The sequence below is a fragment of the Aedes aegypti genome, chromosome 1 (genome assembly GCF_002204515.2).
Source record: "Aedes aegypti strain LVP_AGWG chromosome 1, AaegL5.0 Primary Assembly, whole genome shotgun sequence".
NCBI classification, from domain to species: Eukaryota; Metazoa; Arthropoda; class Insecta; order Diptera; family Culicidae; genus Aedes; species Aedes aegypti.
This window is the reverse complement of record NC_035107.1, coordinates 302871865-303016043: the sequence shown is the minus strand read 5'-3', so window position 1 is coordinate 303016043 and position 144179 is coordinate 302871865. Positions and strand designations below refer to the sequence as shown.

Below are 144179 nucleotides of genomic sequence, written 5' to 3'. Positions count from 1 at the left end.
CCCGATGGTCTCCTCTCATCAACAGACTGACTTATCGAGTGCCGAGGTTAGTCCGACAATTCCGGTGGGAGCTTGGCTTCCGGTTCATCAGCGTTCCGTCGTCCCGACGTCAAGCGCTGCTCTCTGCGTCTCGTTTCGCTGCTCTTCTCGCCAGTTGCGCTGTAAGCCAGACATTATTTGCACCACCATGTTGGTCATCGTTTTCCAAAGATCGGGACCACACCTTCTACGCTGAAGTACTCACCAAAAGCAGTGTACATCGTGTTTCGTTCTATGTTGAACCTCGGGCAGTCGAAGACAACATGTTCTGGCGTTTCTTCAATCTCCATACACTCAGGAGAGAATGGGGAAGACGCATGGCCGAATCGATGCAGATACTGCTTGAAGCAGCCGTGACCTGACAAGAACTGTTTCAGGTGGAAGTTCACTTCTCCGTGCTCCCTGTTCACCCAGGCCGATAGATTCGGGATGAGCCTGTGGGTCCACCTGCCTTTCTCGGAGGCATCCCATTCTTGCTGCCACTTAGCCAGCGAACGAATTCTTGCCAACTTCCTCGCCTGCCTAGTTTCTCTTCGCTGATGGCAGTCAATGTCTTCGGACAGGATGATGCAGATTGGGATCATCCCAGCGATTACGCTTGCCGCCTCCGACGATATAGTCCTGTACGCGCTCACCACTCGCATGGTGATGAGTCGGAACGTGCTGTTTAACTTATCCCGATTCCGCTTGGTCTGTAGCGCCGAGCACCAGGCTGGCGCCCCGTATCTTAGTAGCGATGTTGATACGACAGCCAGAAGACGCCTCTTACTGCTTCTAGGACCACCTATGTTGGGCATAAGTCTTGTGAGCGCATTGTTCGCTTTCGCCGCCTTCTCGCATGCATCGACGTGACTGTTGAAGTTCAGCCGATCGTCTAGCATTACGCCCAGGTGTTTCAACTTTCGCTGTGATGCTATGGCATGCCCCCCAACAGTGATCTCACCGTGCATGACTGCTTTGCAGTTGCTAACTAGTAGCACCTCCGTTTTCTGGTGGGCTATCTTCCGGATTGGGGGGTTGTGTGCCAAGTATGCAAATGCCCCGGGCTCCTGATCAGAGGGCCCCCCCGATTAGAGGAAGCCCCTCGAGGGAACACAAATAAGAACAAAAAACATTTGGAAACACTTTTCATTATTTTCTATTTAGTTGTATAATATTTACGTTAAAGTCAATATCTGAATCTCACAGTATGGATTGATCAATCTTTATTCTTCAATATATAACAAAAAATCATGGATGTTGATCCAAAATCTTCAAACATCTTCTCAAGTTAGTTTAAAAAAAAATGAATTTTAAATGCGCCCAAGCTTTTGTAGGGTTTTAACCCGTATAGGCCTGAGTGAAAGCAAAAATACTAAAACCCTCACCGCTCAGTGAATACTTAACGGATTTCAATTATTTTTCGTCAGTGTACTGGCCGACATATCAAGTTGTCTTTATTTATTTGCATTGGCAATCATTTTAATCTGCATAAATTATTAAGATCTGATATTCAACATTATAAATGAAGAGGTAAGCACCGTTTAGAATGTACTGGATGTGGCCATTTGGGCTTAATGCCCTAAAGAACCGGCTATAGATTTGTTGGATACTAAACTGTTTCAATTCTCTAACAGTAGAGATCAAACATAAGAATTTACTAAAATACGTTCCAATGGGCTCGACGCATATATGTTTAGATACAAATTGGCCACTTTGTCGTAAATTTGAGGCATCCTGGGGACACAAAATGATTATTGCACGGGTCAAACGAATGTAGGACACAAGGTTATCCAACTCAATCGTGTCTCACAAGGTTTACGCTGATGCATTTTTCTTAAAATTCCTTGATATAGTGGCCACATTATAGCCGATTCTGTAAATTATCTGCAACTTGGAATTTGACTATTGTGAAGCTCAGAATCGTTGTTGGCAAGCGGGAGCACCACGAAGAACCTTACATTCCATTCTGACATTACTATAGGAGTGAGGCGTCGAAGTTGTGCCATGCCTACTAGATCGTTTGATGTCCGATCCGATGTTACATTCTCGGAGTTCTTTCAACAGGCTTTTGATTGTCAACCATCATAACAGGGTTGGAAGACAAGATCTATGATAATGTTCATTCAGTACCACACACCTATCTCCAGGGACACAGAAATACAGCGTTCTTTTCAGCCGACTTGACACAGTAACCGACCTGAATAACTCTGGACACATGAACATTCCCGAAATCCTTTGGCTACTTACTTACTTGATACTTGATGGGCTACAATTCGATGAATCTACGCCGAATGGATGAGTCTTCTCCACTGGGCTCGGTCCTGGGCCAATCGCTTCCAGTCGCCCTGAACGTTAAGTGCCCTTAAGTCCTCCTCAACCGCAAAAAGCCATCGTGTACGCGGCCTGCCACGAAGTCGAGGGCCTCGTCCGGGTTCTCTGTTGAATATTATCTTTGCTTGTCGTTCTTCCGGCATACGGGCAACGTGACCAGCCCAACGCAGCCTGCCGTGTTTTATGCGCTTGACAATATCCACCTCTTTATACACTTGATACAACTCGTGATTCATGCGACGCCGCCAGATGCCGTTTTCTAGTTTACCGCCGAGTATTGTTCGCAGCACTTTACGTTCAAACACCCCGAAAGCTCTCCGGTCGACTTCCTTCAATGTCCATGATTCATGGCCATATAGGACAACCGGAAGGATCAGTGTCTTGTATAACGCGAGTTTTGTTTTCGTTTGCAGGCTACGAGACTTCAGCTGGTTACGGAGCCCGTAGAAAGCCCGACTCGCAGCTGCAATACGTCTTTTCACCTCGCGGGTAACATCATTATCGCATGTCATTAGTGTTCCAAGATACACAAATTCTTCCACCACTTCAAACTTTTCACCACCTAGCACCATTTCGTTACCACTAACACGTCCGGACCCACGTTGACCACCAGCTATCATGTACTTCGTTTTTGTGGTGTTGATCGTGAGCCCAATCCTCGCTGTCTCCCTCTTGAAAGGCACGAACGCCTCTTCCACTGCCCGACGGTCAATCCCGATGATTTCGATATCGTCCGCAAAGCCAAGGAGCATATGAGAACGTGTGATAATGGTACCGCTTCTCTGCACACCGGCTCTCCTGATAGCACTTTCGAGCGCTATGTTAAACAGCAAGTTAGAAAGAGCGTCACCCTGTTTCAGTCCATCTAAGGTTACGAACGATGACGAAATTTCGTCCACCACCCGCACACTTGATTTCGATCCATCAAGCGTTGCACGAATCAGTCTAATCAGCTTCGCCGGAAAGCCATGTTCGGACATAATTTGCCACAACTCGTTTCTCTTCACAAACAGATGATGAGTCTGCAAGTTGTACTCCCGGAATTTATCTAGGATTTGACGCAGGGTAAACATTTGATCCGTCGTTGATCGGCCCTCTGAAAACCAGCTTGGTATTCGCCGACAAAGTACTCCTCATACGGTCTCAATCTGTTGAACAGAATTCCAGACATGATTTTGTACGCCAAATTAAGGATTGTTATCCCTCGGTAATTGGCGCACTCCAGTCGATGCCCTTTCTTGTACAAAGGGGAAATGAGACCTTCCAACCAACTAGTAGGCATTTGTTCATTCTCCCATATCCTCAAAATGATACGGTGAAGGAGTTCGTGCAGCTGCTCACTTCCGTGTTTGAGAAGTTCGGCCAGGAGCTCGTCCTTCCCAGCAGCCTTGTTGTTCTTCAGCCCATTGATAGCTTTTTTTTACCTCATCTAGCGTTGGAGGCTCCACAGCCTGTCCATCGTCATTGATTTGAATTCTGCTACCAGATCCACTTCCATTATGGCGGCCACCATTGTTTTATCCGTCCGAAAGTTTCCTTCACGGTCGTTGCACATGGCGGGAGACGGCGCTGTTTTTCTCCGCACTCCATTTACGGACTCGTAGAACCGTCGCATGTTGTTCTGTTCCATAGCTTCTTGCGCCTGAGCAATTACTGCCTCTTCATGCTCCTTTTTCTTCCTGCGATGGATCCGTTTTTCGGCTGCCCTTGCTTCCTTGTACCGCTCTCTGCTCTGACGGGTACCAGACACCAGCATCCGGCTTCTAGCCAAGTTCTTCTCGTTCGTCATTCTCTGGCACTCCTCGTCGAACCAACCGTTCTTTGGTCTCCGTTGAGCAGTACCTACCACTTCTCGCGCTACTGTGCTCACCGCTCCGTGGACTGACTCCCACGGATCGCTGAGGTTGACGCTTTCGTCGATTTCGCTAATCCGCTCGTCGAGCTTTTGATGATAGTCCGCTGTTTAAGTTACTTATCACTTTTAGGTCACTTATCACTTTTAGGTCACTTATCACTGGTACGCCGCGATCACTGTTACGCCGCGGTACAACGTGGTTTTGCGAACCTCGCTGTTCTTAATTGAATCGCGACGAACTTGACTTAACTTGCTAAACGATAGCCATCCTGACGTCTGTCAGTTGGGTCGCTCAAGGGTTCTTCAATTAGTGGTCGATGGCCAAATTTGGACACGTCCAATTGGGTCGAGCTAATGTATCAGAATCGTTACGTTTATTGCAGTTCAAAGGTTTTTATACATTTTCAAGGTCTGGAACAGTTTGCTAAAGTGTGTATGATAGAAAGAGTAATTTGTTGCATAGGTGAGACAACTGGATTGACAATGTGACCAAAAAGTTCATCTTTGCATGCTAAGCAATATCGGTTATTTGTCGCGATCACTTTGGCTTGGCTTGTTATTTGACTCCTCCGAGTTGCCCGCAACCAGCTCCGGACCTCACCGAGGGAGGTAAGGTGAGCCGATAGAACGATGCACCTCGGTGGTTAATGACTTCCATATGTGCCGTTTGTGATTGCATAATTGCCTGGTCATTGCTTTGGTGCTAGGATGGTTGGTGTGTGTTATTTTACAACATGGGTTTTATTTTGGGTTATGGATCCAACTGGTATGCTACACCATCCCCCTTTACGAGAATAATGTAATGTAATGAAATTATTCTAAAAGATTCGAAAAATTTGAATGTGTATCTCCAGTTATCTCTTACATAGTTGTTTGATAGAGTTATCGTTTTTTTTTTTTGTCCTTAGTTCATAAAATATAAATTAACCTAGATGTAGCTAACCGAATTTTGCACTCCTCAGCATATAGCTGGGAACTTTCACCTACCTCATCTTTTACTTATTTTTTGAGTTTATTATTTTTTTGAGAGGTTAGGCTCGGTGGTACTCTAGTTCAAGTTATTCTTAGAGTTATGCTTTAATTATTCTGTTTTTGTGTACTGTTACAATTTTACCTGAAAGTATATGCTCTATTTCACAATTTGGCTCATCTATTTTTGTAATTTTGTATGGTCCAAGATAAAATGAATCCAATTTTCTTCTGTTTTCGTTTTTCAAATAAATTTTGTCGTTAATGTTAACAGAAATAGGATTGATATTGTTATCGAATTGTTCCTTTCTTCGGTTTTTTTGTTCTAATAAAATTTGTTTTGCTATCTCATGAGATTTCTTTAATTTAAATTTTAATTCACTTTTGTATGAGTCGTAATTGTATATAGGTTCATTATTGTTTTGAATAGTATCATGAGGGAGAGTTGCTTTTTTTCCAAAAACTAATTCGAATGGGGTAAAGTTATGGTCTGTATGAGGAGTTGTATTGTACGAAAATTCGTAAAATTTTGTCCATTCATCCCAATCGGATTGGTGCTCATTGGTGAATGATCGCAAATACTCATTTAGGCATCTGTGATTCCTCTCCAATGAACCGATTGATTGAGGATGATATGGCGTTGAAAAGGTTTGTTTAATTTGAAGTAATTTGCTAATTTGGTTCAGGACTTCATTATTATATTCAGTACCTTGATCGGAACGCATTTCGAGAAAATTACCGTAAGTTAGAATAAAATTTTCAACCAAAGCTTTAGCTATGGTATTAGCCTCTTTGTTTTGTATCGGAATAACAACAATGTATTTAGTCAAATCGCACTGGATAGTTACACAGTAGCGATTGTTTTTTATGGTTAACGGTAGTGGTCCTACCGTATCTATGGAAATAATTTCGAAAGCTTTTGAAGGGGTTGTTGTAATTCTCATTGGTTCTTTAGTATGTTTGATAATCTTATTTCTTCTGCACAATTCGCAGGCCTTAACGAAATGGGCAATAGAATTTTTCATATCTCTCCACTTATATTTCTCGCGAAGTCTGAGATACAAGCGATGTTGACCAACATGACCTCCGAGTGGTGTGTTGTGGTGGTTATTTAATATAGTTAAAATATCATCTTTACTATTGACAAAGAGAGGCTCTTTATAAATTATAATTTGTAATTGTTTTAGAGTTTTATGCGCTATTATCTTAAATAAGTTCATTGGTACCAATGTGAAATTATAATCGTCTGCAGACATTGCTAATTTTTGTATTTTAAATCCTTTGGCAATTTTTTCAATTTCTGAAAGAGCATGCTCTAATGCGTGACTTCCATTTCGAACATCTTGATGCACTTGTGCAAAAAGTGTTTTATTATCTTTTTTCCATATCATAAATTTCATTGTGTTGTTCTCTACGGCTGTCGACAGTTTCATCATTTTTCTCGTTTCCGTAGGACGTTCGGTTTCATAAACTGAGAGGTGATCAATCTCTTTTATTTCTTCTTGGATTTTATCTTGTATTTTCTTTAATTGCGCCTTTTTCCGGGTCATTGACCTAGTATTTACTAATAATATATTTGATTGTCTTAATTCTTCAGACGTAGTAACTATTCGCGAAAGCGCATCAGCTGCTACGTTTTCCTTACCCTTTATATATACAACATCGAAGTCAAATTCTTCTAATTCGATTCGGATTCTGGTTAACTTTGATGTAGGATTTTTCATCCCAAAAAGATACACTAGTGGTCTATGATCGGTTCTTACAGTGAATCGTTTGCCATACAGGTACGGTTTAAAGTAATTTATCGCCCAGTGTATAGCTAACAATTCTTTGAGTATAGTCGGTTTATTTTTCTCTGCCGGAATAAAGGTTTTGCTTGCAAAATCTCCTGTTTCTGTGGTTTGTGACAAGACGGCTCCACATCCAATATCAGATGCGTCTGTCGTTAATGTAAATGATTTTGAAAAATCTGGATATTGTAGAATCCTAGGAGACATCAAATTATGTCGTAAGAGGTTGAATGCATGTTGGCATTCCGATGTCCAAATAAATTTAGTATTCTTTTTAAGAAGTTTATTCAAAGGATTGGCGATTTGTGAAAAATTTTCGACAAATTTGCGATAGTAATTGCAGAAAGCAACGAACCTTCGCACATCGTCGACATTTTTAGGAACAGGATAATTCTTGATTGTTGCATACTTTGCTTCGTCAGGTAATATTCCTTTATCCGTTAACTTATGGCCCAAATATGTGACCTCCGTTCTAAAAAATTTGCATTTTGAAATGTTCAATTTTAATTCGTATTTTCTTAATCTTTCGAAAACAGTTCTTAAATTTTGCAAATGATGTTTTAAAGAACATCCAATAACCACAATATCGTCAATATAGACAAATGCACGTTCTGGGGTTAATCCAGCCATAGCGATGGTCATCATTCGCTGAAAACTATTCGGACTAATGTTCAATCCGAATGGTAGTCGTTTAAATTGGTAATGACCAGAATTTGTTGAGAATGCTGTGAACTTTTTTGAGTTTTCTTCTAAGGGGATTTGATGGAAACCTGACATCAAATCCAGTGTACTAAAATATTTCGCTCTACCAAGTTGATCCAAAATGCTATCAATTCTTGGCAAGGGGAATTTATCTGGTAATATTCTTTTGTTTAGCTGACGAAAGTCTATTACCAAACGCCATTTTTTGTTGTTATCTTCTGATTTCTTTGGGACTAGTAGTATTGGTGAATTATAAGATGAAACTGAAGGCTCTATAATGTCTTCTTGTAGCATCTTTTGCACTTGGTTTTCAATTTCTTCTCCTTGCGAATAAATTGTTTTGTAGTTGGGAATGTACACAGGAACATTATTGTTTAAGTTAATGTTCTGTGTGTAAAAATTGTTAAATGTCAACTTCTCATCAGGTAAACAAAAAATGTCTTCATAGTCAGTAACTAGTTTTTCGAAATCATTTTTCGCATAAGTGGGAATTTGTTGTATATTGACTCCTTTCAAAATCTTTGCACGTCGCTCCGAGTTAGATTTGCTAGAATTTTGAGTTTTGCAGATATGAAAGTTTCTGAGCGGTTCCATTTTTGGTCTGAAATTAGCATAAGCGATATAAACTTCGTCATTTGTTGTATTTATAAATTTGAATATGGGCTCTTTGGCCGATATTATTGTGTTACCACAAAAAATTCCAGGTTCAACTTCTTGTGAATAGACCACCATATCTTCTTGTAACTCTAATCCTGGTATGTATCGAGTGACTTCATGGCGGGGAGGTAGAAAAAGTTTTCTCTGAAAATTGTCTTCAATTGGGATTGAAATTTCTTGCTGCTTTACTTTAAACGACAACAACCAAGGCTCATAATCTATTTTACATTGGTTCACACTTAAAAAGTCTCTTCCAATAATGCCATCGGTTGGTATTGGAAAATCGTTTTCCACTATTTGAAATTTTTGGTTCACCGATGTGCCATCTACTATTATATTAGCATAAGTGCTACCAAGTGACGAAATACCATTATGTCCGATTCCAGAAATAAAGCATTTCTCGTCGGGATAATATATTTGTGTAGGTTTTACTATGTTTGCTTTTATGATAGATATATCAGCACCAGTGTCCACTAAGAAAGTACAACGGGTATCAGACAAATCTAGTGTCAGGTTTACATAGTTGGAAACTGATGCATTTATCGTGCATGCTGTCCAAACTGTGCGCCTAAAAAATTTGGATTTGGCATTATTTGTTGGGAGCCTGTAAAGTTCTGGCTATTCACCATCGGAATTTGTTGATTTTGCTGATGTTGTTGCATTGGTAGTGTTAGAGCCTGCTGTTGGCTATGTTGATTTGTCGCTTGCAATCCAGGTTGCATGAAATAAATAGTTGGTCGTCCTCTTTGACTGTAATGTCCTCTTGGATTTCCATGTCCTCGTGTATTCCATTCACTTCTCTGGTTTTGAAAACGAGGTTGGTTATTATGGTAGAAGGATTGATTGGAATTTTGCCAATTTCGTCCCAACCTGTTATGAGGGTTGCGATTCCCTCGTTGGTAATTAAAACTACTACTTCGTCCACGGCCTCTATTATATTGATTCCTGTTGGCCATGAAAACCTGAGCTTGCATGGCATTTGCGTTTTTATGTTTATCTTCTTGAGCTTTTTGTACCGCGTCATTCTCTTGTAGTTTTTGGATAGCATCGTTCAGCCTGGTAAATGTTCCAGCGCGCAGTATTGTTTTAGTTTCTGAATTTTTCGTCCCAGCAATTAATGCGTCGACCCCGCACTTGGTGGCCATTTGTAACGCTACATCACCTGGTATTCTGTTTCGTATGTAGATGGACTTCAGCTCTTGTGTGAGCTTTTCCACTTCAGTACAGAAATCTTCTGTGGAAGACGTTTGTTTTGTATTTTTAAGTTTCGCTAAAACATTCTCAGCGGTGGTTTTTGATGAGCAATTTGTCTTCAATGCATCAATTAACTGATCAAGATTTGCGTTTTCAGGTATTGATTGTCTAGCGGTTTCTGTAAGTCGCGTTTTGATAAATCTAAGAGTGGTGGCTTTTGCTGCGTCTTTGGCAGCCTGTGAAGCAGCCGCGTTTTCGTTATTAACTATATCGACGAATAGTTCAACGGAATCTAGAAATGCGTCAAGATTCTTCGGGTTACCGTCATACATATTGATTAGTGTGGCACCAGTTTTAATGTTTACTTTTGCCATTTTTGATTTTATCTTGTTTAACAATTTATTAATAAAGAGAATTGCGTATGATAATGTGAACAGGCTTATTTTATGAATTGCAGCCCTTTCAAGTTTAGATAATATTAATATGTGTACGTTGCTATAAACTTGTCTAATAGCATTTGTTAAAAAAAAAACAATTCTGATTCTTTGATCTCGGTTTCAATTATAGCTAATGCGTCCGTAACTTTACCATAAGTTAATTTTGCGTTAATTAATTTTTGCTCTAAAGTAATTTTTCGGTATTTTCTGTTCGGAGCTTTGTTAAGATTTCTCAGGATATTATTCAAATGATTGATACCTTCATTGATGATTATTCTATTTTCGTGTGTTTTCATATCAAATAAATTAGAATCAAAATATAATATAAAAATGTATTGAAAAAAAAATAAATTCCGTATGGAACGAACTCACTTCAATGCCGTTTACGTCACCGTATTGCGTTCCTCGCCATCTGTATATTTTCCTTCCAGTCTCGCAGTTCCTCGCACAGCCAGTTGTACATGTATTTTAGCAGCAACACCATTAACATCGCACAAAACAGCAGCAAGGATGGACCGTTGATTCTCATGTTGATTTCACTGTCACTGCGTCGCACTTGAAATGTCATTGCTCTTACTTGATTGCTGTTACGGAGGCAAGCGAAACTGCTCGCTTTATAGCTTCCTGGGTTCGCAGTCGTTCGAGCTTGATGATGATATGATAAATAACGTATAGAAACACAAGCACTAAAACTGCAGTTCCAATATACACCAGTTTCGTCGTTGCGTCAGCTGATCTTTCTAAGTGAGCTGTTTGTTGTACGTTAGTATTCACAATTTTGATAATTTCTTCCGGCACCCTTGGTGGGGCTAGTGTTGTGACTTCATTACCCATTTTAATTTTCTAGAACACTTTTAAAACACAAATCCAATTATTTGTCCACCAATTCTACACTGAATTGCATCATGATGAGTTTTTACTCCCATTCGCGTGAACACAATTAAACTACCGCCTATTGTTGGCAAAAATAATGTTGCCCACTGCAGAAGTTCGTTTCGTCGTGCATTAATTGTTCTTGATAACACAAACCATTTTGTACTTGACTTTATATTAATGGTTGCTTCATTTGTTCCATAGTCCAACACTTTAATATATAGCTCTTCTTCTAATTGTTCAAGGAGTTGTTTTACATTCTTGTTTACTTTTATTCTCATATTTTGTTGATCATTTTCTTCACCAAATTTTCTTAGAATAGATTTCAGTTCACTTAATGTTGACATGATTTTTGTTTGTAGTCTTCTCATTTACTTTTTTTGATAATATTTAACTTCATCACCAAAATATACATCTCCACTTTTTGTAATTTGTAATTTCGGGTAATTTCTTCGCCAATAGTTCACCAGCCAGTTGTAGCATCCGTTATTTTCACATTGCCCAATTCTGTGTTTTTCTGCACTTTCTACGCATTTTTTATAATCTTGGCGCGCTTGCGCATCAATTTCACTCCAAAACTGTTTGCTTTCTTCTGAGTTCATCTTTATTTTCGCCTTTTCACATTTTCAACCTTGAATACTTTTTACAGGTTCACTAGTCCGGTCGCCATTTAAGTTACTTATCACTTTTAGGTCACTTATCACTTTTAGGTCACTTATCACTGGTACGCCGCGATCACTGTTACGCCGCGGTACAACGTGGTTTTGCGAACCTCGCTGTTCTTAATTGAATCGCGACGAACTTGACTTAACTTGCTAAACGATAGCCATCCTGACGTCTGTCAGTTGGGTCGCTCAAGGGTTCTTCAATTAGTGGTCGATGGCCAAATTTGGACACGTCCAATTGGGTCGAGCTAATGTATCAGAATCGTTACGTTTATTGCAGTTCAAAGGTTTTTATACATTTTCAAGGTCTGGAACAGTTTGCTAAAGTGTGTATGATAGAAAGAGTAATTTGTTGCATAGGTGAGACAACTGGATTGACAATGTGACCAAAAAGTTCATCTTTGCATGCTAAGCAATATCGGTTATTTGTCGCGATCACTTTGGCTTGGCTTGTTATTTGACTCCTCCGAGTTGCCCGCAACCAGCTCCGGACCTCACCGAGGGAGGTAAGGTGAGCCGATAGAACGATGCACCTCGGTGGTTAATGACTTCCATATGTGCCGTTTGTGATTGCATAATTGCCTGGTCATTGCTTTGGTGCTAGGATGGTTGGTGTGTGTTATTTTACAACATGGGTTTTATTTTGGGTTATGGATCCAACTGGTATGCTACAGCTGCAACACCAGCTGCTGACAGGCGTTGGATATTAAAACGCAACGATTGTCGATTTCTAGAACTCGAAACGGTTGATAATCGCGCTCGAATTTTGCTTACAACGAAATAGTGGTCTGAGTCGATATTAGGACCCCTGAAAGTTCTAACATCGATGACATCGGAAAAATGTCGGCCGTCTACCAGAACATGGTCGATTTGGTTGCAAAGTTCGCCATTAGGGTGTTGCCAGGTGTGCTTGCGGATATCCTTGCGTGCAAAGTAAGTGCTACTGATGGCCATCCCCCTGGTGGCAGCAAAGTTCACTAAACGTAGGCCGTTGTCGTTGGTAACAGAGTGAAGGCTCTCTTTACCAATGATAGGACGGAAGAAGTCCTCTTTTCCGACCTGCGCATTAGCGTCGCCGATGACAATTTTCACGTCGTGTTTTGGGCATTCTCCATAGGTCTTGTCGAGACATTCGTAAAACGCGTCCTTCACGTCATCGGGTTTGTCGTTAGTCGGTGCATTGTTGAAGAACTTGCCCCGAATCCTCAATACGCAGATCCGCTCGTTGATCGGCTTCCACCTTATAACGCGCTTCATCTGCTTCCCGATCACTATGAAACCGACTCCGTGTTCAGCTTTATCGCCACCGCTGTGGTAGATGTTGTATTTGAAAGCGGTGTTAGCGATGGGGTCTACCGCTCTGAATTCACATTCTCCAGATCTTAGCCAACGCACTTCATGAATTGCAGCCACGCACACGCCAACTTTTCGCAATTCACGAGCCAAAAGGCTCACTCGTCCAGGTTCATTTAAGGTCCTGACGTTCCAGGGCCCGAGTTTCCAATCATAGTCCTTATTTCGTTGCCAGGTCGGTTGCCGAAAATAACGTTCGTTTCTTCTTCTCTCTCCATTTTTCGTGGTGGATAATGAATTTGGCTACTTTTAGAAACTAGATATATGTATACTGACAAAAAATAATTTTAATCCGTTAAACACTCCTATAGACCTATACAGTACTGCTCAATGCAAAGGGTTCTTGGTTTCCTATCAGAACTCCAAATATTAATAATGGCACCAGAAGCTTGTAAAGTATGGGAAGTTCTTTTATGACATATAGTCAGTATTTGTATGTACCCAGACAACCAGAAGTCGCATGAAAGTTCACGTAATAACTCGTTTATTCACAAAAATTACATCAAACCCGCAAAACACGGTGGATAAAATCATCAGATTGATGAGTTTCCTCGCATAAAACGTTTTTTTATTTTGAGTTCATTTGTACATTTTGTTTCGTCCCGTACACTCGTACAAAGTAAGTCGAATCAATCCGTAGCAACTGTCAAATCATCATTTGTTATCATATGTCAAGGCTCAAGAATCCATCATTCTATCATCCATCAATAGTTGATAGAGTTTTCTTTAAATTCAGTAAAGGCTTATAGTAAACTTTGAATGTAATCCATTGAATATAAAAAATTCAAAAAAATGCAGCCCAGAGAAATCCTGGAAATCTGTACTTAATGGACGCAATTGATTATAAATTAAAAAACGATCCAGTAAAAGTATTGATAACTAGAAAGAAGAGACAAATTTGATCAATTGGATTTAAAAAAATATGATGCTAATAATGCCGATCATTGAAATAATCAAGTTCAAAAGGATTCGTAACAGATAATCGGTTCGTTTAGTATCTTGAAACGTTTGATGTTGCGATAATCATGAATGCCAGAATATTTCTTGGATATGGGGTGTCACTTTTTGGAAGAAGCACTCAGAGAAATGTAGCCCTCTGTCTGAGGCAAAATTGTCGAATTCTTGATACAATTTTAAATTTCAATGAAAATAGTATCATTCCATGTACAACTCAAGAAAATGTGTTTGTCGTTATATCAATTAGTGTTTTTGTTTTTTTTTGGCTTAACTGAGGACAATTAGAAGAGTGAAAAGATGCAATTTTCTTTATGAGGGAGTTGCAAGCTTTGGGTTTGAAGGTTTTCAGTATTTTTGCGGTTTTGAAGGTTTTCAGTATTTTTTTCATTTTATACTAATTATATAGAACCCTAAAAAACAAGCCTATCTTCTACGTATTATTATTCTTTGCCCATTGCACGGAAAATCACCTGAAATCAGTATTATGCTTCTCGAGAGTTTTTAGCATTTCGATCACTTTCTGTTTACTTTTTGTGTTGCGCGCCAGGGTCTGGTACTAGTTGGGCACTTTGCGAATCTTTTCTGAAAACCGCAGACCCTCGAAAAAGTTGCGCGCCGATCGATCATGCGCCGAGTTGTGATCAATCTAAACCATTTAAAACGCTTACAACTTGAAAACAAGATGGTACGAACATTTTTGTTCCATGTTTTTTAACGATTAAACAATTATGCTCGTTGTCCAGTTTAGGACTGAAGCCCTAAAAGTGATTCACTTCCTCCGCAAGATATTTTGACATTTCTTTATTTACTTTTTGGCTGGCGCACCACTCGGCGCATAGGCCACCGGCGCGCAAATTGTTGGACAGTCTGCGGATTAAAGTAAAGATTCGCAATATTCCCATACGAACAGCGAACACGTTGGTTCAGGCGGTTTCGTAGTCTCCTTGTACCGTTTTGATTCATATTACGGACAGCTTCAAATTCCGGACACTCTAGTTTGTATGGGAAACATTTCACACGAAATGTTTCAACTTTTGTCGTTCAAAAGTTCTCAATTTCGAGGCTCGTTTTAGTAATTTTTTTCCATAAATATCTTTGAAAATTTATAATGCCCAACTACTTTAGATGTCAATTTAGTGGTTTGATGATTTCAATTGATGATTTGATTGTTCCATGAATGATTATCATTAGCTGTCCGGAATTCGAATCAAAGTGTCCGAAATATGAGGCAAAAGTAAGGAAGCGTCCGGAATAAGAATCATGTAAAGGCCACACAATTTGATTTATTAAAAAATATTCAAGTTGCGGAAGCGTATTCTCTACCCACCATTCAAAAGTTAAGGGCTCTCGACGCTCGATAACGCTAAGGAATCATACAGAATGATTTATTTTGTATGCTCTATGCTGGGTTATACTTCACTGAGGCCTTAAGTGTCCGTAATATGAATCAAAACGGTACTCTGTTTTCGTGTGCAAACCGAAACGCTTGAAACTGAACCTAAACCCTTACGTGTAAGGTTCGAAAACCTTTATAAAGCTTTTTACGCTAGACATGCCATAACTTTTGAATCACCCCTATTTGACGGTTCTTAAATACACTATAATTTTTTATAGTTGGATCGTAGCAATCTTTGTGTTGAAGTATTTTTTTCATGTTGACGAACAACAAATATATTCGTGTTTCCAGGATACCAAATCCCAAAAAAGTTTCATATTTTAAATCCTTGTTATATTTTGTTGTTTTCTCTAATGCCAGTTTTATTTATTTTAGGAGGATGAAACTGTTGCAAAATTCATAAACTGATAATGAATTTTAAAATACAAAATCACGTCTGAATCTAAATGTATGCCAGTGATTCCGATTAATCTACCAGAACAAACTGATTTGATGTTGATCGATTTGTCATTGATTGTCACGATTTCATTCAATATCATGGGGGATAGGTAGATGAGAGTAAATGACAAGTCCTACGTTATTCGCAGCTGCGTAAGGTACTGGTTGCTCTACCATTACCAATAGAGCAAAAATGTTATATGGGTTTCTGTTGATCAAGCAAGTTTGTGGGATAGAAATAACCTGTTAGAATCAGGGAGAGCTTTCTGGGCGAGCTGGCGAACCTAGCAGAAGCGTGCGGAGGTTTATGCTCTGGGTTAAGTCATTTGACAAAGGAGACTAAGGTTCTAACTTGGGACATGAGGACGTACACTGTGGCTTTCCGTAGACCTTAGAAATTAGTAATTTATTCATTTATTTATTGATGCATGGGAGAATTGTCTTCCTTTACTAAGAAAGATTATTAGTGAAAGCAGCTAGCTTTTCAAAGCTCTTAGTTTGTTGCGGTATCAAGCAAATATTTGTATTTATCCTAATGTATTATTTCGATACCCGATGATTGAAAATAAAGGGAAATCCTGCGGTATACAAATCGACTACCAGCTTGAAACGTATTGTTTCTATATGGAAGTGTGCAATTTTCACTCCTGTAAATTGTCCAGAATCCTAATATGATCAGCCTTTTAATAACATCGATTATCGCAAACGAATGGCCGACGAACAGTGATAGGTAGGATAATTTCAGTATTTTGACGTAATGTGACAATGTTGATGTAACTTTGCGTGTTCAAATCAATCCCGTCATCCAAATGATCTGAAATTCTCTCACACCAGAAGAATTGTTGTGACTCCTAATAATTGATTGCCTAAAATTGTACAAAATAAATAAAAATTATAAGACAATGGTTAAAAATATAAAATTCAATACGAAGATGTTGTAGATGCACACATCATCAAGAGAAAATTATTGACAGTTCGATCAACAATATGAAATCATTGCCTACTAAGACCTCGCTATAAAATCTATAGGCAAGAAATGTCAAAATTAAATCACCCCTTGTTGATTTATAGCCAGCGTAAAAAGCTGGATACCGCGATTGCAACCACGGTTCAAATTTTAGTGCAAATCTTCGGTTGCATCCGAGGTTCAGAACGATGACACAAACGGACAGACAGAAAATTGTTGATATTCACGGTTATCAATTTCTACTTATCGTGTCTTGTTGTTTGATATAGTAAAATCCTAGGTTTTTTCTTAAAGTTACCGCTAAATGTAATTTAAAGTATTGATCTTAGTTGATCTGCTTAAATAAAACATTTATTCAAGCCTCAAGGGTCTTGCGATTTGAACCAAGAAGTTCCAGAAGATCGTAGAAATTTATCCGCGTGGATTTCAACCGTTCTCTGCCTGCCTGCCTTGTGCCATTATTTGAACACAAGTTTGAACCAAAGTTTGAACCGAAGTACACATGTACCGGCTTCAGTTTGATATTGTGCATTCAGATTAACTTTAGACCGAAGTTCATAAGAGAAATGAAATATCACCGAAAGTTCGCCGAAGTTCAGTGTCGGCATTCTACCGAAGTGCTACGCCGACAAAGGCAATCCTTATGCGTCGGCGAATCACCAAATTAGAATGCCGACGCCAAACTTCGCCGAAGTTTTGACTGCCGAACTTCTAATTGTCACTCGAATTGTCAATACACTGGTACAGAGACGAAGCGCGTTTGCGATTCAACACAAGATGCAAGGTTCAAACCGACGTTGTACATCGGTTCGGTTCATGGGAAGACTGCCTGAAATGACTATTGGAAACCTTGAAAAAGTCGAATTTTTCAATGTTTATAGAAAATAATCGAACAAAATATACCCCTTTGAATTGGGGCCCCTCATATCTCTGGACCGAATACCTCATTCGAAACTCAAATTCAATACGTTTGTTTGTGTAATCCCAAAGTGTGCTTAATTTTTTATTAAGGGGCCCCCTTTAAAAGAGCTGACCCTGGCCCCACGAAGCCCAAATCTGGCATTGGTTGTACTCTGGGAGGGAGGCACCGATACTACACACGAAATATAGAACAACGTTTGTTTGAACTGCAAGATAACTCCAGCTTGCCAACAACAATCAAGGCAGGCTTGGAGAAAACCGCTAGTTTTCTTTTGTTGTGTTCCTTCGATCTTTCCTGACAAACATGGAAAAAGGGCCACAGTTTTCTATGCATTAAATATTAATTTTCATTGGAAAAAGTAAAACGATGCGTTTTTCAATGCTTCATATTCAATCAGTTGAAAGATGCTCACGTGACATTACTTGCATTATGTGCATGAATTGATTTTCATTCAATTTATGTCACTTTTGATGAAATCCAATTAGTCCAATGTTTGAGATCTGGGCTCACAGTGACAGTTCGTGACAGCGGAATCCCGGCTCACTATGACGTACAGAAATTTTGTATTGGTTTCTCCCTCCCAGGTTTTACCAACTTGATGTTTGAACATTCCAAGGCAAATTATTAAAAATCTTCAGTTGATGTTGAAGATATTTATTTTTTTATCATTTGTATGTTTTCGAAGATGCAAAGACATTTTTATTAGGATTTAGTACAAGAAATCGGTCCAATATCATTCTTCATCATAAAATAGACGAAATTGAATTTACATCAAGTTTGAGCAAATGTTGTCGACAAAAAGATAAAGGCTATATACTGAACAGTAAGGAAAATTCGAGACTCCTGAGCAAGAATTTTATGTCTAAGAAAGATTATGATAAATATTAAACAGGTCACAGGCAGATTAATTTGCTTATGCAATTCTTCCATAAATGTCATTGAAAACTTCGGCAGGATTCTTACAATATGTTGGTAAAAATTGCCACAGAATCCGTAGTAAAAATTTCACGAAATTCTAGCAATAATTGAATCCAGGCATTATATTGGGGAAGTTTCTCAGTCAATATTTGAGGATTTCATTACAGATTACCACAGATTTGTCTGGTAGGGACAGTTTTCACATAACCCTAAGCAGGATTCACGTCAAATCTGAGATTTAATTAAAACGATTAATGCTTGGCCGAGTTCAGACAAAATTCTATGAAAAATTCTCACAGAATTCTGAGATTGATTTGAAAAAAAAAAACCATACTCATAAAAGTTCAGGGCAAAATTTAGAAAAGTATCCTGGTCCAGATTCTGACAAAATCCTGAGCACAATTCTAACAGAAGACTATCAGAGAATCTGTTCTTAATCTTTCCAAAGAAATTGACTTGCTTTTGATTTTAGCAAATTACTAGGAAAATCGACCCGTCACACAATTCTGTATGTGAAATTTGACCCGCGATTCAAAAAGATTGGGTAGGCCTGCACTTTAGACGTCTTGCGTTTGCCAATTCAATCCAAGCAGTTCACTTGTCCAATGGGTCACTGCACAAAAATCTTCCTCTCTCTTCCACTCTTACATAAAATTTGTAAACAACAAGGCCAGTAAACGTCAAAATCCCGAACAAAATCTAAACAGTGCAGTGCCCTATTAGGCATTTCACGGCGAAATGCTCTCTCTTTCGCTCTTTAACAAAATTTGAAAACAACGGTCAACTTTGACAGGTATACTCCACTGCACTGTGACGTCACGCATCAATTTTGACAGGTACTGGTCCTATTGTTTACAGTTTGGACTTAGTACTTTTTTCGAATCATTCTTAATTTCGTGAAAGTTTGCTGCGAGGAGAGGTCAAATCCACTGCAGATACCCACGGATCGTATTATTCTATCTTCCTACCGTGGAAAATCGTCACCATCAGCATGCTGGTGTTAGAAATGCGAAGATGAAAAAATGATGGAAAAAACGACTAAGTCCGAAACGTAAACAACAGGACCAGTAGCTGTCAAATAAGTGAGGTTAGGCTCGTCATATGCAGCGCTCTATTGGCACCGTTGTTTTCAGATTTCCCGAAGGAAGAGAGGAGAGCGATTTTCTGATGACGTCACCGTGCAATGGCTTTAGAACTACACTGAGGCAAAAAAAACTTAATAATTTCTTAAGGAATAATTATGATTTGGCGCCACAACGATTATTGTTGAAATTTGTAAGTTTTACTTATGATTTTGGTGAAGAATTTCAGTAATGAATTTCATAAGTCAATTAATGAAATTCGGTAATAAACGCAATGGTATTGACTCAAATCGTATTATCAATCGATAACATTGTTCGCCTTTCATTTCAGGCGTGCACAAAAATTGACATGTTTTGATAACATGTGATCTGTTTTCGATTAACTTGTAGCCAACATCGAAAGCGGAGTAGTTCTTCTAGCGATTGCTATGATAAATATTTCAAGTAATTGTTGTTAAAGAATTCAAAGCTCTCACTTATGAAACTTATGATCCCATTTTCGAAATGTTTAAGCGCCCAACTAACAATTTTAGCGCTATAAGCCAAGATTATCTGCTTTGTGCTGTATAACTGTTGATCTGAAGCAGCGAACGCAGCAAAAATGAAAGTTGTCAAAAATAGAACGATTTGCGTTAATACAGCTGTAATGCAAACGTTTTGCAGCTACAAATCTTAGCTGAATAAATTTCGCCAGTTATCGCTTTTGCTGCTTTCACTAAGCTGTAACTCAACACCGTAAAAGATAGCAACCTAATGATGTGAAATAAAACTCGCCATCATCAATCCGGCTGCTTCTATACAATGTGATTTGTTATGTTGCTCAATATATATTAAAGAAGCGCTTTGTCGTTAGTTATACAGCGAGCATACAGCAGTATGCTGTAAAACAACAACTTGTGGCGCATCTACTCAGCTTGTTGGATGTAAACATTGCGTTTGACGTTTCGCACCCTTTTACAGCCTGATGAAGTGGTGTTAGCGTGGCTATGGCATCTTTTACGATCATTATAAAATATTGTGGGAACCGTTTTCGATGTAGAACAAAACGGTGTTTTTTCTTTGCCTTTTGATATAGACTGTGGTGGCAACAAGGACAGCGTCGAGACTTGTGGATGCAGAGATCGTGAGTTCGATTCCAAGCGGTGGAAGGTAACGTTGGGAAGATTAAATTCAGATACTTATGATATGAATTCCAGAAGCTGAGAAACAGCTTGAAAATAATATTTAATCGATAATACAGCGAAGCTGTATAATAATTATTCAACAGTTGCGAAATGGTTGAGAAAGCGCCTTTCGAAGATGTTACACAGCTACTTGTCGTATAACTGTCGAGATAGAGCAATGATCGGTATGAACAAGAGCTGCCAACACAGCTTAAAAGTAGCTGAGTAGATTCGCCAGATTTGTTGGTAAATGGATCGCATAGAAGCTTTCGTTTGTATGTACAGCGCCTTTACTCAGCTTAAAGCCGTATAAAGAGGGCCAAGAGAATGTTTACATTTGCACTAAATGTTAGTTGGGCGTGCAATGAAACCATAATTTGGCTGGTTCATAAGTCTTGATTTATGGAAAACCTAAGTATTTTTGCCTCAGTGTAATACTACCTTATCCCGTTATGGGGCTCTGCACAAAAATCATTCTCTCTCTTTCACCAATGGAGATAGAAAACTATAGAGGACGAATGTCGCTGCTGTTCCCTTTGTTCTTGCTCAGAAACATGTCGGGTACATAAGTGTCAAATTGCATACTTTTTCGCGTTGACATTTATAGCCCCGCCTATCTCCGCCAGCAAAAGATGTTCCTGCAGCGACGCCAGCGACATTCTTCCTCTATAGTTTATTACCTCTATTCTTTCACCCCTTCACAAAATTTGTAAACAGCAAGGCCAGTAAACGTCAAAATCCCATGCAAAACCAAAACAGTGCAGAGCCCCCATGGTGTGCGTCATGGTGCGAAACAACCATCGCCTACTAATCCGTTGTTGAATGCAATCAAAAATGACAACTAAAGCCGCCCATAAATTCCACCCCCACATCGACTCGGCTCGGCTAAAGTCCGACTCAAAAGTATCGCGGGATTAAGACCGATATGCGGTTGGTCCGGTCGATTGACGTTTGCCGATTGGGTTGCATTGTTTTTAATCCGATTGTGTGCATTTCGCTTACGGTCGGTCGGGTCGTTGGAACTGCATCGAGTGACGAACAAAGGATGGAAGCCGTATACCGAAACGGCGGATTTGCAACGCGCGAAAATCTTTGTCAGTAAGTGGATTTTCCGGGGGGCCGTTATGTCAACTGACGTGTGGTGGCCGGGATTGAGGATTTGCGTGCGAAAATTGGCAAAGGGCGATGCGTCGGAAATTTTCAGATATATTCACTAAATTAGATTTTCCAGTAGAAAACATGTCAAGGTGAGGCAAACTGATCGAAAATTGAATTTCCGCCTATTAGGAGGGAGTGAAATTTCATCAGTCACATGTCTGAGCATTCAATCTAGAGTGTAATAGTAGAAGGCCATGGTTTGTGCTTCCAATGAGGGGAGGAGAAATTGATCCTTTAAAATGGGAACACTGATCGGATTATCCGGGCCGATTCTCAATCTTCATCTTTTACCGACGCATCCTAGATGGCGGTGACATCGGATGGGGAATTTTCCGATTGCGCCGTCGGAAAGATGAAAGCGAACGAAATTTTTCCACAAAAGGATGAGAATCGGAAAGATTTATCCTCCCTCGCCACTCACATCGCATCATTGAATGAGACTGACGCATGTGATGAAAGGTGCACACTGAGGTGGCCCATTTTTATATGGGAAAATTCAACTTGAAAACATATTAAGTTGTTCATTTAAACCCCCAAAATCTACTGTGAAATTCATCGACTACAGCGCCATCCATGGCTGAAAATGTTATTCCATGTATCATTATGGGCCACCCTAATCTACACGGCATTCGCCTCCGAGTTGATGTGTTGAAATGAAATTATCAACGACGGCGTCGAAGCTATACAGTAAGCTTCTTTGGACTTCAATGAACCGGATAAATTTAATCCACTCGTTCCATTAGATCATTTCCCGTTCCCTTTACAATATTATGAGTGGAAAACCATCAGAACCCGATAGAAGACATCCACCGGATTCACTTCCAATGAAATTATCAACTGTCATAAATGGCAGTGCTTAATTGCCATAAATTTCACACATTTTGTTTCAATTTCATCACCCGTCGCAAGTTGATTGAAAAATGTAATATCAATTAACGTCCGCATTGTTTTTCGTCGTCATCATCATCAGCGTCACGACCCGTGTCCAAATTAGCCTACTCTCAGGCGTTCGGGCCGCGTTGCCGTTGGCGACGTCCAGATGCCGCACATTTTGCGGAATGCTCTTCTCGTAGAAGGCTAGAGGATGATGGAGAGCGACATACAGTTTTGCTCACTAATTACCCACCTTTGGAAGTTCCTGCTGGTGTTCAGTCCGGGAGTCAGGATGTTAGCCAGAGGAGGCTAGAAGTTGGGCACCAACAATGCGTGAATCGTAAATTAAATTGCGACGGTAATAGCTTCATGGCTGACTTGATTTGCGAGTGAACCGGTGGTGATGATGATGTTGATGAAGTGAATGAAGTAGGCGTTGAGTATGTGTGTCTCGTTTGTTAAAGGGGTGACCACGTGTAGAAATTTTGCAACCCTCGTTCCGATGTGTGTGAACGGGGAAAAGGGTTTTAATGAAGCAACAGTTTACTGTGGTGGACGACATAGGAGAATTTCTTTTGAAGATGATCCCTTCGGGTGTTGCGGGTGAATGAGTATTAGGAAATGTGAGGACAAAGTCAGATAGATGAAAATATGTTTGAGAAAATAGCAACACTTGAATGCGTCGTATTTAACTGTCTGGAGCTTTATTGTAGTGTTCCCATTTTCTAACAATTCTCCTATGAGAAATTTTAAGCAATCCTAGACTGTAAAAGTGAATTCCATGGGAGATTTCAGTTAATTATTTCAAATGATATTGATTCATTTTCTTTTCTGCAGACTTTTTCAAGAATAACTTCAGGGATTACTGCAAAAAATATCCAAAATTTCTTACATTCAACCAGAATCTTCTCTATACGTACCTAAGATAATGATTTCTCAAACATTTTTTTGGTTTGATTTTCTACAAAAATGTCCGCATATAGATATTTTTCCAAGGTACTCTTCATGTAGTTCTTTAGCAATTCAACCTACATTACAAAGATGGGTAATTCTTTAGGGATTCAACAATTTAGCTGGAACTTCCAGTAAGTAAACCTTTCAGAGTGATTCCAATAATCACCTGAAAGATCCTTTATCATAATGTTCACAAAATGTTCACAGTACGTCCTTAAAGGATTTCTTTCTGAAATTCTTTTATGGTAGATCTTTGAAGGCAAACGGAAGATCTTAACAGGAATATTGGCAGAGATTCGTAGTAGAATTTGTAAGGGTTAATGCACAAATTATGTTACATTTCAATGGGCGTCGGGTATAGTGTGACAAGTCTTAACAATTTTCTGGAGCTTTTCATACAAAAAGTGTGACAAATGGAGAGGGAGGGAATCGAAAAAGTCCCATTTTAGCGTGACATAATGTACATACCATCCCCTAAGTTACTTTAAGAAACGTTATCCTGATGACACTCCAGTGTTGATGATGCTGAGTTTAGTATTGCAAATTTATTTTCTATCTAGTTTCAAGAAGATATCAAAAGTAATGATGTCTAGACTGTAATACGAGTCAAATAGCTAAGTTTCATGCTTGGATCATCGGAATATTATGAAGCAGAAATAACTTGCTCTGGAAACATCACCCCCGATGATTACAATCTAAAACCATCACTCGATAATAACGCATACTAGATCGATACCTCCTCACTCACATAACATTCTGATATAAATATTGATGTCGAAAAGTAATTGATCTCTTGCTAAGTAGACAGCGTACATCAACGCTTTTTCATCTATGTAGTGTACGATACTACCTTAAGAACCATATTCTAATGTTCCATATAAACTATCGGAATGATGTTAGAGGATAATAAGTATTAAGAATTACAATTTTATATAAAACTATATCTCTTCTCATTTTATCGTTCCAGAGAGTGAGTAGTGGCGCTTAAGCCTTGGCTATAATAAAAGCCAGAACACTAGGAGGAAATTCCGATGTTCCAACCCCTGGGCCATTGGACAACTTTGGAGTGAAAACAACTATTCTAAGCAATACCACTCCCAACGGTCATGACCCTATGATATCTATTAGGGAAGCCTTCCTTAGAAGATTGAGAAAGCAAAAACATGAAAGCTATGAGTATGCAACCTACGAATCTGAAATCTTTATAGAAGCTCCTTGTGGGTAGTTGGGAGACTACATGGAGGTCTTTCTAGAGGATTCCTGTAGGAATTTTTGGAAGAACCCAAGTAAGATGTTCTAAAGTATCTCTGATGCTTTTCCTGAAAGAAATGGCGGAAGAAGTTCTTCCATTACCCCTGGGGGAAATTCCTGGAGGAATTCTTGCAAACATCAGTTTTGGATATCTCGAAAATATCTCGGGGCCTTCCTTAGCCGAGCGGTTAGAGTCCGCGGCTACAAAGCAAAGCCATGCTGAAGGTGTCTGGGTTCGATTCCCGGTCGGTCCAAGATCTTTTCGTAATGGAAATTTCCTTGACTTCCCTGGGCATAGAGTATCATAGCACCTGCCACACGAGATACGAATGCGAGAACGGCAATTTGGCAAAGAAAGCTCACAGTTAATAACTGTGGAAGTGCTAAAAAAAACACTAAGCTGAGAAGCAGGCACTGTCCCTGTGAGGACGTAATGCCAAGGAGAAGAAGAAGATGAAGAAGATATCTCGAAAAAACCTTAAAAACAAATCTTGGTGAAACTTCAGATGGCCCTGGAGGAGGAGATATTACTGAAGTAATTTTAAAAGTAATATCCGAAGAAATTTCTGTAGAATTATCTAAAAAAAACACTATTTTTAAGGATCTTAGTAAAGTTTCTCTTAGCAAAATTCTTAGTTTTCTCTGGAGAAATCTTGTTATCGAGTATCATCGGAAAACACTTCAATAGGAATCATTGAGAACCTTGTTTGAAAAGTTCTAGTGCCGTTTCAAGAAGATTTACTGGAACAATACTATAAAAATTTCTCGATAAATTCCTAAGGTATTTGTGCTTGAAATGTAAATGAACGACATGGATGTAAATGTCAACAAACCCCTCTCGACGAACAACACACAACTTGTTTTAAATTTAAATGGATAAATTATGCTACTCTTAGTGGGATACACTATGTTACTTCGAAGCCAGAAAACTTCGGCCGAGCTGGAGAATATTTCCATAACGGGATCCGGAACATTGGAGAATGAAGAGACACGGAATGATAACTTTTCTCAAAATTCAATCATTTCCGGTGCAACCATTCCTACTGATTGTCGTATGAGATGAGAAATGTAAGGAGTTCACTTCAGGAAGGCGGATCGTGTGCTGCAGGTATCGACGTTTCAAACGCAATGAACGCTGCTGCTACCGCTGTCCAATCAACTTCCAGATCGGTGTTAAAACGCATTGGAAATGGAGGTGGAGACTACGTCCGTAACGATTTCAATCAAGGTATGTCAATACAGAGAGAAGGATCGTCGCTTAACAGAAGTTCAGTAAATTAAGCTCAGCGAGAAAATTATCAAACAGTTTTTGGTCGATTCAAGCCTGATGTTACCATTATTTTCTGGAGGTGCTGAAGAAAACGTTAATCATTTTGTTGCTGTTTTGGAAAATACGAAACAAGCTTTGAATGTTGATTGTTTTACTATGAAGCTAGTTGTGATTCGAAACCTAAAGGGGAAAGTGCAAGCCTCGTTACATTCTCAAGTTGACTTTATGCTGAAAAGTTACCCAGAAATAATACGAAGCTTGAAAGAGTTTTTTAATCGTCCCATCAACACATTTGAAGTTAGAAAGCGTTTGGAGAGGAGGACTTGGTCAGGAAAATTTGAGTCATTTGCTGATTATTGCCAAGCCAAGAAAATTCTTGCCCAAAATTTGAAGATGTCTGAAGCAGAGTCAGTAGATTATATTGTAGAAGGAATTCTCGATCCCGTTTTGAAAAATCAAGCTAGACTTTCAAAATTAAAAACCGTTAACGATTTAGTTCAAGCTTTTCGCATGATTGGGAATGATTCAAGATATCAAGAGCCAATAAGGAAATCAATAAGATGTTATACTTGTAATCAACTTGGTCATGTTGCTGCTGTTTGCTGGAAGACACGTGAGAACATTGAACGGCCAGATCGCTATAGGAGAAATCCTCAAAACGAAGTTCCAACACCAAAACACATTAATGTTGTTGTAGATAAAGACGTAGCGCTAGGAGATGGACATCACGGATTGGTAGATTTTGAGTTATTTGGTCACAACAGTAGATATAAAGCATTATATGACACAGGGAGTCCAATTTCATTAATACGCCGTGGTTTGGTCGAAAAATTTAAAATTTCTAAATGTGATAAAAACAATCATTATCGGAGTATTAGTGGAAATAGACTCAAAATTTTAGGTATTTTCATAAGTGAAGTAACTATTCAAAACATTTCTTTCAGAATTGAATTCCATGTATTTGCTGACAAGTGTATGGGACTCCTCGATGCCATTATTGGAAATGTGATCATGCGTCCGGAAATTCGAACGGTCATTCAAAACGGTATCAAAATTTATGAAATCGATAAAAGGTATTTGCAAATTGAAAATCCATCTATTAAAAAGGTAAATAATAAAAAAATATGCAATATCAGTTCAGATACGTACCAATCATTACTATCTAATATTGGCAAAATATGTGATAGTCAAAAGGCAAAATTTTTAGAATGTTTCAAAACCAAATATTTCTTTAACAAAAAACCAATGAAACCAGTTACGAACTATGAAATGACCATAACTCTAAAGAAAGATGAATTTTTCCACTTTAAACCTAGAAGATTGTCTTTCACTCAGAAAAATAAAGTTGATGTAAAAATTCAAGAGCTACTAAAAGATGGTATAATTAAGGAAAGTAATTCTCCTTATGCAAGTCCTATAGTATTAATTCCTAAGAAAGAAAATGATTTCAGATTATGCGTAGACTATTGACTCATTGAAAGGAAAAACTATTTATTCAATTAAAGATTTTTAAATTTAAAATTTTAATCCGGATTCCATCAAATAAGATTAGCAAAGGAATCTACTAAATATACATCTTTTGTAACGCCTAAAGGTCAGTATGAATATCTTCGCGTTCCATTTGGATTATGTAATGCTCCTGCGGTATTTCAAAGAAATATTAACAAAATTTTTACTCATTTGATTGATGAAGGTAAAATTTTAGTGTATATCGATGATTTATTGATAGCTAGTAAAACTTTTGAAGAACACTAAGAAACTTTAGCACAAGTTTTTCAAATATTGAACGATAATTTGTTAGAAATTAATCTGAGTAAATGTAAATTTTTGTTTGATGAAATAGAATATTTAGGATTTACAATCAACGAACTTGGAAAAAAAACTAAATAAAAGTCACATTGAAAGTATTTCGAATTTCCCTGTTCCTAAGAATAGTAAGGACGTGCAACGATTTTTAGGACCTACAAGTTACTTTAGAAAATTTGTACAAAATTTGGCAACAATAGCGAGACCTTTGTATTCTCTTTTAAAAAAGGATGCTAAATGTTTATTTAATGATGAAGCGTTAGATGCTTTCAACAAATTGAAAAATAAGTTGATTTCGTCACCAATTCTTGCCACATATGATCCTCATGCTGAAACACAATTACATTGTGACGCAAGTTCTTTTGGTTTTGGAGCTATTTTGCTTCAAAAACAAGATGACAAAAATTTTCATCCTGTCAGTTACAGCAGTTCATCCTGTCAGTAGTTTAGCAGAAAGACTGACGACTTTGAGTCAAAGTTACACAGTTTTGAGCTTGAGACCCTCGCAGTAGTTTATGCAATCAAAAGATTTCACATTTATTTGTCTGGAATTCATTTCAAAATTTTTACAGATTGCAGTGCTTTAGTTCAAACATTGTCCAAAAAAGATGTTAACCCAAAAATATGTAGATGGGCTATGTTTTTAGAGAATTATAACTTTGATCTACAATATAGAGATGGTACAAAAATGCAACATGTAGATGCTTTAAGCCGCCAAGACACAATAACTAAGAAACATCCAACTGATGGCAAAATTGAACAGATTGGGCTAATTAAAGAGAATATTGTAGATGATACTATACATGTGTTGAATGATAGCGATATAGAAAATAATATAATAATTGCTCAAGAGCTAGATAGTAAAATAGTAAAAATCAAAGAGTTATTAGAGAGATCTTCATTCCCAGAATTTGAATTGTTAAATGGAATACTGTTTAAAAAAGATGGTAGTAAACGTTTACTAGTTGTTCCCAAATTAATGTTATCAAGTTAAATCACGATAATGTTGGACATATTGGAATAGAAAAAACTATACATGAGATAAAGAAACAATTTTGGTTTAGTAGAATGAAAAAAATTGTTAAAATCTATATAAATAATTGTTTAACTTGTATATTTTACAGCCCAGTTGAAAAGAAAGAAGGCTTTGTTAAAATTATTGATAAAGGGAAAAAAACATTCAATACTATTCATCTAGATTACTATGGCCCAATTCAGTTATCATCTTCGAATAGAGCAAAGTATGTTTTAGTTATAATTGACGCATTTTCAAAATTTACTAAGCTATATCCTACAAAAACAATAAGTTCAGATGATACAATTGTTCATTTGAGTTGTTATATGAATAATTATAGCACACCTAAAAGAATAATAACTGATAGAGGTAAATGTTTCACATCACAAAAATTTAAAGATTTTATCAACATGAATCAAATTGAGCATGTAAAAACAGCAGCTTACACTCCAGACAAAGACAAATTAAAGACCTCCATGTCCCTTGCATTTGCCCAAAATTTTATGGCTTATAAGGTAATCTAGAATGCCGTGAAAAATGTACTGCGATCTGTCAAACTTGGGTACCTTTTGCATTACCGAGGGACCGAATGCAGTACTAGAAGTGGTACCCAATCTGAGCCCGAGTGGGACGGACCTGCTCCAGAAGCAAATGGTCAAGTTGAGAGAAATAAGTGCACGGTTTATAAAGAAGGTGATTTCATAGTTCTGAAAACTGATGAAAAACATAAATTAGCTCCAAAATATAAAGGTCCATATAAAATTTATAAAGTTTTGCCAAATGATAGGTACGTTGTGACTGACATAGATGTTCCAAATTGCAAATATCCCATTTAACTCGGTGTGCTCACCTCAAAATATGAGGAAATGGATGAGTAATCATATATCTGACGATAGTGATATCGATGAGGACATCGATAGTGTCAGGATGGCCGAGATGTAGTAGGCGGTAGTAGGCCTTGACTTAGTACTAAGAAAAGAGTGACATTAGACTAGCTCATTATGTAATAAACGCTTTAAACTGAAAGACGTCCCTCTATTATATGCTACACCCGGGAAACTGACTAAACTGATCACAGCAACGATGATAGTGTACAGTGCTGTGTGAAGATATCGGGTGCGTTATCGGACCCGTTTGAAACACGCAAAGGACTTCGACAAGGTGATGGTCTTTTCTGCCTCCTGTTCAATATTGCGCTAGAAGGTGTTATGAAACGGGCGGGCTTCAACATGCGGGGCACGATCTTCAATAAATCCAACCAGTTCATTTGTTTCGCTGACGACGTGAACATTGTCGGAAGAACGTTCCAGGTGGTTGCTGAACAGTATAGCAGGCTGAAACGTGAAGCAGATCGGGTTGGATTGACGGTAAATACGTCGAAGACGAAATATCTGCGGGCTGGAGGAACCGAGTGCGATAGAGCTCGCATTGGCAGATGCGTGATGATCGACGGGGATGAGTTCGAGGTGGTGGACGAATTTGTCTACCTCGGATCATTGATGCGTCGGATAACAACTGCAGCAGAGAAATTCGAAGACGTATCATTGCCGGAAGTCGTGCTTACTACGGACTCCACAAGACCTTGCGGTTTGGTAAACTTCACTTCCGCACTAAGTGTACCATGTACAAGACGCTGATAAGACCGGTAGTCCTCTACGGGCATGAGATGTGGACAATGCTCGAAGAGGACTTGCAAGCGCTAGGAGTTTTTGAACGACGTGTGCTTAGGACGATCTTCGGAGGAGTATGTGAGAATGGCGTATGGAGGAGAAGGATGAACCACGAGCTTGCGCAACTCTACGGTGAACCCAGTATCCAGAAGGTCGCCAAAGCTGGAAGGGTACGATGGGCGGGACACGTTGTGAGAATGCCGGACAACAATCCCGCAAAAATGGTGTTCACCTCAAATCCGGCTGGTACAAGACGAAGGGGAGCGCAACGGGCTAGGTGGTTTGACCAAGTGGAGCAGGATCTTGGAAGTGTGGGGCGATCGAGAAACTGGACGTTAGCATCCATGGACCGAGTTGATTGGCGTAACATTGTGGCGCAGGTCATGTCTTGAAGGACGTAGAGGCAGCCAAAGTAATAGTAAGTATGGGGGAGAGTCTCTGAAGGAATGATAAAAGGATGCTCAAAAGATCTTGGAAGAATCACCACATGATTCGTGGAGTGAAATCCTAGGAGATTATTATAAACTATCATGAGAAAATTGTGTTACAAATCCAAAAAGCATAGCGAAAATTCCTTAGAAGAATTCCCAGAAGCTGTAACTGTTATTTCGAACTATACACTCTTAAACACCACAATTCCAATAAACTTCGTCATTCTATTTCCATTAACCGTCGCGCAGATAAAGCCATTATAAAAACAACATGCTGGCGAACTTTCACCCAGTCAAATTGCGAAAAATACCACTTACCATGTTGGTATCCGTCAGGAAAAAACCAACAAACCTTTGCAGGTTTCAACACGTTAATAATTCAGAACCGATCCAAACCGCAAACCAAATGACAAATGTCGCTTCGATTCCCATGCAATCGAACGAGCTACCATTGTCCGTCCCTTACCAATTGCAATCCGTGAATAGTTGCAATTGCAGCGTACTCTCCATTGAGATTTGTTAGTGTGTATTCGATGAATGACCACCAACCATCAAAGTAAGCCTTTGCTCCCGCGCAACCGTTAATAATTCATGGATTCCTCTGATGATGATGATAACGATTCGCTCGTCCTACAATCAAACATCAGCAGCCTACTGTTGTTTCATCCTTCAATCGAGCCGATTAGAGACAAAGGACATCATAGCCTCTCTAATGAGCCGTTTTAGTTTTACCCAAGAGACACGGGATCAACGATTCAAGATATAGATATGTTTACGACTTGGACATCCACCACACAAACGGAGACCAATTAATTGAAGCCTTTTTGCCTTTATCTTCCCTTGATACACGCGGCTATAATTACAGTACAAGTCAAAACAATTACAGGACAAGTCCACTTGATGGGCAAAACGAAGGAACAGCTCAATTTCGCCGTCAACGGTTATTAAAATCGTTGTTAATTAAATATCGCCGTGTTACCGCCGAGAAAGGGAGTCCACCTGACTAATAAAGATCCTTCGTTCCTCTCCGACGGCATAACAGCTCAAGTTTTCCAAACCAAGTTCATTATAATTTAATTTTCCGCTTTTTCAACAACCCTGCGCTACCTTCAAGCAGTCAGTCAGTGGTGGTGGCGAACTAAAGTTTTCATTTCCACATAGTCTCACTTGTTTTTGCCGTCATCGCGCAGCAGGCCTTGCTTGGTGGTGTTTGCATGATGCAGCGCCATAAAAACCGGCGCAGAACGACAACATCCAAGTTGGCTAATTTAATCAAACAGTTCGACAATAAGTTGAAATTTGCAAATGCCTGCTTGGTTGCATTCATTCATCCGTCCAATTCGTTTGATTTGTTAGGGTCGGGGAAAATTACACGTTTTGTTCATAAATATGTCAACCCCTTGGTGGAAAGTTTGGATGGGTGGGGTTGGGAAGGGTTCAGTGATTTTCTTTTCTGTGTGGCTGGATGGTAGTTGTCCTCGGCACTTGATTCCTGCAAATTGCACTTATGAATAATAGAGATTTTTGCAGTTATTTAATAACTAGCGGCTGTTTGCATTCAGGTCTTTGTTCCGATCAAAACTTATTTGTCATATCGTTGATTGTATATTTGAGTAGATTGTCAATCATATCACAACGATTCACAGAATTACAAAATTCTATGGCAATTTTTTTTCCAAAATTGTTAATACCTGGACAGTGGGGATTAGACGGATCACACACTATAGAAAAACAAATGCTTTATTTTCAGAAGACCTTTCAAAGCACAATGGCAATCATTAAAATTGGCAACACTGCTGTAATGAAATCGATTTTACTTTCCATGTATTATTTTCATTATATGTTATTCTGAGATTACCGATTGAAATATTTGGAGAAAAACGTTTACAATTTGCTGTAGATAGATAAATATGCGTACATTGTTTTAAAAATTGGATACTTTTTTAGAAAAACGACCACAGAGAGTAAAATGTATACCTACAGAACGTGGGTAATTTTCACGATTTAGCTCTTTTTATTTAAATATAGTTTCTTAAGCAATTTCACCTAATTTTGAACACGATTTTTATTTATTTTTGCTGGGAGTAAAAGGATGGTGTATTAGCAAATTTGGCCGTAAATGGATAAATCAGTAGAGTGCCCTAGTGTCAGAGAAAGGCGGAAAACTATTGTTTTTTTTTAAAGCTCTACCATTCGTATAATAGTAAAGGATGCCAACATAAAAGCTGTTCATAAAAGAAAGGGGTTTTTGTTATGCGAAAAATAATGTTTATGTTTGACGAACAACTTTTATTAAGAGTTTTTGGAAAATACAATTTAGTTCTTCAACCAAGAGCATTTTGTAAGATCTTATGTTTCCATAACATCGTAGAATAATTGTTGAACAATGCACAGAAAACCACTTTTCACTTTTTATAATGTAACATAAAATGTTTTTAAAACAGAGTTTACGTTAGATCGAACCAACGACTTAGCTTGATAGACTACAGTGGAAGCAGTTATCAATGATGCAGCTAAAAAAAAAAAGTTGGAGGGTTGTGTGCAAGACACGACCGCAATGTTGACGTTGGATAACCTTGAGCAGGTTCAAAATGGTCTGAATATGGATCTGCTCTCGAAAATGATTTTTATAAAGGGCCGATAGTTTTGGCGATTGTACGCATAGTTTAGTTTCATGTATGGTACCGCGGGGCAAGTGGGTAAATGGGGTAAGTGAAAACAATTGATATATTTTACTGAATATGTGAAATAACATTTTGAACTCATGCGTAAACCTTTGAGGCCATTGAGAACATTACGATAGGTAAGATATTTCTGAGATTTTTCAGCCATTATTGCATAATAGAGCGAAAAATTGTTATCCTGTCAACTGTTACTCCGTAACAAGTTGGCGGCGTACAATCTTATTTTAATATTTTCAGTGGAAAAAAAGCTGCGGAAAATAATTTCCTGTACCACTTCTTAGTTGTCCTCTGTGACAGTTTCAAACTGCAATAAAAAAGTTTTAGAATTAATTCGACGTAGACCTAAAAATAACTAAATTTAAACACCGTCAATTTTCTTATCAGGTGGGGCAAGTGAAAAGTTTATCATTAGAGATTGAATTTGTGTTTTCTCTTTTAGTAGCCATAAGTAAACATGGTTCGCAATTATCATAGAAAAACATAACGTGCTGATAATTCAAGAAACACTATACTCAAGCGTTAAAAGCTATTAGAAATCGTGGAACTTCTCTAAAAGATGTTGCCAAACATTACAATATTAATATGTCTACTTCGGGCAGCCAATTAAAAGGAAGACGTTGCCTGAAAAGTTGAAATATTAGAGAACACACGGAAATCTCTTGGAATGTCTATGTAAAGCTAGTTCAAAACATAAAAATGGGATATAGGTCTATCCACATAAAAAAGATTCTAAATACGTTATTGAAGAATTCCGTTTGATTTCTCCCGAAGAGTTATCCGACGTCATATCCGACTTTCTCAAAAACAAACAACGAGCGGTGGGAATTATACAGAGCAGAAATGCAATTGCTGTCCTATAATGTAAGAACTAACATTGGAAATGTTGCAGTTATAATGTTGTCGAATCATTTCAACCAGAGGCGCGGCCACGTTCGAAACCATGGGTAGGACAAAGGTTGACAAATGTTTTGTGCAAAGTGAAGCAAAGAACAATTTTAACCCTTGACTAGAAATTGAAAGTTACTATATTTAGGAGCTCTCTAGGAATTTCATCAGAAATTTATTCAAGTATTTGCCCAAATATTCAGATATTGCTTCAGAAATTTCTAAAAGAGTTCATTTTGTGATTGTTTCCAAAGGAATTTCTTCAAGATTTTTACAGATACCTCAAATTCAACCTGAATTTTCCCAAGTAAACCACAGAAATGGAATTTCTTCAAAGATTGTTTCAGAAACCATCTGAATTCCGTCAAAAATTCTTTGATAATTTTTTCCCTTGGACATTCTTTAAGGCTCCTGGCCAAAAATTCCTCTAAAATTCAATCAAAAATTTCTGCAGAAAATTCTAGGCATTTCCCAGAAAATTGTCTATCAGGATTTATGTATATAAGATTTCAAGTAGGGATTTCTCCAAAGATACCTTCAGCAATTGATCCAGAGATTCCTTCTGAGAATTCAACAGAGATTCCTCTAGTAGTTTTTTGAGATTTTCTCATATAAGTCTTCAGTAAAAAGAAAATCCGAAATTCTTCCAGGAATGTCTCCAGGGAAATGCCAAAAAAAAATTTTCTTAAAAATAAATTCGTGAGGTATTTCTAAAAAAAACCCTTGAGTATCCTTTGATGAAACTAGGGTAAGTTTTAAAGTCACCCTTTTGTGGAAGTTTAAAAAAAATCCTACACAATTTGCAAAGATAACCAAACAAATCAATCGAATCTCGGTATTGTATTCCGTAAAATTTCTAAAGAAATTTCTTGAAAAACATTGGAAAATGTTTAGAAATTTGTGTAGGAATGATCGGTGGATTTTTTAGAAAAAAAAATCTGTAGTATAAACTGGTGTAATACCTTAAATAAACTTTTGAAGATTACATGGGAATTTTTTGAGATACTTTTAGAGGAATGTTTGGTAAAACTGCAGGAGATGAAATACTGGAAGAATCCCTTGCAAAAATAGATGTGTCCGAAGAACCCTTGAGAAATTTTGGATTTCTTGGAGGAAACGTGGATGGATTCTTGGTGGAATCCACATGAACATTCGAAGAAATTCTTGCAGGGTTTCTTGTAATTAAGAGCTATTTTTTCTAAACACTCTGGAATAAACCTTTTTTGAATTTCCTCGGAAGATTTCTTTTCACAATTTGGTTTAAAGATAAAGGGAAAATATCTAAAGGAAATTCTAGGATAGTTTGGAAAATAAATTTTGAATAAGGAAATTACTAAAAATAAGTAGCTTTGGAGTTTTCAAAGATTATTGGAGAAAATTTTTGAGAAATTCTTGTAAGTATCCTTTGGAAAATCACTGGAAGAGTTTAAAGGGGAATTTGTAGAGAAATCTTTGCAAGAATTTCTGAAGAGAACCCTGTAGGATACAATATTTTAAATTAAACCGCTATGATAATTTTTGAAGCTTTTCCTCGGGGAATCTGAGACGAATTTCTTGAAGAGGCTCTTGAACCCATTATATTCTTTGAAGGTTTATTTAGAGCCTGTACAATTTTGCATCAAGATCCAATGCAAGCAGAATGAGGAAAAATCAAGATTTTAGAGACGATTTAAAAAATAAATAAATATATAAACTTTTTAGAAACTTGCATTGAAATAGAGACCAAGTCTCTGAAAATAAACCTACTATTAATCCTGTCGTTTGTATCATTCATTGAGTCAAGTTTTGTTACCATTCATATTGAAAAATATGAGCATCTTTTATATTTATATCCTTTTTAAGCCAATTGTTTTTAACAAATTTGACAAAAATAGGCCAAAAAGCTAGCCTTAACAACCAGTGAGGTTGTTCTAATATCCTCATATATTTTTAGGTAACAGTAAATAGTAAATATTCTGTGAATTTGTGTAGTTTTTTTTCTTTGCACTGAAGTTTTTTTTTGTTGAATCGTGGGTAGGACAATCCTTTGACTGTCCTACCCAGGTGTTTTTGTGCGTAGTACATGTCCTACCTGTCCTACCCACTTCCCGCGCCACTGATTTCAACTAACATAACTGAACAGAAGAAAATTCAAATGAAAAGAATAACATTTTCTTTGTTTACATATTACTTATGTTATTGTTCATTGGGAAGCCTTAACAAATGTTAAAGCTTATAAAAATCGTGGATATAACTGTTTGTTTTTGAATTTATTGTTCAAAACGATAAACTTTTCACTTGCCCCACTTTCGGGGCAAGTGAAAAGTAAGGAGACATTTTTCAAAAACTTTTTCTGTATTTTTTTCTTAAATTTTTCATAAAAATCAATTTCAGCATGCTGCTTATATATGGTGGGAGTCAAGCTAAAAAATATACACAACCTCATTTGTTTCAATTTAAAGTCTCTAGAATTGGAAGAATCTCAACTATGCGAATTCCATTACCCACTTGCCCCACGGTACCTTATACCATATTTAGATTGCACCAAAATTGATTAGAATGGAATAGTGATATTCATTATAAGATATATTTTCATAATAATTCATAAGCAAACTCTTGGTGGCCCTGAAAAGGGTCGATTGTTTCATATGCGAAATTTCACTTTTGCTGATTTCACAAATCACTGCACTAGGAGAAACCATCAAAATATTCAAAAGTACTCTTTTGACTAGGAATAAACAGAGAAAGGTTTTTGTATGACCAGTTTGTAATATGAACATGATGTCTGGATCCATTTACTGATCACGACTATGTTTTGAATCAAAATTTAATGAAACTATTTTAAACTGAGACTGTTTTCTATTATTGAACCCAGAGATTAGTATTATGATAGTTATAGTTTATTGTTAATATATATGATCTAGAACACAAAGTAAATTACGTGTACGTTACATTATTGAAAGTTGATGGTAAAAAACCTCGTACGGTGTGTGGTAAATGATTGTTTTATTTGACGGAAATAAGGAAGGAAGAAAATTTGTGAAATGATCTACTGGCTCTGAGGAGGGGTAATTAGAAATCCTTTATAAGAGAGATTCGCGGAAGCTGACATTTCTGTCAAAGTGTGAGCCAATCCCCTATTAACCAAATAGCACTTTAATTCGCCCTGCGTGCCAATATACTGCTATTATACAGCTCACATGCCCTATATTAGCCGTGTAATAGCCCTATAAGGCCAAAAAGGCGAATTAGCGGGCTAGTGGTTACTTGGGTCGAGCAGCGAGAGCTGTCAAAGTGTGAGCCAAACGAACATGCGTTATGTTTGTTTTGAACTTTTCTTGAGGAGTAATGTAATCCGCTTGAAATTATTTCGGTAAAAGTAATTTTGCATGAAGCAAAAAAATGAAATGTTTTACTTTTTTGAATTTTTGTCAATGCGATTTTTAGTTTTTGATTATTTTGGCTGTTTATTTGTTTTGACATGTAGGGTAAGTGTTCCCTTAGTTGTGGGTGTTCCTTTAGTTGCGGTAGTGCCGTTTCCACTGATTTTATTCCATTAACCACAGAACCGACACTGCCAATCGACGTATTGGCTTGTTGATACACGGAATAGTTGAAAAGAGCGTTCAAATTGCTTTAAAACTAATGCAATATCACTAAAATTGCTAAAACTGTTTTTGCTTGTACCAATAGTTGCGATAAAGTGTTCCTATAGTGAAGCATTCCATAAGAAAACAACGGATACCGCAACTATAGGAACACAAATTAAAAATATACCGCAACTAAAGGAACAGTGTACCAATAGTTTAGGCATTATTTTTCACTGACATGCCGATGGTTACTGCGATGAAATAATTTTTCTCATAAAGTCAATGGTGTTTCTTTTACAACACTTCCCGTTACAACATTGACATGTACATTAATTGCGCATCTTGTATTTCGGCGTTTAAATGAAGTTCAATCGTGCTTAGTACCTCCACTATTGATACATCTACCCTAGCTCAAAGATCTATAACGAAACAAAATATAGCAATGAGGAAGTCATGTCCGTGTTACAATATTATTCTCGACGATCAGCACTGCTGGTCTGTTGCCAAATCATTCCATTTTACTTCCGCTGATCTCTATATAAAGGATCGCTAGGGGTAATTAATGATTATGAAATTCTACCTGTATTGTTTAATAGCTGGCGCGAATACCCAGTTTTGTTTGTTGCCTTGGTCTGGATGATTCCATCATATTGCCAGCAGCAACAAACAGCGGCATGGACGGCGCACAACAGATGGTGATCGCAGTGCAATGGAAGCCATAATATGCAAGCTTGAAATCTTGAACGATTTCATAAACCAGAAGCTAAATTGGAAGGCTCATAAAAGGAAAGAATTTCACACGCAAGTGGCTTTGGCGATCAATTTCTTAAGACGAGCACTTACCAGCTTGAATGTGAAAATGGAATGAAGCCAAATCTGGCGAAAGTAGTTTGTTCAATACTCCTAGAACAACATACACACTTAGATTTTCTTTCGTTGTTCGGTAAATTTTCTTACCGAAAACGAACTGTAAAGAAATATTTAACAGTAGTTTCGGTATTGCAAACGAGCTCTACCGAAAATCAGTAGTAATTAGCAAAATCTAAACGTCATTTCTCTGTTTTCACCGAAATCGTCGATTCTTTTACCGAAAAACTTGTAATTTGCTAAGATTTACCGTAGACTGTAAATTTTTACCGTACTTCAGTACATAGTGTTGCAATGCCTTACCGAACAAACGGTAATTTGAAATGTTTGGGTCCGCCATATTTGTTTGTGAAAGCAAAACTTTACTGGAAAAACGAAAATCCAAATCGTCGTTGAATGGTAAAGGTAAATTACCGAATGAAGTCCAACGGTATTAACAAAAACTAATCTACATTGTTATTTACTAGATGGAAGATGAGACATCCTTTGCATCAGCTTTGTATGCTATAGGAGAATTGCTGCAAACGGGCCAGGACTGTGGAATTAGTGGATTTATCGCTGAAAGTATTCAATGTCCCATTGCCGCGAACTTTCCTGTTCATTAACGGGGATTTTTAAAAGACATTAATAATGAGAATAACAGGAGCAAAACTCGTGTGTTAAATATGTATACATTGCAATTATTTTACTTCAGTGGAATTGAATTCATGAAAAAAAAAATAAACTTTTCTAGGAGAATACAAAATGCGGATTATTTAATTTGATATCAGTATAAATTCTGATTCTCAATCGTCCTATTCAATACCGACTGCCTGCTGATATGAACAAAGCGTTCGGTAATAATTTTCACAATTCGTTCGGTAATAATTCGCGAACATTTTGTAATTATTTTGACAGCTGCGTTTGGATTTAAATTACTGATTGTTCGGTAATTCTTAGCATTACCGAAAGCATTACCGACCGCTCAGCGGTTTATATTTCGGTAATAAAATTACCGGAGTCGGTGATATTTTCTAAGTGTGTATGATGCTCCTTCCAATTGTGCTCTTCGCTTCGTCTTGTGATAAAACAAGGCCCCAGTTGTGTATATGAAAATGATGTCCTGGCTAGGGATTTACGTATCTCGTGTAAAATACTTAGACGCGTTCAGATGAAGAAGTGGTCGCCAATTTTGAAATAATTTGCAATTAACATGGTAAATTCTTAATTATATTTTGTATTTCTTTCACTTTCACTAAGTGCGGCTTCGCAAGTGCGAAAATGTGAATAAAAGTGCAGAATTGCATCGAATCTTGGTGTATTCAGAGCACTTATTCTTTGGATTGTTGAAAATGAGCCCGCTGAAAACACCGACTCAATCTGATGCAATCCGCACTTGTAAAAATTTCTGCGATATCCAGTCCACTGGTGAAAGAAATGCGCACAAAGGGTGCACATGTACACATGTACATTTACCACATTTCCAATTTCGATATCAGAGTTGAATGACTGAGATTAATGGAAGATATACATATGAGGGGCCCAGATAGCCGTAGCGGTAAACGCGCAGCTATTCAGCAAGACCAAGCTGAGGGAAATTTTCCGTTAACTCTTTTGTAGAATAATATAGGGCCCTTATAAGGGCCGTTGTACACAGTAATATAATATTTAACGCAAGTCAAAATTTCGGGATTGTCATGTCACAACGATAAAATCGCGGTAATTATTCGTCGCTGGATTAAATTACGTTGATTTGGGGGAGCAGCAGAAAATCCATCGCGTCAAGTTTTGGAGCCCATCGGCGCGTACTTCTCTGGTGTTCCTTTGCGTGCACGGCGACGGCTGTGTCGCTTCAATCCGATAAAACAAAACGACTGCGCTAGCCTCCCGCATGTAAATGACAGCGGAGCGCTGGCGCTGGCTGGAAGCGGCGAATTTCTTGCCGAAAACTGTGATGCTGGTGCACTCGAGAGCGGCTTTACGTGCGGCGGCTCCGATATGCGCGTTGTTCTTTTCGCGTCCCATTGAAAATTGAACTGAGGACGCGAACGACACTCACGAGATTTGCTTGCCGACCGTGTTTACCGTGTTTACAGTCTGACGGCAAAAAGAAGAATGAGGGAAGAATTGTTGTTGTTGTTTGAGAGGGACTTTAACCCGAAGGTCATTCGTCCCTCATGAGGGAAGAAGCATGGACAGGACGCTTTTATAGTGGGAAGCGGAACCCAAAAATGTGCTTGAACGTGATTTGTTTAGATAAGAAAGGGCTCAAAATTTCACGATTTTTCAATAGTTTGTTGCTGATAATCAATAGTGTCCTCCATTTTAATCGACGCGTAGATAAATTTCCGATCGATTGATGGGTAAATGTTGAGAATCTATCGATGAATCGCTGAGTTTTTAGCGGTCAAAACCTGACCATTTTTCGTTACATGCTGAATTTTTCGTTTTTCGGAATTGTACCCCCATATGTTGCCGAAGGACGTTATCCAACGTCAAAACGAGTGCAAGGAGAAGGAACAGCTGTGCCGGTCTCAAGAAACGCGGAAGTTCTCCCAGAAGCTCAACGTATCCGAGATGTGCAGGGACAAGGATGGTAGCATTTTGACGGACGAACGTGAGGTGATAAAAAGAAAGAAGTAGCATTTCGATGAACATCTGAATGGTGATGGAAGGGCTGGCAATGAGGATCAAGACAATAATGTCTTCGTTAACACTGGAAACCAACCAGTCCCTACTTTGAAATATGCTGAGGGTGTATGTTTCGCTCCTTATCTGTCACACTATTTCTGCATAGCTATCGCTAGAACCAGAGACGGAAAAGAAACCTTCAAACTGTAGTTCGATTGTTTACTTAACAAGTGAGCTGATAAATACATGCCCTTAAGGTTTTTCATTTTTTCAACTTTTACTTTTATTTACGTGGCATTACTTTATACCTTGCGCTTTTCATAGACTAAATTGTAAATGTTTTTCCTGATTCTGATCCTAATATTTGCTGATAAACAACTGCCACCTTATGTATCATATACAAAACGCTGAAAAGACCGGTAGTTCTCTACGGGAATGAAACGCGGACTATACATGAGGAGGACCTGCAAGCTTTTTGGGTTTTCGCCATGGAAAAACCAGGGGATTTCTCTAGGATCACTCTGATATTTCTCTTCAGCCATCTTCAGAAAATTTGGCATCGGAACCATTTGAGGATTTCTTTAGATTTTAAGGACTATCTACAGGTATCCTTTGAAGATTCTTTTTAGCAGATAACGGGAGATTATTTTCAGAGAACCTCAGGATATCTATGCATAAGCATAAGCATTGATGACCGTACAATTCATAGTTGCTATTCCGTGATTGACCAGAATAAGAACTCCAAACATTATAAAGTCAATAACGGCGCCTTACGGTCATCGAGGAAATGAAGGATTATGAGTGTGACACCTATTGCTATATGCTAAAGACCGAGATCGCCTCTGCATCTCTATGGTTGCCACAGGAAGGAATTTGCTGTGAGTAGTGTTGGATCCGTTGAATCTGTTGCATGCTCCTAGTGGGCGAGCGACGGAATCCCGATCCATTGTGGCCGGTTCGCGTTGCCGGAAGAAAAAATGAAATGCGCCGGATTAAAAAAAAAAACGCGTCAGTAGAGTTTGATACGTTGAACCTGTTATATGCTCCTGTCGAGCGAGCAACGAAATCAGTATCGTGTCCGGTTTGCGTAGTAACCGCACTATCAGTGTCGGTCATTCATGTATATGCTCACGTATTCATTTCGAATTATATATTTATCGTTTACCAAAACGAATCCTTTCCCATACCCAAACTCCCAATGTTTTCTTGTGGAAGTGCAGAGGACTCCTCGGCTTCTGTAAAGCAAGTAACACGTCAACATTTCCCTCCCATTCCCAAACTGACCTGCATTCGAACACCTTGGTAAGTGATGCGATCCATGTAGCCTTAGTTTAAATAATCACTTATAAGTCAGTCACTAAAAATAACATGTTTCTATAGTAAGTCTACAATTTCAGTGACGAACCATTCAAAAAAAAAAAAAAAAATCGGTGTGGTATCCCAATATAAGAGTGTATGCGTGTGCAGCAGGCTATGGGTGGAGAGATAGAGAGAAATCGGAAGAGTGCGTGAGATAGTCGGTCACTGAAATGGTGCTTGTAGTGCGAAAACCCGCAGTTTAATTGAACAGGATAATAGACAGGATATCACATTGGCGATCCTGCCATGAATATGGTTAAAGTATGCGGAAAAGAATCTACGAGAAAAAGGTTTTAGAAATCGAAAAGAATTTGCAAGTTTGTTTTTTTTTTGTGGTGGCGAGTGAAATGAGTGTTTTTAAAGCTGTCATATTCACATAAAAACGGTAAGTGTTCATGCGACATGGTTGCCAGAAGTGTTGTATAACAGAAACTTGATAACTTGCATAACCAAGCTCATAACCAAGTATCAAATATTGAGCCGGGTGATGCCCAAGGCCAATGTAAATGTGTTGAATCGATTTCAGCTCATGGCCAATACAATGAAACATGAAAGAGGAAAGCTTGCGCAGAGTTTCAGCTCATTACCAAGCATTTTAAACAGTTGAGTCGGGTTAAGCCCATGGCCAACTTACGTACTGAGTCAAGTCAGAAAGCGGGAGACATCTATGAGAGTAAATACGTTTAGACATGAGTTATTAACCATCGAGATTTTGTACCCTTAAGTGATTTTACATTGTGAGAATTGAAAATGATATATATGTTGGCTCTTTTTTTTCTACTTTTTCATCTGGCCAAAAAGAATTCAAAAAGAAAGACGAAGCGCAAACATAACAGTGTTCACTTCATCTGCCTTTGTGTATCTGCACATTAGCTTCATACGCCAAGCAATTTCGACACAAAGTTGCAGCGAACTGCGCGTGGAACCAAGAAAGGGCAAATATTTAAATATTGTATATGTTTGGATGAGGTAATTCAATAAGTAACGTCATTTCGTATCAATCTCCGAAAATATGCCAACGATCGATAGAACTGTTATATACGCCGAACAATATAGTTAACAGGTCGAGGCGACAAATTTTTGCCTGTCTAGTGTTAGTAGTGACCAACACTACAACATCTAGCCGTTCAAGACCAGGACTTAGGCAACGTTTTGTCGTTTCGATTGTGTTGTTCACACATATGGCCCTCTGTTAAAAACAAATTTTCAACTTCTATTCATTTCTCTCGTCGCTCGCTTGCGATTCTATCCATCTTGTCATTTCATTACTTTCGTTACTCCCTTTCACTCTGAGTACAGTATTGCATTCACCGATAAAAGCCAATAAATTTTCATAATATTAAAAACAGTTTTAGTATTTTTAGTGATATTTCATCAGTTTTAAAGCAATTTGAACGCTCTTTTCAACTACTCCGTGTATCAACAAGCCAATACGTCGATTGGCAGTGTCAGTTCTGTGGGTAATGTAATAAAATCAGTGAAAACGGCACTACCGCAACTATAGGAACACCCACAACTAAGGGAACACTTACCCTACAGTATACTTGCACTGAGGCAAAAATACTTAGGTTTTCCATAAATCAAGACTTATGAACCAGCCAAATTATGGTTTCATTGCACGCTTAAACATTTCGAAAATGGGATCATAAGTTTCATAAGTGAGAGCTTTGAATTCTTTAATAACAATTACTTGAAATATTTATCATAGCAATCGCTAGAAGAACTACTCCGCTTTCGATGTTGGCTACAAGTTAATTGAAAACTGATCACATGTTATCAAAACATGTCGATTTTTGTGCACGCCTGAAATGAAAGGCGAACAACATTATCGATTGATAAAACGATTTGAGTAAATACCATTGCGTTTATTACCGAATTTCATTGATTGACTTATGAAATTCATTACTGAAATTCTTCACCAAAATCATAAGTAAAACTTACAAATTTCAACAATAATCGTTGTGGCGCCAAATCATAATTATTCCTTAAGAAATTATTAAGTTTTTTTGCCTCAGTGTGGATTACCTGAATTAAAAAAAAAAAACAATGTGTTGTGCGCTTTGGAAAACAAGTAGCAAAGTGTACTTCTTAGCGTGGGTGGAAAGTATTTGATTGTTAAGGACATTTGGGAAAGAATCCATGTCATGGCAGTCACAATGGCTACCTTACCCATACATACACTTCCCCCCAGCGATTCATGTTTTTCACCTATTACTTCACTTACCTGCATTTGATCGTCACCATAATGCTAATGGAGATCCAGAATTTTGTTAGCTTTCCAATGAGATAACATTATTTATTGATTTGATTATAATTTGCACAAACCGTGCTCCTACTTAACAAGCGGAACGAAATTTTTCCCTGTTGTTTACTTTGGCTCACCCAGGAATGAAGGACACTTTTCATTGATTTTTTTCACTTACACTACACGAAGCATCTCCAGGTCAATTTACTTTTACTTCACGCACAACAAACTACACAAACAAGCAAGTTTCCTGTGAAAATAATTTGGAATTTGGTAAAACGGTGCCAAAAACAATTACTCGATCACAAATTTCACTTATTTTTATTTTTCTAATTATAGTCACCAGCCTACTGTTTCAGTGCTGCCAATGTTGTTAATTAGAACATTCTACACCGTGTCCAATATATTCTCATACACTTTTTCTTTTCTTTGGTATAACTTTACTGAATGTAGGATAATCCAATGTTGTAGTATTTCATTGTAGTCTGGTAGTAATACTAACGTAGGATAGCTTGTTTTATGAATAAGAAAAAATAATTGCTATGATAAGTGATGAAATGTCCATTGAAGTCGTGTTTTGCACTTAAAATGAATTTTTGTTCATATTGGTCTGGTTTACAAAGTGAAAATCAGAGCTTTCACAAAAAAGTTTCAGAAACTTTAAGTTAATCATATTGCGTTTTGAATAGATAAATATTGATAAAATTTGATAAATATATGTGCGATAACTGCAGATTGAAATTGGGCTCTGCCTATGAGCGTTCTTAAGTTGATAAAATAAGTTTATAATTGAAATATTTCCAAAATATTTCCTGCAGTGAATCAGTATTATAACCACTTTCAAAAAATATTATCATCAATGATGTCAGTTAGACAAGCGCAAAGTACTGTTATCTTAAATTTGTATGAGAATATACTGGATACGGTGTACATCAATTCAAATGTTTCAGTAGTAACGTGAAAGCTTGTAAAATACCAATTTTACTGGAACAAGCTAAATTTCTGATAACAAATTGTTCGTATAGTTTGAATCTGAACATGAACACCTTGATGGTAGCTCATCGCTTAGTCAGTTCTTACAACAGTTCGTATTCTGGTGATATTTGTAGATTACCTACTGCATCTTGGTTATGTTTTCTTTGACCATGGTGGTATTCGGTACGACATATTTTTTATTAAAATCGCGTAAGTTAGTGTATTATTCCTTAAAGTAGGCCGGTGCAGAGTGATATGAGAATGGTGAAGGTTGGGAGTTTCTTTAGGTAGGCACCTAAGCGCCGTAATAGTTCATTGCGAAAACTGTACTGGCAACCATGTACCATTTCACTAATACCTGTCCATAAGAGCATACCACTACATTTGTACGAAAATTTGTGGATCCAACGGAGTTTCACCTTAAAAGCAGTGCCGGCCAGTGTTACCCTGGGTGAACACTAATTGATGTTCCTCGGTGAGTGCCGGGTAGAGGTTATGTTGATTGCTGTGCGTGCAGTCGGAATCAGGAACAGGAACACAGTAACTCTTCTAAACGAAAGAATAATGGTATGATTTCAAGTTGCAGCTGCATTTAGTGACTGATACACGATGAAATAAATGTATCGAAAATTGAATTCAATTCTCCCAGCATTGAGGTTGCGAGTGGCAATTTCATTTTGAATTGATCGGATTGATGATGAACTTGATTGTTTTTAACTGTTCGCAAAACTATATAGTTTGTTTTACTTAATCGCAAGTTGAAGTTACTAAACTTTCGAGTAGCGTGCAGCTTTCTCAAATCTAAAACCCCACGCAGTTCAGAAACAAAAGCTACTCAACGTTAAGTGGTTTCAACGTAAATTCGTAGTTGAACCCATAAACCTAAAATTGGCTAAATTTTCAAGGTTGACATTGAGTACTTTGCTTTTGATTGCAAAGTAAGGTGCATGTTGCATTAGACTGATGCAAATTTTAAAGTTTTTGCTCCACTATGCTTAAACGGTATCAATTATGATGCAAATCATTCTCTCAAAATTTGAAGTGATTTAGAAGTAATTTGGTTGTGCACACGCCATTTGAAGTTTATATGGAAATTACTATGGATAAGCCAAACCTTTAGTGTTCAGTCCTCTATCTGCTCACCATAATAATATATGAAAAAGCGAACACACTCTTCCGATGTAAAATCTTCCCAGCTACAACTTTGCCGAAGACCACATTTTGTTGGGACGCAAGGATAATTTGTTATTCTTGATCCCAAAGTCTAAACCATGCTGAGATGATCTTTCAATTACTTTCAAAGCAACACTGCTTTTTTGCTGTAGAACATAGTAGCCTGGATTACTTTGATCTATTCTTCCTGCCAGGAGCACCAATGTTGCCTGCCGAATAGTTGGTGAAGCTTACTGAAGGCAAACCCACTTTATAATGATGAATAACCATTTTTCCTGACGTCCAATCAAAATGTGGTGTTCGGCAAAGTTGTAGCTAGAAGGATTTCACATGAGAAGAGTGTGTTCACTTTTCCATAAAACTTAGTAACGAAGAGATAGAGGGCTGAACACAAAAGGTTGGCGTTTTCCATAGTAATTTCCATATAAAATTCAAATGGCGTGGGCACAGTCAAATTTCTTCCAAATCATTTCAAATTTAGGGAGGATGCTTTTTACCATAATATAAATCGTTTAAGCATAGGGGAGCAAAAATTTCGAAATTTGCATCACTCTAATGTTGCATCTTATAGAACACAGATGGAATACAGTGAGGATAAGTGTTAGATAATTCATAATTCGTATCATCATTTTCGGAATCGTAGAAAATCTAAAATTGTGTGACAGAATGTTTGCTTAACGCGAAATAGGCCGATCTCATGATTAGGAATTAATGGAAATCAGTTGGTATGAGACTGACATTTCTGAAAAAAATATACTACTTTGAAATTGCAAGCTGCAATGTCAATAAGGATACCTAAACGAATCAAGGGCTTGAAAGAGCCACATATCCTTTAAATGGCCATAGCACTATCTTTACCGAATACATGGTTTGGTTTTTTTTTGCATGAGAATACATTGCTGTTTGAAGTATACTGTTTCAATAGGTAAATTTATTTACAGCCAAACGTTCACTGCGACATCTGGTGGCCAGTGGGATAACTGAGAAAAGAGGAATTTGGCTTAAGAATGCGTCATGACGCATGCACATGCATGTGCAGCATAGTAAGGAGCACTCAGTTTCATTTATGCTCGGAATAGTTATTTTGTATGGATTTTTTTCCTTCGAAAACACACAGATCTGGTCGGTGTTCATGTAACCTATTCATTTTACCATTTAAAAAAATAGTGTTTTGATAATATAGGTTATAAATTGCCGGATTATATGTTATGGTTTGATTTGCTGTAAAGTCGTGTGAGTTGCAAGAAAATGATACAAAATTAATTTGCTGAGCTATTTAAATTTAAGGTTTAAATTGGATTTCTGGACTAAACACACGTTTTTCCCTAGCTAACTCTATGACAAAGGCGCATTGAAATCGCCAATATAGAAAAGTAATTTTAATTTAAGTACTGTTTGAACATTGAATTTATTGTATATGTTTTAGAATTAGTAATATGCATGTCAGTGAAAAATAATACCTCCACTATTGGTACACTGTTCCTTTAGTTGCGGTATATTTTTAATTTGTGTTCCTATAGTTGCGGTATCCGTTGTTTTCTTATGGGATCCTCCACTATAGGAACACTTTACCGCAACTATTGGTACAAGCAAGAACAATTTTAGCAAATTTAGTGATTTTTCATCAGTTCTAAAGCAATTTGGACGATCTTTTCAACTATTCCGTGTATGAACAAGCCAATACGTCGATTGCCAATGTCGGTTCTGTGGCTAATGCAATAAAATCAGTGAAAACGTTACTACCGCAACTATAGGAACACCCACAACTAAGGGAACACTTACCCTAGTTAGTGTCATTGAAGGCTCTAAATGCGCATTTTCCGCGGGAAGTAGAACATTTTTCTACAGTAATTTTGAGTTGCTCTTAGCAACGGGTGTTTTGCAATTTTCAAGGCTTTTTGCCTACAGCAGCGATGGGCGTGAGTTTCACTGGCTTCGCTGACTGTGATTGGCTTTGTTTGGCTACTGTAGAGTGAATTTCAGATTTTTTCCCAACCCTGGTTACAACTATCTTTCAAAATAATCAACGCGTGGTTTTCAACTCGTATTGTGCTTCTCAATAAAAATTTCGATATAATATTTCAATGCCAATTAATTGATATTCAAACATTTGTGGCAAAGGGAGGATGTGGTATCCCAATATTAGAGTGTACGCGTGTGCAGTAGGCTATGGGTGGAGAGAGAGGAAGTCGGAAGAGTGCGTGAGATAGTCGGTCACTGAAATGGTGCTTGTAGTGCAAAAACCCACAGTTTAATTGAACAGGATATCACAATCTGTAGTGACAAAAAATAGGTTTAAAATAAGGTATGTGTTTTGGAATGCTATTTGAACATAACAAGAGTTTTTGTCGACACGTATAGAGACAAACCATTCAAATATTGCTGAATAAATTCATAAAAGTCTTATTTTTTTATTGTTGTTAATAACATGTGTTTCCTAATATAAAATACAAAAAAAAAACATGGAACGAGCTCACCAAATTCATCCTTGAGCTATCATTCATCCTTGACTTAAGCTACTTCATAAAAAAACATTCACTCCGGTGACGCGAAAACTGGACTCGCCTGCTTGGGCTTTCAAAATATACTAATCAGCAAACGGAACGGGTGTAACGAGAAAAAAATAGCATTTGGCGACACCTTTTCAGAGAACCTCAGGCTATCTCCACAAAAACTCCTTGGAAGCTACAATTTTCTGAGAATGCTTCCATGGAAACCTCGGGAAAAGTCTCTCAATATAGTTTTCCAGAGTCCATGAGGCTTCTACTCATGTATCACGCAGAGATTTTCTCCGAAATGATTTCCTGGTATAGTGAAATTGACAGAATTTCCAATTTCCTCGAATTTTTATAATATCAGTAGGAGTAAATGCGTAGCTATTAAGCAAGGTACGGTCTCTTTTTGGGTTGAAAAGTGGTCCAATTATCAGCGAATATGGTATCTTCGTACTTGACATATGATTTAGAAACGCAAATATAATTAATATCAAAAGAAAGCTTCCAGTCAAAAACTGTTGTACTATTTATAAAAATAAAAATAAAATGCACAGAAAACTTTGGCCATTTTCACATGTTTGTCAGGAAAGATCAAAGGTGCACAACAAAAGGAAACCAACGATTTTCCTCAAGCCTGTCTTGATTGTCGTTGATGAGCTGGAGTTATCTTGCAGTTTGGAAAAGTGTTGTTTCATATTTCGTATGAATTATCTGCGTCTCCCTCGCAGGTTTTAGCATAAAGTGTTGATTCCAAAATTATCGTTTTCTTCTTCTTTTTAGATTGATTCTCGTTATTTCTAGTTCTCAAGCTTTCCATCCAATAACTATGCGAATCACATAATTTTCAGAGAATAATTGAGTGAAATTCGATAACTGGCGTTTGGAAAAATAAAACATTCGAAGAAGCGACATTTAGGGAAAAATAGCCTGATTCCTGTTCACAGTTCTTCAATTGTAACTTATTCTATGCTGAATTTATCTGGAAGGAAAATATTTACTATTGCCGTTCTACGTATATCTGTTCTGCTGTGCATTTAGGTTACATTACAAGCGACAAGTAGAAGTAGAATATCAGCCTAGGGTTTCATTTGGTTAAACTTTTCATAAATCTTCTTAAGATTTCATGAATATGACTAATCGAAAGCATTTGGCAAATTTCCCTAATATGTATATGATCCTTTTCACCAATTCTAACAATTACATATCCTCTAGAAATATTTCTGCTAATTTTCAACAACAATGTTGTGGCGATTCCCCCGTATTACTTCTTTGAGGATTATCCACACGCTAACGCTTTCAGTAGACGATTTGCACTTTGAAGGAAGTGGGGTGACACTAGACATCGGACTGGCATGCGACGCCCAATAGATGAAATTTATTGAGGTTTTATTAGTGGCGCATAACAGATTTGTCGAACCATTGAATAGAGATGAACTATCTTATCAGTAAAATCCACTTTGAAATGATTTGTAGATACATACCAGTAAGTGCTTTTGTTAAATCTCATATATCTGTCAAGTTTGTCAATAACACATTTTGTTTCAAAGGAGGAAACAAAAACGCAGCAGGCCGCGCCGCGAGCGGTTGCGTTTTCAACTACAGCGGGGATTCGCTGGTTGGAACACCATCTAACGAATCTGACCCGTTAGTTGGAACCTGAGACGAGACTCGCGAAGACGGTCTTCTTTTTCTGTGATTGCTGAGTTTTTTTCTTATTCCACTTTGTGTTTATACCAATTATGCGCAAGCCGTTCAAACCCTCACATGAAGCTTGCAGCAAAAAATGATTGAATTTGCATCACATCGAATCATAAATAGCCATTTGAGTGAAATTTTATGCCAGCAAACGTAGCAGACATTAGAAATAATTAATCTTCTGCTTAGATTTATCAGCAACTTTGGAAAAGACTGCTCCACAGTTTACTTTTAACACAATACTTTTCACTTTTTCAGCCATAAAAACGGTGGGCTGCATTTGACGTTTCGTGAGAGGGGAATCTGGGCTGCATATGACGTTGATATTTTTCCTCTTCGCGAGTCTCTCTCAGGTTGGAACGACTGATAGCTGGTGAAAATGCTCCAGACCAACGCATCTGGAGCGTAAATCGTCACGAAACGCACATATACATACACATTTGTTCTATATATGGAGACTTCAATGCGACGGTAGTCAGACGTCAAAGTCAGTTTGACATCTTCTCCTGACATTCGAGTGCTTTTTAGTTGGAATTTTGTCCAATCAGTGAACATCCAACCATCGAGTCATTCCATGTAGCGGAACCCTCAACGAGCGACTTTTCATTTTTTTCGCGTTTGCGTGGTGGATTTTTACGCAATGGTGCTTCGGCCGGTACTACTCGGCACTCGGATAGTTTTACTTTTGTTTGTGATAAGTGTGATTCTGATGAGAATTTATAGAAAAGAGACACAATATTCGGGTTCAGATTGGGTACCACTTCTAGTACTGCCCATGTTCCCTTGGTATACTGCAAAAGGTACCCAAGTTTGACAAATCGCAGTATACGCATTTCACGATTTTTTAGATTTTGCTCTATGACCTTATGTGCCATAAAATTTTGGGAACTGCAAGGAACATGGAATCCTTTATTTCATCTTTGAAAATATAGTTATAACATTTCATAGTGCCATTTAGTGCTTCCTTCTATTGAAAAGAATACGTTTTGAATTGTGGAATCCGTTTCGTTTATGATATTTGTGCTAGGTGTAGGACTGATTTTAATCCAAAATCAATTTTCCAATTTTCAAATTTTACTCTTTCCGTCCAAAGTGAGAGCTCATATGAAGATTATCAGTATTCAATCTATGAAATACTCCGTTGCCAGGCAACGTACGGCAAAATACATTTCGTTTCAAACGAGCTGTGTATTAAATTTTAACACTTTATTATGCTGCCCATAAAAGCATAACTGTCCCATATGGAATTAGTAGTCATTGAGAAAATAGCGCTCCAAGTTTTAAAGATTGTCTTCTCATACAAATGTTTATAATTTTCTAGTACATTTCTGCATTTTATATTCGTTTGGCATCACCGCACAGATAACACATTTTGCTTATATTGATCAGCGAAAAATATAAACATTGTAAAGGGCGCAACGTCTACCAGCAATTCTACTACGCCTATGACTGGCTCTGCCGTAGACATCGACCACACCCATAGCACATAGAAAGGATTGGCCGTCAAATGTCATATACGTGGAACAATAGATGAACTAGGGAAGAGAAGAAAGTATTAGTTATCCGGATCGCTGCAAAATTGAAAGTTTAATTAATTACCCTATAATTATTATTCTAAAATTTCCCTTTTTCCTAATTGTATGACATGCAAGTGAATTGATTATTCTAATTATTCTTAACGCAAAATTACATTAGAAACAGGAATTTGAACGTTGAGAAAATAGAGAAACCGTCGTATCAATTAAAATTTATTACAGCTGCGAGGTGAGGAAACAAACAGCTAATCCCATGCAATATTATTAACTAAAACTAAATTCTATAGGGTTTCTACATCTCAATATTGAAAGACCACTATTGGAAATTATATTGTTGTGCGATAATGAAAAGCTATTATTGTAAGTATTACAAGTATGTATTCCGAAATAACCTCAAACTAAAGCCCTGTTATATCGTCGCAGGAATTTTGTAATTCATTGAATAAAGTCTTCACAAAATCGAGATCTTGTCATCTATCGCCAACAAACATGAACACAATTCACGTTTAGCAGTTGCTATTTGTATTGAAAGTTCATTTGGAGACTGTTATGCCTTTATATTTCAATATGGGACTGCACCAACTTCATATTTTTCCACAACATTTTCAAACAAACTGTGTTAATTTTTATATGCACAAAAAAGTATATATTAAAACATGAATGTTGCGACGAAAAAAGGTGTTGTCAGAGCCGTAGCGTGGTCTCATGGCGCCCTTGGCGAACTGCCAGTCGAGCGCCCCTTACTCAGAGTTTAACTTTTTTAACATTGTACTAGTTTACATTCGAAAAAACGTCAACGATAATTTTCAAAAGTCTATGGTAACTTCATGATAAAGCTTAATAAATAATTAAACATTATTTGTAAGGCTTTGCAAAAATGCATACTAAATGTTTCAACATTCCTTTAAGGTGAAGATGAATCGAGATCATTCCTCAGATCTTTAGCAGCACAAATCTTGACAACCAAACAAAGGTTCCAGCTGCAGACTTGACCGTTCGATCATCACCAGTGGGTAACTAATCTATCAAGTTCAAGCTTGAATTGCAGTCTGATGCCCTAGATATCCTTTTAGTAGATTTGAGGAATGACTTCAATTTACCTACAGCTTAACAGACATTTCAGCCGGAGGTTATCTAGAAGATGTATGTAGGTGAAGATTAATCGAAGCAACACCTCACCTCTACAAAAGCACACATCTTCAGAATCAGAATGTTCAGAGATGTACTTGCAAAAAATACTGGATTTATTGAGTTAAACCTTCATTGAAATCTCAGTAAAATTCATATTGTAAACATTTCTGAATCATCATTTCTTACTCGTTTTTGCATAGTTTTCTAAAACATTTGGTCAATATTGCAAACGAAATTTTCAGGAAATGTTCTCTTAGTGAAATCTATTAGCCATATATTGTTGACCTAAAAATCACGAGATAACTTTAGGATTTTTTAATTTATTTAGCAACTTTTCAATTAACAAAAAAATTTTGAATGTTTTTGCCTTGAATATTAAATTTACTTCAAGAATCTTCTCAGAAAAGAAAAATAGAAAATAGTTAAAAAAGAAGAAATTTCAAATACTCAAAGAGACCAAAATAGTATTCTGATCCAAGATTTTCCAAGATATCCTCTAGGGGTACATTCAAATATTACGTAACGCACAATTTTAGACCCCCTCCCTCCCCCACGTAACAGCTTTTGTATGGACAATTTTAAATGTTTGTATGGATCGTAACACTGCTAGACCCCCTCCCTCCCCCTGTTGCGTTACGTAATATTTGAACGATCCCTAGAACCTTAGTGATCACGGGGAAACAGTTCACTGAATAATGCTCTTTTCAACGAGATTTTTATACGATCAGAAGTCCGCGGTCTCCCGGCTGGGAATCATGGCTGCATTATAAAGGCAGCATGAAATAAAATAGAAAATTCTGTTGTAAATCAGTAATACCTTTCTAGAAATGCTAGAAAGTTCTGCACGGATTTTAAAGGAATCCTTTCTTGAGAAACAAAAAATATTGCTGTTGTTAGGAAGTATCCAGTTTTTAACGCTTGGCTGTCATAAAATTTTGAATCACCCCTATTCGACTTATGCTGCTTACACCATAATTTATTATGACAGCATCACAGCAAGCTGGGCCTGACTGGAAAATTTACGAAAACATAGAAAATGTCAACTCATTTTAGCGTTTGATAGTTTGTTCAATTTGTGTTTAATTTATCGAATGATTTCTAACAAAATAATCTTTATTTCAGCGGAATCAAGGTTTCAGAACAACTCAGCTCTATTTAAGGGAAATGACATGAGTTCCAAATGGATGTTCAAAGCTTCGGCCGTCTGTAGTGGTGGACATTTAGACCCCTACTGGTGGTCTAAATCGTGACCTTAGGCTCAAAGAGGATTACGTCTGACGAAAACTATAATAACTAAAGCATACTTTTCACTTTTGTTGGGTGCTCGATAAGATAGACGTGTCCAATAATGTATATTGGAATTTGTTGAGTCTCTGCTACGTTTTTGGGCGTAATCGTAGTCTTTCACCGTAAGTTATAAGACAAACACTATATTTGTTAGTAATCAAATATTATACGTATTCTAGGGAATTAAACTTTCTCTAAAGCAAAGCAAATGAGTTTGTTCTTATAGCTCGACGGAAAGTTGTATATTTTGGGGTCTATTTTATAAGTTGAGTCGATCAAAATGACTCGACTGGAGTCACTGTCGACCGAAAAAATCGCTCGACTCAGCTCTGTCACTCGAATTTTTCGACAGTTGTCACTCTATGTGACTGGATTACTATGGGAGTCGACGGGTGACATCTGAAATATGCATGCTTGCTTTGATCGACAATGAATACAGAGGAGTCACATGAATCTGCTCGATTTACAAAATAGGCCCCTTTATTTCATTTACTTGCGTATTTCAATGCTGTGAATAAAAGTGCATGGATCACACTATATGATATTCAAAATTTCAACAGCCTTTAAACCGACCTAGAGAATTGAACCAAATCCCTCTTGACAATCCAAAACCTTTTACTTTACTAGATGTAGGTACGTGATTTTCATATGAAAGCTACACTACAGTTGACGTGCCGGACTAGATTTTCTTACGCCGGAAAGACTTGGTACAAAGTGGTCTTAGTTTCGCTCGTTATTCTAATTTGTACCTTGAATACATCGAGTCATAGACTGACTTTAAATTCAACAACTGAGCTTGAAGAATAGACATGTATTTTTGAAGGCACCTAAAAATGAAAATCATTATTAAAACGAACAAAACGAGAAACCGATCGGTGAAAAAATTTGACATTTGAATCAACAATCCTAGATAACAGCCTACTAAGACACAGCTATAAAATCGGTAGGCAAGATACATCAAATGTTAACCACCCCTCATTGTTTTAAAGCGATCATTAAAAGCTGGATACCCAATTTCATGTTATAATTTTATAATTCTCTGAGAATCTCGTTCGCCAATAATTTAATGTATTGCGCTGTTTTACTTTCGATCAGACTATGAACATTCGTTTGATAGTTTGATTTCAAGATACCTACAAATTTACTGAGATGAACCAGCCTCGGTCTGAAAATGTCGTTGATAAAGATAATAATGATAAATACAACATTGTTTATTATTTTCTCTAAAAAGTTTTCAATTAACGAATCCTCTAACATCTTGTAGGTTGCTTTCAAAATATTTTGCTTAAGTCGATTCAGAAACTGTTTTAACTGTTCATATTTCTATCAACGATATTTTTCTCGAAATTTTAACTCAAGAGATGCTTTAACTAAATATGCGTTTCTAAAAAAAATACCAAATGGGTCACGCATTTTGGCGCCCCCTGAAGGCTGGCGCCCTTGGCGGTCGCCAACCTGACCAACCGCACGCTACGGCACTGGGTGTTGGTCCAAAAATCCATATGGGACAGTTATGCTTTTATGGGCAGTATGCTTGACTCTTAAGGACAATACAATTATTAAGACTTGTTTAGGTACTATATCATGTTAAAGTCCTTACAAATCGCAACTAGCTGATACATGTTATTGAAATGCAGTCTGCTTGTGCTTACCAATATTTTCAAAATAATCACAATATCATCATGTCGATAATGATAATCATGAAAAAAAAGAACGGTGCTACTCAATTTACGAGTTAATCATAACTATCGGTTAAGATGAGCATGAAATTATTCTGGAAATCGACTGAAATAAAACATTAGATAGATTATTATGATATCGTAAGTGTGGCGCGTCGTAGCATATCTATGAATTGTGTGACATTCCACCAGTAAATTTTCCTTCGCATGAATTTCACGAGAATGTAAGGAAACTTACTGCCACGCAAAATAATGATTATTTTAAAATATCATAATACTACAACACCTTGTAGTAAGTGAAAAAATTAATAAGGTTACTTGTAATGGTGTTATGTATCTAGATTAGAGGTAAGGGAAAATGATCTAGAATAAGGTTCTATCGGGGTCCCCGGGCAGCACTGGCTGAGGGAAAGTTGTGCATTTTTGACGTGGTGTTCGAATGGTGAAAAAAAGTGGAAATGTCAAAGTAAAATCGACGAAAAACCTATATCCGAACGTAGAAAAGAGCAAAGTCGCGAGTGCAAGTTAAATTTCAATTGGAAAATTTATAAAAAGTTATTAATTTAAAATTTTAAAAAGTGGAATTGATGTGAAAAAAAAAATGATGGATGACAGTATGCGCGGGGGGAAGTGATAAGTGTTTGAGTGAACGCGGTCTCAGTAGTAGTGGTAGTGAAAGTGATGTGGTGTGAGTGATGAACGTGTGGAGAATTACTGCTTGCGAGGCTTACCCACACCAACAGATTAAAGTGGTCTCTCGGAAGGGGGAAAGAGAGGCGGGTATGAGTAAGATGATGGTACGATTAGAAAACTCGGCATGTACAATGGTGTTCAATGGGAGTGTTGCAAATTTGATACAGTGCCCGTTTGATTTTGGCAACTTTACCGTTCGATCTTTATTTCGAGAAGCCCAGCAAGCGGGTACAGTTTTCGCATAAGCAAAGTATTCTGCCCTTTTTTTTTCGATTGTCGAGCAGTGCGCTTCGAGAAGACCAGCAAGTGGATCCGATTTTCGTACTGCCCTATCGCAGGAGTGGGAGTTTGTTTTTTTCCCGAGTTTTGAACAGTTCCGTAGTAACTTGCATGAATAATACTCTATAGTTAACGGTGGAATAGTTCGACGACATTGTTTTGACGACCAGCTTAAAAATACTACAAGGATAAAAAAAACCGGTGAGATCTTTTCATGATGAATTGTATTATTTGATTATATTTCCAATCTTTTATGCATTTTGGGTTGGGTGAGACCATCAGGGCACCCGATTGAAGCGAGATGGATAGGAAGAGTGAAACTGTCAACTTCCTGTTGCCAACATTTCGTGGAAAAAGGGCGGGCTCTTCTTCCCATCTATTGGGTCTTTCTGACAAGCAAGGGCTTGATTGTACGACTGTTTGTGTGAACTTACTTTTGGAAGGAGATTCTTTTTCCCTTGCGGGTTTCGCGTAAGTGTCTCTGCTTACGGGTCCGCCATTCGTTTTTGGCCCTTCAGTCATGAGTATGATTGAATACAAATAGTCATACAATCTTGATCAAATTGTTTTGTTGGAACAGGCCATTGCTACCGGTGGATACCTTGCTACAATAGATGGCAGCTTATATCATCATCATCAAGGGAAAATGATCTAGAATAAACTCAGCGATCAGAGAGATTGTGAAGGCCATTTTCAAAAATTGTTCTTTCCAGCGAACTACCCTCATTGTAAGTATAGTTGGCAGAATAAATAAGTGAATCCAACAACGCGTGTGTAAGTTGCCCCCAACCTCCGAAGTCCCAAAATACAACAGATGGGGGCCAAAAAAAAAAACAAGCCAATCTTCTATGAATTACGTTTTTTTTCTGTTGAACGGAAAAATTACCTAAACACCGTTGGAATGCTTGGAAACAGTAGAATTTTCTAGTATACTTATCTCAACACTGACCAAAATGTCACTTACACCCCGTTTCATTTGAGCCCCTTATTTGTTTTCTTGATTTCTGGAATTTCTGAATTACTTCAAAGATTGTTTTCAGCGATCCCCTGACACGTTTCAGAAGATTATTTTTGGCGTTTCCTCTAAAAGTCTTCTATTGCTTCTCATCAGCAATCTTTCAGCATCAGGACATCTGAGCAACAATTCTCGGACGATCCATTTTGGAAACTCTCCAGTATTCTTTCTAGGACATGCTCTCTGTATTTTCTCCCGGAATCGTCTAAATATGTTCTAATATTGGTTTGATTGGAATTCTTAAGGATAATTCCTTAAAGATTCTTAAGAATAATCGTTCAATTCCAGGAGAGAATCCTTAAACAATTATTATGGCATTTTTAGAATCGGATAAGGTCACCTGCACCGCCAATAGTCAGTGAATCAACCAATTGCTTAACTCAAGCTTATGAATCCATATAGGGAAACCATTAAACATCAGCTGTTGCAACCAGCAGAATCAGTTACGCTGATAACGGACTCAACTTATCTTTTCCACTGGGGGCCGATAAGCCCATACCTCCCGGGATTCTTCAACATGACCACGTCAACTACCAGTTTTTTCTTACAAAACGACATTTATTCCTCAAACAAACGACACTTACTGGATTCTGGCATCGAAACGGACGCAAGCCAGAGCAACGCCACCATCACCGGTCAGACCGACTTCGATTTCGACGGGGATGTCACGGGCCGGGGCATCCAGGGAGTCATCGATCAGGACGTAATCGAAAGCGGTTCCGGCCACAATTGGGCATCCAGCGACGAGTCCAGCCTGGCAGGCGTTGGTCAGCTCTGGGGGCAGTTCGAAACCGACATCCAAACCGGCAACACGGGCAACAATGTGGGCAGTGGCGCTGGCACTTCCAACCGGGCTCACGATTCCGTTGGCACGGGCATTCAGGGCCTGTCCGGCAACCAGGATGCACTCATCTCCGGAACAGTTGTTCACGGTCAGAGAGGCCGGGGTTGGGGCTCCGTTGGGGCCTGCAATTAGAAACAAGGACACAAAATCAACTCTGCTGATAACCACTAGATTGTCAAGAGACACTTACAGGCACGGAAGTTGACGGCGGCCATGGCCATCGCTGGCACCAGAGCGGCGACGAAGAAGAACTTGAACATCTTGGCTGGCTTGGGATCAGATCGTGCGACTCGTCGACTGAGAAATGAATACGGCTATTGGGGCCGTTGCGGCCGAATTTATATCATCGAAAGAAAGATCATCGAAGGGGGCTAATCAGCTGCACCTTTAATGGTGTTTGGAGATTAGATAATTTCAGGGGGAGAGGGAATAACTTCTGCCACAGGAAAGTAGAAGCCAGTTTTTTTATGGCTGTGCTGTGGTCTTATCAATAACAATTGGTGAAAATTGTACATCAAACTGATTACTGCATTTGATAGCGAAAACAAATCGACGAAATGTTTAGAACTTGTCCATTTGATGCACGAGATATGGATTGATATCGATTGATTGTTGTGTGCATCAGAAATAATTACTTTTATTTTTACTATGAACTGTTTTGCTCTGGCTGTTGCTTGCTGGTTGCTTATCACCGATTTCTCGTTTGCTGATCGTGCATGTTTGGTTGCTTGTATCCGTTGCTGGCAGGCCCTTCTTAATCCTGCCGTCGACTTAGGTTCGATGTTTAGGAATGCTAGAAGTTGCTGAGTGTAGTAGGCTTTGGTGCATAGTTCTAGAGCCAAGTAAGCATTGACTTAGACAGTGACAAATATGACCATTCTGAAATAAAACGTTGAAAAGATAACATCGCCTTTTATTCCTACAACGTCAGAAGTGGGATCCATCAACGGCTACAGCTGAAAATCTATACAGGAGAATATCGAAACCAGAGATGATTGTGGAGAATGAAAATTTCGCCCGTTTTGAAGTAGCTGGAAGTTCACCTGCGGAATCTAAAATCTGCCAAGTTTTCAGAAGCAAGTCAGTTCGGACAAGCGGATTTCGATCTAGGGTTTGAAAGCCTCGCCTACGATGAACCAGCTTCTGGAACCAGCTTTGGGAGAAATGCTTTGAGAGATGAAGTTATTATCTACCATGGAGAAGTCTCGGAAGAACATGAGAGTGAAGGAGAAAATCAACTGAATTGTTCCGCAAGATCAAACTCATCTTCTGTGAGAAATCCGAAGAATTTCAGGAATACACAAATTGCTGTAGAAATCAACAACTGAAGCTGCAATTTTGGAATCATCATCAAGAACAATTTTTTCAACTATTGATTTAATAGCAAATGAAATTTCAACAATGCTACCTGTAGGATCTTAGTAGTCCATGATTAATAGCTTGACAAGGAACTCTAATATATATATCATTGTCAATTACACCCTTAACCAAACAAGTCTCGTCTCTACAAAATGGCGACGAAGATTAAAATTGGAAAAAGATTATACGCCGATGACTTTCACCATACCGAGGAAACCAGGATGCCACGGAACACTGAGTGCAGTATACGCTTTCAAGAGGATCAAGTATATTCAGCATCTCATCCAAACCGCTACAACATTACAAGCTCAGGAAAAGACGCTGTATCAGGATTCAGAGCAGAGGAATACTACAGCGTAGCGACAAATTAGGAACAAAATGAGAAATTTTGATGGTAATTGCCTTATGAGTGTACTAATCAAATGCAGCATACAATTATACATGCTATTTCCTTGCATTGTGGAAGAACATTTATCCAGAAATTCCTACATTAATTTATGGAGGATTCTTTAGATATTTTACTAGTAAAGGGAGAAATAAAAAAGTAGATTGGAGTACTTTGTAACTTATAATTCCGCCCTAATTCCTATCTAGGGTAGAAGGGACTCCAATCTACTCTTTTGTTTCTCTCTTGTGGTTTTGCTCAGAGGATTCGAACATATCAAAAAGAAAGTAGATGAAGAAACCGAATTTAGTGCTATACCATTTGGTTCCACTGGAGTTTGTATCCTTTGACAGATACGCGGGTTTCGACCTCAACTGTGAGGCCGTCTTCAGTGTCGTGTACTAGTAAGTCGAGTCTAGTACACGACACTGAAGACGGCCTTACAGTTGAGGTCGAGATACGCGTATCTGTCAAAGGATACAAGCCCTAGTGGAGTTGAATGGTGTGGTGCTGGATTCGGTTTTTTCATCTACTTATAGGTATTCTACTAAACAGCTCGAAGATTTATTATCATATTAAAAAGAGTTTTCTCGTGAATTTTTTCTATACAAGGAACAATGGCTGATGGAGCACCCCGCCGATATAGTTTCAGATGAAAACCACACTAGTTTTTTTTAAGTATTAGAAGAATCTGAAAACTACAAACTACTAGAATAAGAAGTTCAGTCAAGTTAAATACCTGACGTCACCAGACTAGATACTAGTGTTAAATCCGTTGCTTAAGGAGCAGATAAGAACGTTGGACAGTTTCTAAAATGGATTTCAAGAGATTATTACCTGTATACGAAGCTGAATGGTGTTGATGAGTATGCACCGGCTCTCTATGTTAATGATCTGTGTTGAGCTACATTTTTGTGGAGAGTGCTTCGTGAAGCCCAAGCAGGACAGTTCGGTTTTGCGTCGTCCGATTGATTTTGCTGACGGTTTCGCGCGTGTTTTCGTCGCCGGAATTTTTTTTTTTTTCCCTGTTTTGGAGCGTCTTGCTGGGTAGTGCTTCGTGAAGCCAAAGCAGGACAGTTCGGTTTTGCGTCGTCCGATTGATTTTGCTGACGGATTCGCGCGTTTTCGTTGCCGGAGAATTTTTTTCCCCCTGTTTTGGAGCGTCTTGCTGGGTAGTGCTTCGTGAAGCCCAAGCAGGACAGTACGGTTTTGCGTCGTCCGATAGATTTTGCTGACGGTTTCGCGCGTGTTTTCGTCGCCGGAGATTTTATTTTTTTTTTCCCTGTTTTGGAGCGTCTTGCTGGGTACGTATTTGGGAAGGCCCAAGCAAGACGGTTTATTTTCGGCAATAGTTTTTTTAATTTAAATAGAGCTATGAAGTTGGCTCAAATACCATTGGCAACTGCTTGCATTTAATTGTACAAATTATTAGCAAATTTAGCTAAAAAAAAGCTTAGAAAACTAAAACTGGAAAGGCTATTGATCAATTATTGTGTTTGGAAATCCTTATTTTTCTATTCTGAATAAGGAATATTGCCATAATAAAAATTTGGAAGATCCATCAGTATATATGAACATTCAGGGTTTGTCTACAAAGTCTACAGTTTAAAATTAATTTAATTAGTGCTTGTCATGGTTTGTTATTATTCTATATCTTGCTTTTATCCAGTGTGATTACCTCCGATAAGGCAATATTTGGTAAGCTGGCTCCAGTATAAACTTAATCGAAGAACGATGAATTGAAATTACTTGCTTCTTCAATAGTTAAAAGCAAACTGGCCAACCATTCGATCTTCTTTCTATTGTACCACTGTACAACTAAAAATATCGCTGCCAGAGATATCGACACTATTTGCCCAAACAAGAAGAATATGATTATGATTGGTAATTGAAATTGCTCATCCTAAAATTTACTTTGCAAGTTTTTAATAAGGTTTCTTAAGTTATATTATAATACTGATTATACAAAATAAAATTTTTGAAATCAAATGACGTCTTCAACTTCAATCTCTTGGGCAAAAGAATATTTTAGAAAGTCCATTGGAATATTCCCGGTTGCGGATCAAGAAAATAAATCAATAGTCACAAGAGAAACAAGGAAATTTAATTTAATTGCAGTTGTTTGTATTGATGTAAATGCATTTTTAGTAAAGGAAGAGCCTAGAAGATATCTAGGTTTTGAAAAGATAACAGTAACATTTGAACGGAAAAAAATTGAAATAGTGTATGAAGTCCGAATTTATGAAATTAATCATGTCACTAGACCTGACATTTGAAGCGATTTTTTTTTAATAATTTCTAGCGAATTGTTTTCACAAATCATAAGGAACAAACATGTTTAAAATGGAATTTATGAATTGAAACACTTGACCACAACTAACTATTTAGTTGAACAGTGCTTTAGTTAACCTGGGAATAAATGTGAATAAGAGAGGTGTGAGGTAGAATAACTTATAAAATACGCTAAATCTATGAAACTGAAAACGTGGAGTTTCTAATATTTTATCAGTTGACATGATATACCGTAATGAATCAAAATCCAGACGGGGTTTATATCTGAACTCTTCAGTTTTTTTTTTCAATAATTTATAAATTGAAACACCAATTATAATATTGCCAATTGAACAGTGAACTGTAACTTCAACCATCCAAGATCATTGTAAAACTTAGGCAGATTTGGTAAGTTGTGAGAACACTGCAACCAGAAATAGTGGAAATTACATTGTCAGATTTTATGGAACGATACAACGGACTTTCCAGGAATGAGTTTCTGTATTTTATGTTTCGAACAAATTTGCAAGTCGTTATAATTGTTCATTTAAATCATATTTTTCTGTGAGAGTCAGTGTAATCAAGTATGAAACATGTTTTATAAATCACAGCAATTCATTATGAATGAAGCAATTAACATTTTACGAGTTTGCTTGAGTAAATCCCAATGAGACAAATATTTATTTCAGAATATCAGAAATCATGTAAACGCGATGCGACTTTAGCTGAACGTATTTAAACGTACGTTGTACATTTAAAAGTAACCAATATTGGCGATAAGGTTCAGTTTGTGCCAAATTTGATCATAATGTATTGGAAAAACAAGTGAAAGTGTTCGAGATTTAATTCATAAGTGTACGGAAATCTAAAACATGTGTCCGAATTTTAAGATTTTCCTTGCGTTATTTTTATAGTTTTCGTGTGGAAACTTCGAGTTTGCAAGAAATGTTTAACGGAATAATTATGTTTTAACTACTATTTATGTAACCATTCATACTGGAGGATTTTGTCTTGGAACATGTTTAATTTGGTGAAATTATGCACAAAAGATTAAACGTCCGGGTATTGATGCATCACGGTAGAGGAAGTTATGAAAATGATATAGTACTGTGACTTGGGTCACCTAATTCAGGCTTGTTTGACGAGAAAAGTCAAATGAAATTGATAATGAATATGAATAAAAAATATATAAAGGGCGAGTGTGTCTTCGACGAAGTACGCAGGAAAGCTCCAAAGGCAATCCTTTGAGAGTGAACGGAACCCTGTTGTTGGGATGAAGTACACTTGTCAATGACGACAGTGGAACCCAGACAAAGGGATGAAGTACGCAGGATTGAGATTAAGCGGAACCCTGTTGTTGGGATGAAATTCACTGATCTACAAGCATAGTGAAACCCAGACAAAGGGATGAAGTACGCAGAAACCCGGAGGCGATCCTCGCGGGAAATTAAGTAGCTCTATGAGACCTAGAGGCGAACCTCAGGATGATTCTCAAGAGTAGGTGGAACACAACTTAAGGGATGAGAGTACACCAATGTGAGACCCGGAGGCGATCCTCGCGGGATGAATCTCAAGTACCAGATTGAGACCTAGAGGCGATCCTCAGGATAAATCTCAATGGCTGGTTTGAAACATTGTTAATCACATTTGGTTTTATTAATCACTTCAATTATTTAATTGATTTCTTCAGAGACAGGAAAATATTTCAAGAATAACAAAATCGATTTGCGACTTCAAAGAAGAAAGTATATGCTACTTTCAAGACAAACAAACAAAGGCCATATGAAACAGGAAAAAAAAGGAGAGAAAGTATAATGCAAGAAATGATCGAAGCAATACATCTGTATCGGGAAAAAGGAAGAAAGAACTTAGTATGAACAATAATGACTATGGCACACATGAAGGTGCAACAATGGAAAACTAGAAGATGAACAACAAGATGGAATTGTTGAACTGCAATAATAACAGAAAGCATTTTATCATTAAGAAGTACTCTGCATTCACGTTTTGTTTTGTTTTTCAGATAACGTAACTATGACCAGAGATCTACTAAACTAAAGATGACAGATAGTCCGGATTGCTAATTAAGGAACCAGTTTGTTGGAATTCTGTATCACGTATTCATAAATAATACAAAATTATAACACTATAAAAGAAGGGAGAGATGTAGGATCTTAGTAGTCCATGATTAATAGCTTGACAAGGAGCTCTAATATATATATATATATATATATATATATATATATATATATATATATATATATATATATATATATATATATATATATATATATATATATATATATATATATATATATATATATATATATATATATATATATATATATATATATATATATATATATATATATATATATATATATATATATATATATATATCGTTGTTAATTACACCACTAACCAAACAAGTCTCGTCTCTACACTACCGACGTTTTCTGGGCACGTTCAAGAAGATGTGAATCATTTTTTGAAAATTATATCAAATACGAAAGAAGCACTCAAACTTGACGATCAAACCATGAAAATTTTACTAAACAAGCAACTGACAGCGAAGGCCAAATATTGGTTACACTCAAATACAGATTTCATGTTGAAAAGCTACAATGAAATATTTGAAGTTTTACAAGCTAGATTTGCCATCAACATCAACGTGTTTCAAATGAGAAAACAGCTTGCAAGACGTACTTGGACAGGACATGAACCATTTGCCGAGTATTATTAGTCGAAACAAATAATAGCTCAAAAACTCAACTTACCGGAAAAAGAATTCGTTCAATATCTTGTGGAAGGAAATGAAAATCAAGTACTTCGTAATCAAGCAAGGATGCAGAACTTTAGTACAGTTAATGAAATTTTACAAGCGTTCCGGTCTGTAAGGATAAGTGAAGAGCCAAGTCGGAGGAAACAGAAGTTATGTTTTTCATGCAATCACCCGGGACATTTAGTAGCAAATTGCAGATCAAACCAAAAGCCATATGATGCTCGTATTACAAATGGAAATTCAAAACAAAAACATAATGACATTGTCCAAGGAAATTTTTCAGATTTTCATTGGAGGGGATCTCTTAAAAAACTAGTTACATTTCTAAACGAAATCAGGAAATACGAAGACGCATCGTCAGTGGAAGTCGTGCCTATTATGGACTATAAAAGATAGATTCACCCCCGCACCAAATGCACCATGTACAAAACGCTCATAAGACCGGTAGTCCTCTACGGGCATGAGACGTGGACTATGCTCGAGGAGGACTTGCAAGCTCTTGGGGTTTTCGAACGCCGAGTGCTAAGGACGATCTTCGGCGGCGTGTGGCGGCAAAATATTAGCCACGAGCTCGCTCAACTCTTCGGTGAATCCAGTATCCTGAAGGTAGCTGAAGCTGGAAGGATACGCTGGGCAGGGCATGTTGCAAAAATGCCGGACAACAGCCCTGTAAAGACGGTGATCGCTACGAATCTATTCGGAACAAGAAGGCGTAGGGCGCAGCGAGTTAGCTAGATTGACCAGGTGCACCAAGACCTGCAAGTCTATGATTGAGAGAAGCGGCCATAAACCGAGTGAATTGGTGAAATATTGTTGGTGAGGTTTTATCAAGCTTATTTATGTACAACCAAATAAATAAAATAAATAATAATTTCTAAAGGAAATCGTTAATATATCACAGATGAAATACATGATATGATTAATTTCTACAAGAGAGAAGTCTTTCAACGATCTCCGGATCTCTTCTGGACTTTTGAGAAAGTTTTAGATGAGTCTTCAGAAGGACTAATAATGAAATAATTGGAAAACTACCCAATCAAAATTTGCTAGAGAAAAATCTCGAGTGGAACTGTGTTGAGCTACAGGAATAATTGCTGTAGAATTTTGTGGTTTTAAACAATACATAAATTTTCAAATTCAAGAATCCAATTAGAATTTACTTCAAAAATAATTCCAGAATTCTTTGAATGCGATCATTTTCTATGGAGAAATTAATGAGCAATTCTTAGTGAAAATTTATCAGAATCCTTGGAAGAATTGATGGAGCAGAGCCTGGGATAATCAGTGTGATAATTATTGAAAGATACACTGAGAACAGCGTTGCGGTTGAAATTACTATATTAGAGGGTTAAATTAAATACACAACGCCACTTGATTTGTGCAGACTAAATTTGCATTTATTTCAAATATTTTGTGCATTCAATTTAACCATGGCACCATTTCGACAGTAAAAATTTATGGTTAAAAACTTGCAGCAGGCTAGAACCGAGGATCTTGCGATTGTCAAGCGCGAACGCTTACCGCTCGGCTATCGATGCGGTTGGATCAAAAGGGAGCAAAACGCAAATAAAAAGCTTCCTTGATAGCTCAACCGTGATTGGAAGGGTAAATTTAAAAACTTGTTCATGGTTCTCTCATTACGTAAATGCTTGTTTCAGTGTAGGTTCCGAAAACGGCTGGAAGTGTTTCTGAAAAATTGCCATGAGAGACTTTCTAGGAATTCTTGTATGATTACTTGAAATAAATTACATGAATTACACCAATCGTAGAATAAACCTTTGTTATTTTCGTGGAAAAAAAACTGTAGGAATATGGTATCTCAGTGTAATACCTGGAGAAATAGTTACAAATATCTCTGAAGATTAAAATCAACGGTAGTGGCCCATTTCGCATACGGGCGTTTGGCATAAAGGACGTTTCGCATAAACCAGTTTCATACAAGAACAGGTAGCATTTTAAAGAAGGTATTTCTAATTATGCCAAATGTCCGTATGCGAAACGTCCTTATGCGAAACGCCCGTATGTCAAACTTTACTCGTCTTTATGTCTTTATGTCTTCACGTCAACACTCACCTCTCACGCCGAGGACCTGGGATCGAATCCCATCCCCGACATAGTCACTTATGACGTAAAAAGTTATAGTGACGACTTCCTTCGGAAGGGAAGTAAAGCCGTTGGTCCCGAGATGAACTAGCCCAGGGCTAAAAATCTCGTTAATAAAGTCAAACCAACCATCTTCACGTCAAAATCAACACGGAGAAAATAAAGTATTCGAAAGTGAGTTCATTCCACTCAATTCCGGGGGTTCGTGCGTTGACCTAATTTTGAGTTGATGGGGTAGAAGTTGTTTTGATTTGCAGCCATGCGAAAAAATACCTACTGGCTAAGTTCTTTTCACTCAATCGGCAGATCATATAACTCAACTTCCAGTACTATGCCACTTACTCAAATTTGAGGTAACGCACAGAGGTTCGGTTTTTGAGTTGTTTTGCCCTTCGCTCTCTGACAACAATAGAAGGAGCGAATGAAAAAGGGAGAGAAAAATAACTCAAAAGTGAGTTAAAAAGAACTCAAATATGGGTTTTTCGTTTTTTCCGTGAACGAACCTATGGAGTAGTTGCGTAGTAATATCTGGATCCTAAAGAATTTACATCACGATTCATTACATTACGAAAATGGAACTCTAAAGTTTAGATTGATAAGATTCTCAGGATAAGATGGTTTGCGTAGAAAAGAGACTTAAGAGACCTTTGTTCACCTTTGTTCGTGTATCAAAATATGGTTTGATCTTTTCAAGAATATATAAAATATTGTGTACAAATATTCATATGGGCTTGGTTCAGGATATGGCTCATAATAAAATGTTTCCAAACCAGTTCATGGCTTCCTCAGGCTCAAGTAATAGAGGGCCCCCTGATATTCGATGATTAACAGAACAATATATTTTTGAATCCAAAACTACGATGTTCTATTCAAAAGTGCTGTTCTATAGTGTTGAAATAAATGCTGCTCTTATCACTTTACTAGATGAAATAGGGATCCCTACTTATCACCAATTCAGGGCCCCTCTAAACCTGATTTTCCTTGCCCCGCTAAATTTTGATTTGTGCAATACTGAATTTCTAATGCAATGAGAAATTTTCACCATGATCTCGGGGCCCCTACACTGAGACAAAAATACTTAAGTTTTCCATAAATCAAAACTTATGAACCAGCCAAATTATGGTTTCATTGCACGCTTAAACATTTCGAAAATGGGATCATAAGTTTCATAAGTGAGAGCTTTGAATTCTTTAACAACAATTACTTGAAATAATTATCATAGCAATCGCTAGAAGAACTACTCCGCTTTCGATGTTGGCTACAAGTTAATCGAGAATCGATCACATGTAATCAAAACATGTCAATTTTTGAGCACACCTGAAATAAAAGGTGAATAATATTATTGATTGATAATTCTAATTAAGATATTGTCATTGCGTTTATTACCGAATTTCATTCCCTGTCAACATTTTGGTTGGTATAACTTTTGTTATACATCATTCTAAGTGAACCAATTCAATCGTATAGAATGCATGAAAAGGCTATATACCTACCAAAGTGGAGGCTATGGGCCCTATTCCGGATTTCACTCACGGTGACGAATAGGTGAAGTTATCACTTTCCTATTACGGATACCACCTAAGTGGGAAAATGTGGAGAAGTTCATCGCAAGTGACAACTCGCATGAACACGAGCTATTACGAATGGACCAATGTACGAGCTCACGAATTTGACGTTTGAGCGGTGCCGTATTCACTCGTTGCCATAGGCTAGGGGAAGTGGTTCACCTAGCATGAATGAGGGATGAACTTATCGCTGAGAAAAAGTAGATTTTGTATGAAATTTGACAAGTATTTGAATGACAGATTCATCCTTGTTCATCCACTTCTCCTAGTCTATGGTCACATAAATAACACGGCACCGCTAAAACGTCAACTAGTGAACTCGTGCATTTATCCATAGCACGCTGACGGTGAAGATCGACAAAAGCCGTCACTTGAGGTGGAAACTTTTCACTGTCATTTCTGAAGGTGGAAAATGTCGCGTGAAATGGAGTGCGTTGAAAACATTATTTTCGGCTTTTATGTAATAAATCGAATATTTTCGTCATCCTAGGAAGCAGAAAACAAACAAGCGACAACTCGCTTGGCTTGTTTCGTTCATGGAGAAAAATCCAGAGCTAGCAAAAGGCGTCAAATTTACAGATTCTCGAGAATCAGTTTCTACGTTGTGGGCGACAGCGCAAAGTTCCCTTAACAGTTTGGGACCTCCAACACGGTCCGTTGTCAAGTGGCAAAAAGTAAGTAGAAGTTCCTGTATCCACTTACATATTTAAATTAAATATATTCCCATTTTATATTAGGTTTGGACCGACAAAAAACTGCAATGAAAAAAGAAATTGCAGCATAATAGAAACGAGGTTAGAGCTACTGGAGGGGGGCAACACACGCAGCACTCTTTTGCGGATTTGGAAGAGGCTATCATTCGCCTTTTATCTCTAGATAGATTGGTTAATCACAGTGGTAAAAATTCATTAATTAATCGTAGTGTATGATAACTTGTATTTTCATTTCTGAATGAAGGAGCCGTATTCGGAACACCGCCTCCTGCTTCCGGCACTGAAAATGGAAGTCCTGGCCGATCACTTCCTCGCGATGAGGATCTGCAAGCGGATGAAGGCGAATTTGCGAATCTTGAGCAGCCGCATCCTGACGAACCACACTCTGATCAGCAGCAACAAGCCAATCAAATATTGACCGGAACAGCACGAGAACATGAACCTGAAATAAATCGTCGGCCTACTATCAACCGTGGCCATATAAAGAAGCGCAACTATCGCAAACCTCTTCTCGAAAAACAGACTCATGACCTCAACAAGATGATGGAATATGTTTCAGATTGCGCTAGGTATTCACGTAAATCTTTCGCAGTACATCAGAAATGATTGGCTGTGCGTTGCGTTGCGTTGCATGGTAACGGAGTATTTCGTAGATTGCATACTGAAAACTGTCATGTTAGAAACTTTACAACACTTATTCCAATTGCTCATAGAAAACTATTTTGGATCAAATAGTTATCCAATCGGAAGTCAGAGATGCGAAAACCATGATAATTTCCATTGCCGGCCACGCCCATCTTCTCCGTTACGAGGAAAGGAAAGGAAAATGATGATATGACACCTACTTGAAGAAAGGCCAGCGACTCACCGACGCCCTCATAGATGTCAAGGAGTTGGATGATGGGAAGGGAAATGGTCTAGGATTCACTATATGCGAGTGATGCGACCGGATTGAAATTTAGTGTATGTGTAGTTTAGTATACTTTTTGTAATTGAGTGTAAGAATGAAATGTTTTCATCATCGTTGGGAGTGACGTTGCTAAGAAAGTTAAAGTCCATGCGTGTTCGTCGTCCAGGGATGAGACACAGGTATTTCCACCTTGTGCCCTAGCTAAGAAGCTTTGGATTGAGCGCCATTACTCACTCTCTGAAACGAGAAGATTAAATGACCCAACCCCATCCTACAGAAATAGCCCAGAATTAGTAATAGCGGTTAAATCGGAACAAACTCACCAAATTCGTCCATTTATCGAAACGCCGAGTAAAAACACGTTTCTTGAAAAACTTTAATATCAATCTGTTGGGAATTTGAATCGACATCCTCTGAATGGTTTCATATCTGAATTTGGTTTGAACTAATTTCTGCGTAGCACAATAATCATCATCGAAGGCGGCTTTCATACTTAACACAGGTTTTCAAAACTCATTATCAGAAAGCATAAAATTAAAAATGATGAAAATCTCACAACCGTATGCTTTTTTATCTTATGTTGTCAAAGTCACACTTACTCCAATCGAAAAAAAAAACTATTCGGGTGGCGTAAAACTAACGGAATCATGCAAAAATCTAGCACGCCACAAGCCATATTTAAAATCTTCGCAAATAAAAAATAACACTTAAATCACTGCACAATCAGCCAGTTTTATTGCAGCTGTTTATCACTGTACAAAGCACTACAACCCGGATTACGTTGCACCTGTGAATATCGGCGGATTTGGGAACAACGAGAGCACAACAAATTTTGAAGGTGGCATAGCGCCATCAGCCGAATCTATTTTTCTCCGTCCGAAACGCGGAACCGAAGTAAACGTGACAGGAAATTCAAAACGCAGCCGCCCGCACGCACGGCTTGCTGTGATCCATCTACATCAGAAACAATTGGCTGTGGATGAAAAACGCTTTCAATTGGAAGAAGAAAAGTTTCGATTTGAGAGGCAAATGCGTTTGGAGGAACAAGAGCTGCGATGCAAACAACTACAGTTAAAATTGCAAATGCTGGATTATAAAAAGCAGAAACTGGATTTCAAGATGGGACGGGCAACTACCGAACAAACTGAAAAGCGTTACGACACATGTTGTTCCAACGAAGAGATATGAGGGCCATGATTTGAATAGCTGCTCGATCCTGTGGAACTTCGATAGCGTCGAAATTCAACCGCTGCTGAAGTCAGAGTAGAAATCGTACATGTATAAACCTTTAAGTTTTTCAGAATGTTAACCGAAACGTGGTTTCTTGTAGTGTAATACAAGACGTCTTTGTTTTGAAGATATTTTAAACTTTCTGTTTTTTTAAGTAAAATTAATTTTAAAACTGAGAAATAAAATTTTCGTTTACATTTATTGAGACTTCTTTTGGGTTACATTTGCTTGTCTGTGGATCTAGTTTCCAAGTGCAGATTTATGTTATGACTTTAATCATTTACAGAATATTATCCATGATTTCTTCCCTGATTCTAATTGCATTTTCATAATTCGCGTCAATATCTACAAAATCCTCATCCGCTTCGTCATTCAGCTCCGGTTCATCCAAATCCATTTTATATCTGATTCTGAGGTTATGTAGCGCAACACACACGTTGATGATTTGAGTTGCTTTTTCCGGCTGGTAATGCAACTGTCGTTCTTTCAACATACATCTGAAAGTATTCTTAAACACTCCGATTGATCTTTCCACAGTAATCCTGGTCTTAGAATGTATTCCGTTGAATCTTGTCTGTCGTTCATCGGTTTGTTCTCCAGTACGAAGAGGTGTAATCAGAAATGGTGTTAGGGGGTAGCCAGCGTCACCTGCAATGAAAATTTGCATTTCAACATAAATGCAATATGACTTAAGTTACATTTTTACCAAGTAACCAAGAGTTTCTCTCTCCGTTTGTATATTCCTGTTGCAATAATTGATTTAGTACAATTCCATTCCAAACAAATGAATCGTGAGAGGAACCCGGGTGATTGGCGTCCACATATCGGATCAACAGATTGTGATCACATACCTGCAATAATAATGTATGAGTTAATTCAATGAACTGCTGTTTAAGTTTTACAACTTACCAACATAACATTTAGACTGTAGAACCCTTTTCGGTTGTAAAATAGGTGTTTGTCATGAGTTGGAGCTATTATGCTCACATGGGTTCGGTCTACGCAACGGATGACTCCTGGAAATCCCGTTTGTTCGTAAAAGCCCTGTTTTATGATATGCTTTTCACGTTCGTCGGTTGGGAAAACGATTTCGACGGGGCATATTTCCTTCTCAAGTATGTCCAAAACTAACTGCAATACTTTTGACATCGTAGGTTGCGCCAATCCAACATATCGATAATTTCCAACACCCCTCTGTTAACTTCCTTCGGAAAAGAACCTCAAAGAAGCCGCTAGCATAATCAATGGAGAAACTGCAGTTGAATGACTAGATGGTTTCAGTTTCGTATCAATGATTTCCAGCAGGAGTGAAAAAATGTCTTTTGACACTCTAAACAATTTGACAAAACTAAGAAATATGCCATTAAACATAGATGTCGATCAATATATATTCGAGAAATAAACTTACGATTTTTCTGTTTGATCTAGTGGATTAGAGTAATCCCTTATACGCCTACGTTCTACGGCAAGATTGGCATACTCCTCGTCGTCTTCACTGTCAGTATCAAACCAAAGTTCCACGCTCATGATTGAAACAAAAACTGAACTATCCCACCTTTTTAGCAACAATTAAGCAAATAAGTAATGAATACTCTTCTACTTTCATATGTAAGAAAGAACAACGAACGCAGCAAGTGACAGTTTGTGGCTTCCGATGTTGCACTATAAACATTGCGATTATGAATACCACTACACTGCAGTTGTCACTCCACTGAGTTCATTTTCAATCACTTCACCGTCCGTGACAACGGGAATAGACCAAAACAAGTGAAGTGATTGAAGGGTGAAGTGTAAGTGAACGTGAAAGTGATATCCATAATAGGGCCCTATATACGTACTTGGCACGACTTTTTCAGACTTTCTGCGATCAGATATACGATGCCACAAAATTTGGATGGAAATTTAAAAAAAAAGTTTCCAGCTAGTCTCGAACGCGGGACCTCTAGACACCTTACCACTGTACCACCAAGGGTTACATGTTCGGTTAGTGATTATTTGCCAATATTAATACATGTTTCATGTACAGCGACGCATACTTTGTTGTTCTTTGAGACCCATCGTCAGCAGATACAATGTTTGGGTGGCAATTTTTGATATATTATTGCGATTTCATACAATGCTTTCTGAATTGATATATGATCTGTCAGTTTAAATAGCATAACGTGATTCTATGTTGCACTATTTACGACATGTTTTGTTGTCAACACAGATTGTCGTTAATGGATCGTATTGGGGATTTATATACAACTTGTATTGACATTGATAAAGTTTAATTTGGCATCTTGTGCGATTCTAATTTTGGACGCATGAATATGTGATTTAGGATGCACATTCTTATACGATACGTGGTTCACTGGGTTGATACTGGGTTATTACTGAAATTCTTCACCAATATCATAAGTTAAACTTAAAAATTTCAACAATAATCGTTGTGGCGCCAAATCATAATTATTCCTTAAGAAATTATTAAGTTTTTTTTGCCTCAGTGTAAGAATCCGGGGCCCGGTGCGGGCCGCACCCCCTAGCTACGCTACTGTGGCACCGTTGTTTTCAGATTTCCCGGAGGAGGGAAAGAGAGCGATTTTCTGATGATGTCACCGTGCAATGATTCGTTCTCAGGCAGTTGTTTAACAGCGATGTTTACTCCTAAACTTAGAAGCCGAAATTTTGACAAATCTTTGACGTTTACAAAGTGAGTCAAATATGTTTGATTTTACTCAAAAGTGAGTAAGGTCATTTTCTTTCATGAGTGAGTAAAAAGTTACTCACTTTGATAAAATAGAGTTACTAACTTTTGACAGCTAACTTGAACCTTCAAAAGTGAGTCAAAGTTACTCTCTTTTGAGTAATTTGAATGGGCGTGTACCGTGAGGGAACGAAATCCGCACACCTAAGAAATGAATCTGAATACGTCCACTTCATACAAAACGCCTACTATTTATATGAAGTGTACGGATTTTGAACCTGTAAGGATTTTGGTCCTCCACTGTATATCTTTTTGCAATGCAATTCTAATTAAAAATAAGGCAATTTGACGTTTGATCACTCTTCTCTTTCCCGCAACAGAGCATAAATGGATTGTTTTCATACAGAAACCGTTTCCGTATGAAAACAACAAACAACAAATTCCATTTGATCTTGTTGCTGGAAAGAGAAGGCTTAGAGCCTTATAGAGACAAACCAAAAAAATCATTTGATAGCAGCAAAATAGTCATTCGTAATGACTTCCCTAGAACTGATGGACATTTTCATGATTTGAGTGAAATGCGCGACACATTTCGCGGGACACTTTTCAGCGCGGGACAAATATTCAAAATGCGGGACTGTCCCGCGAATAGCGGGACGTCTGGTCACTTTATATTAGAACCTTCAACAATTGGCACCGGACCCTAAATATTGCTGCTTATTACTAAACAAATTTTCTAGCTTGATTCGGTTTTGCTGCTAGTACAAAGACTCTTTTTTATAGTTTTCTGGGACTAACCTAAAATCGAAACAAGAATGGCACTAGATTTCCGTCGCATGCTCAAATATCAGTTCATTAGAATAATCAAATCGATTATGTTTGATAAGAGGCGTGCCTTCGCTGAGATGTAAGTCTCTATGAAGGGTGTAAGTGGTGGGATCTTTTCGTCACATTCGATTTTCCCATCAATGTCTAATGTCAATGTCGCGAACTGTTCAGAAATTGATACTTCATTACCCATCAATTACAATGGAGTAATGTGTCATGACACTGATGATACGGGTAATTTCACAGTAGATCAAAATAATAGTCGCAGTGGCTCATACGAACAGAATAAGAAACATATAAGACGTCTCTAATATTATATCTAACATTCGTGCATGACTGATATATATCCTCTGGTTCTAAGGGATACAAATCAAACCTCGTTTTCAAGGCTTAAAGTCCAAGACATTGTTTATGTTTGAAATCATTATGAGAAATTCTCAAATTGTGCAATACCCTAAGCTCCAAATATTATCGTATTAACTTCTGATGGATATAGAGAAAGCTCTTTATGCTTTTTTTGTGGAATTCACTCAAATAAATAGCTTATTGACGTTAAGGTTCCATATCAAAAACAGCTCGGGTTCCACAAATTTCCAGTTAGATCCACCATTTCTAGCGAACACTCACCGCCCGAGCTCACTATCAGTGACGTACTGAAGCTTTTATGGTGAGAATTCCCGCTTCCAAAAGATGAAAGTGCAACTGTTGATTGATGTAATTGCGATATTTTATAACGACCACCTACCGGGAGTATCGCCAAATCTTAATGCCCATTGTTGCGCACATGTCAAACCTCTTACGACGCAGAGTTTCGTTATCTTATCGAATCCGTCACTCCGTACGTCTATTTTCTATCGGATATTTTGCCATTAGCGTTCGATTTGCAACTAAGCGTCTCTATAAAAGAAGAATCGGTCACTTATCGGAACTTAGTCTTGCTTCAGTCTCGATAACGGTAGCACCCAACAGTCAAAATGTTCAAGTTCCTCCTGATCGCCGCTCTGGTCCCAGCCATCCTGGCTCAGACCCCAGTCCGACAGTGTACGTAGCACTTGATCCAGCTTATCAGGTCGATTACTTCACTAACCACTTCCTTCTTTTCCCCATCAGGCCCCAACGGAGCTGGTCTGCCCCAGTCGGTGGACATCAACGGATGCACGAGCTCTCCCTGCCCGATCCAGAATGGAGCCCCCATCCATGCCGTAGCCCGCGGAATCACCAGCCCAGTGGCCACCAACGGAATGTCCTCGTACATCGTGATCCGCCTGGCCGGTCTGCAGATCCCCTTCCCGATGCCCGATGGACTGGAGGATGCTTGCGCCGTCGGAACCGCCCCTGGAACTTGCCCAGTTTCGGCCGGACAAACCTTCGACTACACCCTGGACCATGAAGGCCAGGCGCTGGCTCTGACCGGAGTCACCGTCCAGGTTGAGGTCGGTCTGCGCGCCGATGACAACAGCGTGATCGGATGTCTGCTGTTCGATGCTACCATTATTGGTTAAATAAATGTGATTAAGTTTTTTATTTAATTGATTGTTTGTTTATACCTTTTTCTTCTTCGATCTTTTGTCACAGACTCGAGAATACTATGTTTTTACCTTCTTCAGGGAGGTTGAAAACTTCGCCAAACATCTTATACAGAAATATTTTACAAAAAGTTCTAAAATGTAGACATTCCTCTCTGATTTCCTTCAGATATTTTTCTCAAAACTTTTGTTAGAAATTCTTTCGCAAAAATCATCAAAAGTCCTTCAGAAATGTTTAGGAATTATGGTTTTTGGATCTCTCTCTTAAATATTTGCATTGAACGATTAAGAAATTAGGATTTGAAAACCTTCAGTGGAAATTTATGAGGAAATTTGTGAAAATAATCCGGGAATCCTTTTGATTTTGTAATAAGCCAACCGTTAATGTAATCTATACAGAAATGCTTAGCAAAATAACCAAAATAAGTATGTCCGCAAGTATGCAAAAATCTGTTTCTTCAACGATTTGTTCGTCAAAGTACAGGGCCGTTTCAGTAATAATTTCTTGCATAATAACGGCACTGTTTAATTTATTACCCGTTATAAAGAATGGAAATATGATGTAAAGCCTATACAATTCACTTCAATTTTTCTGTAAGATAAATTCACAGGAATTTATCCAAGAAGAACAAGAAAATCTGCAGTAAGTATTCCAATAGGTAGTTAAGGTAAGGTTTTTTTTCTGAACTGAAGTTCAGTTGGAATTCCTCGCCGAATCATCCATCAAATTTCTCCAGAAGTTATTTAAAATCTTTTTTGTGTGGGTTACTCCAGAAGTTCTGTTATAAATTCCTCCCAGTACTCCATAAAGAATAGTTTTACGCCAAAAACGCCTACGGAAATTTCCTCCTGAAACATTGTTTTTACAGGATCCAACAATCCTAAATTTAAGAAAACAAAACATCAGATCTACAGACATCTGATAGCTCGGATAGACCTTGGAATATTTTATGTATTATTTTGAGCTTAATCCTTAAAAATATTCTCAAATTTCATTGAAAATATATGGAGTGATATGTAGAGTAATGATCAAATCAATGAGTTTATAAAAAAATCTCTGCAGAAGTTTCCTTTGTTTCCTTAAAAAAAAGTGCTTGCTAAATCTCTGATAGAATTTTAGGAATAATACTAGTACGATATACCAGTTGACACTACGGTATGATGCTCCGAAGAAATCCTCAAACAAATTTATCGGAATTTCTTTTATATATTTTCGCGGAAGAGAGTTTGAAAGAATAGCTAAAAGTATTCCACTTGGAATTTCAAGAGAATGTTTTTTTTTTAAATATTTTCAAAGAAAACAATAAAAGCATTTTTGAAGCAGTTCTAAAATATATTTTTTTCGAGACTTTTTTGAAAAAATGCGAGAGAAGAACATCTAATTGGAGTTGAGAGTAACCTTAAAGAAAACTTGCAGAACTTTCCATAAAAAATATACAGATAGAATATCTCAAAGATTTCGCTAAGAATATTTTTCCAATTAAATTGCTAGAAAAATTTTGACGTTTTTTTTTCAGCAATGCTTGAGGAATTTCCAAGTATTTTATGAGCGATTCGTTGAAGAAACATTAAGAGAAACTTTAGGAAGAACCTCAAATGCAACAATGGATAGATTGATGGTAAACTCTGTGATAAATTTGCTTAAAGTAGTCTTGCTAGGTATTCCTGAATACAGTTCTGACGAGACTCCTGGAATTTATTCTGACATTTTTTGAAAAATCGTCAGTTATTCCAGGAGATCCATAATACAACATCTTTAGAATATTTTATACTAACTTTTGGAATTTCCATATAATAAGTACGAAAAGGGTCTTCCAAGAGCATTTATTTAAAGAATTTCTGAAGCATTCTCTGACGGAATTTGGCAAGAATTTCTTCCAAGCAATGTAATACAAATTCTTACCTGAATTCCTGCAGAAGTTCTATGAAAAATCTGATTCATGATGATTACATGTTCCCTGAATTATTTTCTATGTAAATTCTAAAAGGAACTAAGTAAAACTGGTGAAGATACCACTGAAAAAAAAAATTGGGGTGGGTAATGTCTGTTACGCGGGGTTAACGTAGGACTACTATGGACACAACTTCGATCAATTCTGGTCAGACTCTAACAACAGTGTGGTAACTTTTTGCAGATGATAGGATGTTTGATGATAGATTATAGGTGCTTTGATTGTGAGTATTGGAATTGAGGGAGATCTGTCATTTGGTTTGAAAGCTTTTTCAGAGTTTCGGATTTCACGACACGATCGCATGACATTAACTACGCCATGTGATTTGCTGCATTTGATTTTAAGTCAATTGTCATAATTGTAATCTTCCTTTATAATTCAGAATGTAATGGTTTGTGAATTTAAGAAAAGTGAGGAGCTCTCCGTTAAGAGAAGTATCTCAATCATCGATATCGTCATCGCTACCGTAAATTTCAATTTGCCGTATTGTCAATTCTTCTTCATCTTCTTGGCATAACAACTTCTCAGCCTAGTGTTCAATGGGTACTTCCACATTTTCACATTCGTACATCGTGTGGCAGGTACGATGAGACTTTATGCCCAGGGAAGTCAAGGAAATTTCAAATTACGAAAAGATTTTGGACCGACCGGGAATCGAACCCAGACACCTTCAGCATGGCTTTGCTTTGTAGCCGTGGACTCTAACCACTCGGCTAAGGAAGGGCCCTATTGGCAATAGTCAATTATTCATAACAAATTAGATATTGTGTGATGCTACGAGATGAATTAAGATATTATACCAAGTATAGTACACATTTGTTGGCCCTGAAAAGGGCAGATTGAATTGATGAATCAGAGTAACACGGACACATTTTGACGGCGTACTGGTTGAAATCCTTCTCGCCCGATGAGATTTGCATTGGCGATGACGATGGGCGCTTCAACAAGCGGCTTAGGTCGATTTTCTTAAGCCATCTCGTACTAATCTTCCGTTAGCGCACCGATTCCTGCAGGGCCAATTCTGAAAGCGTGAGTCAATTGACTGTTTAACGAGAAACTAGTAGCGTTCGAAACGTCTCTATCTCTCATATAACGCAGGGTATTAGAATTAAGTTGGAGGTGATGATTTCGCATTTTGGAAGAAAACATCACCTCCAAACACCAGCGATTTTGTGGTGGGATGTTGACGTTTGATCACGAATAGGGTAACGACTGTTTTTTTTTGTGATCTAACAATTATAACCGTTGGTTCCATTTTAGCTTGTTGGCTCCACCACAAGATTGAAATTTCCGTATTTCCATTTTCCTTAATCCCAACCCAAACTATCCCTGTCATAATAATACGCCCTTTTCAAATAAAAGTGTCTACTAAAACCAGCATGGAGCAGGGGCTGCATTCAATGGCTTGGTGTGTGTAAGAACTCGGCTCCACTCTCACGTTCCACACTGTTTGAGTGGCGACCTCACCGTATAACAGTTTGAACTGACAGGCCAAAACATAAATCGGTCGCTCAATATCCACTCACAGATGGAATCAATAAATATAGGGTGTCCGGTTGCATTTCCGGCACAAAGAAACGTACAATGTGAATTAATGTTGCTTGTTTGTTCTATAGTAATTGTTCGTTTGACTGTTGTATATAAGGCCAGAATTTCTTATCTGGATTTCTTTTCCGATCGTGAACGTTGAACAGAATAGTAGTACGCGCTGTGGGCGGAAAGACGGGCAGACACCGGAATAAAATCCCAGGAAACGTGAATTTAACGCGAATGAAAGATAAAATACCGCGGACTACTTTTACTTACAAAGTGCTCGTTTATTTACTCTTACTGACAGTATCTTATACACGGAAAGAAAAAACAATATTCAGTTTTTATTCTTTGAATCAACTTTCTATCGGGGCGTATTCACGCTATCGGTGCTAAATACCAACACGCGCGTGTGTAAATTTTAAACTTGTATGGTTAAAAGCATTGTTAGTAAAAGTTAGTATGAAGGTGTTAATTGTTTGAAAGTCATGCAGTTGTTAGTACGTTATAAAAGCTTAACACGAAAAGAACACCGACAAACAAGTTAAAAGTGATATAATCCAGAAAAAGGTCCGATGAGTGGGCCTTTTTCTGTGTATTTCTTCTCCAACCATCAGAAGTGACCTGGAAGTAGTTTTCCCGGATGATCGCGTCGTTCATCGATCGGAAAGTGATCCCGCCATTCGCCGGCAGATTTCATCATTGCCTTCACCGGCACAATCAGCGTCTTTCGCTACCAGCATTCGAAGGCTCCGTCGACATCTTCAATAGTTGGTCCCGACAACCGACCAACTACAAATCCGGCCATCCCCAATGAACCCGAGACCCACATCACCACATCACGCACATCCGGATCCGGAACAATGAGAGCAAGTACCCTAAATTATGTGACGTCACACAAATAAATAATTGTAAAATGCTAAATGTATCAGTTGTAGCCCATTTATTAAGAGCACAGCCCTGAATAGTGATAGTTTCCTCATTTTTGTGTTTTTCCGTTTTGTTCCGGTCTCATAAAGGAGTCTCTGAGCCTCGCTGTCCTGTGTTCAGTCGGAATTCTCTTTAGTTTAATTAGTCAGCCTTTGGGCAGGTTTTTGTGACTGTTTTATCACTATTATCTTACTGTGCTGTGTTTGTGAGAAAGAACGAAATTGATTCCTGTTTCTAGAGTGCCCTCAAACTAGGGTGGAACATGACTGTTCAAGCCATCCTCAATAAACGACCCTGTAGATTTCCCCTTCCCTGAGCTTGTAGGCTACACAATACTTTTTGAAACCATAGAAAAATAAGTTTTGTGCATCGAAAATATTATGAACTTTGTCCATAATAGCTGTTATACATATGAAGTTTGAATTAACCGAATAAATTGCCGTACAAGCTGGCAAACTTTCATACAAGTTGACTGAAATGGTCAAATTTAGCATTTTCAATAATCAATATCTCAAAAACTAGACGTGCTATGATATTTTTTAAAACGGCAATGGGTTCAGAAACCTTTCATTGAGTAAATAACGGTATTTTGATGTTTGAGGCAAAAACGTGTTCGGCAGTGTTATTCGCAATTTGGAAACTACATCGAAAAAGTGGTGATTAGAAATCAAGCGTAATGTGAATGCATAACTTTTTGTGTTTAGTTCTGCTTCCGAGGTGCTTTCTTTGCTTCATAATTTCGTTTTTACTACCACTGAAAATTGACTTTTCGTTTTTGAATATCGGCCTATTTAGAAATCTTGTGCGATTTCACAATCCGGACGCTGGATTTGCAGCAGCTTGATGATCAAGAGCTCTGTGGCACAGGTAACGAGGAGCAGAGCAGGTTCAGCGGAGCTTTAACCAGCTCGAAAGCGAAAATAGAATGAAACCGAATTCAACGAAGGAAGTATGCTTTATACCCTTAGAGTAGCAGATGATGTTCCTCCTCTTCGAATTCTTCGCTTTCTGTTCTCGGAAATAGGCTACATGAAACTGATGTCTTGGCAAGGGATGTACAAGATGAGTACACGCAAAAAATTGTGCGGTAAAAATAACCATTTTAGGGAATTTACTTAAACGCTCGCACCGGCAATTTTCAGCAGACTAAAAATGCGCTTGGTTTTACCATGTCTGCAGTCGAAATCAGATTGGTAAAAATGATTTCTGTCGAAAATACCAGTAATGTGGTGGGATTTACCGTAAACATAGTAAAATTCCATGGTAGTTTTAAGAATGGGCGTAGTCAGCTAAAATAGTATTTTTTACTACAGTATTTTTTCCCGTGTATTATGCTGTTATTGTAGCCCGACGGCACTGCAGCAGCGTCCTCGGAAACATCCTCAAATTGCCGTATTGTAGATTATTCGTAATAAATCAGATATTGTATGATGCTACGAGATAAATTAAGAGATTATAACAAGTAAGCGGTAAGAACATTAGAAAATATTTCACAAATAACTCTTTAGTACACATTTGTTGGCCCTGAAAAGGACCGATTGAATTGTTGAATTCGAGTAACACGGACACATTTTAACGAGGCACTGGTTGAAATCTTCCTCGCCCGATGAGGTTTGCGGTGGTGGCATCTTCGGGGTCTTGTTCATCTCGGCGGTCTTTAAAACTTGGTGGGGTTTTGCTTAGGAATTGTCTTCTTGTGGGCTTCGTGGCCTTGCGGTTAGCGGCGTCAGTCGTTTAGGCGTATTGTGCCACGAGGTGTGGGTTCGATTCCCGCTCCAGTCGGTGAAAACTTTTCGTCGAACGAAAAATTCATCGCTGGGCTACTGGGTGTTTCGTGTTGTCCGTTGCCTAATGTTAGTGATTGTTTAGTCTGTGCAGCCTATGTGCTGAAGACGGTGTAAATTGTCTTTTTTTTTTTTCTTTTTCTCCTCCTCTTTCTCGGATGCTAGCCATAGCCACAGCTTCCCAGGATTGCACTTCACTCTTGCCGACAATCGCAGATGTAGTTTCCGCCGATGGATTTTTCGATCTTCTGCAAGGAGGAATCGTTTCGTTTGCTAAGGGATGCGATAGCGACCACAACTATCTCATTCTCCTGTGGACTGGTTCCTCTTCTTGTTCTTGGTGGCGGCAGCGGTGATGGCTTTGGCTTCGGACGGCATCTTCTCTCGGTTGGATGACGGTCAGTTTGATTTGAGCGAAGCAAGACAAACGGGAGGCTCCTTCGCTTTCGATGTCTGTGCCTGAGAAGCACGGCCGGTCAGAACAAGCCGATCTGTTGCCTGCTGAGATGCGATCCAAGCGGAGCGTGAAAAGCAAATGACGTCAACTTTTTTCTAGCACCCCTATTTATAGATTTGCTTGAAATCAACGTTCTTTTTTAAAACAGTTATTAAACTATTTGGAAAGGTATGTGGGATTCAGTAAGTAAACGACATGAACCTTTAATGCCTTGTCTTTCGATTGAGGTGCACTGAGGCAAAAAAACTTAATACTTTCTTAAGGAATAATTATGATTTGGCGCCAAAACGATTATTGTTGAAATTTTTAAGTTTCACTTATGATTTTGGAGAAGAATTTCAGTAATGAATTTCATAAGTCAATCAATGAAATTCGGTAATACACGCAATGAAAATATCTTATTTCGAATTATCAATCGATAATACTGTTCGCCTTTTATTTCAGGCGTGCTAAAAAATTGACATGTTTTGATAACATGTGATCTGCTTTCGATTAACTTGAAGCCAACATCGAAAGCGGAGTAGTTCTACTAGCGATTGCTATGATAATTATTTCAAGTAATTGTTGTTAAAGAATTCAAAGCTCTCACTTATGAAACTTATGCTCCCATTTTCGAAATGTTTAAGCGTGCAATGAAACCATTATTTGGCTGGTTCATAAGTCTTGATTTATGGAAAACCTAAGTATTTTTGCCTCAGTGTGCTAATCAAGGAATTTCGTTAAGCCAGCAAAAAGTTATAAATGTTTAAAATATTTCATGCCAACGTAACGCTCTTGGTTTGGAAATTCCAATTTCACTCCTGTATAGAGAAGAAAGACGTAGTCCTACGTCAAAACTTTTTCTCATGCAAGCTGTTTTTTTTTTCAGAACATCCTGTGAAGTTCTTACAATATTTTCTGGGAAGCTAATGTTAAATATTTAGGGAGCACGTTAATTAATTGGTTAATTTATCTTACCTACTAAAGATTGCCCACACCAAAGTTTCCACTCATTTTTCAATTATTCAATTAAAATTGAAAGTCATCACTTGCTATGACATTGATCATTATTAGAATATTTATGTTTACTTAAAATGATTTAAAATCCAAAGTTTGGCTTTGTTTTATAATCACCTTAAGACTAAGTAGCCCGTCATTTGTTTTGGCTGGCATGTTGACTTCAGGACCCAATTTCAAGGTAATGAAACTCTGTTTTCATGTTTAACAATAATTTGGAAAAGTATCACTGTATGATGCGTTAACATGGAGAAAGTGTTGGTATTTTTCCATTAAAGTAGCTGAAAACCAACTGGTTATGATAATAAATCTTCGAGCTGTTTAGTAGTCGAGTCTAGTACACGACTGTCAAATGATACAGACTCTAGTGGAATTAAATGGTTTAGTACTAAATTCGGTTTTTTCATCTACTCAACTGATTATCATTACTATGACATCGTGGGATAAATTAGCAACAATCATCAAAACCATATACATATTCCAATGACGGCCTACTTGGCCTTTATCGTTATTAAATGTAAGCAATCCTAAATGTTTTACGCAATCTTTGTTTGACAAAGTAGATAAAGCAAACCCATTACAGTATACAAAAAAAACTTTGAAATCGTAGTCAGCTGAATGTCACAGAAATCAATTTGCTAAAAAGTGTCATTCCCAGTCAAACAACAATCGAACCGGAAAACCTCAGTCGAATCGATACCCGGCTCCAATTCCGTGCATCGCAATCACCATTGAATATTTGATAGATTTCCCCGACGACATTTAATGCCCTGGCAAAGAAATGACCGCTGTCGCGTCACCATTCCACGTCACGTCAACCGCAATCCAGGCATTAGGTGAAAGGCGAAGAACAAACAACCAGACAAACGGGAGACACCTTCGCAGCACGTCATTTCCGAGGGACCAATTCTTCAAGGAAATCAATCATATCGAACAGAAATTATATCCACCCCTAACCCGCCGTGCAAGTAAATTCTGTTTGTTTTCCAATTTCCCCTCGAGGGGTGGAATCACTGCCGCTCTGTCCGTCCGGAAATTGGCCCCAGGCAGCGATTACGCTTCCTAACCTACCTACCTGTTGACAGTCACCAGAGAGCTTCTTTGACAACTACTTACCCTAATCGCAGTTGGCCAACCATCCGTCCGTCCGTCTATTCTGTCGTCGTCGCACGCAGTAAGCCATGAAAAGCCAGAAGTGAATTGTGAACGAACAGTAAAACAATCAACCCCTCATCCAAGTAAACTGATTATATTGCTATTGCCTCTACAAGAAATAATGCGTATGATACAAAAAGAACGGTTGATGTTATACGATTCCGATGGTTTCCTCTACGATATGTGTGTGTACATATTTCGTTTCACTTTTACTAAACGCGTAATATCGTATACGTAACACGGTCTGGGGTTGCCTTTTGCTCTGTAACCATGGGCGTAGCAAAGAGATTTACGAAAAAACAAAATCAACTAGGATATAAGTTCTTACTATCACTATAATGGCAATAGTGGGAACGAAAAGTGATTTATAAAATGTTATTGGAAATTTCCTCAAAAATAGCTTTACAACTTCTTCAAAAAAAGTCTGTATAATACCTCGATAATTGGAATTTGTGTATGGGTTTCACCTGTTTCTATTGTTAGCTTTCCTTTCCAGATTATACTAGAAATGATTCAGGATGTTGAATTAAAAGATCTTACAACGTTTCTTGGAGAAATTTCGTCAGGCCATTCTTAGAGACCCTCGTTGCCTTTTTTGTAAGAAATAAACACTGAAGGTGTTCCATTAATGACGTTTGAAGTCACTCAACCCCTCCCCTCTTCGAAATTCTGGCTACGCCCATGCTTGTAACTAAAACAAGGGAAAGATTTGCTTTTGAAAATCGAAACAAAAGTCTTATAGTCCTATGGGAAATTCCTAAACAATCGCACTTTGGTTCAAAAGAGCGTCTAATTCGTTTATATTTGTTGGACAACGAGTGAGAGGGATGATCTCTATAACGGCGTAACTAATTTAGCTCTACACATGTCACGTTTTTGTTTGTTCTACACACGGTCATCTTCAATCCAAGCGCTGTTCATAACCTCTGTGGTGTCCCACGTGGTCTATGATGCGGGCGGCAGCCGTCGGTGTCGCTGCTGCATGCTCAGTAGGCGACGCATTCGGGTGAGGTGCACCGTATTCGGCCACATTGGCCGTCCCAGTAGGCTGTTCGGTTGCTGTGGAGACGGCGCTGGGTTGCGATTGGCTGCTGTGCTGCGACCAGATGGGTGCCGCTAGACGCGGTACTGGCCGCAGGACGTTCTGTCAGGTTTTGTCCCGGCCAAAGTGGAACGGTTGAAAGCTGGAAAATAACCAAGTAAGCAACTGTTCATTAGAGCGTCCAGAAAAAAATATTTCCAAGAAGTCAAGGTGCTCAACCCTGAAATGTAAGATATGGTTCGCTGTGTAAGTACAGCTGTTATTGAAACGAAATAACAACTGCGGGTGGTCAACATTTGTAGCTGAAAAACAGCATCTGTCTTCATTCTAACATTGATTATTTTCCTTGGGCACCCTAAGGGAAGCGCACCAATTTTCGACCCATTCATACGATTTTGGTCTGCTTTGTACGGAATCCGAAAATTAGCACAGAATTCTTGTAGGTCGAAAATTAGTGCTTTGCTCCTACTGTTTTTCTAGCTCAACGCATAAAATTACCTCTTCAGATAATCTTCGTACTGATGGTGACGGACATACTGGAAGGCAGACAGGCGTTCCCGTTGTTGAAGATAGAGTTCGCTAAGAGACTGCCAGCGTCGCTTTTCCACCTCGGAGTAATTCGCACCGGAATAGTTTCCATAGGCAACGGCGGCGGCAGCAAACGGAAACAGGCCGTTTCTAGGGAATGCCCCAGAAAGAGCATGGGTTGCTGGGACCGATGCGCCGGGTGCTATCGTGTGGTGACCGGTATGACCGCAGAAGATTGCCGCTGCCGCGGCTGCATTCTGGTGAGCTATTGTGGCTGCGGCGTTGATCAGACCGGGGCCGGAACCGTTCTGGCGACCAGATGGATCATGCCCCGTTTGGTGTGACTGGAGGTGTTTTTTCAGGTAACTTTGACTGTAAATGTAGAAGAAAATACAACAATGAAATGAATAATTAATCAGTACATTTGGAACATTTGGAAAGCAGATTTAGAATCTTCATGTACAGTAAACTTTCCTTAATTCGATGTTATAATGACCATCGGGTTACAGAACACAACACAAGTGGAAATGCGATCCTGTGTGACCATCGATGTAGCCATGTAAAACAAAGTTCTTCTATGGTACTTTAACTCGATATCGAGATACGCAATATCGAGTACAAGAGAGTTGACTTTAACGATTTCGACCAAGCTAGGAACAGAATACCGTTAAACCTCTATGTGTTGATTTCGAAGGGTCTTTCGACTCATGGGAATGTTGAATCGTGGAACAAAAATCTGTTGGAGAATTGCTTCAAAAGTCCTTCCTAGTATCTATGTTTTTTCGTTTATAGTATGGTCTCATGAGTCGATATCAAATTATGGAGCATTGACTTATAAGGGTTCAACTGTATATTAAAATATGTAAAACATTATAAAGCAACGGCAAACTTCATGTTGCCATCAAGTAGGCTGCTGTAAAACATCATGTAATCCCCCATACAAATGACACATTAGTATTCTCCTGTTTTCCCAATTATTCCGGAGACTTTCCCAAACTTTCTCCACGCACGATCACGTTCCCAGTTAAGAGTTCGTTGAGTAATAAGTTATTAACCCCTCTACCGGCAGCTTCACTTTTACTGCTAAAAAAAATTTTGAAATCGCGATAACTTTTTTGTTTCCCAATATTTTTGCACCATTTTTTCACAAGATCACAAAAACTCTACTAGTTTAAGAATCCGTGTCGATAATAATCATTGGTGATCTAGTTTTGAAGATGTTCCAATATTCTTTGGGGGACCGACATTCTCTATGTAAAATGTCTTTGGCGGCCATTTTGTTTTTGGTCAATTTCTCAAAAAAATAAAATGTGCTATACAATCTCAGGTTAAAAGGAGCTACTCTGAAAAAAACATAGAAATCGGTGCAGTATTTTTGGAGAATTCTAAAAATTACGATAATGCTCATTACTTAAGGACGGCTGCACCAAATTGTTTCATTTTTTCACAACATACTCGCATCTATGTATCATTTTGCGTAACGAATAGCCGAATACGATAAAAGTTCTGTTGCCTGAGATATTCACGTAGGTTATGACTACGCGTCGGTCCCCCAAGGAATTCTGGAATATTTCCGGATCCAGATGACCAATTATCAATATCAACACATATTCTAAAACAAGAAGAGTTTTTTGAGAGCTTGTGAAAAACTGGTGCAAAAATGTCAAGAAACAAAAAAGTTATCGCGATTTGGAAATTTTTTTAGCAGTAAAAATTTTAGCTGCCGGTAGAAGGGTTAATTGAGAGTTTTCTTTGCCAATCAACCGTAATGTCCGTATTGGTTTAGTATGAGTAATAAGTAGAATCGATCAACATTACAACAGCCTGCGAAAGAAACGGAATATGCTTAAACACCCTTTAGCCCAAGCCTTAGCAAAAAGATTGAAAAGTCCTCATTTTACATATTATAAGTAAGCGACAATCCAAAGACTTTTTTTAACGTAGAATTTCAAAATTTAACAAGCACATAGTGGAAGATATTTCCTGTTCAATCAAACCTTAAAAAATAATTCCACCGTGAAAGTGGTTTTCTGGCAAGCATAACACAATTTTCACAAATACTGCAGTAATTAGAACGCCTAAGCAGCATACACTCCCGTGCGTAAGTTTGGGTTCACCCCCTAAAAAACATGCAAAAGTGTTCTGGCCATATCTCTGTGATTACACGTCCAATTGAAACTCTCTAAGCCGCATTCGAAAGGCAAAGAGTTATTCTTACTTCGTATGTATTTTTCCAAAAACATTCTTTGAACTTTGTATACTAAATTTGTACTCAAAGCCGTGACATTTTTCAAAAAACACACTGAAAAATCATATCTAATTTCCTCAGTATTGGATCGACCAAAATTTTAAAACATGGTGTCATTAGAATCGTAATCTTATATACTTTGAAGAGCACTCATGAAATTTTGGCGGAAAAATCTGAAAAGAATTCAAAATCAATAAAACAGTCAGTCAAGTCATCGTGCAAAAGTTACGCGCCATTATTTGCGCTCAAAAAAGCTTTAAACTATTAAAATCGGTTGAAAAATGGCCGAGATATTGACAAAAATTATGTGCGTGCGGATCAGGTGAACCCAAACTTTTGCACGATTTGCATCGTACTGAGAGGTGAACCCAAACTTTTGCACGATGACTTGACTGACTGATTCATTGATTTTGAATACTTTCCAGATTTGTCCGCCAAAATTTCGTGGGGTCTCTTTAAGGAATATAAGATTACGATTCTAATGACACTTTGATTTGAAATTTTGGTCGACCCAATGCTGAGGAAATTAGATATGATTTTTTAGGGTGTTTTTTGAAAAATGTAACAACTTTAAGTAAAAATTTAGTATACAAAATCAAAAAAATGTTTTTGGAAAAATACATACGAAGTAAGAATAACTCTTTGCCTTTTGAATGCGGCTTAAAGAGTTTCAATTGGACGTGTAATCACAGAGATATGGACTGAACACTTTTGTATGTTTTTGAGGGGGTGAACCCAAACTTTTGCACGGGAGTGTAAATAGTTTCTAGAAGTGGTCAGAGGAACTCGGAAATATTCCTGTGGCCGGAGTTATTACGGTGGGTCACTGGGTCAGGTCGGTTGAAAAGGGCGTTTGTGCCCTGTCCGGGCAGCCAGGGCCCCGCCGATGCGGAAGTCCTGGTCGTACCGGAACCGGCGGACAACCTCTGGCACTTGTTCAGCAGTATTGGAAGAGGGACGCAAAAGAGGCTCACGTCCTATTCCCCTAAGGACAACGAGGGAAGCAAGCAAACGGAAACTGAAGCACCTGCCTCTGCCACCGTTCAGTGGGTGAAGATCGGGATGCCCAATTCCCCGAAGGACAACGTTGGAGGCAAGAGCCAAGGCGGAACGCTAGAAGACCCTGCCGAACGCTCTTTCAGTCAAGAACAACTGCTACAACTAAAATTCTGAAAACTCGGGAGCATATGCCAGCGTCTTCTTTATCTCTGCCAAGTTTGGGTCCCAAACTGGGACCTGCACTCGGTGGAGCTCTGTTGAAGACTGTAAACGGCCTGTTATTCGAATCAGAAAGTCATGAAATGGCAACAACCGATACCACACAAAGAACCCCTATCTACAACCCCGTTTCGGAGACATCTTTCATCGTCCACTTGGACTGGAGGCTATGAATGCACAGCTCTATGACTCTATGATTTGCTCCCGCAATTGAACTCAAGTTGCAGTTCTACCTGGCTGTTCCACAAACTACAACAACGAATACCTTCGAAGTCCCAGATCAGCAAACCCTGTAACTCTGGCGAATGTGGGACCTCTACTCCAGGCAGCGATATTGGAAACCACACACGACCCTCTATATCATGTTTCAGAAATTTCGGCAAAGGTAACAACTTGTCAGGGCACGAGGTAGTTAAAACTCTAACGGAGTCTGCATCTAAAAAGGAAGGCAGAAAAACAAGCCGTATTAATCGTTCAGTGTTTGCATTACAATGGAATATGAACGGCTACTGTAACAATCTTCCAGACCTAGAGTTACTGGTAAATGAAAATCATCCGGCAATCCTGGCGATCCAATAGACCCATCGCATTGACTCTCCATAATGAATAACACTCTTCGAAAGGGTTACCAAAGGTCAATCAAAATGAGCTCAAACTCGTACCAGTCTGTGGCGATTGGAAACTCAGCTTTGTGACTTGGTTGATCAAGTTCCAGAGCCAGTCGTTCCAACGTACGAGGTACTACTATCACAAATTTCGCCGTTCGCAAAAACCTCGCGATTTTTAACGATGGGGCACCTACGTTTATCCATGCATGCTTTTAGGCCTGGTCATGGCACAGGAACGACTAGGACAAATTCTAAATCACGGTAAACACAACAAGGTAGGCTGTTCCCACGTGTAAACAACGATTTTCAATCAAAACATGTGTCGTCATTCCTATCGCCAAGCATGGGGCTAGAAGTGTTACATCAAGGCAACCCATGAAATGTTGGCCTTGACAGAACAAATAATTTTTCAATTCATTATATGTCCAACCACCAAATAGAATAGACGTTAAACTAGAAACCACCTTTGTTTTATTCTACGGACGTATCATTTGGCGACGAAAAATAAGAATCCACGAACATGCCAGCTAATCAAGAACCTGGAATTCAAGATGTTATCCTTCAAATGGCCCAGCTTCTTCAGCAAATGGCGGTTCAGCAGCAACTTCCGCAGCATCAAAGTCAAGAGCAGATTTTGGAATCCCTGTCATCAAACATTACCGAATTCTCTTTCGATGAAGAAAACGGAGTCACGTTTGGTCGATGGTTTGATCGTTATCAAGACCTCTTCGAGAATGATGCCCGCCAGCTGGACGATGCCGCAAAAGTTCGTCTACTTCTCCGGAAGCTAGACACCGCTTCGCACAGCCGCTATCTCAATTACATTTTGCCGAAGTTGCCAAAAGAGGTCAAGTTTGAAGATACCGTGAAAATCCTCAAGAAAATTTTTGGTAATCAAATATCCACATTCCGCAAGCGATTCAAATGTCTCCAGTTGGTGAAGAGCGATTGTGAAGACATAATCAGCTATAGAGGACACGTGAACCGAGCCTGTGAAGATTTTCAATTCCAGAACCTCACTCTCGATCATTTCAAGTGCCTGATGTTTGTCAGCGGATTGAAAGCCTCGAAGTACGCCGATGTCCGAGCAAGATTACTTTCAATTCTGGAACACGAAAAGCCTGAAGCTCCAGCCACTCTCCAGTCGTTAATTGACGAGTATCAACGCCTTGTCAACCTGAAGGAAGACACCACGATCATCGAACAGCAGGGCAGTTCGAAATCAATGGTTCACGCCGTCAGGGACAGGAAGAGCGCAACGCATCAGAAAGTTTCCGTGAAGCATGAAAGTAAGAAGCCGAAGTCTCCTTGTTGGCAGTGTGGCCAAATGCACTTCGTGAAGGAATGCGGCTACAGCACCCACCTCTGCAAGGAATGTAATTACGTCGGTCATAAGGAAGGATATTGTTCCTGCTCCATGAAGTCTGCAAAGCTATCCAATTCAGCTCAAACAAACAACAGCAAGAAGCGGAAGAAGGGAAAATCCAGCGCTGAAACTAAAGGGGTATTCATCGTCAACCACATTGAACATCGTGAAAAGAAACGGAAGTTCGTCACTATGATGATCAACGACGTTCAAATCTCTCTTCAATTGGATTCAGCCAGCGATATTACCATCGTTTCGGAAGCAGTTTGGGAAGAACTCGGCAAGCCGAAGATGAAACCATCATCAAGTCAAGCCTCCAACGCTTCGGGCGAACCACTTCTGCTGCTCGGTGAGTTTGACTGCAATGTAACGCTAAAGGGCACAACCAAGCGAGGCCGATGTTTCGTGACATCCGTACGAAATCTCAATCTAATGGGCATCGAATGGATTGACCTATTCAACCTCTGGTCGATTCCGTTTGATACAATCTGCAATCAAGTCGTTGTACCTTCAAAGCAAGAAATCGAGCGAGAAATTCAACAACTGAAGATGAACCATAAGGAGCGAATCGCTTGGGTTGTGCAACCGCACGAAGGTCCAGCTGCATCTGAAGCCGGGAAGCACGCCAGTTTTCTGCCCAAAACGACCTGTTCCATTTCATTCCGTTCCGATGATCGATGCTGAACTCAATCGACTACAAAGCCTAGGAATCATTACACCTGTTGATTTTTCGGAATGGGCAGCACCGATCGTTGCTGTCAAGAAACCGGATGGCAGAGTTCGGATTTGCGCGGATTACTCGACCGGACTTAACAACGCACTGGAAGCCAACAACTATCCGCTGCCCACAACTGAAGAAATTTTTGCACAGCTGGCAGGAAGTCAATACTACAGTGTGATCGACCTATCCGATGCATATCTGCAGTGCGAGGTGACTGAAGACTCCACGCAACTTTTAACAATTAACACGCATAGAGGTTTGTTTCGCTTCAACCGCCTAGCTCCAGGTGTCAAGTCAGCGCCGGGAGCGTTCCAACGGCTGATTGAAAGTCTTGTTGCGGACATTCCTGGAGTCCGTCCATTCATCGATGACATCATCATTGCTGGTAAAGATTGGAAGTCACACGCTGAATCGTTGAACCTAGTGCTACAAAGGCTAAAGGACTGGGGATTTCACCTGAAGATGCAAAAATGCAAGTTTTTTCAAACTGAAGCCCGCTACCTAGGTCACATTACCGACCGCAGTGGTATCCGTCCAGACCCGGAGAAAGTGAAGACCATTTCAAGAATTCCTCCACCGCAGAACATTTCTGAATTGCGATCGTTTCTTGGAGCCGTGAACTACTATGTTAAGTTTGTTCCAAACATTCACGACCTGCGTCACCCTTTGGATCAACTACTGCGGAAGGACGTCAAGTGGAATTGGAGTGCCGATTGTCAGCGATCTTTCGAAAAATTCAAGCATGTGCTGAAAACCAACCTTCTCCTGACCCACTACAATCCAAAGTTACCAATTGTTGTTGCTGCAGACGCATCGAAGACAGGAATTGGAGCCGTAATCTTCCACAAGTTCCCGAACGGAAGCTTGAAAGCCATTCAACACGCTTCACGCTCTCTCACAACTGCAGAGCAAGCATATGGACAACCGGAAAAAGAAGCCTTAGCCCTTGTGTATGGTGTAACCAAGTTCCACAAGTTTCTACTGGGAAGAAGATTCACGCTCCAGACGGATCACAAGCCACTTTTGTCGATTTTCGGATCGAAGAAAGGCATACCAGTGCACACCGCCAACCGGCTGCAGCGCTGGGCTCTCATCATGCTGAATTATGATATCGACATTGAATATGTTTCGACCAACGAATTTGGATGTGCTGACATGCTTTCCCGCCTCATCGACCGAAGCATGCGTCCAGAAGAAGATTACATCATCGCTTCAGTTTCGCTAGAAGAAGATATGGTAAGCATTCTGAACACGACGGTAGAAGCAGTTCCCGTTTCTTTCTCAGCACTCCAAGATGCCACAAAAAAGTGCAAGATTCTCCAGCAAGTAAAACGGTACATTCTGGACGGATGGCCAGCTGTTTCCAAGCAAGTAGCTCAAGAAGTTCAACCGTACTACAACCGACGAGAATCTCTCAGCATAATCAGTGAATGCGTACTGTTCAAGGAAAGAGTGATCGTTCCGGAAACTTTTCGACGACGCCTGCTCAATCAATTCCACCGTGGTCATCCTGGCGTGGTACGAATGAAATCAATCATCCGCAACTACGTGTACTGGCCCGGAATAGATGGTGAAATTGAAGATTTTGTCCGACGTTGCGTTCATTGTGCTACTGCTGCCAAGGCTCCTGTCAAGACGAAGCCAGAGCCATGGCCTGCTCCTGAAAAACCGTGGTCCCGCATCCACATAGACTACGCCGGACCGGTAGATGGCAACTACTTTCTGGTGGTCGTTGATCCTTTCACTAGATGGCCTGAAGTAGTGCTGACCAAATAAATAACGGCAAAAACGACGATTAAGCTCCTCAAGCAGATGTTCTCAACGTTTGGAATTCCCGAGACCGTGGTAAGTGACAACGGAACACAATTCACCGGTTCGGAGTTCCAGAATTTTTGCAAATCTTTTGGAATTTGTCACATCCGTACGGCTCCATACCACCCCCAGTCAAACGGGTTGGCGGAACGTTTTGTGGACACCGTAAAAAGAAGCGTGAAGAAAATTCGTTCGGGAGGAGAGTCCCTAGAAGATTCACTGCACACTTTTCTCACCGTATACCGCTCCACCTCAACACAAGATCTTGGAGGACAGTCACCAGCGCAGAAGATGCTAGGACGGCCAATGCGGACGGTGGCAGCTCTATTGAAACCTCCAGATAGCCATATACGCCAGAACCCCGAAGAAACAGAACGTCAGAATAATGCTACCGAACGAGATCATAGGAACTTCGACCGAGGTGATACGGTGTATGCCCAAGTCCACCAAGCCAATTCATGGTCCTGGATGCCCGCTGTAATCATCGAACGGATTGGAAAGGTCAATTACAACGTATTACTGAACCAAGGCAAGCGATTAATCCGTTCTCACATCAATCAACTGAAAAACCGAGTTGAAGCAGAAATACCCCGCTGTCAAGAATCACCACTTTCCATTTTCCTTGACGAATTTGGCCTGCCACAGGAACCTGCCGAATTACCCCCAATCAACATTCAAGAACTAAATGCTGTTCATGATCAAGTTTCACTCGAAGAAGTAGGGTTTTATACCCCATTCCTGGCACTACATGCATAGCTTTGAACTGTATGGTCCTTTATAATTGATACGAACAGCTTACCTGATAATTTATTCCTTTATGATCAAGTTTATAACTTCTCCTTTCGACAAACAACAGATAATTTAAGCAATTTTCCACAAAAGCCCTCATTCGAGCAATAATAATTCACAACGACTTGCACCAATTTCGATCACCCCGAAATATTTTTCGGCACGCAATGATTCAGTTTGGCAGTCTGTTTAAAATCACTAACACTTAGAAAGATTGAAATATGTATAGGTCGCAACTTAGGTCTGGAAATGACAGCTAAATCCACTACACCAAAAGCAGGGAAACAATATGGATAAAGGGCGTATCCTTGTTGTTCTTCTACTATTCCTAACGGGCATATATCATGTTGTGAAATTGAACTGATTTCCGTCATATTTGAAATTCATAGGGTAACAGCCCAAATTGAATGAAAGCTTAGTTATAACAGATTTGATCACCAAAACCGTAAACGAAATGCATATCAACATTAAGACAATGTTATCACGGTTTTGTTGGTTTCTGATTCCGTTTCTGGTGCTGTTCATATTGAATAACTCTGTACAAAGCTATTATATGGCTGTATAAGAAACGCAATGCAAGACCAGCAAAACAACTTTCAATTGCTTATTGCACGTTTCATGCATAACTATTGTAACAAAAGTGTTATTTATCAGAAAGTTTCAATCACGGATAAAATATTACTATTATTACTCCTTGGATTCTTCAGGAATTATTTCACGCTTAACTATTATATGGCTGTATAAGAAACGCAATGCAAGACCAGCAAAACAACTTTCAATTGCTTATTGCACGTTTCATGCATAACTATTGTAACAAAAGTGTTATTTATCAGAAAGTTTCAATCACGGATAAAATATTACTATTATTACTCCTTGGATTCTTCAGGAATTATTTCACGCTTAACTTCAACTTTTTCGCATCTCCCCATCGTTTGTCACGCTTTTTGTATGTCTTCTGAAAAATGTGCCAGGCTTGTCACTTTGGGTTGACCCCATCACCCCTTGAAATGCATGACCCCTTTGATCATGCTCGATTTAAATTATTTTCCTTGTAAAATATCGAGTTATAATTATCAGTTACTAAACAAACCTAAAGCTGAAATTTCAATACAGCCGATGCTTGTTATAACTACATTGCAAGGGACCGTCATAATAGAGAAATATATAACATTAAAATATATCTCAAGCGAAAAAAACGCTATAGAAAGCTTTCTTCAGTATAAAAGTTGTCGGTAAAACGAGATTCCACTGTTCATTACTTCTTAATTAGGTAAACGGACAGTAAAAGCTGAAACAAAATTATATGGATCGATGTATAGATTCTTTCTCTTTTTGATATCTGGTAACGTTGGATCGCAATGATTACTATTAAACAAAGGAGGGATATTCTAAAAAAAATCTTAAAAATATCCAATAGAATCCCTAACGAAATCTGTGTAGAAGTGATAGAAATATTTTGTACTACAGGTCGGACTCGATAATCCGGAGTATCGATTTTTTTTTCACTCATGATAATCGAATCACTAAAAGAAAAATTAAAATTTGCGGTAAAAGAACATATTTCCAGGAACATTAGGGGTCTTGAGAAGAAAACAAATTTTTAGACCAGCATCACAAAAATCATCAAACCCACCTTTTCCTACCTACACCCAAAACTGCTAAACCATTTATATCGTATATTGCAATATTAAAAAAACTCAAATTTATGCATTAAATCTTCAAAAGAAGAATATCAGAAAACATACTCCGGATAATCGAGTCTAAAATTTCGGATAATCGAGTCCGACCTGTATTTGCAAATGTAAAATCTAAGATGAAAATTTTAAGAATCCATATGGATACTCTAAAATTATATGTAGGAGTAATTTTTGGATGAAACGTTAGAGATACTCCTAGAATAAAATCTTGAGGAACTTAACGAGTAATCTTTGGTCGAGTTTATTGAGAAATTTATGAAAGAAACCATATGAAAATGGCTGAAGGAATATGGAAAAATAGACGTATGAACTTTTAAGGTTTCCAATGAAAATCCTGAAACTATTATCTTCAACAACATTAATTAAAGGCTTGAAGATTTTCTTAAAGTAATTGCTATGTGACTATTTGCAGAAAACATGCAATTAGTGGAAAAAAATAGCAAAATCTTTGGAGAATTCCTGAAATAGTATCTGAGGCCCAGATAGCCGTGGCGGTAAACGCGCAGCTATCCAGCATGACCATGCTGAGGGTCGTGGGTTCGAATTCCGCTGGTCGAGGATCTTTTCGTAAATGGAATTTTTCTCGACTTCCCAGGGCATAAGAGTATCTTCGTACCTGCCACACGATACACACATGCAAAAATGGTCAATCGGCAAAGAAAGTTCTCAGTTAATAACTGTGGAAGTGCTCATAATAACACTAATCTGAAAAGCAGGCTTTGTCCCAGTTGGGACGTAACGCCAGAAAGAAGAAGTATCTGGAAAAACTTTCGTAACAAACTTTGAGAATATTATTAAAGGGGGTTGTATTGAAATTCCACTGTATTTTCCGATGCAAACTCTGCAGAAATACATCAACATATTTTTTTAAAAATGGATGGAGGAATTAATGGGCGAATCTCACGAGAGATTTTGTGAGAAATCTCTGTGAATTTCTGGAGGGCTTCTGAAATCATTCCAGAAGACATCTTCAGATATATTATAAAACAAAATCCCAAGAAATTCATAGACAATTTTTGCTAGTATTTTCAAATTCATTTGGAGTTTCTACATCAAGTTTTACTACAATGAGAAATAGTAAAAGAGTTACTGTAGAGACATTACTTGATTAGTGCACGAGAAACGCATGGAAAAATAATGTATATGGGCAAGAGAGTTAATGCATCTTAATTTAAAGGGAAGAAAAATTCTCCAGAGAAAATTTATTTAGGAATTTCTTTCTTGAGTATAGTTTCAAAAATAAAGGTTCACATTAGTTTTATGTTTGAATTATCATTTTGCTAGTTTTTCTTTTCTGATTTTTATTATTTGTAATGTTTATCGTTTTTGAAACAACATTTTTACTTGTATCTGTGCTGCCTTATCTCGATGTACGAATTCTTACAGCATTTGTTGCTCAATAATCAATTTCAAGTTGTTAGAGTATCATTTTCGCTAACTTTTGCTTCTTATTATTTTTCTCAGACTCTTTCTTTTCCTTTTCTTGTTTCCTCTTCAGTGCTTTCTCTTCTTTCAGCTGAATCATCAGTTGTTTCTCCTTTTCCCTCAACAACTTCTTCTTCTTCCTTTCTTCTGCCTCTCTCTCTTTTTCTTTCTTACGAATTTCACGCATTTCCGCTCTTTTCTTCTTAAATTCTGTTTGTTGCTTTTTTCTTTCTTCAAAAAGCCGCATTTCCTCCAGCCTTTCGGAAGCCGTTAACACAATATGTGTGCGATTAACATAATTTCGATGCGTTGGGTTGCGCTTTGGAGTTGGCGGAGAAACAAAGAACTCATCAACCTGGTCTTCCCTCATAGTGTTGGTGCAGTCACGTAGCACCACCGGAGAACTAGCATCTGTTGGAAATCAAAAGAGAACAAAGTATTTTTTTATTTACACCAGCTTTGGCAAATACCTTCAGATATCGTACCTTCAACGGCGACAGCATCACCCGCTTCTTCAAATAGGTCAATGACTTCAACCGTATTGAAAGAGTCATTCTCGAATGGGGGAGATGATCCTTGTTCGTCCTTTTCGTCGTCCTGCAACTCAATCTCAAAAGGTGGAACTTCCTTGTCAAATGAGAGATGACCATCCGCCGGTGGAATAACATTCGTGGAATCATCGAAACTTGCAACTTGCTCACACCATTCAGTTGTTAAGCGATTGTTTGGATTCAAGATGTTTTGATATATATAAGACAACGCTCGATCTTCGTTCGATAAGTTTTCTGAGTCTTCCATTAGATACAGATTTATCTTTGACTCTCCGATTAACTCGATAGCCTTCGTAGCGACGTCTTCATCTACCATAATACTCCTCTTGAACGCAGTATGAGTAGTTCTTTCGTCCTCCATATTGTTCATCGCTGAAATTGGCACTGATGGAGACAATTGTGTGCTCTTTGCAATCAATGCTGAATCTGTATCTTCAACCGCGTCATCCTTCTCTGCGCTTTTACCAAGACATTTTGTATAATCAACCGCGTTTGCGTTAAACGGATGCAGACCGCAAACTGAAAATCCGTTAATAATAGTCGTTTTTGTGAAAGACATATCCATCGCTTGTTCAAGCAGCGGTCCAAAAGTTGTTAATGTCAATTTTTCTGATGGATGTTCTGCTCTCCAAGAATCAACCATCTTTCCCCAACTATTTTTTAGTGGCCTGAAAATAGCCACGTCAGCCGGTTGTAGTATACGAGTCGCATTGGGATAGAGTGCAATCATTATGATGCCCAACTGTTGGCATGCATCAGCAGCTTCAAATGCTGTATGGGAGCTGTGCCCATCTACGAAGTACAGGACAGGAAATTTAGTTCCTGCCTGCTTTAGCGCTGGATACAAAATTTGTCTTATGTACTTAACGAAATTGGCGGTGTTCATCCAACCATTTTCTGAAGTTCCAATGCCCCAATTACCAGGGAAAGCTCTCAAAATGTCTCTGCTAGGTCGTTTCATGTTGAGAATGACATCTGGAGGAAAAACAAATCCATTAGCAGCAAACGAAAACATCACCGTCACGTTCTGTTTGCTGCTAGTTGCTTCGATGAATGAGATGTCTTTTTTGCCTTTCAACGCGATTACTTGCTTCGGAATAGGATTCAGACTAAATCCTGTTTCATCTCCATTCAGAACTCTAGCCGGATCGAGCAAAATGTCTGCCCAATCATTATCTTCTAGGTAGCTGTACACGTTTCGGAACCAGTTCCGAATATCCTTTTCTGTGACTTTGGAACTCGCTGCTGTTACTGCCTCAGGAGTTCGGATCGTCAGATCGGGATGGCGTCTCATAAACAGCTTGAACCACGACTTTCCTAAAAGAACATAAAAGTAACAATTGTTAGAAAATCATTATTAGTAAAAGTGTTCTTACTTACCAGGTGTGTTGTTCGTAAACGGATTTGGCCGGGGATTTGATTTCAAATAACTGGATACTTTGTATCGAAGGCTGTTTTGCGTGATCGGATAGCCTTTTCGTCCCATATCTTTAAGCCATGTTACGATGCGATTTTCCTCATCCGTTGAAAATATGGTGTAAGGCCCGCGTGTACCTTTATTTTTAAACTTGTCACTTAAGCGATACTGGAGAGTGCTTCGCGGAACTCCATACTTCTTTGAAGCAGTTTTGAAAGGCATAGCCCGTCCTTGAATGTTGTTGATTGCTGTTTCCAAAGCAGATTGCTGATAGTTTTTGAAGTATGGTTTTCTTATCTTCTTTGAAGATGGGTCCGCATAAGTTGCTGCCGTTTTATTTGGAGAAACGGTAGAAGGCTCGCTGGATTTTTGTTCTGAAATTTATATTATAAAAAACTATTATTAATTAATTATTGAATTATAAAAAAAAAAAAACAATTATTAAGCCCCGGGATCAAAAATATCTTCTTCTTCTTCTTTCTGGCATTACGTCCTCACTGGGACAGAGCCTGCTTCTCAGCTTAGTGTTCTTATGAGCACTTCCACAGTTATTAACTGAGACTTACTATGCCAATGACCATTTTTGCATGCGTATATCGTGTGGCAGGTACGAAGATACTCTATGCCCTGGGAAGTCGAGAAAATTTCCAACCCGAAAAGATCCTCGACCGGTGGGATTCGAACCCACGACCCTCAGCTTGGTCTTGCTGAATAGCTGCGCGTTTACCGCTACGGCTATCTGGGCCCCACCGGATCAAAAATATCTCAACGGATTTTTGGCTGCGATGGCTCAACCGATTTTCGTTTATCGTGTCCATATCCTCAAGTTTTGTACGGTTTGAAAAAAAGGCTTTAACAGGTGTTAAATTTCCCTTAGAGTAATTATTCCAATATATCTTTGTTTTGATAACTGAACTGTATGAGAATCGTGTTTCACTTTACCAACAAAAACAATTTTTAAGTTTCTAAGATTCTAAAGATTGTGAATAATTATCTATATATCTCTATATATCTATATATCTTCTATATTTCCCCTAACTCGATTGGATGTGCGGTCCCTTCAATCTAGCATGCTTTGATACCTCTGTAAGTCGATACCTCTCTAACTCGATGTTCCATAACACGATGCTATCTGTTTCAATTTCCCAAGTAAGCTTACCTCTCTAACTCGATATTTTCATGAAAAGTTCCAAACGTCCTCCAAACGTTAATAAATTTCATGAATTTGATTGTCGAAGACACTTTTGATCTAACTCTTCATTTGAGCTAAGTAAATTGATTTTGAAAGTATTAACCTAGGGTGGACCCAAAAAATCAGTTATTTTGATCTAACTTTTTTGTTTTCAGTTTTACGTGAATGTGGTCTTTAGAAGAGTTGTAGAGGAAGTAAAGATACACGTTTTTGCTGAACATCGCAAGTTTGTAATCCTTGTGATTTTGAAGTTATAAGCAAATTTAAGTGAAAAACTATGAAATCTTAAGATGCCCATAACTCATGAAGTTGGTTCGATAAAATTTTTCTTTAAGTGGCATTCGAAAGGCCATACAATAGGCAACTTTTGCTGCAAAAACTGCGAGAACGTATTTTTTGTAAATTGAGAAAATTCACTTCAAAAATATACTTAAAAAACTCGAAATTCGCTTGTAACTCACAAGATTTTAAAGTTAATGGCGTGCTGTCTTCTGCAAAGTTGTAGAATTTAACTAGATCTATAACTTTTCCATACTCCAATTTGAGGAGAAATGTGAAACAAAAATATTAGAACTTATAAAACATTTTACTATTAATTAATACAAAATTACACACTTTTTGATAACCTTGGCTTCTTCAATAATATTAGATTATTCCACCATTTCCATAGTTCTGTATCCCAGGACACTATTGTATGTATTCAGTCACAATAATAGCAGTCACAATGACGAAACAGTTAAAGTCTCTTATATTGCATTGGCATAATTTTACATTTTGAATTATACGTGAATTATACCACTGAGTACTGATAAAATAATAATAAAATCATAATACCATACAAAGTTTACAACAGCAAGTATATGAAAGCGACTGCTGATATACTAACTTAATGTTTTATAGTAATAAATATAAGGTGACCTACATCTGAATCGTATCATCATTTCTTCATATTTTGTTGCACATTTCTCTTAAGATTGGTGTATGGGAAAGTTGTAGATCTAATGAAAGTCTTCAACTTTGCTGAAGATAGCACGCCGTTAACTTTAAAATCTTGTGAATTACAAGCGAATTTCGTGTTTTTTAAGTGTGTCTTTGAAGTGAATTTTCTCAATTTACAAAAATACGTTCTCCCAGTTTTTGCAGCAAAAGTTGCCTATTGTATGGCTTTTCGAATGCCACTTAAAGAAAAATTTTATCGAACCAACTTCATGAGTTATGGGCATCTAAAGATTTCATAGTTTTTCACTTAAATTTGCTTATAACTTCAAAATCACAAGAATTACAAACTTACGATGTTCAGCAAAAACGTGTATCTTTACTTCCTCTACAACTCTTCTAAAGACCACATTCACGTAAAACTGAAAACAAAAAAGTTAGATCAAAATAACTGATTTTTTGGGTCCACCCTAAGTTAATACTACTACTACTTAATACGCAGCCACAAATTTCGTCAAACAAAAAAGTTTGAGTCAAAATTTTAGCTTAAATATGGGCCACCCTATTTAACTTTTTCCTTAAAAGATGCAAAACTCAATTACGAATAACTTCTCTCAAGACATCGAACGTCTAAATTCGACGAGAACAGAGATAACACTTTTTTCCGGCTAAATTGTCGATTCGGTCCAATGTGCACTGTAAGGCGAACAGTTTGAAAATAGTTAAACTATAAAGACAGAGCGAAAATAAATAACGTATGTGTAATGATTGTTTGTACCGTTAAACAATAGTATTTTCACCCTATACCAAACTGATTTGTTTCATACTCATTCAACTAATAAAATAAAGGAATAAAAAGTTGATATGTAAATAATTTGTATATTTATACTAGCACTTATTATAACAAAAAACTAGAACCACGAACCATTTGAAGTTGATCATATCATGAGTCGATATCTAGCCATGGAACATTGATTCATGTAGATTTCACTGTATAATATTGAACTACCTACATAATTGTTACACTGCCCATGACTGCAAAACAGTAACATTCGACATTTTTGACAAATTGGAGTTAATACCATGGAGAGTCATCAAATGACAAATACTTTCGATCAACTTACTGATTGATTGATTGATTGATTGATGACTAAGTTGATCGAAAGTATTTGTCATCCCAAGTAACCACAAGCATTACAACATTGCACGTATTCTACTGCACATCAACAACATTGATGCAACATTGCTTTTATTCGACAAATTTCAAGAGCTGTCAAGCAATAAAGCATTAACCCTACATTACAATTGTATCAATGCACTAACATCACTTTATAATTTGTACTGCTGCATTAATATTATTTTATAAATTGCTTCATTGCTTTATCGTCCTTTTCACATTAGTTCAACTGTAAAAGTGCCCTTTTCCACTTTTAAACTACTTTAATGATAGGCTTACGGCAATGCAGCTGCATTATATATACAATGATATAATGCTCCATGGTTACTTGGGATTTGATGACTCTCCATGGTATTAACTCCAATTTGTCAAAAATGTCGAATGTTACTGTTTAGCAGTTATGGGCAGTACAGCTCCTAGCCCCAGTCCTAGCCTAAATTAGCGTTGAAGGCATTAAAAACTAGATTCAAATGAGCAATATAATATAAGCTAGGACCCATAAAATTTATTGACATATTCCAATAAAACGTTATATGGCTGCTATACACTACAGCACGCATAGGGAGCGGGACCCTGTTCTTGACACTTTTGATTCACTTCGGCAGGGTTTTTTTAAGCTACTGAGCTTTGGCCACAATATGCGGCGTACAGAAGTGCTTCTTATTGCAGAGATTCAAACTACTCGGCTAAGAAAACTCCCCCATGCCGAAGTCAATCATGGAAGTGTCCAAGTAGCTCTTTACCCTATTTAAACTAAAATGAACTAGAGCAATATTCAGCCTCAGTCATAGAATCCCTCCTTCACAAACTACGTTCCTCGACTAGAGTGCTACGAATTTATCTCCTACAATGTGCTGCCTCCTTCCTATGAACCACATTACTACCACTCTCACATAATAGTCCCATATTCTATGGGATTTCCTTTATGAACGGGACTGTTATGCGAGAATGGGCAGATTACTCGGCAACCCTCGGTCGGAAATTATGTGCTAGTGCATTGTAAGAGATTGCTTTATTGTACAATTCCGCTCTGTACTGCTGTTTAGTCGTCTTCATGTGATTTTAAGATGAAGTTGCATCGGATTCAATCCTCTATTTTACGAGAGCACAAATCTAGAGAAGTAAACAACCGTTCGTGCTGAAAATTTCATCGATTGGTCATCACCAGCAAGTTACCAATCGATCAAGTTTCCAGCGCGAACGGTTGTCTGGTTATCTGCATTTGTGCTCTTGAATCGAGATTTGGCTTCGATGCATCTTCACCTCAATTCCCGTCAGCTAGTAGTTTTGTTTTGTCAACAAGATTTCAAGAATCAAACAGTTTTGGAAAGCTCGATTGTAGCTTTCGTCAACAAAACCACTAGCCGCCGGGAATAGCTAATCTCTTACATTATAGCACTGGTAACAAAATAAGGACTCACCTGAATGACGATGGACACAGAGATCGAGTGGCTCATCCATTTGTGCACCAAGCGTGGGGCCATTCGAACCCCGAAACTGGCCAGAGAAACTCGCCTCGCAGTCGTCGATCGATGCTTCGTTTGCCTCCATCTGATGAGCTGAAACAAGCATGAAATTTTTGTATGCACCTGTGTCTGATCTGTATCTGATCCGAACAGATGAAATTATTGTTCAAGATATGCTTACCTGGTAATTAACGGTGAGATTTCTGAGCAGGAACCTAATCTAATCACTGCCGAGATGCCGCTCCGAACTTTACGGTGCAGAAACAAAATCAAAACAAGAGTTTGACAGATGACTGAAAGCAAAGGAGCCGAAAAATAGGTGTGCTGATTTTATGTTGCCTTTGCATTCACACTTTGAATGTTCTTCAATGCGGTATGCATGACGTCATTATTACGTTTGCGTTATAATGCAATGCGAATGAAGGGGAGAGAAAATCAACGTTGCCATACCTTCCATCGAGTCTTCGGCAACGCAAAACAGGTTGGCCCTTTATAAATCTATTCGCTTTCTTTATTGCATACTAACAGACTCCGTGTATGGATAAGATGAAGTGTTGCTAAACTTTTAATTTTGAATTCCAAAAATAATTTCATCCCCAATAAAATATTTTGGCAAAATTTGATGAAAAACAACTATACAAACATATTTTTAAAGCTAGATCAATATCAAATTTAATTGTTATGATTTGAAACATATTTCTGTTACTGTTCTTGCCGTTGAAACAACTTTCAGATTTTAAAGAAAAGATTAGTTCGTTCACAGATTGACAACACTTTTGGTATGGAAGCAACGGTGCCAAAGTGATTCTTGTTCATTAAAATTAGGCAAAGTTTTGAACTATTTAATCGGATGGTTTCCAAACTATTTTTATATAAGTAAGTGTATGAAATGTGAGCAGTGATATTATAATGTATTCTCGGCTAGTGATAATCGCAAAAAGGTCATGCAAAGCTGAGATTTCCCGTGTTTTATGTTCCTCATGGTAAGTGAATGTAAAAATGTAAATGTGGAAAGATTAATTTCGGCACTCTAAAACTTGAGCATGATTGTGGAGTGGAAAATAATATTTTGTATTTGATTTTTTTGTGCAGAATTTGTATTTGATACACGTATTGCCTATGTAACATTCGATGCACATATAGTTCATTGATTATTAATAAATATGTCAGTGTCTGTTGATTATGTTAAAACGAAGAAATTTTAGATTTTATTCAAAGAGTGCCGGGAATTGGTCCAAGTGCCGAAGTAGTTCTTTACCCTACCAGCTTTACTAATACCTGCAGCAGAAGAACATGAACAAGAACAACACGAAGAACCTGAGCCAACTCCAACAGACGAGCCGGAAGTTCCCGATCGACCTAGACGATTACTTAGGCTTCCGTCAAAACTTCAAGGATATTGGCTATTCTAAGGGGGAGATGTTACATCAAGGCAACCCATGAAATGTTGGCCTTGACAGAACAAATTATTTTTCAATTCATTATATGTCCAACCACCAAATAGAATATACGTTAAACTAGAAACCACCTTTGTTTTATTCTACGGACGTATCAAGAAGGATAGTAAAAGAGAGCAGGCTTTGCTTTCTCTTGTACTCGTTCGAGATTGCGATAGGAATACGTCACTACCAAGTGTCATTTTTCGGAATACCTTGTGAGTGTGAGTTCGATTCCCGCCAAAGTCGGAGAAAACTTTTCATCAAAAGAAAAATTCTTCACTGGTCCACTGGTCGTTCCGTGTGTCCGTTGTCTAATGTAAGTTATGTTCAGTCTGTGCAGCCTATGGCTGAAGACGGTGTAATTTTGTTTAAGCCAAATTTATGAAAATCAAGAATAGCTATCAGATAATGCGGCATTATAAAATTTTTGATAATTGAAACCACATTATAGCTTTCTTTACAGTCTGTACATGTGGGTAAGGAAATGATCAACTTCTCCCCACTGATCCACTACACCGCGAATTACGGTAACTGCAATTTACTGTAAATTATGAAGACTTTCTTTTGAGGGTTTCAATATCTCGAACTCCCATTTGTGCGCACATCAGCAAATACAGGGTGCGCCATTAGAGTGATGCAAATTTTGAAATGTTGGCTCCCCTATGCTTAAACGATTTATATTATGGTAAATAACATCCTCCCAAAGTTTGAAATGATTCGGAAGAAATTTGACTGTGCACAAGCCATTTGAAGTTTATATGGAGATTACTATGGAAAACGCCAACTTTTTATGTTCAGGCCTCTATCCTTTCGACATAATATTTTGCTCCTGGAACAATTTGCGCGTCAAGCGTCCGATCGTCGCAAAATCCGTCTAAAGAATTGGCAGAAGCTGAGGAATTTCGACCGCTTGACGCGCTATTAGTTCCCGGACCAGAAGCGGAGGAATTTCGGCCGATCCAAAATGGATGGACGCGGTCACCACAGAAAAGTGAACAACCTCTGCTCATGTGAAATCCTTTCAGCTACAACTTTGCTGAAGACCACATTTTGATAGGACTTAAGGATAAATTGCTACTCTTAATCAAAAACTGGGGTTGTATTTTGCATGCTTAACAAACTGCTCGGCAGGCAACATTGGTGCTCCTGGCGGGTAGAATAGATCACAGTAATCCAGGCTACTATGTTCTACAGCAAAACAGCAGTGTTGCTCTGAAAGTAATTGAATAATCATCTCAGCATGATTTAGACTTTGTTATCACTAATAACAAATTATCCTTACGTCCCATCAAAATGTGGTCTTCGGCAAAGTTGTAGCTGGGAAGATTTGACAAGAGTAGAGTTTGTTCACTTTTCCATAAATTATTAGTACGAGCAAACGAGAAGGACTGAACACAAAAGCTTTGCCTTTTCCATAGTAATTTCCATATAAACTTCAAATGACCTGTGCACAACCAAATCTCTTCCAAATCACTTCAAATTTTGGGAGAATGGTTTCCATCATAATTGTCACCGCTTAAGCATAGGGGAGCAAAAATTCCAAAATTTGCATCAGTCTAGTGCGCCATATTTCACGTCGGCCAATTTCTATGTATGAGGTATTTTTATTTAATTTAAACATTTGCAATTTATTTGGGCTATTTCATGAAAACAACATCAATCAAGTGACTGCCTTTATTGGTCGTAGCAAAAAGAGCTCCTTTTGCTGCATTTTACATTACTTTCTGGAGCTTTTTGGGCGATTTTGCGATGATATCGGCACAAAGGTCTTGAGGAGCTCGACAATAGTCCAAGATTTTCTATCAAACACTTTGCTTTTCAAATAGCTACATAAATTTAAGTCAGGAAGAGTCAAATCATATGTCCCTTCTTTTTGATATTAGATGTCCATGGACCCTCCGTTGCAGAGACATAATGAACAAACTTCCACCGAATTCCATCGACTGTTTCAAACCGCTTGAATCGGCGTGAACGCTGGTCAAGGATATAAAAGATATTTTCAATTCAAAGAGTCACCATTTTGGCATGTTGTTTCGGTGTAAGATTATTCATAAAGTTTTTCGAATTGAAAATTTCATTGGAAAATTTACTGAATTACTTATAAGTCCCACTTGCCCCATACATCTACCAGCACATCAACTGCCCTTCTACGCTTACTTGTACCATGTTCTATGTAAACCTTATCGACCACGGGACAAATGTGCGTTGAACGGCAGTAAACCATTATACAAAATAAAAAAAAAACACAGTTTTCAAGTAGCCGAATGATTTATCTTCTCTTCTTTATTTTCTCCCTACCAAACTTGTCAAGCATCTCTGTATATTATATTAATTTGAAATAGATGAAATATTAACACAGCAGTAAGTTGGTTGGATCTCATCGGTTGAGAATATTTTTCTTACATACAATATAAAAAATCTCATTAATGAACGATTAGCGCATCAAATTCTCAGTCAATAAGGCAGCGTCCATTTATTACGTAACGCTAAAATTGCGCTGCTTTGAGTAAACTTGGATTTTTGCAGACATATCAGTTAAAATTAATTTGCTGACCACTCGGCTGTGTGGATCTCGATAAAAGAATGAGAATTAGCTGAACTCAACTGAGTGTGTTCTTCACTGTCCTATAGCATATTAAATTCACAATGTCACAAAGGCCATTTTTGTCCATAACAACATGTAATCTTATATATCTTAGTTACATAAACTTTCATTTGAAATTTAAGCTACCATCGAGCCTGAGACAAAAAGAAACTGCTTTTTACCATGGTTACCTCTGAAAATAATGTACTTCAAGGAACAAAAAGCAAAAATGAAAAAAAAAATAATAGGATTCCTCTGTGGATTTTCTTTTTTTTTTTTTTTTGACAACACGTCAAATGAAAGCAATAAATCTACATTTTTGAATGGCGAAAGATTTAGCGATACCTATTTTTTGTGATAATGTTGTTCTACCAAACACGCCGTGAGAACACAAAATCAGTGCAAAAGCAATCCAAGAGACCATCAAGCTAGACGTGAAATCTAACTTTTACTATGATCCTCTTATTAGATATCGAGTATGTATGCTTATGTATACTGTTTTGCTAAAAAAGTCCTCGACTGAATGATCCAAGAAATTTTCTACAGAGAGCCCCATTTGAAAATACAGTACTGACCCGATTTTGTCTGCCCCCGATTTTGTCTACCCCCGATTTTGTCAGCTTTTTGACCCGATTTTGTCAGCCTATGTTAAATACATGAAAACTTGTCTTCGTCATGTTGTACCACGTTTACATTCTGATGATGTTCGATGTCATGCACGCATGGGATTAGCCAGAGGAAGCAATGCAATCCGCTTTCCTCCTGCCTTGAATAACTCCATAAGCTTTTGAAAATATCCCTTCAAAATGACATTTTGATGAAATTTTCTTAGTGTATTCTTAACGGAATTAGGACTCATAAAAAAATCGTTCAATAGTTTCAAAGTTCCTCTCAAAACTGTCTTAGCACTTATGAGGGTGTCGCTGAGTCGGTGACCTCTCATTAAGTAAGTGCTACATCAACATTTCCTTCCCCTATCCCAAGTTACGGTAAAGATGGGCGTGGCCGGGAATAGTGATATTCATGCTTTTAGTATTCTTGTTTATGATTTGAACAAGGTATACTCCCCTGCCTTGTTCCTGAAAGTAGTCAGGATGAGATTATTAAAAAGAAACATGAATGTTGCTAGTATCCAATCTACGAAGTATATTGTAACTACGCTAACGCTAACGCTAACGCTCTCAAAACTTTTTTGGAGATTCCTTAAGAAAATCCTTTAATTTCATTCCTGATTTTTTTTGCAAAATTGCTAAGATAATTGAAGGATTCTTACAAGAATCCTCTCACGAGATTTTTCAATAATTCGACCAGGAATTTCCCTAAGTACACAAATTATGTCACGCTAAATTTCAACTTTTTTGACCCCCTCTCCCCCCCCCCCCTTTGTCACGTTTTTTGTATGAGTCCTCCAAAATGTTTGTAAGGCTTGTCACGCTTGGCTTGACTCCCTCCCCCCCTTGGAGCGTGACGTAATTTGTGCATGACATGACACTTCTGGAATCTCCAGTTGAAACATTCTATGAATTACTTTAAGAAATTCCAAACAGAGCTTCGAGGCAATTACTGACGAAAAAAAAAACCTAAAGGAATTTTCAATTTTTTATGTAGGTCGTAATGGTCCTCCGGAAATCTAGGGGGTTGGTGTCAGGCCCTGCAAGCCAGCCGTAAAAACACATCAGCACAGGAACGTCAACGAGAGAATACGGACCGGAACAATCGGCAAAGACCACAGCGACGGAAATGGACTAGCGATTGGAAACTCGGTACGTGGAACTGCAAATCTCTCAACTTCATCGGAAGCACACGCATACTCTCCGATGTACTGAAGATCCGCGGTTTCGACATCGTAGCGCTGCAGGAGGTGTGCTGGACAGGTTCGATGGTGCGAACGTTTAGAGGTAATCATACCATCTACCAGAGCTGCGGCAACACACGTGAGCTGGGAACAGCTTTTATAGTGATGGGTGATATGCAAAGGCGCGTGATCGGGTGGTGGCCGATCAATGAACGAATGTGCAAGTTGAGGCTCAAAGGCCGGTTCTTCAACTTCAGCATCATAAACGTGCATAGCCCTCACTCCGGAAGCACTGATGATGACAAGGACGCATTTTACGCGCAGCTCGAACGCGAGTACGACCGCTGCCCAAGCCACGACGTCAAGATCATCATAGGAGACTTAAACGCTCAGGTTGGCCAGGAGGAGGAGTTCAGACCGACGATTGGAAAGTTCAGCGCCCACCGGCTGACGAACGAGAACGGCCTACGACTGATAGATTTTGCCGCCTCCAAGAACATGGCCATTCGCAGCACCTACTTCCAGCACAGCCTCCCGTATCGATACACCTGGAGATCACCACTGCAGACGGAATCACAAATCGACCACGTTTTGATCGATGGACGGCATTTCTCCGATATTACCGACGTCAGAACCTATCGTGGCGCTAACATTGACTCCGACCACTACCTGGTGATGGTAAAACTGCGCCAAAAACTATCCGTCATTAACAATGTACGGTATCGACGCCCGCCTCGGTATAACCTAGCGCGACTGGCCCAACCGAATGTCGCTGCCGCATACGCGCAGCATCTCGAGGTAGCGTTGCCGGAAGAGGGCGAGCTTGACGAAGCCCCTCTTGAGGACTGCTGGAGCAACATAAAAGCAGCCATCAACAACGCAGCCGAGAGCATCGTCGGGTACGTGGAAAGGAGGACATGTAACGATTGGTTCGACGAAGAATGCAGGCAGGTTTTGGAGGAGAAGGATGCAGCGCGGGCTGCAATGCTGCAGCAAGGAACGCGACAAAACGTGGAGCGATATAAAAGAAAACGGAAGCAGCAAACCCGCCTATTCCGGGACAAAAAGCGCCGCCTGGAAGAAGCGGAATGTGAAGAAATGGAACAGCTGCATCGTTCTCAAGAAACGCGAAAGTTCTACGAGAAGCTCAACGCATCCCGAAAAGGCTTCGTGCCGCGAGCCGAAATGTGTAGGGATAAGGACGGAAGCATCTTGACGGACGGACGTGAGGTGATTGAAAGGTGGAAGCATCACTACGATGAACACCTGAATGGCACGGAGAACACAGGCGACGAGGGTCACGGCAGCGGAGGAAGTGACTACGTCAGCACGGCGGATGAAGGAAACCAACCTGCCCCCACATTGAGGGAAGTTAAGGATGCCATCAGCCAGCTCAAGAATAATAAGGCCGCTGGTAAAGATGGTATTGGAGCTGAACTCATCAAAATGGGCCCGGAGAGGTTGGCCGCCTGTCTGCACCGGCTGATTGTCAGAATCTGGGAAACCGAACAGCTGCCGGAGGAGTGGAAGCAAGGGGTCATATGCCCCATCTACAAGAAGGGTGACAAACTGGAATGTGAAAACTATCGTGCGATCACTATCCTGAATGCCGCCTACAAAGTGCTATCCCAGATTATCTTCCGTCGTCTATCACCAATAACAAATGAGTTTGTGGGAAGTTATCAAGCTGGTTTCATCAACGGCCGCTCGACAACGGACCAAATCTTCACTGTACGGCAAATCCTCCAGAAATGCCGTGAATACCAAGTCCCAACGCATCACCTGTTCATCGATTTCAAAGCGGCTTATGATAGCATCGACCGCGAAGAGCTATGGAAAATCATGGACGAGTACAGCTTTTCCGGGAAGCTCACAAGACTAATAAGAGCAACGATGGACGGTGTGCAGAATAGCGTGAAGATCTCGGGCGAACATTCCAGTTCGTTCGAATCCCGCCGGGGACTTCGACAGGGTGATGGACTTTCGTGCCTGCTGTTCAACATCGCGCTAGAAGGTGTCATGCGGAGAGCCGGGTTCAATAACCGAGGTACGATTTTCACAAGATCCAGCCAATTTGTTTGCTTCGCGGATGATATGGATATTGTCGGCAGAACATTTGGAACGGTGGCAGACCTCTACACCCGCCTGAAACGTGAAGCAACAAAAAATGAATGCGTCAAAAACAAAGTACATGCTGATAGGCGGAACCGAGCGCGACAGAGCCCGCCTGGGAAGCAGTGTTACGATAGACGGGGATACTTTTGAGGTGGTTGATGAGTTCGTCTACCTCGGATCCTTGTTAACGGCTGATAACAACGTTAGTCGTGAAATACGGAGACGCATCATCAGTGGAAGTCGCGCCTACTATGGGCTCCAGAAGAAGCTGCGGTCGAGAAAGATTCACCCCCGCACCAAATGTACCATGTACAAAACGCTTATAAGACCGGTGGTCCTCTATGGACATGAAGCATGGACCATGCTGGAAGAGGACCTGCAAGCACTTGGAGTGTTCGAACGAAGGGTGCTTAGGACGATCTTTGGCGGAGTGCAGGAGAACGGTGTGTGGCGGCGGAGAATGAACCACGAGCTCGCTAGGCTCTACGGCGAACCAAGTATCCAGAAGGTTGCGAAAGCCGGAAGGGTGCGCTGGGCAGGGCATGTTGCAAGACTACCGGACAACAATCCTGCAAAGATGGTGTTCGCGTCGAATCCGGTTGGCACAAGAAGGCGGGGAGCACAGCGAGCGAGGTGGCTTGATCAGGTGCAACAAGATCTAGAGAACGTGGGCCAAAATCGAGGTTGGAGAGACACAGCCTTGGACCGAGTAAATTGGCGTAACATCGTTAACGAGGTTTTATCAAATTAATTGATGTAACACCAACTAAATAAATAAATAATAATGTAGGTCGTAAACGTGGTTCATAAGCAAATGAGCAATTCTCGCTGAAACCAGGCCGCCATCGGCACCCATCGTTAGAATTCCAATTTTATGTCACTGATCGCTAGTTTTCGATAAATCTTAAGGGTGGTCCTTTCTGTTTTCTCAAATTGGTGGACCCCTCGTACGCCAGCTAGCTGAACAGTTTGCAAAAAAGCCCATTTTTAGATAAATCTTGGGTATTTCTTCACGGGATATGTCTCATATTTCGCTTGGAACACATAGCAAACTAAGTGGCATCGTATAGAGAAAGGATATAGCTTTCATTTAAACTTGAAAAAATTCTGCGGCCATTTTGAATTTTGTTAGAAAAATCGATTTTTCACCATTAGCGCACCGCTAGTTTTTAATTCTGAGATCACCATCAGAAAGCTGAGGAAAAATTGCGTAAGATAGGCTACAGAAACTAGGTGAGCAATGGTATTTACCATATCAAATGAACGATTTTCTAAATCATGTTATACGATTTTGACGTATATGGCGAGTGCAATCAATACAAACATCATTTTTGTTAAAACAAAGAAACAAGGTTGAAAACTTTGGTGTTTTATTCGAGTCGAGTGAAGAATAGGAGTATTATTTTTAGTGAAAAAATCTGGCGGCCATCTTGGATTTTGACGCCATTTTGATAATTTTTCATCTTGTAAGCACTCAGTAGAGTTTTCAATCCCGGGAACATTTCCCGGGAAATGAGATTTCCCGGGATTCCCGTTGCCCGGGAAATGATTTTCTATTTCCCGGGAAGCTCTGTCTCAATGAAGAATTGAGCATATATATTCAAGTAAACTATCGCACAATTTACTTTTCACATCATACCAACAAATGTCCTCACTAGATTACTAATTATATTTTGATGTTTATTGGTCGATCAAAAACGACTCGACTGGAGTCACTGTCGACCAAAAAATTTCACTCGACACGACTCTGTCACTCGAATTATTCGACAGCTGTCCACTCTATGTGACAGGATTAATATGGTAGTCGATGGGTGACTTCTGAAATATGCATGCCTACTGTGTTCGACAGTGACTGCAGACGAGTCACATAAAATGGTTCGATTTACAAAAATATGCTTCTAAATGTTGGCAAGTATTATTTGAATTTAGGATGATTTGTCTAGCATGACCTGATGAAGGCTTCAACTATCAAAAAACGAAGCCAACAGAATTTTTGTAGAAACATTGATAAATTACTCACAAATAAGATAAATAATCGTGCTTATTTAGGGGCCTATTTTGTAAATCGAGCAGATTCATGTGACTCGTCTGTGTTCATTGTCGATCAAAGGACCCGTGACTCCCATAGTAATTCAGTCACATAGAGTGACAACTGTCGAAAAACTCGAGTGACAGAGCCGTGTCGAGCGAATTTTTTGGTCGACAGGGATTTCAGTTGAGTCATTTCGATCGACTCGACTTATAAAATAGGGCCCATAATATACATTAAATGTGAAAAAAATCAAAGAACTGCATCAAATTACAGTGATACCTCCATGAGTCGATGTTCCATGACTCGATATCGACTCATGGAACCATACTAAAAACAAAATTTCATGGTTACTATGATGATCCCTAGAAGCAGCTTTCCAAAGGATTGCTGTTCCATGACTCGATATTTCCATGAGTCGATGGTCCCTTCGATATCGACTCATGGAGGTTTCACTGTAGCTTAATTTAAAGGTTTTAAGGATTTTCCGGGATCCCGGGAATACCCGGGAAGCCAAATCCCGGGAAAATTGAAAACTCTAGCACTCAGCATGTCGAATTTAGAGGCTACCAATAAAGAAAGGTTACGTATACTCTTCTTCTTATTACTACGTCCCTACTGGAACTCAGCTTTATTAGTTATCAATCCAGGTTATTAAACAGGAATTTTCTTTTTTAATGCGATTTCTGACAACAGAATAATTCTTCGGCATATCTTTGAAATCAGTAATAATAAATAAATAAATTCAATAAATGAAAACCGTAAAAAAACATTGATTGTATTAAACATATATTTTTTTACCCTATGCATTGTTGTTCATTGTATGAAGTTTATAGAATGCGTGTCGGGACATTAGTAAGCCTTGTGGTAATATCTGTAGTTCTAACGTAAAACATTGACAAAAGAGCATTAATTTATAATGAAAGTCTTAAATTTTGAAGCAAAAAACTTCCTTGATTTTCTAAGTCATAAGTATCGTTTTTAGTACCGCCCAACATGCATGTGAAAAATAGCGAAATCGAATGATGAGAAGCAGGTTTTGTTCTAATGTGGACGTAATGCCGAAAGGCAGGTGTATAATTTCGAGGTTAGAAAAACTGGTGGCCATCTTGGCTTTCGACGCCATCTTGGTTTTAGCAGTTGCATGATTTTTTACCATCTCAGTGCTCATCATGTTGAATTATAAGGCCTCCATTAAAAAAAAATAATCAGATTCTATCTTTCTTATCTTATCTCAGCTGTTCAACTGATTGTTCATTTGTATCAATGGTTTTAGAGCAAATGAATGAAAGAAACAATGCTATTTTACAACTCGAAGATATGCAGAAGAATCATTCAGGTAGCAAATAAGCGTTAAAAAATCCTATTTGATAATTTGTTTTTAAAACTAGTTAAGCTGAAGGGCTGGCTCTGTTCCAGTAGGGACGTAACGTGAGGAAAAAGAAGAACAAGAAGAAGAATAAGTGTAACGGTAGCATAGAAATCCAACATGTTGAGTGCTAACAAGGTGAAAACTTATTCTACTACTTAAAACCAAGATGGCGTCAAAATCCAAGATGGCCGCCAGATTTTTTTACTCAAATTAATACTCCTATTCTTCATCTGTCTCAAATAATTCACCAACGATTGAAAACTTGTTTCTTTGTTGTACAAAAAATGATGTTTGCATTGATTGCACTCGCCATATACGTCAAAATAGTAGAACATGATTTAGAAAATCGTTAATATCATAGGGTAAATCCTTTGCTCACCTAGTTTTTGTAGCCTATCTTACGCAATTTTTCCTCAGCTTTCTGATGGTGATCTCAGAATTCAAAACTAGCGGTGCGCTAATGGTGAAAAATCGATTTTTCTAACAAAATTCAAAATGGCGGCCAAATTCAAAATGGCCGCAGAATTTTTTCAAGTTTAAATGAAAGCTATATCCTTTCTCTATACGATGCCACTAAGTTTGCTATGTGTTCCAAGCGAAATATGAGACATATCCCGTGAAGAAATACACAAGATTTATCTAAAAATGGGCTTTTTCGCAAACTGTTCAGCTAACTGGCGTACGAGTCCACCAATTTGAGAAAACAGAAAGGACCACCCTTAAGATTTATCGAAAACTAGCGATCAGTGACATAAAATTGGAATTCTAACGATGGGTGCCGATGGCGGCCTGGTTTCAGCGAGAATTGCTCAACTACGATCTGTCAAACTTGGATACCTTTTGCAGTACCAAGAAGTGGTACCCATTCTGAACCCGACTACTATGTCTCTATTCGTCTCTGATCTGAACAAGTTAATGTTAAATATGTATATTAGGGCTGTTCAAAACTTAAAAATGTTCGAAAATCCAACCTTCCATATCGTCCTTACCATAAAAATAGTGTTCTTTGAAATTTTCAGCTTTCTAGGTGGCGATTTAAAGGTGGCCCAATTATAATGTAGGTTTAGGTATATAAAAATGACTGTGAAGAAAAAAAAAAGCATTTCCTACATGGACATGTTCTTTTTGTCAAAACAAGTATGAGAACATACTGAAGCCATAGACATAATAATCATATTGGGACTGATGAAATATATGATAATTACATTGAGGCAGGGTTCAACGCAATTTTGACAGTTCTGACAACACTTGAATTTCAACAAATACTTTGGAGTGATTTTTCGAATCACGAGTTCAGAAGGAAAATAAATAGTTTGGCCATAATGATTTTTTTTATACAAATTAATATAATTAAGGGGTCTTAACGCAAAATGGTATTAGTGACATTTTGATTGGTTTTGAGTTAAGTATACTAAAATATTCTACAGTTTCCAAGCTTTCTAATGGCATTTTTAAGTGAAATAACATAATTCGTAGGAGATTGGCTTGTTTTTTTTTTCTGGTCCCTTGCAATTTTCATTTGTATGAAAAATAGCTGAAATAACTTCAAAATAGGTTTTCGCAAGCTAGGTTTTTCTCACTTACATACTTTGCTTCTTACCCTTTCAATTGAACATTTTCAAACAATGAAAAAAAATTAATGATATTTGAATTAAAGTTGTAGATTTAGATGCGATGAACAAATTTACTCATTACAGTTTTTTATAAATCTATTTTTAAATTTTTGTCAAAAATATCACTCTAGTCTAACTGTTTCTACTTTTAAAGACGTGATTTAAAAAAAAACTAAAAAAATTAAGTAATACCTAACGTCAATAATTAACTGACATCTAGCCTGCCCATGTTGATCATTTTGAATAGAAAATTTAATAAGTTGCAAATACGCCAAATTATCAGTCTTAAACAAGAAACATTTGAGAAAAGATGACAATAATACTTGAACATGACAAAAAGTATGTCAAAAATATAATTTAAGCCATTTAAAAGAAAGTTTGTGGTTTTGGTCGATATTTGCTCTTGATCGAACCACTATGCGATGGGTAAAAAATTGCAGTTTCATAAAGAGTTGTTTAGAAATATCTTCAATTGTCTTAAGTTACAGTGTAGTTGTTTGAAGTTATATATGAAATGTTATTATGGGCAACTTTGATAAGACACTTTCGTTGTAATTCTTCCCTTAAGCTACTAAAAGTTTGATTTTTTGATTTTAAAGGCTAGAGCCTAAGGTGATATTTAGGTATCGTTTCTTTTGCACTAACTTTTTGATTTCTCGTTTTAACGAAAACATTGTTTTCAGAAAATTTGTATGGGAGATTAGGATACATAGTTTTTCTTTAAACGTTGCATATTTGTTATCCTTGTCATTCAAAAGTTTAAACCAAATTTGTGTAAAAGAATAAGATCCTAAAATGCGAATATCTCATAGAGTTGGTTAGAAAAAAATCTTGAGATAGCATTTGAAAGGCTTTATGAAAAGTAACTTTTTCTTCAAAAACTGTGAGTTCACGTATTTAAAAAATGCATAAATCGCCTTTTAAAATATTCAACTCTAAACTTTTCTGTAACATTCAACATATCAAAATGATGACATGCTGTCTTTGGAAGTTATAGGTTTTTATTAGGTAGTATTATAACTTTCTCTTACACAACTTTTTGAAAAGTTTTGAACCAAACCAATACACTTCCAATATAAAGATATTGCGTGATTCATAACAACACAAAATGTGTAAGCAAATTGTGTTAGACTTCCGTGAAACGGAATGGTAAATCCGTAATTTTTACGACCAGTGGCACAAATCCGCGAGAATCGCGAAATTCGCGACTGTTGTAACAGCTCTGTAAATTGAGAGTTTTACAAGAATTTACAAGAGAATTATTATAAAGAATCACAAAACATTTGACTCGCACAGGCCAGATTTTTCATACAAAAAATGCCGTTTTTGAAATTCGCTGAATGTGTTCAGCGATTGTTATAATTGAAAATCTGTCAAAGAAAGGTAAATTGCACAGGCTAAAAATCGAACCAATTATTGCACGCCCATAAGAAATACACGGGGTTTGCAATAAATGGCTTAATTTTGGCCCGTGCAATCATTGGCAATCTACCCTAATTCTACATCTCTGACACTAGACACGCTGGCCCTTCCTAGTTTACAAAAAATCCTATACCAATAAGGATGATCCGTTTTACAATCGATGTGCTAGAAGATAAAATTGCATACCGTCTAAAACTTTTTCCACAATGATTGCATCCATAGCTTTCTTCGGGAACATCCGCCGGCCTTCCTCGTTCACTGCTAGCACCGTCATTATCCATAATCTCTATGCACTCGTCATCCTTCGTCTTATCACTTCCCTCCCCTCCACTGACTCCACCACTCTTCTTCTTTCCCTCCACTGCACCCGTACCCACACTTCCCCCACGAGGCTTATGCCATCGCTTATGCGACGCCAAGTTCGCCGGACAGTTGAACACTTTATCACACTCGGAACACCGATACTCAATATGCACGATCCTCGAACACCTGTGCTGCGCCAACCCAAACGCATCGTCATACAACGCCCTGCACAACTGACACAGATACGACCCGATCTTGTTCTCGATCTTCGACAGTATCTCCTTGGCTTCGTCCGTTATTTCCACCACGTTAAAGGCCGGATCGATGTCCCCTTTGCGAACTACGAGTTCTTCGCCGTCCTGCAACTTGCGAATGATGGTCCCCGATACGGGACTTGTGTTGTCTTCGTCCACGATCTGCTTCCGCGTCTTGATTCGCCGTCGCTCCGTCTTGGGACGATGATGGGAGTAAGATTTTCCTGTTGGGTGGGATTTCTGCGGCGAAGGACGGTCATATTCGACGAAGCTTTGCTCGAAGAGCCGAGCGAAGCCTTCGATCGCTTGGAGGTGCAGCTTCTCGTTCTCAAAGTAACGCTGACCGTCAACGAGTACGGCTTCGCTGTTCTCCTTCTCGCTGTCGACAATGTTGATCGATTCCTGACTATCATCGTCGTCGTCGCCTTCATCGATGTCTGCGTCTTCTAGGGCACCGTTGTTCTCCAGGGATTCGACGTCGATGTTCGAGGACGGGGATTGGCGCGAGACGGAGGCTGAGTCCTCTTGGCCGGTGATGTCGATGAACTCATCTGGTGGTTTGGCATCCGAGGTGGAAGTGGAGGGAATCTGTTGGAGGGATTTGAACGGTGGCAAGCGAGCAGAGTCGTCAAAGTAGCGGAAATGGGAAGTGGAGCTAGATGTAAGGGTTGTGTTGGCGTAGTATTTCTTGTCGTCGATGCAGACTGTGTCCGAGAACTGATTCATGGAGCGCTGAAGACTGCTGTTGACCAGTTTGAGTTTCCAATCATCCTCATCGAAAGTGCGATTTCGCTTCCGTGGTGGAGACGGAGTTGACGGAGGAGTCATGGGCACATTCCCCTGTCGGAGGGACAAATCCAGCGGAATCTGGAACTCACTACCGCCTACAATTCCCGAAATCGGCGCAACAGGACTTCGTGGAAACAAAAACGGTTGGAAATAGTTCACTTCCGATGGAGATTGATTCGACTGCTGATGCTGCTGCTGTGGACTGTATGGTTGCATTCTCTGACTATCCTGAATCAAGCTCATCCTTAGCACATCACTGGGAAATCTTCTAATTCACAACAAGAGGACCGAATTTCCGACACGTTCAACGTTGTCCGCGGCACAGCAACAACTGAACAGGTCCTGCTAGACACCTGCGTTTGAATCCTGTTCACAGTCCTAGTAGGCTAGCATGCATTCCTCCGGCAGCCAATAAACTCCTCGGCGCCTACTGCGCAGGATCGTCACCGCCTACGATGTGCCTCAACATCCGGAAGTGAGAGAACGCTCATTCTCTCCCGGCGAGTACGCAGAAAGCACGTCCCAAGCGGAAGCAACAAGTGACATTGCATCACAACCGGTGCTGTTTGGGAATCCACAGGAACGTTATCCCTTGCGTGGCAAATAGCTTCAGGCCCCGCCAGCACTTCTCTCGATTTATCTCCCATTCGGGGCCGGTTCTCTCCAATGGCAACGGCAGCTTCCACTTGGAAGAACCTAGCCTGAAAAGTCCCGCCCCGTTTTCTTCGGCATTGTGTTGTTTATGGCATTCCGTATTCATCGCGACGGATCACAGTAGGCGCCCATTGCCGCGGGGCAAAATCTGTAGCAATGCATCCCCCAGTTGGCCATGCGGAGTTTGAGGTGGAGGCGCCTGGCCAACTATGAGCTGGTGAGAAGTTTTATGTATTATGAGGTACGTGAAAATGTGCTTTATTTTTTTTTTCTACTCGCGCAGGAATGCTGATGGAGATATTTTGACTCTGGTGTCGGTCGGTTCCTGGCACATGTGGGTCTGTTAGGTGGATGGATGGATGGGTGGTCGGATTGCCATAGGTGGCGCTTGTGGAATGCTATTTCACTTGACATGGGTGTGAATTGTGTGCATGTGAGGAGATGTTTTCTGGGAAAATTGAGTTTTCCACAGATGAGTGCGACACAGAGCTTCTGAATTGGAGGATTTTGCGTTTTATACAAAAACGGCCATTTTGGAATGAATAGCATCGCACTCTGTGGTGGCATCAAATATAGAAGGTTCAGTGTTTGTGGTTAGGCCTAATATTGCTTCCAACAAAAATGGTATGACTTCTAATACAATTTATTTACTGTAATTGTTATAATACATTAGGTTTTTATGGGCTTCGTGGCCGTGTGGTTAGTGTTACCAAGCGTTTAGTCGCATCGAGTCAAAGAGTGTGGGTTCGATTCCCGCTTCAGTCTGAAAAACTTTTCATCAGGAACTTATTTCGACTGTGCAACTGGGTGTTGCATGCTAGTCCATTGTCTAGTGTGATGCTTCCTTCAAAGGGCGAATCGTCCACTGGAAGTGTCGGAGTCTTATTTTTGAGTGACTTAGTTTGATTGGTCGATTTGTTCTTGACATTGAACAGAATCAATGAAAATCTTTATAAGCTTACTCGATAAATAAAAAAGATCCCACGAAAGATCGATTTTTTGTTGCATATCATTTTTCTCGGAAAAACATATCGTGATAAAGATATGCATTTTATAGTTATCTCTTTGAATATGAAAAACAACAAATAAATTTCAAAATATAACCACGGATCTAGTAAGGACATCAGTTTGTAGTACATGAATTGTAAATTGTGCGATTATTATCGGCAACCAAATTGCAAAAGCCAAATACACAGTATTTATCTATCAAAACACACTAATGAAAACATTCAAATGATTATTTGTTCTGTTAGCTTCGCGCTAACGAGGTTTCCGAGACTGGACAATGAACATACAATATCGCCGAGATGTCATCAATTCAAATGAACACGCCTCAAAATGCGACTGATTTGGAGCTGACGAAGAAATTTGCCTGCAGTTCTTATGGGAAAGCTGCCGAAGAGAATAAGGCTGCCAACAATAGTCACCGTGACAAAAGATGGTCGAAGCATTTTAAAAAAGTTTCAAAGGATCTAGGGGATGTTCCGGTGACCGGAGTTATTCCGTTTTCGGGTGAGGTCGGGTGAAAAGGGTGATGTGTTTTTGTGCCCCTCCACCCATGGCAACTAGGGTGCAGAGCTACTTGCGCACTTCCATGATTCAATTTGGCATGGGGGGTTTTTGTCGGCCAAATTGTCTGAAACTTTGTCATAAGAAGCACCTCAGTGCGACGCATGTTTTAGCCAAATATTGGCTAGTAGCTTTCAAAAAACCCCACTGCCGAAGTGAATCGAAAGTGCCAAGAATAGGATCCGGTTCCCTATATGGAAGAGTTTTAAGAAAACGCATCCGTGTAAAACTTTTGAGAAACAATAGTCTAACCATGTTTCCTGCATTTCATTGATTCTACAAATGACCATTTCCAATTCGGTGCTGGACGCCTCAAATTGACGATTAAACGACCAATTTGTAACTAAACATCTGTGTCAAGCTTATGGGAACGCAATTTACTGAACTATTATGCTTGATGTTTATTTTTTTTTATTTTTTCTATCTTTATTAACGAGATTTTTAGACCTGGGCTAGTTCATCTCGAGACCAACGGCTTTACTTCCCTTCCGAAGGAAGTCGTCACTGAAAAATTGTTTAGTGACTATCTCGAGGATGGGATTCGATCCCAGGTCCTCGGCGTGAGAGGCGTGTGTTCTAACCACTACACCGGGTCCGTCCCCCTGTTTGATGTTTAGTTATCGAGAATTGAAACAGTTTATTATCCACCAAATCTATAGCCGGTTCTTCAAGACATTAAGTCCGAGTGAATCCGAACGAACTTCATCTCAAAAATTGTTAGTGAGTTAATTCAACAAACTTCATCTCAAAAATATGCTTAAGCATGTCTCTATCACACTATAGGCGATCAGGTGACCAATAATCGGAGAAATGAATTATTCTGATAGGTTGTTCTGGTACATCAATACAAAATAAGCACTTCCCGAGCAACACACATGTTATAATTGAGTATTATCAACTTATATATGACTAGTTTTTGTCATATATAAGTTGATAATACACAATTATAACATGTGTGTTGCTGGGGTTATATTAAGATATTCCTGGAATACTAGAGCAAGATCCTTTGTAGTTCCAACGATACAGTACGCCAAAGTTAGTGTAACCGGTTGGTTCCAATTTTTAGATTTTCATGTGCGTATGAGTTTATGTTGTTGTGAAAATTCACGTTTTTATATGTAAATACAGTAGGTTACACAGAAGCGAGAAATCTCCGTACCGCTGTAAGCAAATCCACAGACATTGCTGAAGGGGATTTGCAGATCTCGCACAAAAATGGTGCATAAAGAAAACCCGCAATGAGATCTGTTTATGCAAATTCATGATCCGGAATAAGAATGTCACACTGTATAACATTGGTAGCAGCTTCACCACCAGTTGTCGGCATAACCGAGATAATGTTAAGAAAAAGAGTTATGTATGAGTGCTTATCTGAGAATATATTGTACCTTTTATCTATTCAACCAAAAGACTGCTATATTTGTTCATCTAATAATGTATGTCATGAAGAAGTCTTTAAATCCGCCACAGAAGAGAGTTTTAGATAATAGTCCTTGTTACTCTTAGTACAAGTAACTTCTCCAAGAACGTGCGCGCAGATAGAACCATTTCCATGTTAGAATAAATCGTTGTTAGTCCAAGTTATATTCCAGTTGACGTGTCATTACTGTTATCCGTCCAAGTCAGAAATACAGTCCATTCGCTAAAGAACAAATCGAGTGTGGAACTACAGTTATAGTCGTCATTACTATGAAGAAGAAGCAACCAGAATCCTTGGTCACAGTGTGTTCCGTAATCGTTCCCTAAAACAAGTCCCGACCGATAGTGATCGTTCCATGAACGCTAGTATGTGTGCTAACAAGATCAAATTGCTGGGCGCTGCCATCTTCTAAAATTGGAAGATTGGTCAGAGTAATATCAGGCGTCCGTGTGTTCAGATCGTGAAGTAGTTTGTTGCAGTGCAATTCGAACCCCCTCCCCCCCCCTCTCTTTAGTAGGGGATGGACTTGGGATGCTAGCCTGCCTCCGTTCAGGTAAATAGGTCTAGGATTTACCTTTTGGCCACCCTGACGGTGAACCTTTCCTTTAACAGGACCTCGTATCCGTTTTTAAGAACGGTCAACACACGGCGGCTCGGAAGTCAAGATGGCTTCCGAGCCTAACAGCAAAGGATTCGTCCTCGTCCGATTCCGGACAATTCCCTCAGGCCTTCGGCCTTAACCACCAAGGAGGGTCCCTTCTCGGCACGGTCATTCCGGTATCGTCCTGGGCCGTGCCGATTTCGCCTATGAAGGAAGACGCCTGTTCACCGAAACCATCACCGGCAACGTCCGCTGGCACAGTCATTCCGCCATCACCAACCCCGAGCAGCCTCGCTGCGAGTTTCTGGCCACACGGTAGTGCAGGAGCAGCCGTGTGGGCCAACGCGACGTAGAAGAATCAATAATAGCTGCAGCAGTGAGTACAGTATTTCCCAAAGTCTCGCTTACACGCCACACCAATGTTCGACACACAAGGGCTTAAATAAATGTTTAAGAATGTAAAATTTCCTGTTTTCATACTTTGTTCGCGAAGCCCCTCCGATTACCCAGTAACATGCCGACCCTGCGACACAGTTCAGGGGTCTCATGTTACTGAGCTAGTTACCCGGAAGTGGTTGGAAGCCATGAGCTCTTCAGAGGTTCCCAAGGGAGTCTCGGGGGAGTTATATTAGAGTTTATAAGAAAAATAAAGTATTCAATACAAATACAAGGTTTACGTTGGATTGAATATACTGCAGAATCGTAATACTTCATACATATCTTTATACACTGTTCGAAAGCTTACTAATAGAGCTATCTTAGAAAAATAAAACAAAATAAAAATTCGCACTTTAGTTCAGGTAAACGGGGACTACACTGAACAAAACATTTTCGAATTTTTACCGAAACTTTAAACACCCCATACTTTTTTGTCCCAAGTTGTCCCAGTCTAAAATTCGTTTCTAAGGTTAATCATAGATGTAAACTAAAGGATCGTGAAAAATTTAGCTGCTCATATATGCGCTTCTTTCAGTTAAGGCTCATAGACTTTTTTCAATATGTTTGCGTTTTTCTCTTTAACCCGTATAGGCCTGAGTGAAAGCAAAAATTCTAAAACCTTCACAGCTCAGCGAATTTTTAATGGATTCAAATGATTTTTTGTCAGTATACTGACACACATATCTAGTTTCTAGAAGTGAACAGAGGAACGCGGAAATATTCCTGTGGTCGGAGTTATTCCGGAATTCGGAATTTTAAGAAAATTGCATCAGTGTAAATCTTTTGAGAAACAATTGAATTGAATAACTATGAGTATTGCGTTTGATTAATCCTACAAATAACCATTTTCGGGTCCCGGGACGCCTCAAACTCACGATAAAGTGGCCAATTTGCATCTGAACACCTGTGTCAAGCTTATGTGAACGCAGTTTAGTGCACAATTACATTTTATTTCTACTTTTCGAGCATAACGGTTTAGTATACAACAAATCTATAGCCGGTTCTTCCGGGCATTACGTCCAAATTACCACATCCGGTATATTTTAAACGGAGCAAAACTCTTCATTTATAATGTTGAATATCAGATCTTATAGATTTATGCAGAGGGCCCAGATAGCCGTAGCGTTAAACGCGCAGCTATTCAACAAGACCAAGCTGAGGGTCGTGGGTTCGAATCCCACCGGTCGAGGATCTTTTCGTAAAGGAAATTTGCTCGACTTCCCTGGGCATAAAGTATCTTCGTACCTGCCACACGATATACACATGCAAAAATGGTCATTGGCATAGTAAGCTCTCAGTTAATAACTGTGGAAGTGCTCATTAGAACACTATGCTGAGAAGCAGGCTCTGTCCCAGTTGGGACGTAACGCCAGAAAGAAGAAGAAGAAGATTTATGCAAATCAAAATGATTGTCTTTGCAAATAAATAAAGGTAACTTAGCATGTCTCAAAAAATAGAACTTTTTACCCGACTTGACCCAGTGACCGATCGGAATAACTCCGGCCACAGGAAAATTTCAGAACTCATCTGGCCACTTTTAGAAACTAGATATGTGGGCCAGTGAACTGACCAAAAATCATTTGAATCCGTTGAGAATTCTCTGAGCAGTGATGATTTCAGTATTTTTGCTTTCACTCAGGCCAATACGGGTTAACATCAGCTAAAGATAATTCCAGGGGATAATTGAATATCGCTAAAAGATTCACATCATCATTATTGTGTAAGTGTTGTTATTTAACAACGTTAATTGCTTGATTGGCCTATATGCATCATTAGTAAAATACGCATTTTTTTCGCTACAAGTCTTTTTCAAAATTGGTCTTGAAAACTTGTTCATTGAAGACAAAATATCAAATTTGTATCACAAAAATAATGAACATGAGATGGCAAAAATATTTTTGGCCGCCATGCTATATGGAAACCGCCCATAGTGTAATAGAGTTCCTCTAACGAAAACAAAATCATCTGTTCATTTTCTTTCTCTTAATGTTTCAAAAACAAAAAAAAAACATGGGCTTTCACTCTCCTAGCAAACGCGTTGAAAACACTCATGTAGTTCCTCCCAATTTCCTGTTGTGTTGGAAAAGTGAACGCATTTAACTATCTAATAATAGCATGCGGTCGTGCGTGTAAGTCCCATCTCAAAAAAATCCAGACTATCCAAAATAGACGTCCTTAAATTGTTAAATACAAAAATTAGTCCCCTCTTTACAGCTTTACTCTGACGGTTTTCATAATATGTTACCAATAAATAGCTTTTGTGAACTTCTAACTGCAATCTTTGTCACACTGAATAGAAATTGCTTTCACCATAATGTCCAAATTCCATCGGTTTCTCATGAATACTCTACTAGGCGTCTCGATAACCTGCTTCATAGCAGTGCTTCCACAACATTTGGCCAGAGAAGAATCTCTATTATCTTGTCTTTTTGTCATTTTTCCCCATATTTGTCTCGTTGTCCATGAGGTTTACATAACACATGGAACAAGTAGGCGTAGAAGGGCCAAATTACCAAATGAACACAAACGAGTAACTAGCCGTCAATTTTTCAAAATCAAGCATAAAAACCACTTTAAACAATCTTACCGACAATCTTGGTTAATTTCATTTGCTGTGTCATAAACTTAATTGCAACCTCTACCAGAAGCAAGTCATTGTTCACTTTCATTCATTTATTTTAAGTTAAAAAAGGCTCCAGTAAAAGGAACAATCTGTTCCACTGGGAGTTCACGCCCAACACTTTGTTCCGTAGTTTGTATATTTTTTTTGTTTGTTTCAGTATTTAATTATTTACATATTACTCTCAGCTCTTTTAAATTTTAAAAACTATTTCTTTTGTGCTGTCTTGGGCTGAGATAGTTGCGTGTATTACCGTCAAATGGGGTAACTTGCAACACTTTTCAACTTCAAAGTTATATGGATGAAAAAATGAATCAAAAACAAACTGGTATCCTTATCGCCGCATAAAGAATACCACGCGGTATTTATTTTATTATAATTTGGTTTCCTGGGATCAGAAAAGACTGAAAATGTACATTTTTCATGCTACCCCTGATGTGGGGTAACATGCAACACACAGCGCTACCTAAGGTTAGCTATCAAAAACTTAACCCATATCGTGCATTTTAATCATGCAATAAGTTATTACAGTAAAAGCACGACAATAATCAGTGTTACTTCAGTGGGCTTCGTGGCCGTGCGGTTAGTGGCGTCAGTCGTTTAGGCGTATTATGCCACGAAGCGTGGGTTCGATTCCCGCTCCAGTCGGTGGAAACTTTTCGTCAAACGTAAAATTCATCACTGGGCTACTGGGTGTTCCGTGTTGTCCGTTGCCTAATGTTCGTGAATGTTCAGTCTGTGCAGCCTTTGGCTGAAGACGGTGTAAACAGCCCTGTCGTCGTAAAATTTGAGCTCCTTAGTCGTGGCCTTTTGGGGGGGGCGTTGCTATAGTCCAGAGGGCGTTTCTACTCCCAGGCGTTAATAAGGGCGTATCATAAGAAAATATGCATTTGCAAGTGTCCACATTGTTTTCTATTTCAATTAAAATATGGAACGAAGGGATCAAGTACATGGGATTAAACATAGTTCAGTTAAAAAAAATGATCAGTAATTTTTTAACAAATTGTACTGATCTACGACTTATTCACATGTCAATGTTATATAAAAGGTGATCAAATGCAGAAGAATAAGTTTAGTTTTCTGATAAATTGAATTTAGCATAAATTATCTAATGGTATTGGGAAGAGGTTCAATAAGTACCGTAATCCGGGGTAACATTGATCATTTTTCTGAATGTTTGTTTAATATTTTGTTTGAAAATGCAAATGTTGCAAATTTTATATTTTTAAAATTAGTACTGCCTCCCATCCTCGAGACTATATACTGTATTTTGTTTATTGAAAGATTCAAGCATGTTAAAAAAAATGTTTAAGGCGATTTTTTGATTTAGCTGATATGGGGTAACATTGATCACCTATGTAAACAACGTTCGGTAATGCTGAAAATGTTGTTACTTACTTAAATCATGGCTCCTGAAGCCGAATATGAAGGCCAAACGCTTACAAGTCATTTACTTTTTGACTTATTTTAAAATTAAAAACACCTAGAACCACGGAATACGCCTAGAGGGTAGGCAATTTCCTAAGGGAATTTCACATTCTTAACAGTAATTCGCTAATGTTGTCAAATTGAGCATACTTATGAAAGTTTTGACAACGGGATCGTTTTTGGCGATGTCATTTTTAGTAAGAACCACATTTTCCTTGCTTATATCGTTTGCAGAACTTATGTGAGACATGAATCTTCAATAGTGTCATCTTTAACAATTAAAATCATCATTTCGAAAAGCTGACAAATTTACACATAACGTAAACGCAATTTTCACAAAAATATTAACTTTCATTAGCTTTTGAATATAAAAAAGAGAAGCACCATTCATGATTTGGAAATGTTTCGTCAAAAAATGATAATACGAAGTTTTGATGAGATGGGTCATTCCGATCAATGTTACCCCGCTGATCAATAATGATACCCCGGATTACGGTAATATGGAACTGCAACATGTTGTGATTTGATTAATTTATGCGTGCGGTTATCTGAATCTGATCTAATCTTATGTAAATCTGAAAAATATTTATCATCAATAAAGTAGTACCCAGTCAACATTTTGGTTGGTATAACTTTTGATATACATCATTCTATATAAATCAATTCAATCGTATAGAATGCACGAAAAGGCTTTATACATACCAAAGTTATTGCGATTTCATATGATGCTTTCTGGATTGATATATGATCTGTCAGTTAATACAACTTAACGCGATTCTACGTTGCAGTATTTACGACATGTTTTGTTGTCAACACAGATTGTCGTTTATGAATCGTATTGGAGATTTATATACAACTTTTGTTGACATTGATAACGCTTAATCTGGTATGTTATGCGATTCTGATTTCGGACGTACGAAAATGTGATTTCGGATGCACATTCTTATACGATACGTGGTTCACTGGAGTCATTCAAGTTATCGTGCAAAATTTTGCTTTCAGTACAAAACTCATGAAAACTCTATATATTTTCATGCTACAAATGTACGCCCCATTATTATTAACGTTAAAATATGCCATGAATAATTGAAACAAATTAAAATAAATTGAAATCGGCAGAAATATTAATGCAAATGCGATGACTTGAATGTCTATTTCATTAAATTCAAATAGTTTTTTTTTTATTTAACCGTCAAATTCTCGCAAGTGCTTTTTGAAGAACATAAGATTACTATTGCGGATGCGACGTTGAGACTTTCAATTAGACGTGTAATCACAGAGATCTGGACAAAACATTTTTGTATGATTTTAAGAATGTGAACCCAAACTTATGCACGGAAGTATATGAAAAGTTCTCCCAACACCTGACGTTCTACTAAATGACGAACGAAAAAATATTGGTAAAGTAATAGTGCATTAGGTCACATCTCTTAACATGTTTTTAACTCAAGTATCATGACGACATCTTGCCATTTGAGTTTTCATGACTTCATCATTTACAAACATGACAAAAATATTTTATTTTATTGTTTCTGAACGTCGTTTTAATGCGGAGGTTTCTTTTGGAATTGAATTAATTTAGGATTGATTCTCTATCTGCAGAACCTTTTTTTTTTGACTACAAACATTTGTTTTTAATTGCGATAGCTCTTTTGTTTATCGATATGTTTGCATGTTGTTTTACAAGTTCTCAAAAATCTCTTCTATATTCAGAATATGTGTCGAATTTAGACTTATAAGCGGTTTCTTCACCATCGCCTAAACCTGGTTTAATCGTATTGGTAAACGTGGTTTACGGCGTAAGCGGAGGTGAAGAAATCGGCCCTTGGTCATAACCCACCTAATTTTATCAAACTACAATATATGAGAAGAAAGATACGAAATACCTGAAACTTATCAAAAATAAGCTAGCGTACGAGGTGTCCACCAATACGAGTTAACCAAAACGCATCTCCTCCAGTTGTGTTCTAGCGAAGTAAGACAAAAATCAGGGTACTAACAATATGCTCCGATGGTGGTCTAGTTTCAGCAATAATTACTCAACTATAATAGACGACACTTAGTTTTTTTGTTATAATAAGATACTAAGACAAGTAATAAAGTGGAGCATACATCGAAATCCATTTTTTTTTTTAAATTTGATGTATAGAATGTTTGATTTTGTTTGAACGTGAAGAAATATATGAAGCAATTGCCTTCAACCTCAAAGTCTATCCGTGTAAAGGGTGTCTATCCAACATGCCCACTTATATTTTTTTCTATCTTTATTAAAAATTATTTTTGTCACTATCACATATAAAAGATTGACCCACAATGAACAAGAATATGAACAAATTGCCTAACTAATAAAACCTTCAACTCGTATGTTCTAAAATATGAGTTGAAGATTTTTTCAGATTCAAACTTTCACATAGCTCAACAAACTTCAAGAGTTGCTTGAGATAATTCGATCGATATTGTCTCACTCATGCTAAATTAATGTCACAATTTCAACAAATTTGCTTGCCATACCAAAAAGGTGATTTGTTTACCAAAAAGATACCAGGACTTCAGAATTTTTTCGTGGCAAGGGGTCGTACAGCTCGGAAATTTCGAATGATTTTCTACAGGGCGTTAATATGTTCCTGATTATTCCAGGGTGTTCATACAGGTTAACAATTTTGATTGATGTCCTAGAAAGCGCTGGCTAAGGTGCCCTGATCAATGTGGGCTATGGTAAAATTAGTGAAGGGCGTTGATAAAGCTTTGTATTTTCGATTACTCCAGGTGTTGATACAGCTTGGAATTTTCAATTGATGTCCTATTGGGCTGATCTTAATGAGACATGATCAAGTTAGTCCTGGACGCCAATATAGATTGACAATTTCGATTGATGTCATTAAGGCCGTTATGATGCAGCTGATCTACGTAGGATAATGTCAAATTACTCTAGGCTCTCTGTATTAAGAGCTTGGTGTTTCAATTGAAACGCCCTGTATCTAATCGCTAAGATGCACCTGATCTACATATGTAGGAAAAAGTCAAATTACTCTAATGCGTTATTTAAGCTTGGAATTTGCAATTAATATTCTTTAGAGCGTTAAGATGTACCTAATCTAAAGGCAAATTACTCCAGGGCGTCTTAGTATACAGCTTGGATTTTTTGATTAAGGGCATTAAGATGCACCTCATCCAAATAGGATAAGATTTTTTTTTTCATAGTGAACATACCGCTTAGAATTGTCAAGATGTCAAACAAGGCGTTGAAACTAATCAACATGACCCAAGATCAAAATACTCAAGTATGTTGATACAGAGCGGAAATTACGATTGAGACCAGGGTGTTTATACGAATTATAATTTACAATTAATGTCCTACAGGGCGTTAAGATATACCTCATCGACAAAGTTTGATAACAAATTACTCCAGGGCGTTTATACAACTATAAGGTATTAATATATGTTCTACAGGGCGTTAAGATGCAGCTGATCTATTTGAGACAAGGTCAAATTACTGGTACAGCTTGACGATTTCGATTGATGTCAAACAGGGCGTTAACATGCATCTTATCTACATATGATAAAGTCAAATTACTGAAATAAAGTCAAATTATTCCGGGGCTTTTACTGATACAGCTTAATCGATGGATGTCCTACATGGCAATAAGATGCATCTGATCTACAAGAACTAAGGTCAAATTACTCCAGGGCGTTGATAAAGCTTGGAATTTTCGAATGATGTCCTACAGGGCGTTAAGATGCACCTAGTCGACAAGAGATAAGGACAAATTAATCCAGGGCGTTGAAACAGCTTGATCGAATGATGCCATACAGGGCGTACAAATTCATCTGATCTACGTGGAATAATATCAAACTACGCCAGGGCGTTGCATTAAGCTTGAAATTTTTACACTTGATCTATATGGAATGAGCTCAAATTACTCCAGGGCCTCTATACAGCATAGAAATTTCGATTGATTTTCTGTGGAATAAAGTCAAGTTGCTCCAGGGCAATGAAACAGCTGGATCGAATGATATCAAACAAAGCGTTAAGATGCATCCTGATCCACGTGGAATAATTTCAAATTACTCCACGGCGTCGAAAGCTTGGAATTTCCAATTGATGTCCTACAGGGCATTGAGTTGCACCTGGTCTACATAGGACAAGGTCAAAATACTCCAGGGCGTTGCTACAGCTCGGGAATTTCGATTATTTTTTAAATATTTAAGGTCGTACACATGCTACAGATCTCACAAAGATCAGTGTTGAATAAAGTCAAATTATTCAAGGGTGTTTATATAGCTTAATCGATTGATGTCATACAGGGCGTTAAGATGCATCTAATCTACGTGGAATAAATCCTTAATACTTCAGGATATTGAAAAAGCTTGGAATTTTCAACGGATGATCTAGGGCACCTAATCTACATTGTAAAAAGTAAAAATATTCCTGGGCGTTGATGAAGTTCTATACGGGGCTCCAGATCTAGCAAACATTTCTGTAGTCTGTAAAGTTCCAGAGCGTTGGTATAGTTTGATCGATTGATGTCATAGAGAGCGTTAAGATGGAATAATGTCAAATTATTCCAGGGCGTTAATACAACTTGTAATTTACAATAGATGTCTTACAGGGCGTTAAGATGCACCTGATCTACATAGGATTAGGTCAAATTACTCCAGGGCGTTTATACAGCTTGGAATTATTAAATGATGTTCTACAGGGCGTTAAGATGCACTTGATCTACATGACACAAAGTCAAATTACTTCAGGTCGACGATATAGCCTGAATTTTTAACTGATGTCCTGTGTGATGGGCGTCAAGAAAAACTCTTAGAATAGCTTCTTAGGCGTCGACTAAGCGCAACTAAGCAGGACGACAGGGCTGGGTGTAAATTGTCTTTTTTATAATCAGAAACAAAATACTCTACGCTTTGAAAAGTATTTAATAATGATTGAATTGTGACTATTTAATCTATTCGATTGAAAAAATCAAATTGTATTGTATTGTACACGGGAAATTTCTGTGAATTTTTTTTTAAATGTTTATACATATTTTAACAATAACGACGTATCATATAGTGATTTTCTTTGTCTTGAAATGACCCTGGGGATGGAATTCGATCCCAGGTCCTCGGCGTGAGAGGCGTGTGTTCTAACCACTACACCAGGTCCGTCCCCTAAGACCTCTGTTGATCTTTTGACTAGCTATCATCATATTTCATGCAGGAAGTAACACTAGTAACAATGGTAGAAAAGTTACCTTTGATACAGATTTTTGAAATAAATCACAATGTTGATGCCAATTATTGCTTAGATCAGTCTTAAGTGAAAGATCGACTGGTTTTATGAGCAGTTCAGTGGAAAAATATATTATAATAAGATTAGGTTAATAGTCATTTTTATAAAACTTCGGGATAAACTCGGGTTTCTTGCTCAAAATAACATTATTCGGCACACTAACAAGTTTTCTAAATGTAATCAATATTTTGCAAATTGCTGTTCGTTCCATATAAAGTTATTGTTACATGCATTTGACAATAAAATGAGTGTTTCGTATGTTGTGTATGGACCTAGTTTTTCGTCAAAGACATACCCTAGTATCGTGTGTTCAACTGACTAATACGCTTGAATGTGCGCTAACACATAGTTTTTACGAAGAAATGTTGATACCACTAATATTAATGCGCACGGTAAATGGCTGGGCTTGGCGTACCATTGGTACCTCGCTTACCTGCAGGAATAAAATAGACCCCTCTGTGCGGTCCTTAGCCTATTGCCCAGCAACTCCTATCCCTACCTCCTCGTGGTACTGGCCGAGGTACGAGCTAAGCTAAACTGCGCACTATGGCCTTCCAAACATTTAGGGGGAATGGTCCTCCGGATATCTAATGCAGGCCCTGCAAGCCAGCCGTAAAAACATCAAGCAACGAATAATCAACGAGAGAATACGAACCGGAACAATCGGCGAAGACCACAGCGACGGAAAGGGACTAGCGACTGGAAGCTCGGTACGTGGAACTGCAAATCTCTCAACTTCATCGGGAGCTCACGCATACTCGCCGTTGAGCTGAAGAACCGCGGATTCGGTATCGTAGCGTTGCAGGAAGTGAATGGTGTGAACGTTTAGAGGTAACCATACCATCTACCAGAGCTGCAAACAACACATACGAGCTTTAACAGTGATGGGTGATATGCAGAGGTGCGTGATCGGATGGTGGCTGATCAATGAGAGAACAGGCAAATTGAGGCTCAAAGGCTGGTTCTTCAACTTCAGCATAATAAACGTGCACAGCCCTCACTCCGGAAGCACTGATGATGATAAAGACACTTTTTACGCGTAGCTCGAACGCGAGTACGACAGCTGCTTAAACCATGACGTCAAAATCATCATAAGAGATCTAAACGCTCAGGTTGGCCAGGAGGAGGAGTTCAAACCGACGATTGAAAAGTTCAGCGCCCACCGACTGACGAACATAAACGGCTTACAACTAATTGATTTCGCCGCCTCCAAGAATATGGCCATTCGTAGCACCTATTTCCAGCATAGCCTCCCGTATCGGTACACCTGGAGATCACCTCAGCAGACAGAATCGCAAATTGACCACGTTCTGATCGATGGACGGCACTTCTCCGACATAACCGACGTCAGAACCTATCGCAGCCATTGCTGGAGGACAGTCAAAGCAGCCATTAACGACGCTGCCGAAAGCATTGTTGGATATGTGGAACGGAGCTCAAGAAACGATTGGTTCCACGAGGAGTGCCATGAAGTTTTAGAGGAGAAGAATGCTGCGCGAGCTGCAATGCTGCAGCATGGTACGCGGCAGAACGTGGAACGATACAGACTGAAGCGGAAACAGCAAACCCGCCTATTCCGGGACAAAAGCGCCGCCTGGAAGAGGTGGAATGCCAAGAGATGGAGTTGCTCTACCGTTCTCAAGACACGTGGAAATTCTATCAGAAGCTCAACACATCCCGCAAAGGCTTCGTGCCGCGAGCTGAGATGTGCCGGGATAAGGATGGGAGCATCTTGACGGACGGATGCGAGGTGATCGAAAGGTGGAAGCAACACTACGATGAACACCTGAATGGCGCAGAGAACACAGGCACAGATGGTCAGGACAACGAAGGCGATGGCTACGTCAGCACAGCGGAAACCAACCAGCTTCCACGATGGGGGAAGTTAAGAATGCCATTCAACAGCTCAAGAACAACAAGGCTGCTGGCAAGGATGGTATCGGAGCCGAACGTGGAACTGCATCGGAGCTTGTCTGCATCGGCTGATAGTCAGAATCTGGGAAACGGAACAACTACCGGAGGAGTGGAAGCAAGGCGTTATATGCCCTATCTACAAAAAGGGCGACAAACTGGAGTGTGAAAATTATCGTGCAATCACCATCCTAAACGCCGCCTACAAATTGCTATCCCAGATTCTCTTCCGTCGTCTATCACCTATAGCAAACGAGTTCGTGGAAGTTATCAAGCAGGTTTCATCGACGGCCACTCAACAACGGACCAGATCTTCTCCGTGCGGCAAATCCTCCAGAAATGCCGTGAGTACCAGGTCCCTACGCACCATTTGTTCATCGATTTCAAAGCGGCATACGATAGTATCGACCGCACTGAGCTATGGAAAATCATGGGCGAGAACAGCTTTCCCGGGAAGCTCACAAGATTGAGCAACGATGGACGGTGTACAAAACTGCGTGAAAATATCGGGCGAATACTTCAGTTCGTTCAAGTCTCGGCGGGGACTACGACAGGGCGATGGACTTTCGTGCCTGTCGTTCAATATTGCGCTTGAAGGTGTTATGCGGAGAGCCGGACTTAACAGCCGAGGCACGATTTTCACGAGATCCGGACAATTTGTTTGCTTCGCGGACGACATGGATATTATCGGGAGAATATTTGAAACGGTGGCAGATTTGTTCACCCACCTAAAACGCGAAGCAACAAGAGTCGGGCTAATGGTGAATGCGTCGAAAACAAAGTACATGCTGGTTGACGGAACTGAGCGCTACAGGGCTCGCCTAGGTAGCAGTGTAACGATAGACGGGGATACGTTCGAGGTGGTCGACGAGTTCGTCTACCTTGGATCCTTGCTGACGTAGCCAAACGTAATCTATACTATATAAGCATAAGTCAAAATTCAGAATAAAGCTCTATTCCAGCGAGGACGTAATTTCATAAATAAGAAGGCTGTGATCCAAATTGTAAACTCTGTGTTCTTATTTATAAATTCAAAATGTTTTGTAAGTGTTATTATGGTATGTGTTTATAGGAACGTTTGTTTGTTAGTTTGTAAGCATACCCGATCGTCTTAATTATCATCTTGGAATTGTATTATTAGCTCTAGCAGAGCTGAGCCCTGAGGGCCTTCCTTAGCCGAGTGGTTAGAGTCTGCGGCTACAAAGCAAAGCCATGCTGAAGGTGTCTGGGTTCGATTCCCGGTCGGTCTAGGAATTTTTGAACAAATTTAGTCGGCTGTTGAACTGTCAAATGTTCAATGAGGAAGTAACACATCACCGCTCAAACGTCAAATAGTGAACCCGTGCATTGCTCAATGGACCAATGCACGAGTTCACTAATCTGACGTTTGAGCGTTGCCGACTACATTAATCTGTTAACTCTACCAAAACACAGTCAACATCGCTACACAAGAAAATATATTCGGTATGTTTAACCAGCATTGTAGTATTTATGACTAGAAACATTCTTTATTTGATAAGTTTGGCATTACACTTTTGACCACACTTTCTTGTTCGGTGGGTGTCACGGCTTGAAATACAATGCTTTGTAGTGGATGCTACAATGGACATGGTCACATTTACTGCACTGCTCAGTGATTTTTACCAGATTATAGTAAACTTAACAGATTTTTGTAGTCGGTTGAAAATCGTTGATGCAGTTCTTAATTGTACGATGGATTCGGTAGATTATACAACAAAATTTTTTTGCGTGTACACCAGCCAGCATTAAGGTGAAGATGAATCGAAGCCAAACCTCAAATTTTAAAGAGCACAAATCTGGAGAACCGAACACCCATTTGAGCTATAAAACTGATCCGGTTGGTCACCACCAGCTGGGGACCAATCGATTAAGTTCCTACCTACCGTTTTGTCTCAAATTCCGAACACTTGGTTTTTGTATGGCGATGTGGTTGAAATGTTTCGCTGAAATATGTCATCAAATTACTAGGAAATGGCTGTCAATTACAATTCAGATAAATTTGGTTGCGAAATTATTCATTTGAATACGTTTTATTCGTGCTGTTCGGAATATGAGACAGTATGAACACAGTGTTCGCCATTTGAATCAACATGTTGTTCCATACTTTTATGTAAAAAGAATACTTAAACTAATTAAATCGACATTACCATTGGTACACCCAACAGCTTACAGTTAGACTTAGCGAAGAAATTAAAATTTACACAAATATTTGCCAATTTATGCCAATCAGATGCATTTGAAGTCACTCTTGGCCTTAAGTGTTCGGAATACGTGTCATTAAATATTAAATAAACGCTTAAGTAAAAAAAATTGATTAAGTTTTCATTTTAAAGTGGTGTTTGGTTCTCCAGATTTGTGCTCTTGAAAATTTGAGGTTTGGTTTCGATTCATCATTACCTTAATAGCTCAGAAATCCCGTAGGTACAAAGTAATACACGGAGAAAAAACACCCTAGTTTGAAACAACCAATATTTTTGTTGAATTTATAACCAACAATTTGATTATTTTCAATCCAAATTTTGTAGTTCCAAACTCATCGTTTTGTTTGAAACTAATTTGTTTTATGGGTTGTTTTAATGTTAAATCTTGTTTCAAACTAAAATTTTAGTTAATTTTCACAAACAACGGGTTTGTTTTTTTTTTTCAAAATATAGGTAGTTTGTTTCTCTGATGAGCTATTATTTTCGAAATAGAGTAATGCGTTGAAACAACTAGCTCAATATATCGAATCAAACTTATATTTTATTAAGGTTGAAAACAACTTATATATTAGTTTGTAATGAACCTTCTTCATGTGTTGTTTCTGCTGTTTTCTGATTAGATTACATGTGTAAGTGATTACCAGTTGCCCTAAAAATCTTCTAACATATTGCAGTTATCTCTTAAAAAACACGATCTAGGTAGTTTTCAGTGAATAATTCTTCAATTTGATAAACTTGCGTTTGGAGGTAATATAAATTGATTTTATATATTTAACGCATTAGCAGCAAAAGCGGTGCAAAAATCCATTCATCAGAGTACCGTAATTTCGGGTGAAATTGATCACTTTTCACTGTTTTACATGTCTGTTTTCTATGATGTTGCCAATTGCAAACAACTTAAAGCAGGAAAACAAGTACGACGGTGAGCCTCATTGGTTTATATACTCAAATTGTCATACAGTTGTGATTTTAGTGCTGAAAATCGTCTCTAAAATAAAAAATCAAGGAATTCCATTTCGGGGTGAAATTGATCACCTGTCAAAACAATGATTGTTAGTTTTGAAAACAACTTAACTTATTTAATTTGGGCCTCCTGAATCCAAATATGCTTGCCAAATTCTTAACAATGCAAAATTTATGAAAATAATAAACAATTAATTTTCAACAATACCGCAGAAAACGCCTAAATGTAGGCAATTTCCGAAGGAATATTCTGAAATCCATAAAAAAATCAATTATTACAACAAAATGAACAAATTGGTACGAATTGTGATGATAAAATTCGTTTTGGGGATATATTTCTAGCATCCTTACAAATTTTTAAGTTTACACCATGTTCAAATCCTTGTTTAAAACTATAAGTTCAGACATCAATAAACTACCACGCAAAACACGATTATGGAATTTTCTATTATTTTCATAGAAATAAACATTCCTTAACACAAAAAGCTTCACAACATGCAATTCGACAATAGTTAAGACGAACAACGTTCATTTACATAGGTTGCATTGATTTCTGTGCTCTATTAGAGGGAAATAAAATCGTGTGACACAGTGATCAATTTCACCCTACTGATCAATTTCACCCGAATTTACGGTACCCGAAGAATGCAGGTGCTGCATGTGTCTAATTGCAATGGTAATACAATCTTTCATTAATTTTATTTGAATGCGGTCTATTGAAAAATATCTTGAAATCTCATTTCAGATTAGAAAACACCTTTGAAGACGTTATTTGCGCCTGGTATTGTCTTGCAACTTATAATCATGATTATTTTATAAAAAAAATGGTATACCTACTATAGAAAGGTCTGTGCATCTAATGGGTCTAAATATGCTACAGGAAACTTCATTTTGAAAGTTGATGCCCACTTGGATATAGCTCCGCATAATATTTACACGATTGGAAATACAAACATGACAGACCATGTTTTCCGGAACCAGTTTTACAGAAATGCTCATATTTATAAAGATTTCCAATCAATCTCAATGCGTCCAGCACCATTCAACTTCCTATTAGTACTAGTTTCTAGGAAAATTGTAAACATCTATCCAACTTTACACCGCATAAAAATACAAGCGACAGAAAAAATGACATTTGGACATGACCTCGGAAAATCCGGAACATCTCCGGTGTCCAGTGGCCAATATGAATGGCCAAGCAAGTTCCTGAAACTAGACCAAATTTGCCGTCGACTGGTTCCGGATGCATTCAATTTCATCAATTTTTCATAAAGTTATAAGCATTTGAATTTAGGCAAAATTTTGCCTATCTTAATCATTTTGCCTATCCCTTGTATATCATCAATAATAATTATGAAGAAATATGAAAAAAACAACAGGCTCACAATCAATACGAAAAATTCGGTTGAATCAACCAGCGTATTTGTTGATTTTGAACCAATTCTTGGTTAAATCAAACCACTTTTCTTAGTTAGAATCAACCTACGATCTAGTTTGTTTCAAGAACTGTCAAATTGAACAACAAATATTTTGTTTGTTTCAAACTAGGCTTTGTTGAATTTACCTGGAAAATCATGGAAAAAACAACTAAGAATCTTAGTTAGTATTAACCGATGCATATACACTCCCGTGCAAAAGTTTGGGTTCACCCCCTCAAAAACATACAAAAGTGTTCTGTCCATATCTCTGTGATTACACGTCCAATCGAAACTCTTTAAGCCGCATTCAAAAGGCAAATTTTTACTTAAAGTTGTTACATTTTTCAAAAAACACCGTAAAAAATCATATCTAATTTTCTCAGCATTGGATCGACCAAAATTTTAAATCAAAGTGTCATTAGAATCGTAATCTTTATATTTTTTGAAGA

The 144179-nt window shown here is 38.5% G+C and overlaps 4 protein-coding genes and 2 long non-coding RNA genes across 6 annotated transcripts; 1 reads left to right on the top strand and 5 right to left on the bottom strand.

Moving 5' to 3' along the window:
• Positions 1-59831: 59831 nt before the first annotated feature.
• Positions 59832-60487, bottom strand: LOC5579954 (mite group 2 allergen Gly d 2.01). Its single transcript, XM_001658421.2, has 2 exons — positions 60329-60487; positions 59832-60260 (listed from the first exon to the last, which is right to left on the bottom strand). The coding sequence occupies exons 1-2, from the start codon at positions 60396-60398 to the stop codon at positions 59875-59877; spliced, it is 456 nt and encodes a 151-aa protein (XP_001658471.2). The 5' UTR covers positions 60399-60487; the 3' UTR covers positions 59832-59874.
• A 13738-nt stretch (positions 60488-74225) lies between these two features.
• On the bottom strand, positions 74226-75290 carry LOC110674219. The gene is made up of 3 exons (XR_002498743.1): positions 74865-75290; positions 74366-74804; positions 74226-74307 (listed from the first exon to the last, which is right to left on the bottom strand). It is a non-coding gene; the product is annotated as an uncharacterized LOC110674219 (long non-coding RNA).
• Positions 75291-77849: 2559 nt separating this feature from the next.
• Positions 77850-78501, top strand: LOC5579955 (mite group 2 allergen Tyr p 2). The gene is made up of 2 exons (XM_001658422.3): positions 77850-78011; positions 78081-78501. Exons 1-2 carry the CDS (start codon positions 77945-77947, stop codon positions 78470-78472), a joined length of 459 nt encoding a protein of 152 aa, XP_001658472.2. The 5' UTR covers positions 77850-77944; the 3' UTR covers positions 78473-78501.
• An 8966-nt stretch (positions 78502-87467) lies between these two features.
• On the bottom strand, positions 87468-123531 carry LOC5579957. The gene is made up of 3 exons (XM_001658423.2): positions 122049-123531; positions 88841-89242; positions 87468-88484 (listed from the first exon to the last, which is right to left on the bottom strand). The coding sequence occupies exons 1-3, from the start codon at positions 123449-123451 to the stop codon at positions 88448-88450; spliced, it is 1842 nt and encodes a 613-aa protein (XP_001658473.2). The 5' UTR covers positions 123452-123531; the 3' UTR covers positions 87468-88447.
• LOC5566440 lies at positions 100615-103095 on the bottom strand. Its single transcript, XM_001650781.2, has 3 exons — positions 102686-103095; positions 101240-102622; positions 100615-101165 (listed from the first exon to the last, which is right to left on the bottom strand). Exons 1-3 carry the CDS (start codon positions 102942-102944, stop codon positions 100747-100749), a joined length of 2061 nt encoding a protein of 686 aa, XP_001650831.2. The 5' UTR covers positions 102945-103095; the 3' UTR covers positions 100615-100746.
• On the bottom strand, positions 107449-108008 carry LOC110674218. The gene is made up of 2 exons (XR_002498742.1): positions 107675-108008; positions 107449-107586 (listed from the first exon to the last, which is right to left on the bottom strand). It is a non-coding gene; the product is annotated as an uncharacterized LOC110674218 (long non-coding RNA).
• Positions 123532-144179: the final 20648 nt, after the last annotated feature.

Bases quoted from the DNA above. Each gene is read 5' to 3' on its own strand.
- LOC5566440 (XM_001650781.2), bottom strand. From the start codon at position 102,944: ATGCCTTTCAAAACTGCTTCAAAGAAGTATGGAGTTCCGCGAAGCACT. The intron at 102,623-102,685 runs GTAAGTAAGAAC...ATGTTCTTTTAG, and splicing joins GTTTACGAACAACACACCTG to GAAAGTCGTGGTTCAAGCTG. The intron at 101,166-101,239 runs GTACGATATCTG...GATTTCCAACAG, and splicing joins TGATGCTGTCGCCGTTGAAG to ATGCTAGTTCTCCGGTGGTG.
- LOC5579957 (XM_001658423.2), bottom strand. From the start codon at position 123,451: ATGAGCTTGATTCAGGATAGTCAGAGAATGCAACCATACAGTCCACAG. The intron at 89,243-122,048 runs GTATGCAATTTT...CTACATTTACAG, and splicing joins TGTGGAAAAAGTTTTAGACG to TCAAAGTTACCTGAAAAAAC. The intron at 88,485-88,840 runs GTAATTTTATGC...GTTATTTTCCAG, and splicing joins TACGAAGATTATCTGAAGAG to CTTTCAACCGTTCCACTTTG.
- LOC5579955 (XM_001658422.3), top strand. From the start codon at position 77,945: ATGTTCAAGTTCCTCCTGATCGCCGCTCTGGTCCCAGCCATCCTGGCT. The intron at 78,012-78,080 runs GTACGTAGCACT...TTTCCCCATCAG, and splicing joins TCAGACCCCAGTCCGACAGT to GCCCCAACGGAGCTGGTCTG.
- LOC5579954 (XM_001658421.2), bottom strand. From the start codon at position 60,398: ATGTTCAAGTTCTTCTTCGTCGCCGCTCTGGTGCCAGCGATGGCCATG. The intron at 60,261-60,328 runs GTAAGTGTCTCT...TTCTAATTGCAG, and splicing joins CGCCGTCAACTTCCGTGCCT to GCCCCAACGGAGCCCCAACC.